Source organism: Chelmon rostratus, chromosome 17, assembly GCF_017976325.1.
Source record: "Chelmon rostratus isolate fCheRos1 chromosome 17, fCheRos1.pri, whole genome shotgun sequence".
In the NCBI taxonomy this organism is placed as follows: Eukaryota; Metazoa; Chordata; class Actinopteri; order Chaetodontiformes; family Chaetodontidae; genus Chelmon; species Chelmon rostratus.
Window position 1 is genome coordinate 4,069,289 of NC_055674.1, and position 144,179 is coordinate 4,213,467.

The 144,179-nt window shown below is 43.2% G+C and overlaps 1 protein-coding gene and 1 long non-coding RNA gene across 3 annotated transcripts; both read left to right on the plus strand.

The window, feature by feature from the left end:
* The first annotated feature begins 15,588 nt into the window (after positions 1 to 15,588).
* On the plus strand, positions 15,589 to 96,378 carry LOC121620819 (speckle type BTB/POZ protein). 2 transcript variants are annotated; one of them, XM_041957039.1, is made up of 11 exons: positions 15,589 to 15,647; positions 33,161 to 33,296; positions 54,231 to 54,516; positions 55,739 to 55,860; positions 58,728 to 58,879; positions 65,493 to 65,620; positions 80,063 to 80,240; positions 85,434 to 85,489; positions 88,987 to 89,109; positions 91,572 to 91,714; positions 94,972 to 96,378. In XM_041957039.1, exons 3-11 carry the CDS (start codon positions 54,439 to 54,441, stop codon positions 95,114 to 95,116), a joined length of 1,125 nt encoding a protein of 374 aa, XP_041812973.1. In that variant the 5' UTR covers positions 15,589 to 15,647; positions 33,161 to 33,296; positions 54,231 to 54,438; the 3' UTR covers positions 95,117 to 96,378. The 2 variants fall into 2 exon arrangements, with proteins under 2 accessions (XP_041812973.1, XP_041812974.1); XM_041957040.1 differs by lacking the exon at positions 15,589 to 15,647 and adding an exon at positions 27,611 to 27,714.
* Positions 96,379 to 111,379: 15,001 nt separating this feature from the next.
* Positions 111,380 to 127,338, plus strand: LOC121621307. Its single transcript, XR_006007623.1, has 4 exons — positions 111,380 to 111,490; positions 112,258 to 112,380; positions 123,553 to 123,588; positions 124,863 to 127,338. It is a non-coding gene; the product is annotated as an uncharacterized LOC121621307 (long non-coding RNA).
* The last annotated feature ends 16,841 nt before the right edge of the window (positions 127,339 to 144,179 follow it).

The window sequence follows — 144,179 nt, forward strand, 5'->3', positions numbered from 1 at the left end:
GTCAGATTTAACGTTCTCTTAAAGTGCAGACAAACAATAAAACCAAAAGGGCAAAATGCAGTTTGTAGATCTATAATTTCAGCGGCCATGGCAACAGTATTCGGTGGTGTTGTTTGATGTCTCGCATTAGATGGAGCCACCGTTTATGAGCTAATGTGCAAATATGACACAGTTCAGGTGCGGCGGAGAAACATAACTGCATCTCGGCACGTTTAACAACTGCACCTTTTTTTTCGTCTGCCATAAACAGACCAATAGTGTTGACTTATAGGAGGTTTAAAGGTCCAGAGTGAAACAGGAGATTAACTCAATTGAATTTTATTGGCCGCACTTGCTCACACACTATGCTTACAATTTAAAGCAGAACTAACCGAAGCAGGATCTACACTGCAGCACATGCATCATGTTAGCTGAACTCTGCCTTATTACTGCTGAACTGACAGTCCACATAACATTTTCCTCTTGACTGTTTTTTGCTTGACTGAAGGTTTGTTTTGTTTACGGTCTTTACCACTGCTTTGCTGGTATACAACATCCCTTGAGTTTTATTCCCTTGAAAAGAAGAGGAATCCAATTGAAAAGCTCGCTCCATATTTCCTGTAATCTTTGAATGAGTTTTAAAAGAAACAGCAGTTGGTGGATGGCTTACCCAAAATAACATGCAAATGACGTCCTATATATTGCTTTCATAACATCATGTGAAACGCAAACTTAAAAGAAGAGTTGGAAATACATGCTGAACTCACGACCGAGTGTGCTTTGTCTCTTGTGGCCAGTGTTATGAACAACTTCTCTGTCCGAATTCAAATTCATCATCCGAAAACATCAGCGGTCACGTAAAGAGAACGAGCGAGCAGCGCAAAAATAATATTCCTTGTTTTGTTTTTGTCTGCGTATTAGCTCCAGTGCCACGTCCTGTTTGTCTCTGCTGCCTGCTGGGTTTAATCTCAGCTCTCCGTGGACCCCAATGTCCATCTATTCCCAATGATTAGCATTAATAGATGTGCAGCTGGGTTCTGTTTGATGACCCAGGTCATTTGTTGACGAAGCCTTGATACCTCCGTTTATGAAAAGCATTAGGCTGCAATAAGGCAGTTTCTTTCCATGATGACTCAAAGCCTGCCCACAGGGACCAGAAGGTATGTGCTAAAATATGCATTTCTCATATATAGGATTTTAGTCATGAATTCCACATTGCTTATTATAGTGCCTTTCATTGCAGTTTGGTGTAAGATAAGAATAAGAATAAACCAGATTTATAGCTAGAAAAGAGAAATTTAATTTTTGTGCCAAAGAAAAAGTAAAAAACGTGGGAGGAAAGTGTGCACGGCGCCATGTGTGATGAGTAGTACAATGTATGTAATTATCGGATTGAAATTAATGGCTCAAAAACATTCTGATTATTTCGTTCACTCTCACAATTAACCGTGAGGTTTTGAAAAGCCTCGGATAATGTTCGCTGCAGTAATAAATGATTTGCGACAGGTTTCAACATCCCAACTTAAATGAGGTGGAAATATGTATTTCAAGGTGTGATCACACACCTCTGTGAGCACATGGGACTATTATAGGTGCTGTGAGGCGTCTGATTTCTCCTGCAGGTAACGGCAAGCACAGAAGGAACAAATTACATGAAGCTGGAATAGGCTGACTATCAGAACATCTGTGATGTTAGTTTTTGGGTTTGGGTAAAAAGGTGAAATTTTATGTAAAACAGTCATGTAGATCTTAGATAAGATGCATATAAATGGCATATATTATGATATTTTTTGATTGATTTATTGGACAGACACAGTACAGACAGTATAGGCAGTAAATGAGATCTAATCAAAATTGTATTGTTATTCCAGAGCTAGCTCAGAAACTGAAAACTGGACATTTTCAGTCTGACTTAAATTTTCTAAAAATTCATTTAATGGGCATATACACTAAAAATGTAATGTCACTAAATCTGGCCCATTAAAAACAGCTGCACACTTGCTGTCACTGCAATGCGCAGCCATATTTGCACTGTAGTGGAGGAGACAAATGTCCCAAATCTCCCTCGTTCACACTTTTATAAGAGGTCTAATCCCATTGCTAGTTATTGCCTTCATTTGTCTCCGGTATTATCATTACTGGAGGTGATTGGCAGTCTCTTGAGATGCTTTTTGGCGGGCCCTCTCTTAACTTGAAATGTGTGAGCCAGGCGTGATGGAAGCGCCTCTTGGCACCACGTAGTACCTATCGTCTGATCATCTGTTATCTCTGACTGAACATATTGGATTATTGATTCGGAGAGGGAATGTGTTTTTGTAGGCGTTCAAAGACCAACATTTGTCTGCAGAAGGCTAACATGCTCATTGTAGAGTAACTGTGTGACCCAATAAAAAGCACAATGGAAAAAAATGATAATGCTAATTCTCTTCAAATTCCAGACCGGATCTGTCCATGGTGCTGAATCTGATCTTCATTTCGGATTGAAAGCAGATGGAAGAAAACATGCTTTAGTTTTAGCCTCAAAAGAAAACTCCATTACTTTGCACTCCTTACAACATTGTTGCACTCACAATGGACAATTTAAATGAAAAAAAAAGAAGAAGCATGAATGTATTCCATGCAGTCATTACCCACAATGCATCTTGACTGCCTGCAGGTCAGTCTGAGATTTGGCCATGTTATGCTTGTAGCAGCTAATTTTGCTTCAAACTGAGAAGACAAGCGGGCTATGGAGGTCTGGTATGCTCACTTCTCCAAGCACCCAGATTCTTTTTAATTTTCAAACTTGTAGTCCTAAACAACGCTAACTCAGGTGACTTCACTTTATCAGACTTTCTGCAGCTCCATCTGCAGCCACACAACTTTTTTTCATATATGTAGAAGTACTCTGCAAAACTTTTCAACAGACTTTAATGTGTACATGCAGAGAAGCTCCTTCATTTCAGTTCTAAACACATTATGCTCTTGTGTAATCAGCTCACGGGTAATTTTCCCCACACAGAGGTCCAAACTCAAATGCTTCAGCTTCATTGAAAACAAGAGGGGGTGAGAAATTAAAAAAGAATGTGCACTCACACACATCCACAAATACAAGCTATAAGCTTCCCCACCTGGGAGTGGGATTAATTTCTGGACGGTTACTCAGCCTCCACTACTACGAGCATCCCTTCCACCAAATGTGTAAAAGTGTGTGCGTGCCCACAAAGGGGTAAAATGAATGGGTGAAGCAGAAGAAAGAGAAAGAATACGGTGGTTATCACTTTGATGGTTCCTCTGGAGGATCTGTGAATTAGGACAGCCTGAAGATCAGCAGAGGCAGAGAAGAGGAGTCTGTCAACAGCGAGAGAGCAAAGTGAGAATACGTGGCAACGAGTTTCATCGATGTTTCTCCTGCCTTTTATGTCTGTGTGCATGTGCAAAGAGGGAAACGTGAGAGGGACTGACCGGAGACACCAGCCTGCGCTGCTGCCAAGTCGCATTAATTGTATATCAGTGACTGTCTTTTATTCGTCCAAACTGCAGCATATCACAATGCTGCCTCAAGTAACACCATGATTATTTCAGAAAGGGCTCCAGTGGTGTCTGTCTTTGGGCTGAATGTGGTCCCAGCCTCTCTTGTTTACTATCTTTAGTTTATTTAAATGCACATCCTCGCAATTAAAATGGAAACATGCAAGACTGGTTTTCACTTATTAGTCAGATGCTGCGGTCAGCGCTGTAGGGACAGTGGGTGGTCACTGCTAATGACAACCACCCATTTCTTCTTCAGATATGTTTCAGTCAAGCTGTACAGTAAATGAAAAACGCATAAATTTGTGCACAGTAGAGGTTTTCCCCTAACCAGACACTGGATGATTGGAAGAGTTAATGTATATTCATGAACTGGGAATAGGTTGAATCACTTTTATGTTATATCATCTCTGTCGCTGATTGATATAATCAGGCATAGAGATTGCTGCTCATAATTGGCGGATAGAGAGTGACGAGCATTCATTTCTGTGACGTTGTTGCCAAACATTAGTTTAAACAAAGCTGATTTTTTTCTCTCTCAGATGAGTGAGTTTGAACTTTGAACCTTTTTCTTTCGGCGTGTTCCCACGTTGGCTTGCTCTCGCTGTTAACTAACATCTCACTGGAACGATGAGGATCAAAGTGTTTCTGGCTGCAAAATTCTCTGTTCTCTCATTTGTGGACTGTGAGAAGTGTCTCCTTCCTCACTTGTGCTATCACCTGGCCCTACTTTCTCTCTTACACACACACCTACTGTACACACACACACACTTGCCCCGGCTATATTAGCTGACAGCATCCTGTCTGGAAGCGGGTAAAGCACTGGGGACCTGCACCCACTGTCCCCAGCTGTCTATATGAATTAGTAACACACAGTGGCGCTGATGCTAGCAGATCACAGTCTCAGGCACGGGAACATCTGTGCACATCTGAGTACATCAGTGTGAGAGTCCTTGAACTTAGCGGGGAATTTGCCCTAAGGACTCTGGCAACTGTCAGACAACCTGTAGGGGCACTCTCTGGTTTAACCCACTGAAAGAGCGACATGTCCTTTTTGTTTACTTGTCCTGACTGCGGCCATATATGGGGAAGTGGAAACAGTTGCTGTGTGCTCAGGTGAAGTGTTGAGCTTCCTCGTATTGACAAATCCCCCTCGCCATCCATCCACCACCTCTGCTAGACCGTCACTTCACCCCAGAGCTCTGCCTCGGTTTCTGCTCATCACTTCTTAAACGATCCCTTCCATCTCCTTTTTCTATTTTAGTTTCCATCTGTTTGTTTATCTCGCTCCCTCTTTCTCTCGCCACACAGCCCCTTTTTTCCTCCTGCAGGCAAACAGAAGCATTGCCAAGAACAGCTCTGTTGGCCTGCTTAGAATTTACATATGTAAATGAGAGCCAATGTTGCTCGTAAATCTGCAATTAAGCAAACAGCTGAAGCTTACAAACAACGTCGGTCCCCATTACTTTACCAATAATAGAGTTTCTTGTGCACTGATTTATATTGCCAACCCCATTACCTTCTTTCTCCTTCCTTTATGCAATTGGTTGGAGATAATGTCCTGGACCAGACTTAAGGTCTTTGATTATTGGAGCAGCACAGTGTGTTCAGGAAGAAAAGAAGCTCCATACTTTCCCTCCAAACATATGGGAGCAAAACACCGGCTTGACTTACTTTTTATGCTTTTTAAAGCGCTCATCAGCCTGTGTTCATCAAAGCACTGTAAGTCCATTTACATACTGTAAAGAAAAAAACACTGTTAATGAGCTGCGGAGGTCAAAAGTCATGGCCAAGATTTAGAGTTTATACCATCAAACGTTATGTCCTGCATATCAGTTAACAATGTATGATCCAGATTTGTGCCATAAATTCTTTGTGGAGGAGTGTCTCCGCTCATTAACACTGCAGCAAGGAGACAAAAATAAGCTCACAGCAATGAGCCTTGATAGAGAGTACTGCATGGACACGTAGGGTTCTTACAGCTACTGTGAGGAACACTCTTTCTAACATTACCTATAGATTCAGCAGACACAGAGCAACATGGGCATCCCATTGGGGTCCTCTTCCTGGCAAACTCTAAGCCTAGTATTCATCAGGATTTCAGTCCTGATTTGGTCTGAAAATATGGAGCTGAAAAACACGGAAAGCTGCAGAGAGCTGCCGCAGCGTATAGTGTTAAAAGTGTTGCTTTATGGAGATTTTACTTATTTAGTTGTATTTTGGCATATTCATGTTTTCGTGTGAAACAAAACTGAAACATGGGCAAGTAGGTCAGACACAAGCCTGATAATGAAAACTGACAGGTGGAAATTTCAGGTTTGTTGTTTTAATTTTTTGACTTCCACTGTTGGATTTACAAAACATGCTGAAAAACACTGATAACCACAGAATTTAGCTTAATACTGTTCTCCTTGGAGCAGATACAGTAATATACCTTTGACTGTATTCACCAATGGATAGCATGTTAACAAGTGTTAACATACCAAACAATTATACCTACAAAAAATGTATTTCCTACACAAGTTGCCTGCCCTTAAAACATGAAGTAATTGTCAGTAATCATGTTAAAAGTTCGGCCGTGTAGCGCTCAGAGTTGTATGTTGCCAGGTTGACACAATATCAGATAATTGCATCTTGTAAATCTCACATTGAACCCAGTTTGGGACTTGGATTTCCGTGCAGCTGTGCTGTTCTGCAACACTTTTCCCATGTAGAAAGTTGGACTTTCTGACTTTCTAAAATCTTCTGGGTGTAGCATTAGATATGGGATCTTGTGCCAACTGGAGATAAGGAGGTCGGTCTTGTTGCTGCACCCTGGTAGCCACAGTGCTGTTCAGAACTTTATCTGTGGAGGTTTCAGGTCAGTGTGACCCGCCCCATGTGTGAGGTGAGTGAATGTTCTCCAATATCACCTCCCTTCTGGATGGTTCCTCTACAGAGGGATCCAGAGGAGGGATTCAAAGTCCGTTTGGTGGTCTGGCAGCCTGAAGTAGTCAATCCAGGTCATGCATTTTTGTCCTGATCTCTTTTTTGCCTCTAATTCATGTTCCTCTGGCACAAACACACACAAACGCTGTTCACTTTTTGCAACAAGATAAGACTTATCAGCTGTGCCACGCTGTTAAACTAAACAGACTTTAAAAACAAGGCTTGGCGTAGTCATGGACTCGAACTGAATTCAAGGATTTGTGTCCAAGTAAGACACGGAAAAGTTTATTTACATTTTTATTTTCAGTTGGCTAAACAAGTCTCTTCACAAGTCTCTCCAAAAAAGCAAGTGCTGTGGCAAGAGTATTTACTCAGACTGAGAAAGCAAAGCACAATACGACAGTTCTCAGATCAGTGCACTCTGCACAGGCTGCCTATATGTCAAAGGACTGAATGGACAAAAATACTATTAGTGGTTCTTGTTTGTAAAGCACTGAAAGATTTAGGGCTAAAATACACACCTGTGACCCTCCACACATCTCAGAGGGTTTGTCTGGGGCTGGGAGGCAGCTCAGAGTTTGGATCTAACACATCTCTGACACAGGTGTCTGAAGATGTGAGGCCTGATCCAGCTGTAAATTCATTTAAATCTAGACAGTTTGTGATTGGGACTGCACGCTCGACCCTTAAAAATAAAATCAACGACCTTTTATTGAAAGTGACAAGAGCAATGTGTTTCGCTCACTGCAGCATCAGACTCTTTTAAACAGAGTTTATTATAGTTCATTACCTCAGCGGTGTGTTTCATTGTTTTCAGCCTTGTTAAATTCACATCATATTGACCAGAAAAGATGTACCGACCTATTTAATTATGCATTTTAAGTATTTCAAATGCACAAATAGGAGCTCTTAAACATTTACAAATAGTTACAAATAGTTATTTTTTCTGCCCACAAAAATACAAATAAAACAGAATGATGCAGATTTTAAATGCTTACAAGTTCCTCAATCGGTGACACAGAAAACCTTTTTTCAACTGTTTTTTGTTTGATTCTTTATTCGTTAAATAATTTTCTTCTCTTTGTCTTTTTGAATGTTGACTTAAACAGTGACTGACGTTTTGAGACCATCAGAAGCAAAACTGTGGACACAATGCTGACATGCTATCACGTCTGATGTTGATATAGGGAACTTGTTAGCAAACAGTTGCCTTTGTACATATGAAGTTAGCATCGTGGTCGTGTTTCTGGTCACCAGGTGAATGTAGGGCCAGTATTCACCCTCCTGCAGCTCTGTTTTTGATGTCCGTGATTATCTGGCTAGCTAGCAGCTAAATGCTTCACTACTGTCCTTTTCACACTGGCCAAGAAGCCCACTAACACCTACTAACATCTGGCTTTTGTCTTCAGTGGGAAAGAGGACAATCGGTCATGGGAATTTATTGGCTCCAGCTCTGATTGGCAGTGATGGAAACGTGACTCCCAGGTGGTCACGTGCGTGGTGAACTTCCAGATGTTGGCATGTAAATATTGCCTCATGTCAGACAGAACTGTCAACTTGTTAGACTTCATTTCCATCTCATGAAACATAAAAAAGCATCCACCATAACATTGTCTCTGGCCTCCATGCTGTTTTTTGTTTTTTTTTACTGTCCCCTGTTTTCCAGCACATTTGTGACCCTGAATGTGAAAAAAAACAAACAAACAGAAAACCTATTCTTAGCGAGTTTACCTGCACTTTAAAATAAACACATGTACATGCTAACGTTGGTGTAAAAGTGGTATTAGTTCACCACTTACTTGCTGACTGCCTGCTGTTTTGTGATAGGAAAGTAGCGTGGTGCACATTTTTTGGGCTTTTACACTGAAAGCGTTTCCCCTCGCCAAGTCGCCATGCGAGCAGTGAGAGTGAACCGACAGTAAAGCTGCAAACAGTGAACAGTAAAAAGATGCCGTTAAGCATCGTAGACCAGGCGATAATTCTCTGTGAGAATGAGCAGCCCTCTCTTACATACATGCAGTCATATGATCCAACATATTGATTTAAGCCACTTTAAAGCCTGTTTTTACCCTACATGTAAAGCAATTTAAGTTTTAAACCTGCTGTAGAAATAAAACTTTCCCTGCCATGTTGGTTGGGCTTGTGAGAAAAAAAAAGGTCATATGAAATGGTGGAATTGGATTATGGAGCATGATGAGAAATTACAGCACAGACTGCTGAGATGTTAAGTGTTGCAGTCCCAGACCTTCTCTAATAGCGTGAAATGAGAACAGATCTGTTAAAGCCTCAAAGAACACAGAAATGGGATGGGATTGGCTTTACGCCGCCGTACATTACCTCCCTCACGCTGATAGGCCCTTTATGAGACTTAATTAAAAAGTCGATGTCATCTTTAATGGCCGCGGCACTGGTTGTTTTTCTGTGTTTTTAAAACGCTGGTTCCCTAATGAGCAGAGGCAGCCTCATTTGGGGGATAGAGGACAGAAAAATGTTTCGACCTGTAGCACGAGGTCATTACGCCCCAGCTGTGTCAGGAAAACAGATAAGCCTGTTTTTGCACGACTCCGGTGTGCTTTGGCTGCTGGTCAGTGAGCAGAAAATTTCCTCCAACGGGTGAAGCCCTTTGCAGATGCGCCAACACCGCGGCGACGACGTGGTTAAATGACAAGCGTCTGCTGACAGAGAGCTGCTCGGTTTGTTCTTCATGCCGTGACTTTTTGGCATTTTGTTTCGTGTCCTTGTTTATCTTCTGAATAACAAACAGAGTAATAGTGCGACGCGTTTGAGACGGAGCCAAACGTGTCAAAGCCTTGAAAGACAGCCAGTGTCCTCTCTGTCTCAGAAAGTACTTTACTTGAAGTTCAATACTGCAGTTTGAAAGACACAGATGAGGCCATCGTTGGAGTGAATGTCGTGCACCACATTTTACACACATCACATTTGTAGCCCAAAACAGTGTTAGATGTGTGCTGCCATTTGTGCCATTCCCACAGATTTTGTATATCCAGTTTTTGAATGTATTTGGTTGATAAAATATTCTGAATATGCTACATCAGCATCATCTAAAAGAGGAGCTCTTTAAATGACAGTTATATAGTACCTGCTTTGGCTCTGGAGGGAGCTTTCTAAAGTAAAAACGTCATCAGAAAAAACCCGTGTTACAAAGTGGGGCCGTGGAGTCTGAAAGGCGTCTGCATTTCCCACACAGGAAGGGGCAAACAAAAGACTGTTGCATTATGGGAAGTGTAGGATGCAGGGTTTTTGGGGCATTATTCATACAAGGGTTGTTCACACATACAGACTCAGAGTAACAGACTGCCTCTTTCCTTCCACAGGCTTGAAACTTGCTAAGAGCTGGGAATCAAAACATGTGATTGGTTTTCAAAAGGGATTTGTAATTTGATAATACATTTAATACAAAACGAGATCACATTTTAAGCATACAGTAGCCTAAATATGGGTCTGACCTTAATCTTGATGAGTCCACCAACTTCACAGAAGAACACTACTGAGCAGCTGGAGCAGACCTTAAACGTTAGAGCTTAATGTGTCATGTTTTCTAAACTGAAACACAGAAATGTTTTTGACCTTTGTTTCAGCAAGTTCATCTTAAAAGAGCTTCAAGACTTTGTCCCTTTATGTGCAGTTGTGTGTTGGCACGTCGTGTTTCGCACATTTTACCCTGGAAACGTTTCAGCTTCTTTGCTATGCAAATGTTTCTATTCCAGCGCTGGAGGGGAATTAGCTTTTCGAGTCAGTCAAATTGAGCTGCGCAGCTCAGCCTCTGACAGCCTGAAAAAAACAAAACAAGCATCTTTCATTTCTGTTGTGTGTCTCGCACTTTTCATATTGTAGTTGTTAATTAAGATATTAATAATTTGGTTCACTGAGGCAAAATACGCTGCGAGCAAGGATGTGTTGCTTTCAACATAACAATTTGCCTAATTCAGAGCAACATATCTGCAAGTGAGCAACTTTTCAGCATTTATGTTGACGTGAAAACATCATTAACGAGTGCAGTACCCGCTGCTGGTCCTAACTAAACATGCAAATGATCTAAAAGCAGAGAAGTGGGGGGAAAAGTCATGAAGGCATATTCAAAACGGTGAAAAGTGAAAGAAATACCCCGTCCATGAAAACACGGTGGTGCGATCTTGACTCCAGCAGATGCAGTTAACTCTCTTTTTCATAAGCTGCCAACTCCTGAGGGGCTTCAGTCGCTGCCTGCCATTGTTAAAAATATTTCCCCACCTTGATAGTTTAATGTATTTCCAGCCTGTTCGAGCCTGACATTAGTGAGGGACCGCGCGCCAACAGCTTTTCTATCTCTATCTCTGAAAAAATGCTCCTCGTCTAGAACACTGAGTCTGTCTTCCAGAGGATGCCTCTAATTGGTGGAGAAAAGGCTTCTTTCTGACAGAGCTGGAGATTTCAAATGAAGCCCATTTGCTGATGTAAGGAGTCATTAAACATGTCATTAAATCCAGCTTCTTTGATAGAAGCAGATGAAGCTCTGGATCCCATTTGGTCCATGGAAAGGATGATGGAATTTAAACTGGTCTTGTGGCAGCGAGAGAGTCGTGCTTGACCTGCCATACGCACACATAACTCAGCACGCAAGATGTGGGTGCGTATTGTGCGCTCAAAGGCGGCCTCTTAAAGCCTATCATTTTCATACAGGAGGGCACCAAATCATCCCATTACTGAAGGAGGAGAGTATGACATTCAGCCACCAAAAGACGAATCCTTGATGTCCTCAGACTGGTCACGCTCCTCTGTCTGACTTGCACTTCTTTGTTTCACTGTTGCAGTTGATTTTTTTTTTATTTTCTTTACTCAGCGGTCTGATTTGGCCTGCAGCGAGCGGCTGGTAAGTCCCAGTGGAGATGTCGGCCTAAACAGCCGGGTCTGAAGTGATTATGTGAGTGCAGTGTGAGAGATTCCTTTAGGGCCTGTGGGAAGCCTGCACATTCTTTGTTGACAGTAGCAATGAGAGAGAGAGTGAGGGAGGGAAAGGTAGAACGGAGGGAGATGATCTAAACAGACAGAAAATTGGTGGAGTCTGGGAGATTAAAGGTGCGTGCAGACACAAAATCCCTTTTTTGCAGTAAGCTATTAGGTTGTCCTTTATTTGTTCATCCACATATCTAATTACAACCAGCGTCACGTTCTCCTAACTGTATGTACATCTTATAAGACTGTCAAACTGAATTCAGGTAACCTCCCCATATGCATCTTATAGTCATTCTGTGTTTGTGCACCCTCCTTATGTACTACACTGTGGAAGTGATTTCAGAGTTAGACAGAAGATAACAAAACCCTTCTTTTCCTCTGATTCCCCTCTCCACATTTCTACTTTGAAATCTTGAAAGTCTCACTGTGCCTCATGCAAACGTCACAACCAGTAATTAAGCACCAAGAACCCTTCACGAGTCTTTATAAAAATTAATTATTCACATTCATATCATCTCACATTATCTTTATAAGTACAGCCAAGCAATCAAATTGAAATTTTGCCTTTTTTTTTCTCTCTTCACTGCCATTAGCTTGTTTACTCTAAAAGCATGTCCTTCAAGCATCTCCTTCTCAGAACGGAGGAGCTAAGCCGCAGAAAAGCGAGCTGTCGTTTATCGCTGCCTCGCAGACAAATCCACTCTAAATGGCCGGTGATTTTCACTCATTGGCTCAATAATCCATTTGAGAATTAACTCAGGGACTCAGACACATTGTTGAGGTTGTTTTTTTTTTTTTGCTCCTTTTGAACCGATTCCTCTGTATACCCCCTTCAACTTGAAGGAGACTTGTTTAAACTACACAGAAAATGGAAATGAATACTAAATTAATGCACATACGCAGGCTTCTCAGATCAGTGTGGTGCTACTCTATGGAGCGCTGGGAAGTTGAATAACTCAGTGGCTGCATGTTTTCAGAAGTCCAAAGCCAGAACTCAGAGAGGACGACCTGGGTCACACATGGATGGATGTCCCTCCAGTTGTTTCTCCTCATTTAGTCCTTCTCTCTGCTCTTGCCTTTGCATGGACGCAGGGCAAAGACCTGGCGCACCAACACTCAACATCACTTTTTTCTCCTCGTGTCTTTTTCCGCCACCTTGCTCCTTTACCCTGATGCCTTCGCTGTCCACCCCTCCTGCCTGCCGTCCCTCCTCCCATAGTGCGCGGTGGTAATTGAGTGAGAACTGTGGCCCTGGAGTCCTTGTGTAATCCACACTTTATAAGCATTCTAATTGAAGTGCAAATTCAATACTCCCTCATCAGCCTTTTACTGGCTGTGCCTTTGCCTGCACCCCTTAGGTAATTACAAGGAGACTGGCAGTTCAATCATTTTGCAGAAAATAGTGTAACAAAAACATAGCTGCATACACCGAATCATTTCACCGAGGCTGTGTAGAGAGTGTGACAGTTGTGTTACTAGCGGTGAAATACTGGAAGAGACAAAAGACCTCCGTCTCTGTCGTCAGGAAGGTAACACATCAACACCTGTGTGAAGAAGAAATCTAGGGAAGTTACCTTACCTGAATACAACATGGGATTACTCCACACGCACACTTCCCTCCTCTTGTATTGGTGTGACACGTGCACACATGGATAGAGGCACAAAAGCGAGCAAACGTGGATGTAGGTCCTCGCGCACCGCATGCACATTCACACAATTTCATCATTTGTATAGTTGTAGCAATAGGCACACACGTGCATCCAGACATAAATAAAGGCAAGTGAAGTGCACACGCACCAACACATATAAGTGCGATGTATTGGTTTGCCTATATTACCGTGTGTGTCTCTGTGTGGGAGTGTGGTTTGCAGCTTTAATTAAACTTCCTCTATTTTCTCTCAGCTTGTCCCCATAGGGCCCTGTCTTCTTCCCGACCACATGCTTATTTATTTATAATTGCATTAAACTCCAGAGCTGAGCCACGGCTGAACATGGTGCCAGACCTGTGGAGTAAGCTGGGATTGTCACACAGTAATACAATTTCATGTACTGAAACATCCCACCAGCTGGGAAAATTCCACATTATGAATCATGTCGGGATGAACTGTACGTTGAACAACAACAAGCTGAAAAAAAAAAGTTTGGATTATTATTCCCAATACCAGAGTAGCAATACAGAATGTCAACACAGATATATCTATATATACAACAAAGGAGCAAATTTCACCTGTGGAAAGATCTTATGAATATCGTCCCCGCAGCACTGCGTTCTTCAAGAGATCAAACATTCCTGAGAAGAAAACAATCCAGGTGTCATAACAACTTTTCTCTTATTCTTCCCTTTATTCATTTGCCAGTTTCCTCTTCATTTTTTTTGTTTATCTTTCTAATTTGCTTTGCCTTAAACTAAATATCCCACCAGACAACCTTCTGGATGAGCATCACAGCAGATTCGTAGTGTATCCCAAGTGCTTTTGTTGAAGTTGGATGAATGTGATTTAAATCTTCAAAAGAGAAAATCACATTACGATATTCTTATAACATTGTGAAATTGCCAAGATACCCTACATGGGCAACTACCCACATGTGGTGACTTAATATCTGCAGCACTGCCTACTTACATCTGCAACATACTCAAAGCTGCGCACCGTTCTTTTCATAGCCAAATTAAATGCTGGCATCAAGATCATAATCATATTATAGCACATCTTTTCATGTCACATCATCGAACCAGTAAAGCTGTAAATCTTTACAAAGACACTGCACTATATTGTTGCATTATCTCCTGTATCCTCACGTCTTGCTTGCATATCCTGATGTGATGACCCACTTTCCCAAGCCCCATGTATGGCAAAGTTCCTGCATTTAATAGTGTTTGCCAGGAAAAGACCAGAAATCTATGCTTATATTGACCATAATTCTGGTAATAATGTGAAACAATTACTGGTGACAAACAAATCAAATGTGTCTGTGTGTGCCTGAAGACGTACTATAAATCACCAAGCAGCCAGCTCTGAAAGGATAATGGGTACAACATGCTGCAATAAAGACTGATGTAGTTTCATTTTAGATATGTTCTCAGCATTGATGTCTGAATACATTCTGTCCTCCACAAAATAAGAAATGTCAAACTTTAGCCTACACATGTTATCATGCACATAGTTTCATATAGATCTACATGTATATCCACACATATATTTGCATACACATTTGAATAAAAATACCCACATCGTCACAGCGTTGTTGAGAGTTGCTGCAAAGGAACCCTCCTCCATTTTAAAGTCTTGTATCTGTGGCCCGACAAGAGTAATGTACAGCGAGTTTTGAGGGGGTGATCTGTGTCATTTGCTTTGTGGATGCTGTTAAAGTCTGACAGGTCAAGTGTAGGAGGAGTGATTTTGGAGGGGGGCAACAGACAATCTCATGGGTTTACAGATGACTGCTGGCATCATTTATGGAAATCCGTCATGTATTAGTCAACAATGAGTTTACTGATGAGCCAGAGGTAACTGAAACTGCTCACCTGCCTTTTCATTACTGTATCTTGGAAGCATTTCTCACTTTGTTTTCTAAATATTAGTCAACTGAACCTTTAATAACTCATACATTTACTCAGTAAATGTACTTTACTTGAGTATTTTCATTTTCTGCTACTTCATGCTTCTACTCTAATACACCTCAATGAAAAATATTGCAGCTGCATTTTACTTCACTACATTTAGGCAATATGAATATGTACAACATGAAAAGTTACTCCCACCAGCTACAACAATAAAATGTATCTCACACAAAAATGCATAAGCAATACAAATAAATTCATAAAAAAACATGTTTATAGCCATTCTGCTGCATAATGAATTTCACATTTAATACTTTAAGAACAATTTGCTAATGAAACATACCTTCATTTACCCAGAGAAATGGTGCTTTTTCCACAGCTCTTTGGTATATATCTTTGTTAAGCTAAAATCTCCACTTGGGGATCCAAGTAAAGTTTTATCTTGTCCTGTCTTAATACACTTTAATAAGAGAAATCTTTAAATTAAATCAAACTAATCACAGTTTGGGCACCACTTACATTAAGGGTTGAATGAAAATGCAGTTAAATAAAGAAAAGTATTTATTTTCCACTGTAACATCCAGTGTCCAAAACCAAAACAATCCCAGCATGGCCAGCCGCTTATTGGGCGTCTGTACACGTCACATTCTAACCCGGAAGTGCAGTGACAGCTCCTGTTAAAAATCCTTCATCCCTGTCGTGGAACAGCGAAACAAAGGTGAGTTTCAAGCTATATAATTGGTTCTTCCCACATGCAATGCTTGTACTTTACGCCGTTTTCCCCGTATAACGTACGCTTGGGCTTCATTTACCGCTGGAAGCACTTTTATTGGGCTTAGATATGAGCCGCTAGCTGGCTAATGTTAGCAGTTCAGTCTCGGATCAGGTTTGTTATTTGTGATGTCGAACTGTTGGGGACGACTTTTCGGCTGCTTTTTTCATTTTCTGTGTCATACCGAGGTCTCTTGGCTGGATGTGAATGTCACAGCAAAAATATTTGAGTGAAAAATTCAACAGGAACATGCAAAATAATGAGCCTACCATAAGAAGACATGGGATGCTGTATCCTCCGGCTCAACGCCAGTATCCTGCCAAATAGTGAGCGCTGTTTCCCCCCTCTGTTGCATCTCCATGCGCAGTGCAGGACAGCTGCAGGTTGCAACTTGCTACTGTAGAAACTAACGGAGCACAGCGAGTGTAGAGTCCAGCAGAAAGGCTACTGCAATGCAGGGTGAAGTCCAAACATTACCCCTGCAAGATGGCTGAAAATAAAGGAGTCAAAATAAAAGTGGGTTTAAGCCACAAAGAAAATGGGTGACATATTTTTATTCAAGCAGAGAAAGAATATTTTTGTGTCATTAAGATCTGCTGAAGTTAACCATGGTTTTATTTGGATTAATTTTAATGTGCTGAACATATAAAATAATCCTCTGAGGAGTAGAACAGCACTTTCTGCAAAACAAATTAATCAGTCCAATAAATTTTAAATCTGTGTGCTTCACCATGACGCCTATTATTTTTATGTAAGGTAACATAATGACTGGGATTGTTATGCCAATAAAAACAGAGTTCACGACACCTTCAGGCTGACTGAATGAATGAAGCTAGTAGTGGAAACAATTAAAACAAATGACCAAATCAGAACAAATCAATCCACAAATATAGGCAAGTAACAAGAAAATGAAAAGATCAATATAAAAACGCGCCAGCTGTGAATTGGTGGAGTAAGTCACTAAATATAACAATATTTCATGAGGCAAGTAATTTGAACAGGCAGCCAGAAACCAATCTCTGCACTTATTTGTTGATTAGTCGTGAAGACGTAGGATAGGTGGTGGAACAGTTGCGTTTAGTATCTGCGTCATCGCAGCGCATGTTGCTTTGTCCCACAGCATCTTCTGCTCAGCTTTGCTGGGATTGGATGCATGTGCAGGGAGGCGTGTGGGAGTTCAGAGATGCTCTGAATGGAAGTCGCCTTTGATTCATAATAGTACATGGGTGAAAATATTTGAATCTCAAAGATGACTCAGTGGCTGGCATTGCGTTCTTCGCATTTAACTGTTCCTTTCAGAGGGATTCTTGATGTAGAAGTTAATGACTTACATTTGTGTGAAAATATCTGACGTGTTATTGAGCTGCAGCTTCATCTGCAAAAGGAAATTCCTTCCTTCCTTCTGGAGTTATTCTCACAACAGTGCTGTGCTACAACTCTGCCATCACTCAATGGCCTACAGTCCAATAAAATGACTCGTACACTCAGCACTGTGGGAGATTGAGGTGTCCCAACTAGATGCAGTTTGGTTCACCTCCATGCGAAGCATTCACTGACCATAACATAAAAATCTATACAGTAGATACTGCTGTTGAGAGTCAGACAAAAAAGACCCCAGCACAGAATAGTAAAAATCAGCTTTATTTCTTCCATGAATAAGGCTGATTTTTATTTTGACATGATGTAGTGACGCAGGTGTAATTGATGATATTAAGAAGGACTGCACTTCATTTTGCTTTACTGTTCAGGGCACTGCCGCTGTGTATGCTGACTGACTGAGAAAGAAAATTTAAGGTATTAATTACACATGTGCTTTGCAGCTGTGTCAGATGTTATTTAGTATGCCAGAAAAAGATTTAGCATCTCTTAATACTGAGTAACTCAAAAGTAATGCGCAAAAAATACCAGGATATCCTGCTGCATCTGGTCGCATTTTGCAGCATGCAAGCCAGCATGCTTTCATGGCTGTTCTGACCCACGATCTTCTGATCAGTGGAAGATACCTCACATCGATGGAGGTGCTGAGAGCAGGGTTTGTGGTACATCTAGGCACCCTTTCCAAATTGCATAGTTTTTATTTTATCTTCAAACCTCTCGCTATGTTCTGCTATAGAAAATATAAATGCACCAGTATGTACTTTGTACTGGCAGCTGCGGTATGTAGTAAATGTAAAAAGACAAAGTATGCGATTTGGAACACAGCCAAAATGTCTGCCGTGAAAAAGGCAATACTAAAGCTACAGAATGCATATAAAGATTTGTAACAGTCATATATACACATGCAGGTAGTATTTACCATTTGCAGTATATCATTATTATGCAATTGATTATTAAATATGAACTGCTGTATGTGCTTCTGTGGAGTCTATTTTAGTGTGTTTTTTCCCTTTAAAAGTAGCTGCTTGTCATTCCATTGTGTGAGCAGACCCACCCGCGTTCCTTCTCTCAGCAGACTGAGCCTCAGTCCAGTATTTTTTTCTGTGCAAGGAAGTGTTTTTCAAAGGCCATCTCAAAGCCATAAAAAAACTAATTCAGCCGCAGCTTGTCAAGCATTGCATTTTAATAATTGTTGCTCGAATTTATGGTTCCATTTAGTTTTACTCTTGGGGTATTTGGTTTCCAAAGAACAAGTGATTTGGTTTTAAAATAGTTCAAACGACTCTCAGCTTTTAGTGGACAACAAAATCTAAAATCTTATTCTGAGGAGACACTGTGTGCTCCTTATAAAAATATCCAGTGGACATCTGGCAGTTGAGGGTTGGTGGCAAAGCTGCCTTGCATTCACAAGCCCCGATTGGTTGAATTAATAAATACAAAATTATGTTTTTTGGAAGGGAAAAAGCTATTTGGGTGAACCGCCCAAATAAACTGTATATAAGGGGAAGACAGATACGCATGCTGTTAATAGGATCAGTTTGGAGGGGACAGGCCAGATGCTCAGTTTCATATTGCTGAGCTGTACGCATCAAAAACCAGTTATTAGACAGGTGGCCTTTCCTTAGACTTCCACCTGGCAGCTGGCAGATAGACACACTTTTTCTTTTGTTTATAGGATTGTGTGTGTGTGTGTGTGTGTGTGTGTGTGTGTGTGTGTGTGTGTGTGTGTAGTGGAATGAGACCACTTGTCTTGATTTAGAAGTGCTTTTCTCACCTGGCTGCTCGTATTCTTCTTAAACACTAGTCAGATTTAAACTCTCACAGTGATGTGCGTCAAGCTCTCCCTCTAGTCGACTGGTTCCATTCAGCTCGCTGCTGTATATTAAACTATTCAACCACTCTGTCAGATGTTCTTTACACACAAGTGCCCAGCTGCCCAGAGCCCCCCTCTTCATACACTACAAGATGCAGCTATTTGGTTTATTTACGGGAGGTGCTTCTGTAACTGCTGGGAATAGGCCAAGAGCCAATCGAAACACACGGTGGAGACCAAGCTAATAGAATCTGACAGGAATGGAGTCATAGAGGCCGCTCAGGCATCGTAAAGCTGTCGCCGTTTAAGCCCCTAAATTTGTCGCTATTACCTGCTCGCTTCTCCCTTTACATGGCCAAAGAGTTGTGAGGAAAAGTGCTGCCAGGCTCCTGAGTTGGAGCAGGTGTTGTTACTCATCTCGCCTGTTTCAACACCATCAAATAAGCGCGGGTATGTTGGTGTGCACATACTTGCATCTAACGCAGAATGCATTGACGGTGAGGATAGAATGGAAGGATCAATAATGGACTGCCCACTATAGCGGTTTCAAGTTAACTGTGAGGATCACTTTCCAGTGTGGTAACAAACAAAATGATTCTGCACTGCACCACTTCTCAGTCTGACTCTGCTGCACCCAGCTAGCCATGTACTTTATTTGTTTACTCTCACATTCTTATTTGGCTGTGTGCTTTGGGGAAATTGCTTTGTTGATGGCGCTGCAGGGGAAGATGTCAAGATGTGTGAGTCTTTTCTAGGTTGTCACAGTGTAAAATGCTGCAGCATTTAGCGCATCAAATGTTAGCTAGTGAAAAGAAAATCCATTGTGGAATCTCAAAATAAATGGAGTTTGAGTTTTTTTCTCACTAATGAGCTTGATTAAGAGAATATATGTAAATTGCCTTAGACTTGGGCTTGTCACTCTGGCCAGTCTGTCTTCTGAGCTGTGGCGATGGATCAGTTCCAGCAAGTGTTGGCTGGAGGCATCACAGCCTACAGCTTTGCAGTTTCTGTCTTTGTGAGGGACTTTTACAAGTTCACAAATTGGACCCGGAAGAAAAAAAAAATGGATGTGCGATTTTTGTTTTAAGCTGATTTCCACTTTAAGGGTCAAATCTCAAATTAGAGTATACCATATTTGAGCTGCTCATTCGACTGACGTCCCACTGTTAGCTTAATGCTTATTTAACTGGCTTGAAAACATGAGTGGTTAAGCTCTTGACGTAAGCGCTGACAGCCTGTGATGTAAAATATGAGTTTTAAATTTAGCTAATGTGGGTTGAGTGCATTGTGGTGCATTTTGTATTACAGTGTGGTGCGACTGTTGCAAAGCACTGATTTTCCATCCTCTAATGCTACTTCCAAGAATATGCCTGTGTGCAGGCCTACTAAGACATAATTGATATAGGCAAAATGCCTCTGATTGGGCCTTTTATAGATGCAGCATGAGAAGAAGCTCATTTCTCACATTGCCGATCGCTTGTGAGGGAAGGCAACAAGTATTGAATTAGTTTGCATGAGAGGAGGGAAATTGAAATATGGATTGGGGTCGCAAATGCCTGCCAGTGCTATTGGCTGTGTCGGATATGGAGGATGAAATGTATTTTCTGTGTGTATGTGTGTGTCAGTGTGTGACTGATGCAGACAGTGCCGGCATTGAATGGTTTTCCACCTTTCCTGTTTTCCAATAACAACTTGGGAGCAGGAGTGACACAGATGAAGTGCGTGTTTTAAGAGGAAAAGTAATCTTAAAGACAAGCCAAGCCGTTCCTCACTCTAATACGCAGCCTCATCCGCTGCTTCTCCTACATCACTGCTTCTGTCATGGAGACAGACACGAGCCAGCTCTCTCGCCATCTGCCATTTAGATGCATTTAAATCATGCATGCATGCTGAGTTTGGACCTGTGATTTGAACTGGTCAGGTCCCCGGTCTCTGCCAGGCTGCTGAGCACAACTCGTGACCCATGGAAGCCATCTGAATATGAATTAATGACAACACAGTTGGTTAAAAGTGTCGGTGCCCAAAAGTCAGATCCAATTTTGCTGATATTATCTGGCATTTAAGCCTGGAAAACAGTGACCCAATCTAATGGTTTGATTACCAGTTCCAGCTCTGTCATGGCTGAAATAGTGCCTGATTTGGCATTTGAGAAGGATATCACTTTTGGTTTAATGTTGAAGGTGGGAAAAATGCATTATACCCAAAAGTGGAGAGACACCCAGTCGGCCAAAGTTGATGATGTCCAGGAAATAAAGGTTAGATGTTAAATGACGTCAGTAACAGTAACAACATCTAGATTTGAATGTAACAGCATTCAGTTACTCATGGGTAGCTGTTGCATACAGATTTGCAACACTAGAATTTTCAAGTCATTTTATATTAAGAGATGAAACATTTCCTCCAATTTTTGTCAGATGTTTGCAGACAGTTTGGCCTCCTGGGTTGGTAATGTACCATTTGATGTAATAATGATAACAATTGAGCTGAAGCAATTAGTCGATTAATTTAAAGTCGATTAAATGAAGCGGCAGCAGTTTAGGTAATTGTTTCATCAAAGCAAAAATGCCCAGAATTCACTGGTTCTGGCTTCTTGGGTGTTTTTAGTCTTTAACAATGACAAAGTGAATGTTTTTGGATTTGAATACGTCAGCTTGGCTGTTGGACTCATCAGGGGCATTTTTCACTATTTTCTGATATTTCTTTGGGCAAAGGGTTTGAGGAATATGCAGATTATTTCATTATGAAGATCATTGTTTGATGCATCTCTAGATAATAATAACAAACTTTAAATCTATCTATGTAGCACCTTTTAAGAAATGCAGCTCCAACTGCTTTCAGAGTAACAACTGAAAACAAGTTAAAAGAAAGGTCAAACAATTTAAAGAACAGTGAAAAAATTTGATGCATTGACAACTTTTGACATCATTTGAACATTTGACAAGTATTTGAAGAACTGCACTAAAAGACGTTGCCGTAGCTGCCCTCATGATTCATGCTACTAATGGATGAAATGTCTCTTGGAGGAGGACCTCGACCCAAACCAACTGAAAAAAAGCCACGAGAAGCCTCTTGTGAGGCATTTGAATGGTCTAAAATGATCAAGTTCACATGTAAGAACCACTCCACCCTCCTCACCCCCAGCAGAAAACACTCCTGCGAGGGAGGGAGTTGTGTGTCAGTATGGGACTGGAAAAGAAAGAGGACAGGAGGAGGCGGAGGGAGAGTAAGAATTGTGGCTGTGAAATCAATAGTTCATACTGTTCTGAAATTGAAGGGTTTTTTTGTCAGAAAGCGTGTGTAGAAGGTGGAATATGAAATAGCTTTAGCGGAGGCCCCTGATGTAAGCAGCAGTATTGATTTCCAGAGACGTGGTCCAATTATGGTACCGCTGGTTTTGTCCGTGCCCTTTAAAGGATCGGAGTGACGCTGGCGGGGCAAAAATTTTTGGCGTTGGCTGACTTCGCCTCATCTCTTCCTCCCTGAGTGGCCGGCTGTTTCTGTCACCAAAGCCACAGAGAAAAAGTCAAGGAAATAGAGTCTGCTGTTTCTACAGTTTCCAGAGTCTCTCCGAGGACACAGCTGCAGGATGGGAGATTTCCCCTGTTGGCAGTTCCTGTTAAGAGATTCACTGGCATTACAACATAAAGAGAAAATAATCCTCCCTCTATGTGTGGTGGTGTCTGTCGCATGTGTTTCTGTTGGCAAGTGAGAGAAAGAGTCTGACTGAGTGGACTGACAGAATCAGTGTCTGAGTGCGAGACAGCCTGGCTTTGTACGTCTGCATGTGCGCTTGTGTTTTGTTCCCGAACAAGGACGGGGAGCTGCGCGAACGTGCGGCAGCAGCCCGCGTTGAGGTGTACTCACACATATCCCCCACAGTTTAGCAGTTATTGTGAGCAGCCAGACATTAGCAGAGAAATTGCAGCTGTTTTAAAGCTTTTATTGCTTGAGGATTTGCGGGGTAAAATGGTCTGTAATTCCCATCCTGCGCTCCCGCTGTGCTGTCCCTGCTGCTGACGCTGCGTTCACACTGCCCTAGTCTGGCTTCATAAGGAAAAGCGACAGGAGGGCATCAGCTCCCGGAACAATATAGGACGTTTTCCCCCCCTCAACTCTTGAGGTTCAAAAAAAAAAAAAAAAGTTTGCTGGCAATGAAAAGAAGACTTTGCCTCTTACTCGGTCTCTCTTCCACTTTGCTTCCTCTACAGTCGCCGTGTGGACCATCTCTTCCTCCCCTCAACTCTCGTTCTCTCTCCAAGTAACGGGAGTCTCATGCAATATGTTGTGTTTCCCCACTTGAGTGTTAATGAGGTGGATGAATATTCATGAAGAGGAGGATGTGTGGCGATTGTGCAGAGGATGTTGGTGTACGCAGGGACTGTGGCGGTCACATTTCTGAGGGGTTTGTTGTGCGGCGTGCAAACATCAGGGGACTCCAGGCTCCTCTGCTAATGATGCAAATGTGCGTCCCTGAGTTTTGTTGTGGTTGGTGATTGTGGATGACCCCTTCCCCAAGGCCTTTCCTCTCTCCCTGGTGGCTGCTGGTGGAGCTTAAGTTTAGCCTCCAGCTGCCGGTGGAGGACAGCCAGAGAGCGCAAGACAGAGAAGAAGCTACATCTCGGTCCGCTGCCTTCCCTCCTCCTCCTCCTCTTCCTCCCTGTGCTTCTGGCTTGCGATAAACACGTTAAAAAACGTTGGCCGCCTCTCTGGGGATCATTTCTTTCCTTTTATTATACCTTTCTCCATGTCTTGCTACCTCTCTTCATCTTTTCATTTTCTGTTTCTCCTGCGTTGTCTTTCTTGGAACATATTGTGCTGTGATGTCTACAGCCGCCAGCGCTGCGTTTTGAAGGACATTTGAGAAAGCACGCGGCCCATTTTAGCAGCAAAAGGCTGCGTGATGCGCGCTCGTCATGTCTCATGCGTTGCCATTTCCTCCCGTGCTCTCTACCCCCCCGTCACACTTTTTTCATTGTCAGCTTTGTTCTGCTCTTCAGATTCTCTTCCAGCAGTCCCTATAGTAATCTCTCACGTTCTCTCTCCTCTCTTTCCACTTTGCTCGGCAGCCTCTCATTTGCATTTTCTCACTTACTCGTCATCCCAGTCTTCCTCTTCTCTCCCTACTGTCTTCAGCCTGCGGCTTTTGCTGCTCCCCTTTCCCCCTCTTATTTGCCATTACTCCCTTTTTTCCCTCCTCTCAGCCTCCCTCTTTCCTCCCTTGCTCCTCTGTGAGATATCCGACCCTGCGGTGTACCTCTGAAGGAGCTCCTATGGTTCTGTTAAACATCTGTAAAGTCTTTGATCTCCTACCAGCCATTTTCGACATGAGGTGATGTGTGTTTATGTCTGCGGCACGAGGTGGAAATGTGTGTTTGCCTGTCTGTCTCATGCTGTTTGTGCTCAGCAACCTTTAATTTGGGAAAGGTGAGTCTGTCGGTGCTGTAGAGGAGGACAGATAGTCTGACTGGCTCCTTTTTTATGTCTACTTTTGGGTGACATAATAGAAGCCTTCCTGCTCCTCGGTGCACTTGGCCTCCCTGCGTTCATGAAAACAGTCACTGCCACTTAATATTGTCAGCTCCAGTCTAGCAGGTGCCTATGCTGATTCTCATGAACACATGTCCTCTCCGCAGTTGTAGAAAGGGTGGAGGCTGGCCAATTTATCAGCACTCTCACTGTAAGGCTGCAGGGAGCCCTCCGTCTTCATCAGTTCACTCCACAGATAGGCACAACCCAGTCACCGCTACTAGACGAACCTCATGTGTCTCCATTACACGGTAATAACATAGCTGTGAGCTTGACTAGAATTGCCACTTCGTGTTATGTTAAGAAACAGGGGTCTGCTTAAATCACAGGTTGAACAGGTTAACCTCCAAAAAATGAGAAAAGCCTCAGATATTATTCCAGGTGGACCTGTTTTCCACAGGTTGATAGTGTGTACCTATACGTGAACCTACAGCTAATAAAGAAAAAAACTGATCACTGAAAATCACTTCCAGAGCTGCTAAAGACACTAAAGTCAGCTGATTCTTTGCTCTGCTCTGCAGGGGCGCTGGTTTTATGTTTGCTTGTTCACTCTCATTGTCATGATGTGTTGTCATTACTGATTAATGTGTAGATGAGTATCTGAATAAAACATTAGAAAACTGTGAGTGATGTTTTCAAATGTCTGGTTTCGTCTGAGCTAAAGTCCAAAAGCTCAAGATATTCAGTATTCAGTGATATAAAACAGAGAAAATCAGTAAAACCTAACGTTTGAGAAGCTGAACTGGGTCATTGTTGGAAATTTTACTTGACAAATAATGACTTAATCAATTAATCAGTCATCAAAATAGCTGCTGATTCACCCTCTGCCATCAATTTTTCAGTGTTCAACAGCATCATATAAGTTGGAAATGGAATTAAAAAATCACATGCAAGTAAAATGAACTCTATATTTATTACGGTCACTGGCCTGGACAAGGTTATCGCCTGCGTTATGCTCAATAAGCTGTAATGCTGTTTGATCCTTGGTTGCTGTTCATTGATAGACCCTGCTGTTTCTGTCTTGTCATGTGATATCTCAGGGCCGTCCCGCAACACTGAAGGATGCTTGTCTTCATTCCATCCGCCTCCACCGTCTCTCCGCCGTCCTTGGCCCGTGTGCCCCCTCGCTTTCCCCCGGCCGGCTGCTGATCAAAGCCCCTTTGAGGGGGCTGAGCAGGTCCGGGGCTGTTGCTGATTTGATGATATGTGTCTTCAGAATCTTCACGTCTTGTGTGATTAGACGGCATGTGACAGGCAGCGTCGGCCCCATCAGCTCACATTAAGCCCCGGCGCTGCGCTGCCGCTGCCGCTGCCGCTGCCATTTTTATCCTTTAATGTTACTCCTTCCTCACCAGCCGAATCAATTATCGGTGATTATGTTAGTGTCAGAGTCTTTAGCGGCGGCCTGAGCCCCACTGCTGCCTCCTCCTCTCCGTCGCTGTGTGGCCCAGAGGCCCAGCAGAAGCCACACGGCGCTGATCCCCAGTCAGAGCACTGCTGCTGCAGAGGGACAGCGATACAGACAGCTCTAAGTTTAACCTTCCTCCTCAACAGTGTTGTGACAACGCAAGGAGAGTTTATTATGCCTGACAAAACTCCCCCATGTAAGTACTCCTCAGCGAGAAAGCTGCATAGCGATTAGCCCTATCATGTTCAATTGTGGATGTAGCTGTCAGAGCTGGCTTGGTGGTCTTGTTGTGTCCTTGGATTGAACATGGTTTTACATTGCTTGAGAAGGCCGTGTTGTATAAGTAATAAGAGTTCACAGAGCCGTTGCTGCACCACACTTGTGTTAGCTGTTAAAAGGAGAATTGTCTATGCAAAATCGCTCCTCCACACTTCCCAGTGTATCACAACTCTTTCCCCAGTACACACTTGGCCTTGGACATACTGGTGCTGCACTGTGTGTCTGTATGCATGCATGCATGCGTGCATGTATGTGTGTGTGTTTGTGTACTATCGCCACTGCAACACACAGAGCAGCGAGGCGGCTCGTTAAAAACCCCTCTCGGCTGCAAGGTCACTCTGGCTTTTCCACCTTTGTGAGTGTCAGTGCTCCGTCTTCCACATGTTTACACATAACACTTTCTATAACACACACTTTCACAGGTGCACTGACATCTCTGTGCTTGGGTTGTCATTTTCAAATACATTAGACAACGTCAGCTGCTCCATCATGTTCCTCACCTCTTTTCTGTTGTTCATGGTGCTGCTGAAACACTCACTAGGGTTGGGTTCCATTTTGGATCTGGTTCCACAAAATTCCCAGACCTCTCAGCAAAACCATTTTCACCCCTTTGAAGCGTCTCATTTTTAGCCAGCACTGACATTCGCTTTACCAATTAAAATGTCAAACATGCAGATTGTATCAGCTGTAGCTATTTAACATTCATTTTGTAACAGGGGAATTGTCATCAAGTTTTTATTTTTGCCTCAGTACTGATTTGAGTCTTTTAATGTTAGCTAACGATCTGTCTGATATTTACGTCAACCTAAACGTTGATTGAATATGTAGGCACATTGACAGAAGAGGTTTATGAGCTTATAGATACAGTGTGTGATGAAGGAAAGTTTTACTGTAAGAAGATGTGACTCCTGAAACACACAGCGGGGTGGAGTTTCCTCCACCTTAACTACACCACTACTGAGCGTCTGTTCTTGGTCGAAGGTCATTTGTGAGGAAAAAATAAACTTCACCATGAGTGGACTGACTGTTTTGTAGATGAGCAAAACCAACAGGTTGGGGACAGTTGATTCAGAAGAATCTCCCAGTTAATCGTCTGATCTGCAGGAAGTTTCTGGGCTTAGTTTTGCTCCTGCCACATTTTTATTCACTGTGGGCTCTCATTTTTCACTGCAGTGTAATTCCTGCACCTCTGTGGAAACAGCACAATCATGGCTTGAAGTGGGGAGAACTCAAAAATGTCTTTTGTGCAGTGCAGCACATTTACAGCATCATAAATCATAAACAAAGAAAAAAAATGCTCGTTGAATTTCTTTCATTATTATATATGCAACTTTTTTCAGGTGCCCACAAGTGTTACCAGCAGTAGAAAAAGATTCAAATTCTGCACATATATTTTTACAACCTCTCCTCTCTGCTCTGTGTAAACACAGGCGGCAATTCAGTCGACTTTTCACTGAATTTTTGTCACTTTTCCCCAGAAAAAACACCAAGGGCCGTCCCTAGAGCCCGTTTTAGGCTACTGTAGAAACATGCCGGCGCAACATGGCAGACTTGGTGGAGGAGGACCTGCTCCCTCTGTAGATATAAAGACTCATCCTAAGGTAACAAAGGTAAGGTGATTATACGCGATTAAAACATACTCATGAATATTATATTCCATTTCTGCCAATAGTTCCCTCTGAATCATGCACATTGGTCCTTTGCTGGTTTACGATGAAATTTTAAACGAGATATTCAGAATAAATTGATGAAATATAACTATTTTAAGATGGTTATTTTTCATGACGTTCAAGGACCGTTGGAAATTTAATTATCCTCTATTTTTGCAATTTCTGTCCATGATTAATGGTGTAATTTTTGTGTTTTTTAAAGAAAACACGTCTTTCAAACGTGCCGGTGGGTTGTGGGGTCCTGAGGGTTAAACGTTCATGGAAATCATGTCAAAAGTTTAAGCCCATGAGAATAACAGTACTGAGTCAGTTGCAGCATTCGAGGATAGTAGCCTGTGAAACTTAAGGTGTGCAAAGTAATAAAGCTGTACCTGTTATTTCAACGTGTCAGATACATTTAATTGACAAGTTGGAGCTGCAGGTTGTGAACGTTAATTAGGCTGTGACTAAAAATAGTGCTTCATCTTTCTCAGCCAACAAAAGAGGAAATATATTGTAGTTCCTTGAGTTTGAGTTACTTTAAACTTCAAAAGCACATTAGATGGTCAATATAGATTTGATGAGATGCTGCAACCAACCCTTACAGCTAGTCAACACATTGATTCGTCCAAGTAGCAACATTTTCAATAATTGTTAAAGTTGTTTATGAAGCAAAAAACCTTTGGCTGTCTCTCGACTCTGGACTTTAACCATTTTGTTGACATTTGACAGCTCAAGACAATCAATAGATTACTTGAAAAATGATCCTTTAGTTAACTGACAATGAAGAAAGTGATCATAATGACCAGTGAATCCTCTGCCAAAGCTAGCTGTTTGGAGGAGATGAAAGCTGCAGTGTAGCTCATGTCTTTCCATTAGCGGAGCCCTCTGTGAGAATAAATCAAGGGTTAGGTTTGGAGTTGCCAGTTAGGATTAGAGTTTTTTAAATTCTGCTGCTGTGCTTCTTTACTTGACAAGCCTCTGCTGTTGACAGGGGTTTGAGGCTTTTAAGATCTAATGTGTCCGCCTGCTATCTAAGATTGTTTCTTTGACTCGCTTCCAGCCCTCCCTGCCTCTCTGTCTGCCCATCCTCTCCTTCTATATGTTATCCAGTGTTGAGTGGGGGTAAGGAGAGATAGTAATCTGCCGTAGCCTTGGCACTCTCTCGCACTCTGGTCTCATTGAAGAAGATTGATGGCCCTCTTTCTGGAATGGCTGTTGTTTTGGATGGAAGAGAAAAAGATGGAGGTAGAGGAGTGAATTTAGAATGAAAAACTGAGCGAGGGAGGCGGAGGGAGGGCAGGGGATAGTGCGGGAACAAGAGAAATGGAGGTAAGGTGACTGATAGTTGTAAAAAGATGGAGAAATGGAAGAGGAAATGTCACTGCAGAGGAGCCTGAGAGCTCATTAAATTAAGTTTGTATTTTATTGAGTGAGGGTACGCATCCACCAGTGATTGGCTTCAGATTCACACATCATTCTTTTCTCTCATGCACATGTGGGTTATGGAATTGGCTGCACTTAGTTTCCATGTCAGCAGGATTATATTTAAATGTCAGCTTTTCTCTCAGAATGCAAAGGAGGCAGGAACATGTTGTGATGGAACGAATTCGTACATATGTCTCAGGTTTCTGTTGCATTAGGATGGTGTAGCCTTTAAGGTATCTGGTATTCACTATTAGTGCTGCATTGCTAGGGGGAATTAGCATCCCTTCATCCCCCTTCATGATGGGTGTATTGCTCGGTGCCAGTGTGTGGGCGGCACTGGGTTGATTGGCTGTGATGACAGTTATGCTCTTAATTGTGTCAGTTATTCTTCCTCTGTGGCTCTTTTGAATGTAGTGAACCGCTTGATGTAACCCCCCTGGCGTTTTGTTCCTTTCTACATATTGGTCTTTTTAAGTCTGTGCAGGTTTTGGGAGCGGTGAGACGGAGAGGAGCAAGCCTTTCTTCCTCCTCCTTAATTCTCCCCTCTTTTTAGAGAAGAATTGAGTCTGACATTTTTTTTATTCTTTGGGCTACCCCCATCTCTTCGCGTCCCTCTCTGCCCTCTGCTTAATTTGTCTTCTATCCCTTTAGTGTGTCTCCTTTTTTTGTTCCTCTGTTTCTTGACTATTGTTTGAGCTGCTGTTCCGCTCCTTTCTCTCTCTGTCTTCCTCGCTTTATTTCATCAGCCTGTTGTACATCGACCTATCTTTCATCCTGCCTCTCCCCCCCTTTGTGTCTTGTCGGCGCTTCATTTTTTTGCTTTCTATTTTCCCTGCTCTTGTATTTTGGTTTCCCACCTCCCCGTCTGGCAGCTCCATCCTCCTTCTCTCTTTTTTCTTCAGACAGATCATGTTGTCTCACGATGCTCAGACATCGCTGGGGTCAACCAGTCAGGCCTTGGTGGCCTGACTGGTTGGATTGTCTATTGTCGTCCGTCCTTGTCTTGATTGACCACTTGAGACTGCCAGAGTCAGAGTAGGGCAAACGACACAGGACAGAGAAGAAAGGAAGGGCATAAAGACCGGGTCCCATCCTGCTTATCCAAACCATTGATGGGGTTGTTACAAGCTCCAGGTAATGCCTCATTTCCTGCGGTCACAACCTGATATAGTGAGGACGCAGAAAGTACAGATTACAAAAACGATCATCAGTTTCGTTCCAAAAGTGGAACAATGCGAAAGAAAGGAGACAGTTGAGGATGTTGTCATTACTTTGCTGATGGGGATCACATTATGGCAGAAAGAAGTGATGGATCAGATTGTCATTCTTTATTCCTGCAGTTACTATTTTTTTGTCCACTTGGGGGCAGCAGAAACAATCTGTGAACACAATCTTAATCACGTAATAAGTTGATTTGGAGAACGTGTTAGCAACATTAGCATTAACTGGAGTCGTGCTTGTGTCCTCCTGGAGGTTCACTCTCCTTTTGTCTTTGGATTGCTCTCCACCAACCTCTGAGAGAAATGTCTCTCTCTTTAGCTGCTAAATATCCAACTGTGATCACCTTCTATTCGCTAACTTTGTCTGTCTGACGTTTGATGTTGTGCAGGTAGCTTGCAGTTGGTTTTTAGAGCTTTTTCTCTGAAAACAACTGATTTCTGCAGCTGGAAACATCATGAGACTGAACCAAAACAGTAAAGCTGTGAGCTGCAAAACCAAAACAATAAGCTTAAAGTCAAAAGCCCCATATATATTTTTTCATTTATATAAATATGAAATATTTACTTCTGATTAGGGATAGGACTCTGTTCTTGATCCTAATTTGGAACTTGTTCCAAATGATCTAATTTTAGGCAAAACATTGACCTCTGACTGGGACTGCAACTATTGATTATTTTCATAATTTATTCTACATTTTCGACAGTCAGTTAATTCTTTAGTCTATAAAATGTGAAAAAGTAATGAAGTTCTTTCAGAAGCTCTTCGAAAGCTTGTTCTTTTCTGACTGACAGTCACAAAAGCCCAAAGATACTCAGTTTATTGTAATGCAAAATGATTTATTGATTAGCAAAATGAATTTTCTGTTGTGCGACTGATCAGTAGACCAATTGTTTCACCACTAGCATCTGTAGCTGCTAAATATCACAAATCAAAAGCAACAAAAACCCTGATTTGTCCTACTGATGGGTGTCGTATGCAGGATCCTCACATGTTTTATCAAGCTAGGTTGGTATTTAAAGATTTTTTTAAATGTGGCCCATTGATCCGAGTTGCTTCTATTTTGTTGTCAAGTCCGGAGCGCAGGTCCGCTTTGTTGAGACACTGAGAACGATCACGTATTCATTTCAGGTGAGCTATTGATCAGAAGGTGCGGGGCCCGTACACACATCACAGAGCTCAGGCTCCTTTTCTGACATTTCTTTCAGGGTTCAACGTCTGTCTTTTGCATCTGATTGACATTTCCTTGGTATGTATCTGTAAACATGTGGATCTTAAGATATTTCATTCATTCCTCTATCATCTCTCTCCCTGAGGTAAAAGCCCACAGGCAGTTAGGATGCTGGTCATGAATACAAAGAGCCTTAGTGTATTTAGTAGTCTATTGTGTTCTTATGTGCAGTATGCTAGGCTTAATGCAAGTTAGTATCAGAATTTATATGCAACCCTGATTTCTTTCAAAATGCTGTGTACAACATAAATACAACAAATGTAATTATTTGTTGTAATTATATGCTTAATTGAAAACAGTACAAAGACAATATGTTTAACGTTTGTCCTCATCAACTCCATTAATTTTTGTAAATATCTGCTTATTCTAATTCTGATGCAGCAACATGTTTCAAACATGTTGGGACAGGAGCAGCAAAAGACTGGGAAAGCTGTGGAACGCTCCAAAAACACCTGTTTGGATCATTCCACAGGTAAACAGGTTGATTGGTAACAGGTGATAGTATCATGGTCGTTCACAAGCGAGGGTGGAGCGAGGTTCACCACTTTGTGATGTGTGTTTCAAGTCACTCATGCCTGTTTTTAAAGTGCATCTTTGTACTTTATGAGCTGGTTATAAAAGAAAATTCACTCAAATCAGGCAGCTTTTTCTTGTCTAAATGTCTCAAATGTCAGGGATCTTTATAGATTCACTGTATTATGAGTCCAAAGAGCATCGCTGTTGCTGCTCCCCTCTCCAGAATAATGGGTGGCCAAACACAACCAGCCGGCTCTGTGAAACCCTGTTCATCTGTGGTTGGCAGGCATGAGGAGTATGAGTAAGCGTCCTCGGTCATGTTTATTTACGTAGAGGTGGTATTTGAAAGAGAATTAGACTTGGAGGATTTTAATGAGACTGCCAGAGCGTACCTCTACGCTGGACTGCCAGTGTGGGTCTGTACTGTCAGATGGTTGTACTGTCACTGGGGTCTCAGTGGGCCCTTTATACATCACATTAACATGCAGCGTGTACATCTGAATTACATCCAGAAAGATTTTTATCCATATTTATGGGTCAGTGTAAATATACACCAACAAGTATTAAGGAAGTGTTAAGCCTGCTTTGAATCTTGTTGCTATAAGCAGCATCATTTGGTTTCTTGAAACGAGATTGCGTTCCTTCATGGCTCTGTTTACACCTGTGGCTTAGTTCGTTGTTTGGATACAGTCCAGATACAGTTTGTGCTTGGATTAGTGTTTTAATGCTGGGTGTAATTATGTAAGGAGTCCCTGTCCCACTTTGTCGCGCCTTGCTGTGTAAACCTCACTACAGTCTGCGTGTAACATGTGTCTTTGTAATGCACATGCAAGCGCACACACACACTCTATCTCAAAATGTTCTGCATTCAAGTCTCCTACATAACAGATGTGCACACAAACAGTCAACTTGACAAGGAGTCTCTTGCAAGAATATGATAAGGCACTGGCTCACACCCACGCTCGCTCTCTCAACTACAGTCTTGTTGATTCTTTCCGCTGTTTGCGTTCGCAGCTTGCCAAGAAGCTCAGGCTGCGGACAGACATGCAGTACTGACACACCTACAGACAGAGAGACCTGACGGACAGAGTCCAGCTGGCGAGCCATGGCAGCAGCAAGCGGAACAGATGTGCGAGGGACTTTGATCTAGGTGAGTACCAAATGGGGTGAGGATCTGGGGGAGGGAAGCGGGGGTGTTGGTCTGTAACAATATTAGGAAATGGCAAGTATACTGTGGAGGGGGTGGGCTGGAACAGGGGGGTGTTTGAGACACTTTCATCCTATGATACATCTGTTAAATTCTAGTGGCAAACATGGACAGGTTTGACATTAAAGTGGTGTCTGTAGGTCCTGGAAAAGTCTTAAAAAATGTTAAACGAAACCTCAAGGCCTTAAACTGATGTACAGACCGTTAAATTATGTGTTTTAACTCTTAAACTAACTTGTAGCTAGTGTATTTCATAAATATTGCAGCCTCCCTGGTGCCATGTGTTCTGCACTGATTTGTTAGCTCAGGCAAACAAACCAGTACTGTAAGAGGTCTGCATGCGGTGTTTTGAATTCTGCGTGGCATTAAAGTCGTCTTTTATGCTCTATTTGTAGTTCTGCAGGTGCAGAAATGTTATGGAAAATAATAAGTTACAAAGTTGTAGTTCAGTAGTTTCTCTCAAGCAAACTACATTTTGTTTTGCTTTTTGAGACGCATACACCTATTTTCAGATGGCTAGCGTTGAACCAAATAGTGGGTAAGAGGAAATTGATGGTCCAGAATGAGAAATAAGGTGGATGGTTTGAATAGAAAACACAAACCTTCAAAAAGAATGAAGGTGACAGAAGATCTAAAGGCTACCAGTGGAGGAATACCAAGTAGCAAGAGAACAGAGGATGCAGCACACACTTGATCATATAAATGGCAGCAGGGTAAAAAGTTTCAGGTAGTATTCAACCGTCATTTAAAAGTGGAAATTGCGCCCGGTTCTAATAAAAGAGTTAAGAGAGAGAAAAGAGGAAGGAGATCGGGTTTTAGAAGGGGAAATGAGGGTGGAGGCATGGAGGATGTGCTAACATGAGAGGGCGAAAAAAAGAACAATAAAATATATCCTTCAGGGGAAATTATGTGGGCCTGTGTGCTTCACGCCTCCCCCGAAAACTTTTCCATGTTAATTAGGTAATGTAAAACTAGCAAGAACAGCAAGACAGCAAGACAGCAGGAGCAAACGCCGGAGTAAAATAGCACACTCTATTCCGTTAGAGGCCATAAGACACACAGTTTTATGTCTGCTGAGAGGAGAAAATAGTAAATTATAGTGCATTATTGATGTGACATAGTGGCCTGCCGGGCTGTACAGGTTTGTCTGCTTAACAAAGTGAAGAATCTCTCTTTTTGGTTTAAAAGGCAAATGTAGAGAAGCGCAGGAAATTCCAGGACACAGTTCAAATCTATTGTCCCTGTTCCCACATGTTTGGATGTGTGATTTACCTTTATATATATTCAAAGTGAAACTAGCATTTCACTTGGCAGTGTCGTCTAACATCAGCGTTGCTGCATCTTTCCATGAAAATTAAATCTGTGTGTAGGATTTGTTGAGAAATGCTGGGATGTTTTAATCACCTCCTTGTATATTATCATACAGACAGAGCATCATGCACAATGTGGGCGGCAGTAGCTCGTGGGGGCAGTATGTGGCGACTTGGCTGGGAAACCGGAGGGTGGCCGGTTCAAGTCCAGCAAAGACCACAAGACGGACTGTGGACTGGTAGCTGGTGAGGTGCCAGTTCACCTCCTGGGTGCACTTGAGCAAGGCACCAAACCCCAAACTGCTCTGAGTGTAGACCATACGGCAGCCCCATCACTCTGACAGCGCTCCCTCAATTCCATGTCTGTGGATCCTGTGTGCATGTGTGTGTTTTCACCTGAATGCGTGTAAACTGTATAATCGAGTGAAAAAATAGAATTCCCCCTTTAGGGATTAATAAAGTAATTCTTCTTCTTCTTTAGAATCCACGTGAATCTGGATTTTTAGATGTACGTGAGGCAGTGCTTGGATATTGGATTTCCTGACTGTGACTTAATTTATATTCTCTCAGGAAACGCAAAATAGTTTCAGCATTGAAAATGATGAAAGCTGTTGTTTTGTTTTGGTGCAGGACTGCATGTGTGTCTCCTTTGCGTATGTCTGTATATACGAGTGAAAGACGGTCATGGCTGACCCTGCAGTTACAGCCAATTTGCTGTGATCACAGTGACAAGTGTCTCCATATACTTGGTATATACTTAGATACTTGGTAATTAGCAAAAAGGAGATGGAGAAAGGTTGGAGTTGGTGGGGCATTCGAGGACCTGTCAGAGAGCCCCACTCATCTTACCCCCCCAAATCTGTCAGGAGCCTTGTCTGGGGCCCGTCCCCCCCAGTCCCCCCCCTCACACTTGGCTGCTCCAGTTAATTGAAGCCACTTCAGATCAGTCAGAGGAGCTGGATCTGCACGCCTGAGCAGACCACGGCTCTCACCTGACCTGTCAGTCACTGCCACCAGCTGCCTGCCACACACAGCCGCTTCCCAACACGTTTAAATCCTTGGGACACAGCAGAGACCCCAGGGAGAGTTACCGCACAGCCCACCTCACTAGATCCGTCCCTGTTGTAGTTGAAGCCAAGGTGCATTCACTGCAGTCAGTTTTGAAGAAATGTATTTGAACCCTTGAGTCTTTAGTTTTTTCATTTAGACTGGTGAGAGGGATGGCTGTTAAACGCAAATAATAACCGCATCTGAAAATGTGGACTTCAAGTGAACAGCAAGTCTGTTAGGAGTTAGACCTTCATCTACAAAAAGTGACCCTGAAATGCAGGTTTATGGCTATATCCAGCACTTACTCATACTTGAAAAGCCAAGCAAAACAAAATGGACCAAGGGCAAACTTGCACTCAAGATGCAGTGAAATGCTTTTTCAATGCATTTCTAAACTCTGCAAAAGAGCAGACAAGAAGTGTTCAAGCTCAGTGAAAACAAAGTGCAAAGACTGAAAGTCCACGAAGCTGAGCTGAAGAGACACGGACCGCAAATTGGATTTGTTTTGACTAATTTGCCTCCCGCGTGGCTTTTGTTGATAGTTCACGGCTGAATTGAAAATTGTGTGTGGTTATCATAAAAGCGACCAATGCACAAACGCACCGGAGCAACGACTTGTCCCCTGAAATGGACCAAAACAAGCTGACTGTGGTTTGCAAAGGCCATAAAAGTGATAGCTTCATTATCCCTCCAGAGAAATTCTTTTTTTCACACGGTTGGATGCGTGACCAGCAAGTCCCTTTACCTAAAGGACAAGATGATTTGTTTGTCAGTACCTTCCACATATGACTGTTCCTAAAACAGATTACATTAGGGTTTGCAATTTGGCAACTGTACGGTTTAAGTCTTTATGCAACTAAAACATCATGATTAAGGTCGGGAAAAGATTATAGTCATATTTAAAAGAAACCTTCTTTACTACTGCTGCTGTTTTACTACTGTTAGAGGACGTTCTTCACATGCTTTGCTTCATAAAAAAACGTAAACTCTAAGTGAAAAAATATCACGATTTGATAGATGAAAGAGTCTGTGGGGAGTTAAATTTTTTGCCAAGATGGAACAAAAAGATGAAAAACAAAGATTGTGACAAATGACGGTGTTTATTTTGGCACAGGAAAAAAACTCAGCTGCAGATTGTGCAATCTTTCTGAGCACATTTCACTCTCCCGGCTCTATTTTTTTTTTTTTTTTAGAGCACAGAGGCTGATGGAAAAAGTTTCAAGTTTTCCAAAGTGACCAACAGACACATAATGTAGAAGCTGAAACTAAAAAAAAATGCTGAATTTTGGTAGAAGCACTGAAATCCCATACAAAGAGGCACGTTTGATTTGTCCAGTGTTGTAGTACAGTTTGGATTCACTGGGTCAAATGACCTGGAAGCTGCTGAAAACACTGGCACCATTTTCTATTCAATTATTCATGTGAAATAAATGAAATACACGTTAGCAATCAAAATAGATTTTGCCATATGAGACCAATTTAGTGTATTTTTTTTAAATATAAATTTCACTAAAATGGGCAATTCAGAACGACGGCATTGAAAGTAACATTGGCTTTGTGTCATTGGAGCGGTAATTTATTGATGGTCCCCTGTGGTTGAGAGCAATTTAATATCCAGTGCTGTTTACTTCTGTAATTAAAGCTAACCTAGCTTGATCACAGACTCACATTTGTTTGCCTCACGAATAATGGCAATGCTTTGCTTACCTTTATCTTGCAAAAATTGTGAATGTTACCACGCTACTTGTGCAGTTGCTGATAACATGCACACTAGTTTTGGCATAAATGTTTGCGGATGTTTGCACCTTAACGGCCTCCAGTTGAGGGATTGTCATGAAAGTCGTCCATCAGACGTCCATCCTGCAGGAACTCTGCAGACTTTAATATGCTCCCCTTTAATACTGTGCTCCTCTGCTGGTTCTGCAGTGCTGCCTTCCCTAACGCCGAACACTGGGGAAGTGAGAAGGAGAACCACAGGGAATAGATCTTTCTGAGACAACCCACTCGGGAGTGAACGTCTGAAATGAGAAGTGGTGCTTGTGTATTGTTTTAAATGCCAGGCTTCTCCTCATTCACTGTGCTTTCTTGTGCGAGCCTTTAGTTGTAGCTCAGTCAGCTGACATTTAATTCTCAGCCATTACATCCTCTGCTGCTGCTTTAGCATCGGCCTTGTTGTTACCGACATGAATATGAACGGACAGATGTGACAGCTGGCCGGCCATATGTGACAAGCCTTTTAGATCTTTATGCCTTAATTATTCCTTCCCGTGGGACCGATATTGACATTTTAGGTCTTAACGTTCAGACCTTACAAACTGCCAGCCTCCAATTGGCATTATCGTCTCTTGGCAACCTCGGAGCCGACTGAGAAAGGTGCTGGATGCTCAGAGCTAAATTCATTCCTGTCAGCTGTGGTGAGATGGGTGCTTTCAAATTTATCACAGTGTTGTAAAAATCATTGTCTGTGGATTATGTTAGCTATTTACTGATGCAGTAAGTGACTCTGTCCGAGGTTTCTTCTGATTTTTCTTCACTTTCAGTGAGGGTCTGAGGTTGGAAGGCGTCGTTTTCATTTATTTTTATAGTGTGGGCGCTTGAAACCCTTTGAGACTCACTGTAATTAGGGACTGTGCAAATAAAACTGACTTGATTAATAAGTGAAAGTGGAAGTTGAGTTATTTCGAACACTGTAAATATGTAATCTTGGCTCCAGTCATCCTGCTGCAGTATGCCAGCGCGTTATTTTGTTTAGATGATGTCACACATTTACGGTTTCTTCGTGTGTTGTGTTGAATGAGCGGCTGCCATCTCTTTTAAAGATTTAAAAGAAGATGCGTGCGGACGTTTTTTTTTTTCATTGTTGTGAGAGCGGCGCTCTCAGGAATGAAGGCGACTCTGTTATTTTCTCTATGAATCTTTTTCCCTCCGTCTCTCTCTTCCTCCTCCGTCTGTCTCACCTGGGTCGTCCCACACATTCTCATTTCTCTTGTTATCCCAGGTTCTAATTTCAGTTGCCGCGGCAACCCTGCGGCTCCCTCCACTTATTCCTCCTCCCTTGTCTTCTCTGAGCTCCTTGTTAAGTGTGGCAGAGCTGGTTAATGATTGCGTTTTATTTATATTTTTCCTCCGGTAGGGTTCCTTTTGATGGGCCGCACATGTCTCGACTCTTGACTGAGTCTGACTTTCTTTCTACTGTATCTCCATTTCATCTTTTTCTTGCTTACTCGTTTGCTTTCTTTCTGTCTCGCCTTTATTTTTCTCCCTGTCTTGCTTTGTTGCGGTCCTCCTTTGTGCTCTCTTGTTTTTCTCGTGGCGCTGCAGACGGCCACTGTTAGCTGTTAGTCGTGCAGTAAATTGTGGTCACTCAAGGACACTAGGTGGACCGTCACTGCTTATCCAATTGCGGACTTGGATGCAAATTAGTTTGCTCAGTGCGCCTTGTCTGATTGTTTGCTTTTATGCTGATCTAGTTTAAATGTTCATCCAAACTCTTGTTCATCAGTAAAAGTTCACACATTTGTGGCCGACCTTACTGTAAGGGATGCGTAATATTTTTATTTTCATTCAAACGCCACCATGTGTTCTTTCACCAGTAGAGTTCATTAAGAACTTTAACCAAACAGCTCTGCTTGGCACAGATCTAGATGTTTGCTAAAACACTGCTGTTGTAGTATCTGATTAATTGCTAATCACTACGGTGTTTCACTGAGTTCACAGATGAGCACACATTACTTCAGCACAAATGTAGGATCTTCACTTTGTCACAACATTTTGTTCTCTCCCCCCAGCAGGTGCATCCCTGAGAGCTTTTCTGTGAAACGCCGACTTTCACAGCGTTTCACAGCGTTAAGTGAAAACAGGTCTTTGTAAATATCACAGCAGGGATATCTCGTGTCCTGTCGGTCATCTTAGCTGCTTTTTAAAAATACTCAGACAGAATTATCTGGTGTTTGTCAAGTTTAAACAGTTAAAGCTAAAAACTAGTGATTTATACCAAAAGAATAACTATCAAAACATCAAATTGACGCCATATAACAGCTGGAATTTTCTTAATTGGCCATTTGCATGTTTAACAGTCAGTTTGATGACGACACTGAATGTTAAACCTTGAAGCTTTCTTTCTGTTGTCGTCTCCTATTGTTCCTCCTTCCCTCCCTCTACACCGTCTGTCTGTCTTCCTTCCACACGTAGCTCTTCATAACGTCTCTGAAACTCTGTAGATATCATAGTGGCGACAGGTGACCACACCAGGATGTCTCCACCTGCAGGTCCTCACATTCCTTTAGATAAAAACACGGTGCAGCTCTGACGGAGTGAATATCAACAACAGGAAATTACTCTAAAAGTGATTTACATAGAAATGTTTGCAGTTGGAAATTCTTTGAAGGGCTCTGAAGGAAACGGTTACCTCAGTTACTGCTTTCCATCTGGTCCATCTGGCTTATCCAGAGTTAGAGGGAATACAAATCTGATTTGTTTTGACGTTTGTCTTCCTCGTCTTCTTTGCTTTCTCTGTTTGTGTCTGTCAGAACATTCCCGGTTCCTTTTTCTTCCTCTTTGGTCGTATTGTCCTGTGGACAAAAGCTGTTTGTGTTTATGCTAGAAGAAAGCGGGTTCCTTCACCTTCTCAGTTTTGTTTGCTTGTCTTCCTTCTTTCTGCCATTCATGTCCAACTCCTCCTTTATCACAGTCCTCTATTATTTTCATGTATTTTTCACGTATTTATGTATTCAGCATGGTTTATCTGTTTATCTGCCTCCGTCTCTCCCATCAGTGACCATTGGGGCGTCAGCAGAGAAAGCCTCCTTTTGATTGGCCGTTGAGATATAGGAATGTGGCAGCATGACACAGATGACTTCATTAGAGAGTGATAAGCTCAGAGGGGGTCTCCACCAAAGGCAGCGTGACATGACAGATTTGTCTGGGCCATTTTGACAAAAGGAGAAACGTGTGGAATAGTTAACATGAGTAATTTCAAATAGCAGAATAGTCAGAGAAGATGAGTTTTAGGGCTGAAAGTTGGGTAGTGGCAGGAGTGCTCTCAGAGATAGTGAGAGAGAGGAAGATGAATTAGGAAGGCTTGGATTCGGAGTGTAACTGTTGGTTACGGTCCCAGATTCACTGCAGAGATCTAAAATGTCATTGTGTGTGTGTGTGTGTGTGTGTTTATGTGTTTGTGGTAGTCGCGCAGCTGTATCTGCCTGGCATTTCCTGCTTTCAGAAGCAACTACAGCACCAGGCACCATCTGATGACCCTCCAAAAGGCTCAGCGCTGCAAAGAATATTGAGGGGAACACACGTAACCTTAACATGAATTCGGAAAGCTTGGATTTAGAGGATGACATACAGGGTGTTGTCACCTTTACTGACACCGGCGGTGATTTTGTGGGTGTTATCTTAATAGTGTTGTGGGAGTTCAGGTTTGATTCCTCCATGCTGGCTTTTCTGTGAGCCCCTGTGTGCAGGTAATGAACTGATCTGGAATCAGACTACTGGCTGATTAATACAGATGATATGACACATTCACAGTTGTCTGGCATCAGCTTGTGGCTGCAGCTTTGCAGTCTTTTCCACTTCAGTACCGCAAGGATAGAGGTTGACATTTAGGTGCCAGCAGCCAAACAGAGACGTACGACTGCAGGCACTCGTCACCCACCGCTGTTTCTACTGGGGTTGTTCGGGGAGTGAATATTGAAAATGTCACCTCAAGATTATATCTTAATATTGAAACTTTTAGCATTTTTAATAGTCGTATCTCCTATAAAGGAAGTTGCATATAGCCATAACTTGGAAAATATATAGTAGTGTCACTGAAACTGCATTAGCATACCATACGCCACAGAAATGGGATGTATTTTTACTTTTTATGCATAATTAGGTAATAATGTGAGGAAATACAGGCTCATGCTCATTCATCTGATTTATTTGTGATGGAAATATTAATGAAGTTCAACCAGTATGGCTTGAGATTTGCTGATGATTCAAAAAAGTTTCCTTTTTTTTCAGCCATACCCTTAACGCCTCATCTGACCAGCAATATTTTTCTCTACTTAGCATTACTGGCATTTCCTTTTTTATTACCAAGGCTCTAGTTTGACACTTCTCAGAACGAGATGGCTCATTTTCAGCCCTCACTGTATAATGTATGTGCTCTTTTAATGTATAGATAACAATGTATAAAAGGTGAGGAGATCACTTTTGGCTTTAAAACACAATCCATCTTTTATGAATTTAATGGAGAGCATTTAAAATTCTCCCTGCATATAAATGAATGTGTGCGTGTGTGTATGTGTGTGTAAATGTGGTAATTGGGAGGCAGAGTGACGTTGGGGCACACAAAGGAGTAACCCTTGTCGTACCAAGTGCAACCGATGGATAGAACTGAACTTATTAGCGCAGCTACCTTTCCTCTACCTTCCTTTCGCTGAAAAGAGCAGCAGCAAAGCAATAAGACAGAGAGCAGCTATTGCACCTGTTTCCAAATCTTCTCAACAGTCTGAGACTCTGCTGAAAGATTTGTGTACTGTATAAGTGAATTTATGTGAATTCTGTAGCTGTTGTGAATGAGAAAAGCCGAGTAGTTATGATAAAACGTCTTAGTTGACAAATTAAGTGATATGTAATGAGATATATGCATTCTCTCACTAAGTTGAATACAAAATACCCGTGGCTGTACAATCATAAGTTTGTGAATTACCCGTGCATGTCTTTGTTTCCATCTTCGGATGTTATGAAATATGTCCTCACATCATTAGACAGCAAAGGAGAAACACATCTGTATTTATGAGTTTCCGAGGACTTTACACCTTTGTTGTTGTTGTGTGTTGTGAGTCTCTGCGTTCAGGAAGCGAATTTATTCACCTGAGCAGAGCAGATGGAAACACACCTGATTGCATTTTACATTTTGCAGCATTTCAAGCATCAGTTTAGAATTTTCAGTTCTCGAATTTGTGATATATATATGTTATATATATATATATATATTTATATAAAACTTCTAATGGACAGTGTGTTCTCTTTAGAGGGGTTTTGTGATCTGATCCACAACCGCTACACTACAAATCAAGGTTTTTTGATTAATTAAGGGCAGGAAACATGAAGGTCAGCATTAAACGAAACCAGCCTTCACTGTTGGTTGGGAACGGCAAACAAAGAGTGGCCTCCAGTGTTAAAACCGGATTTGTTGATCCATCCATCCACCTCGACCTCCTCCCCACGCGACCTTTGTAGCTCTATACTATCGTCACTTTACTTTTCCATTTTCACCTAATGGCCATTATTACTGCAGCTACTCGAGGCCTGTAGGACCTTGAATGCAAACATTATGTTGTTTTGGTGCAATTGCTGGAATGTCTGATTCTGTTGTATTTTTCTATGGAGGACAGTCTGAACAAAGGATGACCCAGGACCACCGCTTACAATGACCCTGTGCAGTGGCTCCCTGCCTCAGTGGTTACTGCTGAATAGTCTCAAACGTAAGCGTCTCCAGTGAGAGAGATTAGATGTGACATCTGGTAAGAAAGCGGGAATAAGGTCCCCTGAGGTTAAGCTGGGCTGTTTTGTGGAAACATGCCAGAAAAACGCCCTCCCCTAGCCCCCATTGGCGTTCGATTGGCCTTGATCGCCACATTTCAGCGCAGCGATATGACAGTATGACAAGTTAAGTGAACAGTTGATCTTAATTGGCTCCTCTTCAGTCTGTGTTTGTGGATCCACTGCTTTGAAGTACCTTATGCTAATGGAAAGACCAACAGTAGGGACTCATCAACAAGATGTTTACTTTTCATTGATATTCAGTTCATTGATGGTCTCCTAAAGCAGGATGCCAGACAGCTACCTGCAGACACCTCATTGTCAATCATGCCTTCAATACTTGACGATACATTTGGGAACTCTTCTTTTTTTTTAATGTCTTTCTTTGCTTTTTTTCTCACTCCCGAAACTGTGGATTTTAATGTAAATCCTCGCCGCTCGACTTGTCCTCTTTTTTTTCCTCTTGCCCACATGACTCATTTTACCTCTGTTTAAGATGACATCTCACAAATTCACTGACTTGTACTGCTACTGGCACAGTTCATCATTATAATTGTTGCAAAGAAGGGAGGGAATGGTGAGAAGAAATGAAGAGAAAAAAGGGAGGAAAACCTCACTCTGTCTGAAATCGCTCCCTTATTTACTCATCCGCCTCTCTCTACATATGGACCATATTAAACACAATAGTTTTCTCTATTATGAGATTTCAGACTCTAATGATGCATCATTATTATCCCAACTATTGAATTACTACATTTTCTGTTCTTTTTTTTTTCATTTTCTTTTATGCTTAATAGTATATAAATGTTAGACATATAATTCAAACTCTCAAATAAAAGGGCTGATTTTAAGTATACCACACTTGGTAGCAAATAGGGAGCGATTCTGGATAAAGCACCGTAGCGAGGGGGTGGGTGCGGTGGATGAAACTGTCCCTCGCTGAAATGAGCCTTTGTATGTATCTGTGGATAGACCGAAAGCAATTTTACCGAAGGCAATATTCCTGCGCCCAGGCGAGCTGACATGATTTTGAAGCGTAATTAAAATGGAAAACAACATGAGGAAGGAGAGTGGTGACCAAAGTCTGACATGGTCTTAACCTTTTTATATTTGGAATTCTAACCATGTCATGACATCCTTTGAACATTGATTTCTTTAGAAGCCTGAAAAATACCAGGCTGGATTTATAGTCCGATGGTCTGATCAGAGGTTGGGATGTTGGTGAAGTTTGCTCTCACTTTCTGTGTCTTGTCATGCGAGCCATCATTTTACTCAGCGCTCTGTGAGTGTAGCCTGTTGGGAAGTAAGAACTTCTGACACTTTCTGCACAATCTTTCAGAGATTACTGATATCGAAGTAAATTATGTTGCATGCAGTATCCTCATTAACCCCCCGAAGCCTATTCTTACCGATCAGGTATCTGGTTTTGCACCATGCTTTGGTCTATAAAAGCTGACAACCTGTTGGCATATGAAGGTATTGACTGAGTGCATACATGATGTCCAGCACCCTGCGTGAAAAGAGAAGGATCAGAAGAGATTAGACAAGCGGAGGGGATAAAGATAGAGCTAAAGACAGGCTTTGTTTCTGGCCCCCTTATGAGCCAGGGCTCCTGCTAATTACCAAGCTCTCTGGTCCTTGCTAAATGTGTTTGAAATCCACTGGATGCAGATAATTGAGCTGGAAATGTGTTACATGACAAAGTCACGCTGAAGGACAACCTCTAAAAAAGGCCTCCTCTCCACTTCCCCCCTGTTTTCTCTGTCAGGCACACTTTTGAAATAAAACTCCCCCAAATGATTCATTCCACGGCGTTTGTCTTTGTTGTTTGTTGAAATTGAAGCTTAGGGGATGTTTGAGCCACCTATTGTGATAAGCTATAGTCAAAACAGAGACAGGCCAATGGCGGATGTGTCAGCCAGGCCGGTGTTTTCTTGTTCCCGAAATAATTGCTTTTAGCCTTCAGTTTAGGGATGTGAGCTTTTAAAGATCCCTCACACATCATCATAGCAAAGTAGAAAAATGTTTTATAGCCACAGGCTGGATGTGTCAGACCGTGCATCTCAAGTTTTCTCTCAGCTGAGCAGTCGCTTGTACTTGCACAGATTTTGTATAGCCTCAGTCTCAGATTGATTCCAGTGAAAATTGATTCACTGGCTTAGATACATTGATCCTGGGCTGAGATGGGCCTCCCCTGAGAATGTTGGAGTAAAGTGAAAACAAGGTGAAGAGAGACTCCCTGTCGTTCTATTTGCATTTTAATTATAAATTGCATCATTGCACTGAGTGCGGTAACAAAACAACTCCCTCGCCTTCACTTCATTCACTCCTCCCTTTTGATTCATGCCCGGCTCTGTTCGTGAGAACGAAACTTCATGTGGAGAGCCTCTGCAGGGCAGAAAATAAACAGACGGGGTAATGCGTAAGAGCACATCCAGTAGTCGTGTGGATGAAGGTGAAAGAAGCTTTACCTCTGTGAGTGCATGCAAACGTGGCACAGATATGGTTCTCTATCAGCTTTGCTCACAGAAAGGAAGACTTATATTGTCAGGAAACATTTTTATTTGGATGGTTAGACAGACTTAGCTGTGTTTCCGTGGATGTTGGAGAAGAAGACAGAGCGAGGGAGAGCTGTGGACTCCAGCCAGCATCATTTTGTCATTTAGAAAGCACTTTTCTGTTGTTATCTTGGCTACATGGGCCCAATGTGGTTTGATGTCTGCCTCAGAGTATATAATTTTTAGTTTTTCAAGTCTCAAATTTTCACAGTGGATTTGGCACACTCTGCTGTGTGTGTGCGTGTGTCTGCACTTGTGTAGAAGTGTTTTGTCACAGACGTGTTGTGCTGCGAGTACACAGGGCTAATTGATCACACAGTGTGTAAGCACAAATTGCAAGAGCGCAGACTGGGAGGCTTTAGATACAGGACTTCCTCCAGCTCCATGGATGGGAGTATGTATGTGTACACATATGGCCTTCTTTGAGTGTTGTGTTTGTAAACCACATGCAAAACTGTTACCACTGTATATAGTCCAGCAGCTGTGCAGGATTTTTAGAGGATTGTCACATGAGCCTTTATCTCTCTTCCACGTTATTGAATATGTATTAGCGGATGTTTCTAGCTGAGTGTGCTAAATATCAGGACAGGAGTATGCAGATAGATCGATTTGCATGTGTAATGTGATTTACCCAGACTGAAAGACGTAGCGGTAAAGGTATTTGTGGGTGTAATGAAGTACACCAGAGCATGCACTTGCTTATCAGACATTCGCTCACAGATTGCAGCTTTGTGGGAAAAATAGGAGGATTTTACGGAGACCCGAGTGTTCAACATTCTGACTGTCGTTAAAGTAAATGACTCGAAAAGACGGTCGAAGTGTGTAGGTGAGCGTCGTGCAGGAGCCGCTTTTTTGCTTGTGTTTAGATTTAGGATTGGACCTTTTATAGGGAGACACTGAGTCACACAGCAGCTGTGCAACACCAGAGAAAAGCAGAGATTTGGGGAAGATCAGAAAGGATGGAGAGATGGAGAGAGAGAGAAGAAAGGATGGTGGCAGAGGCCAAACGCTGAAAAATGCTCTCCTCTTCGTCCTTTTCAGGCTTGGCATTACTGTAGGCTAAGACAGCTTTTAGCCACCGTGGAGCATTGATTAAATTAATGATGAGTGACTGCTTGACCATCTCACTGTTAGATATAGAGTAATCAGATTGTTATTGTTTGACTGTTAGCCCCTGTGCGTTAAAGACATGATTGTTTTTTGGCACGACTCTACTCGCTTCAGTAGCTACTTCAGTAGTCGATATATAACCTCTACTTGGAATTGTTTTGCATCATTTATTTTATTTTATTCTATCAAATTATCTCTAAATTTTATAGCTTTTAACATAACTGTGTTTTATTTCACATCTTAATTATCCTAATTTGTCTATCAAATGATTTTCCTTAATAGGAAAGTTGTAATGGCTTTTTAAAATGATTTTTCTAATGATACTGTCCTTATTCTCTTAGTGTATCTCTGTTTGAATTTTTTTTGTTTTTGTAATAGACTCGAAGTCATGGTAAACCCCTCGAGTATAAATAAAGGTTGAATGAATGAATGACTTTAGGGTTGTGGGGACTGCTGTCAGTCTCATGTCAATGTACTAGCAACACTGTGAGGTGATCTATTGTAATGTAGTCAAAAAAATTTAATTTAAAGACTTCTTATCTCTAAAGGTGACACCAAAAGTAAGTTAATTAGTATTATCATTAATAGTAGTGGTGGGCATACCTAATGCTGAGAGGTGTAGCTGGGATATTATCATTATTAATTTGGGCTCAGCTATCTCACGTTCCTGATGTGAGACTTCTCATGGTGTTTTTTGTTATCTTAGCAGCACAAATTAGCACCTTCCCTGATTTTACATCTTCTAAAGTAGGAAATGCGATCAAAACGTCGAACTTAACCAATAAGGAAGAGGTGTGGCACTGGCATGGTTGCTTGGTTTTATAGCAATCTTGACTGGGCTTAAGAGGGGCAGAGAAAATGGCGATTTAAGGTGATGGTTTAAAAAGTGGAGAAATAAGGAGGCAGAGAAAAAGATTGTGAGCGAGAGTGGAGACCATCAGTGATATGGAGAGGGATGGTGATGTTGTTTCACTGGGGTTTGCTCCACGGTTCAGGGAGGGCCTGTGTCTTCGCCGGCTCCTCTTAATCCATCACACCTCCTGCGGCCCTGGATCCGACACACTCCACTGTCTCCCCAACCCGCCGCCGAGTTCGCCCTCAGCCCTGTCATGCATGTGTGCCCGCTGTTCCCGCTGTTCTCTTATCCCTGTTTTCACCCTCTTTTTCTCTCTGTGAGTGAGTGTCAGGGCTATCAGCGGTGCCTCGGGCAGGTTTGACAGACAGAGTTTTACAGCAGATGTGTTTTCATACATGCTCCAGCCCTGTTCACACATGTGTCTTTCACTCACACCAGAGAGGATATTCTCCTTCCCGCTGCCTTTTTTCCCAGTCTCACCTGCGGAGTACAGTTCACATTTTCTTGCCAATTATGTCAGCGGCGGCTCGGTGCTGCTTTCCTCTCTCATGGTGGTCCGCCTGTCTGCTGCCAGAACTCCTGAATCCCTCATAACGGAGAGTTGGAATCGCTTCCGTCATATGATCCCTGTGTGTGTGCTTCTTTGACAGGAAGTGCTCCTCCAGCCAGCTGTGTATGATTTCTCAAAAAGGGGGTTTAGATGGGAGTCAGCTCCTTCACTTGATCAATCTTGCTGATCCCCCAGACGCATCCGCACATCCTCCCTGCACTCTTTCATTGCAGCTCCCGTCCACTTTTAATAGAATCTGACCTTATAATGAACAGGCTTCATTAACCCTCTGTCAGATCTCTCTGGGCTCTGAGCTGGAGGGACGAGGGTGGTGGGGGTTGTTAAAAAAGCACAAGGTTGACTCCAGCGTTCACGTTGAGAAATGCGTCATGCATGCGCTCAAAGCTGCAACACTCTGTCACTTATCCTCAGCTTTTTTGGCATGTTTTCAGACTTTGTAGTCTGTCCCTCCAAACTCGGCAACCTGTCTCTGTACCTCACTGTTTCGCTCGCTGCCTATTGTCGCACAAGGTGACCCTCTAAACACTCCAGGATCCCCGCTGTGATCACAGCCTTTTCTGCAGCAGCAAAATCACACAGCTCCACCCCCTGTCCACCTGGTGGTGGTGTCTCAGCACCGCGCCACCCATTTTCTTCCCCTCCCAGCAGGAATCGGGGCCTGAAGGGGGAGGCTAGTGGGTGGTTCTGTGTATTTGATGTTTCCCTTTCATTTTGCAAGTTAAAGGGAATTTAGAGGGAGACACGTCTGTGTGTGTGTGTGTGTGTGTGTGTGTGTGTGTGTGTGTGTGTTTGTAGTCACATGTAGAATGTGTTTTTGTTTTTTTCTTTTTCATAATAAATGTAGTTTCTCTTTTTGAGAGTCTCAGCAATAGCTGTAATGAATTCCAGAAGGCTTTCCATCCCTCTTCGCTGTCACTCTTCACCTCCTATTTCACAGCAGGCCTGGTCGCCTGAAGTCCCTGCCATATGGCCATACTGAAGGATTTTTGGGATAAACTTAAGTATTTCTTATTAAAATGCATTGATATGCTGCATATGTAGAGCTTATCATCATCACCAGCAGCAGCTTGAGTGTGTGAAACAGTGAAAAGGTACAGTGAAGTTATCTTTTGTGCCTTCTGAACTAATAATTGTATCAACAAAATTTAATTTAATATGAAATAACTTTTCAGGACCAACCAGTGCCTGCATTTGCCTTGAAGGGAGGATTCTTTACAGGGACTTTTTATTCTTAGGGATAGTGAAGATACTGAAGTGTTTCTGGATTTTGCTATTATGTGATAGTGACAGTGGAAATCAGAGAGGAAGCATTAGGAGAGAGAGCAGCAAAGGTCCCCATCTGGAACTGAACTGGTTGGTTAGTTACGGTCTGTGTGACCACCAGGCTGCTAGATGCCCAAGAATTTTTGTTATATTACACTGAGCTGGCTCCGTGTAGCTGCACTCACAAGCGTTGTTCAGAAATATTTACGTCTAAAAATATTATAATCATAATTTCACAAATTAGTTTTATGTCAAGGTAATAAAGAGTTGTCCTCCTTATTCATTATAGTACTCATGATGTTGGAGAAATGACTAGCTAAACATGCTAATTGTCTGTTCAGTGTCTCTTGGAGCAAGTTTGAGTGAAATAACTCGACAAAAATGGTGATTCAGTTGTACTCAGTTCAATCGATTTTAAGCCATAGAAGTGTGACAGCGCGCCAGCATGCTCAGGACCTTGAAACTGAAACACCTAAATAGAATTTAGCCATAATTTATCTTATTATTTATCCTCTTTCTACTGCTTTGACATGTCAAAATATCTACGCCGAAAATGTATCATTGCAAAATATGCCATGATAATAAAACAAATAATTACAGACACATACTGAACATAATGCATGCTAACATGCTAAATGTCAAATACCTGCAGGTGACAGCCTCATAGTCCCACATCCATGGCTGTAGTCATTTAGTTAAGATTCAACTTACAGTATATTATGACTTAAATTGCTTTAGATAAGTACAATTATTAAGATAAAGGGTGGTAAGTGTTTCTGATTTTGCATAAGGGAAGCACAGTTCAGCAACTCAACACGTTGAAAATAAACTGAAAATAAATGAGTCGCCCTCTGAGAGCGTCTTGCAGGTTGGGGTAGCTGCGCAGGCGACGTGTGCATCAGCAGCTATTCTGATTGTCACGGGCACAGATGGAAAAACAAATGAACAGAAATGTGTCCTCGAGTGTAAATATGCATTGTAAGCTGTTCACATTATCAGATTTGCAGATGGAGGTAGCATATGCGCCGAAATATAAACTATCAACGTGTAAAATTTACAGACGGAGTTAATATCACAGCACAAGCATTATTGCTCCACGTGCCGAGCATCATGTATTGACTCACTGTGCGGCTACTGTTTGTCTGGTCAGTATCTGGGCAGCTGGCGGCCCCCGGCTCTCATGCTGATGGGGGAGGCAGATGCGGCATCACCTCGCTTAGCTCTTGTTTATACAGAGGAAGTTGAATCTATCTGTCTGTTGGTTTGTCAGACTCTCCTCCCTGGCGTGTTGAGGTGTGTGACAGAGAGATGGAGAGAGATGGAGGCTGGACTGGCAGAGTGAGAGCAGACTGTCTCTCTGTAATGAATATAAATGGGCTCCAGGTCTCACTCCCCTCATCTGGCTCCCCTCTCTGAAAGCAGGCGTGGAGCGAGGATGTGGGATGGCGGTGGGCCGTCCTCCTTCCCTCCCTCTCCACTTACTCACAGACTTGTATACAGAACACACACAAACACACACAATCCTACGAATGTGTTCCAGGCTCGATTCTGTGGTGACGGCTCTGTTTTTCAGTTCAGCCAGAACAGCTGCGAGTGAGACGCTCAACACAAGGAACAAACAAGGAGAAAATGTTCTGAAGCAAGTGTTTTTATAGTTTTTGTGAAAGATAAGGCGTGTAGTATTTTGCATGATATTAGTGCTGAACGGATTAGTTGATGAATCGATAAATCAATCACCAGAAAATGAATTTTGCTAATCGATTAATCTAATTTAAAGTAATTTTTCAAGCAAAAAAATTATCCAGTTGCTTTTCTCTCTTTCATATCATAATAAAATCAGTACATTCGCGTTTTTGACTGTTTAGACCAGAGCTGCCAAAGTGGGGCTCGTGGGCCAAAGTTGGCCCGTCTTATGATTTGGCTGACCAGATGTTTCTGGCGCAAATAAAATCAAAATTAATTTGCTGTTTATGCTGTTTTGTATTTTGTGAGGTGAAAATACTCTTTAGATACTGTATGTATGATCCATCATTTTTAAGTGTTTCATGATCTGAGCACAGCATCTTAACAGTACAGTAAGCGCTTCTTTTGGCTCATTGAATGAAGGAACTGGGACTGTTGGGTTTTTCTGGCATGTTATATACTTAGCATGTCCAACTGATTTCATTAAGGGCCGTGTGGCTGCAGGTTTCAACCAAGGATGAGCACACCAGGCCAACGAATCAACATCAAGGGATCACTTAGTTATCAGCTGAAGAGTGAGATGAGCTAATTAATTGATTTCAGCCTGGTGTGCTCCTCCTTGGTTGGAACGAAAACCTGCAGCCACACGGCCCTTTATGGAATCAGTTAGCCGTGCCTGTTATAGACTTAGCATGAAAACAATTAATTGAAAAAATTAGCTATCATTTTGTTGCAGTCTGATGTCGAATACTACGTTTTAAACAAACAGAGAAATCTTTGTGAAGCTCATGATGTTCAGTTGTTGTTTAGACTACTCTGCTGCAGCCCTCAGAAATTGTAGTGTTGAAGCCCAACAAGAACTGAGCATTATGGGCTTCGCAGTGTCATTTTCACTGCAGGGCCTTTTGTATGTACGTCTGCAGTATGATAAGCTATTGTCTGGTTCTTCGGTTGGCAGTATTTGCCAGAGAAGAGATTAACACGTATACTGTGCAGAATCTGAACTAGCTTGCTACTTTCTCTGTTGCTCTGTCGAAGCACCCTTACCCTCGTCCTTATTTCCACTGCTTTTTATCCAGCCTCCGAGGTGCTGATGGAGCCCACGTAGCAGCAGCAAACAATCCCTTATCTGAAGCACAGGACCTCCATTACCTCCTTACTTTGTCTTTTAATTGCCTTTGGAGGAACGCTGTCTTTTTAAATCTCTGCCCGGTATGCACTGTAATGTGACATTATTTGTTTTCTCTATGCCGTGTGTATTATCACCTATTAGTCATTCTTCCCATTCACCCTGTCATCATCTGATTCCCATGACAAATGAACTGTCTGCAGACATTTCTTCTGAGGGAGTCCTATGATTAGCACACATCTCCTCCATCTCTCAGAGTTGTTATTGCTGCTTTCCTCCCGCCGCTCGGCTCTTGATGTTTGTCATGAAAAGGCTGAAAAAAGAAACATCCTTAGCTTTATTCTGGTTAAGTGTCATCTGGGTCTATTTAGAAAGCTGTGAGGCTGTTAGCGGTGCTGCCAGTGTTGTCATGTTTTCTTAAATTGATTCACTGTGATTACTTGGCATTTACGGTGCACTGTAAGGGACAGGATACAAGAAAATCGCCTGGTAAAGATATGATGTGAAACAAAATCCAGATGACGACACACACACAGAAACATGTGTGTGGAAATCTGCGTATACGCCCTCACTCACTCATATGGACTATAATTAATTGCCAGGAAGTCTCAGGTAATTTAAATTGCAAATCAGTGCAGCCTTGTTCTCCCAACTTTTGTGATTAATATTTTATTGTTTTACTGAGCGAAAATGCCACCAGTGTTTTTCATCAGATACAAATAGCACAAAAGAAGAAAAGGGGGGCACTGGATTGAGGAAGATCAGATCTAGGCGTTATCTCTAAACATTAATTAAGTCGTGTCTGGGTCTGGAGCTGTCGAGGTCGCCTCTCCTGTCTCCCATCCACTCATGAAGACACGGGTCTCTCTCACTTCTCCCCCATTCTCTCATTTCTTGCTCCGTCTCTCTGCGTTCTCGGTCTGATACTCAGATTCTGGCAAGTTTTCTCAGGTCCTGAACTTCTCTTTCAATCAGACACTAATTAAGCAGCGGAGTGAAAGGGTTTCTTTGGCAGGAGATCGCGGGGACGTGCAGGTTGAGTGAGAAAAGCCAGAACCTGAGACCTCGTGGTGGCTTCGGCATGAATTGTTTGGAGAAGAACTTGAGAGGATCGGAGGAAAGAACCAGCGGAAATGAGAGATTTAGGCAGCTTTGACACCAAACAGTCACACTTCTTTTTAGTTTTTTCTTTCACTCCCATGAGACTTGTAGTGTAGAAAAGGGACCAGAAATTAGACAAAAATAATGAGGAAGTTTCCCTTTGCCACAAATAGAAAGTGAGAGGTAATTACAGTGTAAAAAAAAAACACCCCTGGATGCTGGTTTGTATAAAATACAGCTTTGACCTTTCTTAGCCAGCGCTGGCTTTTCAAAAGTACGCTGTGACCTTGTGTTTGTGTTTGTGGGAGCACAGGCTGGCAGCTCGAGATGAAAGTCTTTAGTCTTGCACTTCACATAGACACAGTGGATGGGTGCAGCCTGGCTGGAGTCAGATGGCTGGCACAGCGCTTTGCTCCTCTCAGAGTAAAACAAAGACGAAACCACGCGCAGACAAAGGAAGGCTTCCCCCAGTGAAGCACAGTGTGCGCCGCTGCTGTGCTTTGAATGCTGAAGCCTCCTTTAAAACAAATGAATTCAGAGCCTTTACGTTCTACTGACTGGGAAATGCTGCTCAATTAGACTAACCTTTCAATTAGGAATTGCCGTGACGCACTGAGACACACCAGCACTCACGCAAGGTCACAGCTTTTCACAGTGCTTCACTAGTTTAATGTCAGAGTTATTTTAATGACCGTGTTTCTGTGTCCCTACAGGGTGCCCGCAGCTATTTTGGAGACTGGACGTCCTCTCGTATTGGATGCAGCTCTGCAGCTCCACATACTGCAGGTGTTGTTCAAGAGGCGGCCAGCTTGACTGATTATTGGCCCTTCCCTTTCCTACCCTACACGCCCCGTACCAGCTCACCCCACACCTGGCTGGTGCTCCAGCCCCATTCAGGTCATCTCTGCATCGAGGCTGGCAATGTCCAGAGTCCCAAGCCCCCCCCCCCCGGCGGAAATGTCCAGCGGTCCCGTGGCTGAGAGCTGGTGTTATACTCAGGTGAGGAGGAATGCATGACTCTTGTGTGTGTGTGTGTGTGTGTGTGTGTGTGTGGAAGCGCATATGATTGGCTGCAATAAGGAGAAGACTTCATGCAATTTCAATTTCATGTCCACAAGTATTTACTGTTTTTTGTTGTTGTAGTTGATAAAGCACACAGTTACTACTGAGTACAAGGCTAGATACTTTATTTGTTAGGGACTAAAGCAGAACTCCACCAGTTTACACATCAAAGTCTGTTCACAACTACATATGTGGAAAAAAGGTTGTTTGCAGCCCTTTGTGGCCCCAGAGGGAGCTGTGTGAAAGTGATGTCACTGGAGTCAGCGCCGGCTGCGTCTGAAGACTGCAAGTTTGAAATAAAAAGAATCTGAGGGTGTGGAATTAGAAAGAAACCAGACCGCTTTATCCTGCTTCTCACCTTTGCTTGAGGCTAGCAGCTCGAGGGTACATTAGCCGCTACACACCTGAATCTCCAACTGAACTGTCAGTTGTCGGGTTGCATTGTGGGTAATGTGTGACAAATGCGTGGAATAAAAAAGAAGATATCTGTGGCTTTGCTGCATTGATTTTGGTCATGAGTTCAACAATGTTGCACAGCGCGATGCTAAATCAGTGAAATCTACCTTATAGTGTGTCTGAAAGCTATTTTCAACATAAGAGTATCTTTTTGGTTTTCCTCTGCATGAGGTTGGAACATGTAGCTGCGTGGAGGACATAACTAATTAGTTTTTGCATAATGTTAAAAGGAGCTAATTGAATAATAGAGTTGTTTTTTTAATTAAAAAATAGGCTTTATAGTGTGAATTGTGTATGGATTTTTCCAGTAGCTGTTTTTCCTAATTTGTTTCCCAAGTTTTTCTTTGCTTAAAGGTTACGTACGCTGTGAAACGGTGTTTGTTCCAATCATTGCAGCAGAGGCTTTGCCAGTTCAGATGTCACTTTCCTGTTAACAGCTAAGCTAGCTAAAGTATATCATTGATGATGTCTGTTTTCTCATCTCCTCTCTGTCTTTGCAAAATTGTTGTTTTTTCTGTTGCCACTTGAACAATATCCTTTCTTCTCTCCCTCCGTTTGTTGTCAGTGTTTATTAAGATGAAAGGCAGTTTTGATGTGCGGTTTTGAAGTCCAGGCTGACCAAACACCACTTACCCATATAGAGTAGATAAATATATAAATAAAGAGATGTGGTTTCAGCCCTTCCTGTGTGTTTTCTGCACAGATCAAAGTGGTGAAGTTCTCCTACATGTGGACCATCAACAACTTCAGCTTCTGTCGCGAGGAGATGGGGGAGGTCATCAAAAGCTCCACTTTCTCCTCGGGAGCCAACGACAAACTCAAATGGTTAGTGAACGCAGATGAAAATGATGAGATTTCTCTCGTCTCTCAAGATTATTCACTTGTTGCGTCTTTGAGAGGTAGAACATTGTTTTCAAGATATCACCAGCATCCACTTGGCTGCTTCAGTGGTATCTAGTGTGCCTTCATCTCGCCTGCACTGATATTTGCTTGCATGTTCAGAATAATCATTTAGCACCTTTTCGTGTATGAATGTATGAATCTATTCAAATCTGGCTGTAGCTTCACTTTCTCACATTGTAATGAGCTCAGAGTGGAAGAGAAAACCGTGATCAATGGCAGGATAAATGCATATGCAGAAATGTGAGCATACCAATGGGGAAATGTTTTAAGTGTATAGTCAGTTAACCGCTCAGACTTGATGCATGTTTGACGAATTCTGCACGATAAACAAAAGCATTGCTGACAGCGTGCCCTCTGTAGAAGAGGCAGCTGCAAGGCGGCGTCGGTGTGGTCGCCGTTTTACAAAACATACCTGAGGGTCTGCTTTCACACTGCTCAACCTCCCATTAAATTATTATTGCAGCGCACTGGAAATGAGGCTTCAGTCAGTCGTGGAAACACAGATTTAGTCGAAACAATACAACCTCTGCAGCTACAGCTATCCTGATTTTATTTGGTATGCAGTCGGCTAAACTTGAGATTTATTTGCAAGACCTAGGATAAGGAGAGGGATTCTGAACGGTGTTGAAATAAAATGACATTGTTTTTTGTTCACAGAACAGCTTCCAGCAGACAGGGAACAGATTGTGTATCTCATACACAAACATGGCCAAAGATGTTTTGAGGGAGCTGAAAGTAAAGACTTTTTGGTAAAATAGAGAATTTCAGAGAATCGGGCTATTCTTCAAATGCCACATTGATTTAAGTTGTTTCTGGACGTTATGCCATTAGTCCACTTCCTCCTGTAAGTGCCTAACCAGCACTGTTTACTAGCTTTTTCATATAATCTGAGTGAAGTCTTCAAACTCTCCTCTCCAAGCCCTCTGTATCATACCTCACTGTCAGTAGCATTATTGCTTGTTTCTCCGATGCCCTCATAGGTGCTTGTTAGAGAAATAAGATCCAAAGTGCACTGCAGGTCAGCCCCACACCATTAAACATTACAGCAAGAGGCCACAAGTTGTAGCAATAACAGTAATGAAAAGACGCATACTGTTTGTTTTATGCTGAATTAATACAAACCTGTAAAGAACTACAACAAAAAGCAACAATAAAAAGGACATCCTGCAGCAAAGTGCTAGTATGGGAAATCTGGAATGTTAATGCTGCATGAATTCTAACTCAATTCAGTCTCTGCCATTTTTCTTCCACTAGTTTTTTTTAAACAGGGGTCATTCCAGTAGCCAAGTGTTGGAGTTATTGGGCAATTACCCACCAAATGAATAATTCATTACAGAATATATGTACAGATATTGATTTTTGTTGTCAGTGTTGAGTCGAGAGAGCTGCAGCATGTAAAGATTGCTACTGTGTTTCATAAAGTGTTTGTAAATTACAGCCTCCCTGATGTGCATGTTAAGACGGTCAATAAGTCCAAAGTAATGTGTTTCATGTCACTGGACTAAAACTTTGCAGCAAAAATAGACTCTGACGAGCCACCGTGAAGCTCATTGACGCCACATAAACTGACGGCTAATCCAAAAATGGGCTAAGAGGTGGAGCGTGGGTGGAGCTGAGGGTCACGCTCATGGAAATAATTACGCAGAACTTTATGCCTTAATATAATTTAAATGACTGAGTTATGTAAAAAAATCGCCTCCTACAGGGAAATTAACTGTAGAGGCACCAGGCTGTCAACATGTTTATTTCTGCTGTAAAGTGCTTGTTAATATGGGGGTCTATGGGAATTGGTTTGCTTTGCCTCAAGTGGCCATTCAAGGAACTGCAGTTTTTGGCACTGTTACAAACAAACCATATGTTGCAAATGCAATGTGCAATGCTATGATTCTGCGGTGAAACTGCTCTGTATAAACATAAAGACCATGCCTCGGACGTAGCATTGATCTTTTGAATACCCTGAGTAAAATATATTGTTCAAGTGCCTGACGTGTTTCTGGTTTGAAAGAAAGCAGTCGATGCATTTTGGACCTACAGAACATGAATAGAACAGGAATATCTCCTTTGATTTGAAATTCAGGAACGTTAGCTAAAAAGCTGCATCCCCGGTCAGAAGTTGAGTCACATTGTCGATTTTATGCTACAGTTTTGGGCTCAACGATACAACATTGATACAGTTTCTTTGCTGAGGTTGAGCCGTTTCCTTCCTTTCCTGTGCACGCTTGAACTGTGAAATGCTCTGCTTTTGGCAGGTAATCCTTTTGCCAGTTTATTGCTGTTTGACATTGAAATCGACGTAATGCATTTATGTTGCTGTGTTAGTGTTAAAGAGGCTCAGACTCTTTGGTCCACTGTGTTTCATCTCCGCTGTCTATAAAACTCTGACAAACTGAAAGCTTTTCATTATGCAGTGAATAAATAGAGCGCGGCTTTGATTCTAGCTTTGTCAAAAAAAAAGGCTGCTTTTCCACTTCATGATATGTCTTATATTTATGCTATATACAGTAGCGTGTATTGCAGAGTCATCTATACTGAGAAATTATTGTTGTCCTGGGCAAAATTCCCTGATGTTGTTATGTATGAACGACACTTCCGGTTAGAAGCTGCGGTTGTGGATGAAATCAATAAATCTGACTGTAAAGCAAAGGATGAACATTTGTAACAGTCTGAATACGTTTGTCCTCACAGATAGAGTGTTGTTACTAATAGAATAATCCCAGGAATTAAAGCATCGGATTACCTTTCAGCTTCATCTGCCTGATCGGTGTGTTTCTTTCTCTTCCTGCCCTCAGGTGTTTGCGTGTGAACCCTAAAGGTCTGGATGAGGAGAGTAAAGACTACCTGTCACTTTACCTGCTCTTAGTCAGCTGCCCAAAAAGTGAGGTGCGCGCCAAGTTTAAGTTTTCTATCCTCAGTGCCAAGGGAGAAGAGACCAAAGCCATGGGTAAGTGTGACCCTAGCTATAAACAAATGCACGTCCTCGTCTTCATTTTAACTGCCCGCCGCTGCTGCAATTTCCTTAACTCGTCACTGGAAATAAGTTGGTGTTAATTAAGCGAAAAACTGTTTTGGCCCAAACTGAGCAGAAGTCCGCATTCAGCAGAAAAGTGAGGATATCTCAAAGTGTGATAGGTTGAAAATTAAAAACTCCTGCAACACCTGTGTCTTTGGGGCGCTGAAATTTGTAAATAGAGGAGGTGGGGAGTGTGTCTAATACTCCGAGTGTGTCTAATAATTTGAGGTATTGATAGCCATATGGGCTTGTGTAATCACTGCTGGTTGGATTCATTTCGAGTAAATATATAATTCAAAGTAGCGTAGGGCAATTTTGATTTTAATTAAAAAAGACCCAACCTTTTTAAAAGTGCTCGTCCGCCTCTCTCCCCGTTGATGAATTGGAAATGAATGCGCTTCCAATTCCTGCTTTTTTTTAATTAGGTTATGTTATGGGGAGGAAAAGCAAACTTGTGTGGAATTGAATTAGTGAGGGCCAGATGTGACCGCTTCCTGGTTATCAGACTTTCTGGCTGCCTCCCTCTCTGCCAGTACCCTGCAGCACACTGTACAGGAAGCGCAGAGGAGGCAAGATGGGGCGTGGGAGGCTGGGAGAGGAGGAGAGGTGGGGAGGCGGAAGTGTGTTTGAATCGGAGGCGTAAGCAGTGTAACTGTGTACAACCCCCTGCGGTGCAGGTTGTGTAAAAGGGAAATCATTTTTCCTGCTGAGAAACATTCCCCCATGTGAACTTGACACCTCCACCCCCTCATTCGTACTTCCAGCCCCTCATTTGCTCACTTGGACCTCTCTCTCTCCTCTCTCCTCTCTTTCACATTCACAACATCACGTTTTCTTTCATCCTTTTATTCCTCTTCTGCCCTGTAATGTTGGAATACTTCCTCTAAACTCTCAGCGACAGGCTCATGAAAGCTGAACCGTGCTGCAGTTATTGTCCTTAAAGCTTTCTCTCTTGGCTGTTACACTGTATGCTGGTGGCTGTGTAGTATCGTGGAGAGGATTAGCCTGCGATATGAGTGATAAACAGACCTTTGAGGTATTTGCTTTCACTGCTTGGCCATTTTGTGAGCGCTGCTCCCTTAAATGACCTCAGAAAAGCCTGAATGTGGGAAATACCAAGTGAAGTGAAGAGGATCTCATTTTCCTCTCCTCCTCTCTTTTTGTGTCTCAAGGGGCTTTCGGCTATAAATGGCGTGCTCTATGGTGCACGCCCCATCCCATTCTTGCCATATGCCCCCCTCCAATCTTCACACAGTCCCCCTGGGAAGAGCCGGGCCCTCCACTTCGCTCGCCCTGTCACAGGAGAAAATTACCCAACTGCCAGCATATTTGTGACAGTTTAGTGAGCACTCTGTCTAAGAATATGGCAGTAAAGATTGCTCTATCGGTTCTGGATCATTTAGAATCCAATTTAATCCAAGCCTCAAGGAAAAGAGGCCAAATAAAAACAAAGTGTCTTAATTAAGAAAACTGGGTGGCAGTGGACTGTTTATGTGGCAGGTCACTGCTCGGCTTCCTTATGCACTTTTGTCCCTGTGGGGACAATTTTTATACGATGCACTGCATATTAAAGTCTGAGTGCTTTAAACAGGAGTGGTTCGGTAGAGGAATGAGTGGATGAGCTTTGAAACTGTGGTGTGTGCACTGTACTGAAATAGAGAGGTGTAACATTGCAATCGAAAGCACATGTCAGACTGGTGCTGATGGAAATCCTCAGTGCTGAGCTGAACAGCTGAGGAGCTGAAGTTTCTGTTTGAGGTGTCGCTTTGAATTTCTGTTGCTTTTGTTGCTTCTTGGTGAGGCAAACACTCACTTACAAACCGGTCTCCACTAATGCGTTGGCCATACACCCGTTGCTTCATTTTGCCGGGACTCCGAGCAGGTATACGTTTTGATTTGTGTTGATTAGCGTGTGCGTATTGAGAATGAAAGCATCCCTGCAGTGCTTGAAGGAGCAGATAGGCTGCACTACGATGGCATTTTGACTGGAAAGCTCGGCATTATCTGATGAAACACCACATCTGCATCAGTCAGCCTTTGAGCCCCCCACTAGAGAGTGTGAGTCTCTGTCTGGATCCTCTGATGGTCCGTACTTGCTAATGGAGATAGATTCAGGCAGCAGCGGCAGCCCACCGCCCCCCTCCCCACACAGTACTCCCGTACTCTCGGCTTGGCCACATCATTTCTCTCCGTGGCTTAATGTGCTGGTTCTCTCCTCTGAGGCTGCTGGGTGGGTTGTAACTTGTCTCTTGACACCCTCCACTCCCCTCCTTTCCTCCTCCTTTTGCCAGAGAAAACATCTGCCCCCCTGCAGACTCCTATTCTGACAGCTCGGAGAGGAGAGATGGAAAGTTCTCATCCTCTGCCGCAAGCTGTTTTGTATTCAAATAGTCTCCTTGTTAAGTCTCCCCTACAGACAATGGTTTTGTTGTGTTGTAGCCAAGGGCTAAGTGAGCTTATGTGTGTATGAGTTGGCCGGAGAGTCTAGTTACAGCAGGTTCTGGTGTGGGCTGCTTCTATATTTTGTAGCAGGAGATTCAGTGTTTCTTTTTGGTTGCAGTTAATTGAAGCTCTGGGTGTGAGCTTGTCAGAGTCTGTTGCCCTCGGTAACTGATGGAGGTGATCAGGCATTCTGTGTGGGTGAGTGGAGCACGGCTAATAGAGTAGAAGCTATCGGTCAGTCTTTACATAATCAGATGGTATTGACACTGGTAGAGAGAATGTCAATAAACATGCTTGTGCTGACACCAGCTCATAGAGCTCAATCTTCAATAGAGATTAGATTTTCTTCCCTGAAAGCCTGTGTATCACGTTTATATGTGTGTCTCTCTGCTTTATGCCAGCCAATGTGAAATCGGTGTGAGGGGAAATTTAAGTTTTAAATTAGATTTTTAAACTCGGTTACTCATGAGATAAATATACACTCGCGTAGACAGGGGTCTGGCCCGTTAATGGCTACGCTAATTGGCCTTTCACATCAATAGGTTTTGAGAGTTTGGGAAATGGATGTGAGTGTGGTCCGTTGGCGGTTGTGAGCGGCGGTCGGTGTCGGGATTTTGCTGAAATTGAACGTGTGAAAGCAAAGGCTAGAAGAGTGACAGACAGGAAGAGAGATGTTGACTCTGGCTGCTGTGTCGGCTGTTATTTTTCTACACGCCGGCTCGTCTTCTGGCGACCTTCTCCGTTCTGTGTGCCAACCGTGCCCCTGAGCCCTCTGCCTGAATATGGATGGCCCGCTCTCTTAAACACCACGGCGTCGCTCGCGCTCTCCTCTTCTTCTCTCTGTCTCCAGCTCAGCCCTCCTTTTTCTCACCTTCCCCATCACCTTCAGTCTTTTTTTGGCGGGGTGAGAAACTTCGCTCTTCAGTGGCGGGCAGCTATCAAAGTGCACCGCAGCATGGTGAAAACTTGAAAATCACCTCTGTTCTTTATTAAGTGGTACTTAATCACGTCTACATTACAACTGTGATTTTTAGCACAACGTCCTTTATAACAGTGCCAATCGTTAACAATGCCATGACGCTTAACACAGCCTCCTATCTACGCCTGTTCCAGTCTATTTCATCGCTCGTGCCTTTCTAGTTGGATGCCTCAGTTTTGCCGACCCCCTCCACCGCTGTCCAGCTCCTTTTGGTATTCTGGCAGAGTGGTTGCACTCCCGCCACCTTGGCCAGCTCACTGAGAGAGTGAGCGCCAGCAATCTGACCTGCAGTTGATTCTCTGCCAGTGCAGGTTTCTGATGCCCCACTAGAGATGGCAGCATGACATTAGCTGAGCTCAGCACACGCATACACACCCTCATCATCGGTGCCTGTATGCATGTGCACATTCACACACACACACACACACACCTCTCTGTCATGGGTAGGCACTGAAGAAGTCACACCTCTCTCTCCCTTTCCCCTCGTCGGCCGGAGCTTCTTTCAGCATTCCCTCTCACCTCTCCTCACCTCTTCCTCTTGGCTTGCTTCCCCCCCGTCTCACTCTCCTGCCAGCCTCCCTCCTCACACCCGAGTCCAGCTTTAGATACTGCCACTGGGGAAGTCCTCACTCATCACTGCTAGTCGTGTTTCGTACCCAAATAACGCAACTTCACAAGGAGATTCTGTGCCTCGGGACTTCATCTGCGTCTCTCATGCTTGGTCTTATCAAACATGTTTAAAGGACATGAAAGAGTGGGTGAAAGTCAACAGAGAAAGAGTTCCTTTAGACTCTCGAGAGGGATCCAGGCACTAAGTCTATTGCTTTGTGTCTACCCAGCCACAAACAGTACAGTGTACTAAGGCCACAGAAGTTTGTCTCTCTTTTTAAACCTGCTCGTCTTTGGTTGAGAGTCTTTTTTGGAAATACTGACACTGACTCTGTTACACGGTGGCAGAACAATGAATAAAGTAGAGTACTGTGAAAAAGTGGAATGCATAGATTTGTAATTTTTGTGCACTGCCTTCCATGCATGCTTATGCCTACGCGTGTGTGTGTTTGCATGGTGATTTCTGTCAGCTTCTTTGCGTACACAGTCTCTAGAGGCAGAGGATTACAGTGAAGGACCCCCTGCATGAGCAGTGGTGGGAATAACTGCATATGCACTGCACTCCTCCACCAATCCCCTCTTTGGCTGCCTGCTCCCTCAGATCCAAACGGGGGATTTGACACAGGATCGTACAGCAGCATTGACACTTCATCTTAATGCTCCCCACTGTGATCTGTCAGCAGATCTCCTGTTAGTATCTCTGCGCAAGAGCAGCCTGAAGAGAAATCTGTTTGAACTGCCGGGGCTAAACACATAGTAGTTTGCACACACTGCAGATGTGTGAAGGTGAGAGGTGATGACCTCTTGGTATGTGGTGACTGCGCAGCTTATAGCCTGTTTCAGTCGACTCTTAACAGGAGTCTTTTACTATTTCATGCCCTCTAACTGGGTCTAAAGAGGACTCAAAGGTTATGGTCGTCATTTTTCACCATCTGGCATCAACACAGGAATTTAATCTAGGTTGTGGATGGATATTGGTTGTGTGGGCCTTAAAAGGCACTGAATAAATCAGCTCAACTGGGATTCAAACATTTGTGTCTTGTCTTCTGGTGAGCGTTCACGCTGCTCAAGCAGGCAGTTTTCAGTTGTTCTTATTTCCTGTTTTAAAAGGCTCAGATAGTTTTATATTTCACCTCATGGTGTTTCATGCCTCTAGGGATATGACATTTACATTAAAATAATCCTCATGCACAAGTTGAAATCTTATGTCTCTTGCAAATCACATCCTGCCAGGCACCTCACTATCCTCTTAATACTTATGTCGAGCTAGTGTTGAGCTCCCTGTTGGGTTTGCATGTATGCTTTCTGATTTAATTCATGCACAAATGCTCTTTTATGTATATGGAGTCGATACACTGTTCGTAGGCTGGGGACACTTTGCTTTTACACATTGTCAGCATGACCAAATGAGCATCAGATAACGTCCTCTGGTGATTTTGGCGATTGGATCGTTTTAAGCGAATTTGCTCCTGGATTGTGTTTCTGCTCTTTCTCAGCACAAATGAATCATCCAGATGCATGTTGACATCATGTGGCATCCTTGGGAAGAAATAAAAAGACATGAATAATGAATTGGTTGTTAGCGATTCTTTTGCAGCTTGGAGTGCGTTTTCCTGAATACCTTTGATACCATTTAATCCTTTACAGGACAGGATACACAGTAATCGACATATGAGCTTGAAATTATTAACTTCATCATGTGGTGAGGCGTGTGTACAAAGATATTTCCTTTTGCAGAGAGGGTCTGTCATTGAAGCTCTGCTCAGATGAACACATTCAGAAATCCCAGAGCAGTGCCCAAGGAAGCATTTTCTTCTCATTAAGAAAATGGCGAATGATGTAATTTCTCCAACGATGTGCTGTTACATCCCTCCGACAGAGCTCCAGTTACTTGCAGAATTTATGTGTTAGCGTCTTGCTTTCTTTCTTTCGGCAATTAGCTTTAATTTGCTGTGATCTCTGTAGCAGTCATAGTTCGTAGTCATTATCTTTTGACCTTGTATGTGAGCATTTGTGACTGTTAGGTGACTGTAGATAGCCGTTACCGCCCCCACAGTGTGACTATTGTACACACAAGAACTCCAGCACCTATCCTGTGTCTTTGTAGTGCGACTGAGTGTTACAGAATCCTTCCTGCCACTGTCAGAGATAATTGGCACTCCATAAACACATGATAATTGGACTGCTTTGATCCCTGCAATTTCTCACTTCTTGGCCAAAGAGGCACAGCAGTTCTGTCTCATGTTTACCACTAGTCTTTATGTGGCAGCGAGAGGATACGGAGAGTGAAAGAGGGAGAGATTCTGTTTTCTTCTGAAGTGTTAAAAGCTCCCTGCAGGCAATACTTCCTGCACCCAGCCTCTTTCGCCATTGTTCCTCCGCTGCTTATGGCCATGACTCATAACAAACTTTCTCTTTCGCACACACATTCACACACGCAGAGCTTAATCACGTTGTGAAAGTCTCCAAATAATCTTGTTTCTCCTCGTTTGTGCGTGTGTTTTCTTGTGCCAGAGAGCCAGAGAGCGTACCGCTTTGTCCAGGGGAAGGACTGGGGTTTCAAAAAGTTCATAAGGAGGGACTTCCTGCTGGACGAGGCCAACGGTTTGCTGCCCGACGACAAATTAACACTTTTCTGTGAGGTAAAATTTGTCAAACACACTCACTGTCTTTTCAGAAAGAAAAGAAATTCATGGCACAGGCTGTTCATTCAAAAATGATAATCCTGATTATATTACTAGATCCACATTATTATTCATCAAATGAGATATTTCAATATTGCAGACAAACAGACTTCTATGATTAGGCTGTAAAAACCGAAATTGTGATGGTGGATCATACTGATGCTGAATTGTGTGTACATTAGCAGAACTACTTGGATTACCCCAAAATATCTAATTTTAATAGAATCTAAAAATAATGAATACTGTTGAAATATCTAAGTGTATTGTTTGTATTGGTGGGTTTGCCTTGGAGTGATCACTGCTGTAATTCTTGTCTCATCTTTTTATTCAACGCTACCTCTCATTGTATGTCCCTGTTAGTGAATAATGTATGTTTTTATTGGTACTACATAGCCTCTGGGTTTAGATCTCTCTCTCATCACTAACATACAAGCTGATTGTCATTCAGCCGGCATGGCGTCTTGGCTCTGATTCCTCTGATCCAAAGCTGGCTGCTGCTCCTCATTGAAAATTCCCTTGTTGTTTTTCAGCTGTAACACAGGGGGCAGCAGAGGTCAACTGTCCTCTCTCTCCATCGCTCCCCTCAGCTCCTCATAATGGAGCCAGGGAGCAGAGAAGAGGTTAAACTTTCTGGATATGTTAATGCATTACTTGTAATGCATGCACCCATAAATGTTTAAAAAGCATGGCAGTGGCTGTTTAAAACAATTCTAATTAACCCTGTGGGTATGGAGGAGAGCATGTCTTGAAGTTTTCCCTTTTTGTAGCGGAGCAATGTGCAAGTCTGTTTAAAGTGTTTCCAAACTGGGCTTATTGACAGAGGGGTAGGAGGGGCAGTGCTGCTTCTCCAGAGCCATGTGGGATGGGGGGTTGAGTTTTGTGTGTCTGTAGGAGTATCTTGTGCATATATTGTGTGTGTTTGTGCAGGCGTGTCTCATTGGGACGTAATTTTGAGGATGAGACTGTTTGCTGGAGAGAATGAGCTGGAGGAAAGGAGGGATTAGTTACCTTGAAGAGTCCTCTCTCACTGAATTCATCCGCTCTCCTGAAGGGGAGGAGGCGGGGTTGCTGGTTCAAGTCCTCGGTGGCCACTTCCTCCCCCGTAAATTTGTGTTGTACTGTGGTAATTAGCCGCCGCCGCTGATGAACAAGCAAGGCGAGGCAAACCTGATTTATATAGCAGATTTTGTACGCAAGGAAAAATCAATGTACTTAATATAAAAACTGTTTACAACAGAACAAGATTAAATGAGAGGAGAAAGTAGATAAATAAAAAAGGCAGAGAACATTTTCTGTGTCTTTTAAGATTTAAAAGTGGTCTCAGGTCTTATTGAAGTTTTCTCCAGCTGTGTGGAGCATAATAACTACAGATTTACCATTTTTTAACCAGAATGGCCCCAGATGACCCGAAGTCTTCATAGTTCATAAAAGCAAGACAGACACTTGATATACTGACAGGCAGCAGCATTTTAAAACCAGTTCAAACACATGTGTGTGTGTGTTGGTCTGGAAGTGGGATGTTGCGTGCAGTAAGTGGTGAGATTGCCAGCAGTGAGGTCTGGTAGCGTTTTCCACCAACACGTGGGCAGGACGGTTGGCGGAGTCTGGTTTTGGGTGGATGGTGGTAAGAAAGTGCTGAACGGGTGTTTGAATCTCGTTCCCTGGTCTTTTTCCATGTGAAATTGAAGCCCAGTGTTTACCGTCAGAGACCTGGCTCCGCTTTCGTCCAGATGGTCTCGTCCGGCATCTGAGAGAGCCCCATCGCCCCAGAGCCCAGCTCTCTCCCTCTTCTCTCCTCTCTCATCCCCTCCACTTCCTCTTTTTCCCCTCCATCTTATCTATCATTCAAACCCAATCTCCTCCTCCTCTTTTCCCTTTTTCTTTCATCTCTTGCTGCCTCCCACTTTGAGCATCACAGTTTCTTACTTTTTTCCCCCCTCACTCTACCTTCACCTCACCCCATGTCCCTTTCCCCCCTCCTCCTTTCTGCTCAGCCCTACTTTTCCCTCCTCTCTCTTTGCCCTCCTTCGTCTCCTGTCTTTTCTTCCTCTCTTACTCTGTGTAGTAGAGTGTCAAAGAGGTGAAAAGGCTATGAGGAGAAGCCAGATCACTGTGGGAGGGGGATACTGCCTCAACCTCTCTTCCTGACCCTTGGTCCCTGTGCTTGGTTCATTTGCCTCCGGAGACATTAGTAATTCAAATTTAGCAAAGGGAATCTGGCTATATGTCATGTCGGAGAGGGCCTGAACAACACCAGCTGCTGCTCTCTCTCTTTCTGCCTCTCTCTTTGTCTCCATCTCTCTTCCTCCATCCCCGCCAAAGCGCTGCAGACACATGCAGGTATTTAATGAGGAGATAGCTCCCATTAAAGGTGCTGCGTTGGCTGTCAAAAGAGAGCATGAGAGGACAGAGGGTGACGAAGGAGGGGGAAGGACTCACGGCGAGAAGAGATTGAAGGAAAGGCCTTCTCAGGAAAAGTGGGCACACTGGGTGGCTTCACGCCACAGGGTTGAAGAACAGACAAAGAGTGAAAATAAAGATGATACAGGATGAAACACAAAAAGATGACTTTAAATTTTGTCCCAGAGAGAATATTTTCATGTGGATGAGACATGTTTTTACCTTTTTTTAATCAGCTTAAACCCTCTCTCTTTGCCTGTCAGCACTTCAGGTAACCTCTTGCTCCAAGGTCAGACCGTTGCCATCTAACTGTTCATGCTATAGATAATGCAGATGCTCTGAAAGTTTCAGAGCGATACCAGGTGCTCACGTGGGGTCCTGTGGCTCCCGGGAAACCTCAACAACCGGTGCTGTCGTGATTTGCCTGCAGGCAGAGTCGTGTTGACTGACACTGCGAGGGTTACTACTCTGGAAGTCTGTTTTGACTGACAAAAGGGAAAAGAAGGGGTTGTTTTGGACGGGAGAAGTTTATGGTGAAACATATCTGTCAGTCATGTTAAATTGGCTGCTGAGAAGTGTAGGAACACAGTGGTCCACCTTTAGTCAGCCAGAAGGAGTCAGAGAGCTCCTGCTGCCGGACACATTTGGTTTATTTCTCAGAGACGCAGACTGCTGTGGCTTCAGGAACAACATGCAGGATAAAGCCTGCTATTCTCTGTTGCAGACACACCCTACTGTATCAATTGCTACTCAGCTTTAGCCATTTAAAGGCTACAAACTGATGTACTGATGTCCACAGAAAAGCTGAGCCAGTTCCCAAAAGTTTGAGTGTGTCATTGACCATGATGAAGGCCGGCATGCAGTCGATACCCATCGGTCTTGTTCTTAGTCTTGTAGCCACTATAATAATAAAAAAGGCTTTTTAACTTAAGGACCTTAATGAAGCGGTGTGCCTTGACTGTGTTGGGGATTCATCGATTGCCTGCCTCTGCATGAGGGGCTCCTCTTTTGGGTCGCATCGCTGTCAGATCCAAGAAGCGCTTCCTCATTTGTTTTATGCACCGATGTGTTATTTTTTTGCCAAGATAGACTGATGTTTTATTAAAAATCACATTTATTTTATTGTTCTTCCTTTCAAGTTGCAACACTTGCGAAATTGAGAGTTATTGCATATTATCTGCTGTCTTATTTACACATAAATGAAGTGAGATGGGGGAGATGAGGAGAGGTTCAGTAAACCTCACTGTGAAGTGGAGGCTTGAACAGAAGGCCAGATTTACTGTGGCTTTTGTGCATGTTTGTTAGGTGCAGATGTCTAGTATAGTAACTTTTATTTATGTAGCACAGCTAAAAACAACAGGAGCTGACCCAAAGTGGTTCCCAGTCGAGGCGGACGGGTTATAGATGTGGCGCATTCTGCCCCAAAAGCATGTGCTGTATTTATTAAGCCTGTCTACAAGGTGCACAGCCCTTTTCATTGCATATGTATTTAAGTGAGGCTGGAGCAAGTAATAGGAGGAGACGTCTTATGGAGGTTGATTATGTATTCCGCTGGATTTACTGAAGCCACGCTATTTGTCAGTTTTGCATTAAAAATTCTCCACCTCTGAAAAGGAGGCGTGAACATGAGATTTACAAGAGCCACAAGGAAGATTGTGCATTAAATTTAGACTCGCTTACAGCTAAAAACTGATAATTAGGAGCGAAAATGAAGCAATGAGGCTGTTATCGATGAAAACAGTATCTGATGACTGTGGTGCAAAATCACTGCAGTCTTCAACTGAAATTCGTTTTTTGTGTGTGTGCGTTTGGCTGCATTTACATCAGTGTTAACATCCATGTCAACCCCTCCACCTGCTCCGTCTCTCTCCTCGCTCTCTCTCCTTACTTGAACCTTGTGTATATTTCAGGTGTCTTTTTGTTTACCCTGAACATGTTGATTACCTCCTTATGTGTTAATAATTAGATATATGCAACAGTTTTTCTCAGGTGGATTTAGCCAAAATGATTATTTTTTAATAAACATCTCTACGTTACTGTTTATTTTTTGAGTTTAGGGATCTCATAGGAGTCCCACCTCTGAGCTGTGCTGAACGCTGTGGTGAGATGCTCACTTGCGTTGCCTGATCAGGAGGACAAGAGACAAATGACTAAAACAGACCTTAACCACATTTTATTGAAATGTAAATTACTGTTTTGCCATCTAGCTTCAACTAGCATCATTTGCAGGTTTTACAAGAAGGGCAGGGTTAGCTCGTCGCCCCGAATCAAATTTGATTGGATACATTTATGAATACGCCCCCAAGGTAAAGATGAGTCATCAGAAATAATGCATCGTTTAAAAAAGAAGGATACTCAAAAATGACATTTAGTATGTACCAAGAGATAACGGAAGATTTATCACAGAGACACAGGGTTAGAGTTTAGGAAACGGATTTTCGCCTTTTACTTTAAGATAAAATGACACCCAAGCTGGAAATCTCCAGATCTTAAATTTACATTTTTGCAACAAGTAGTATTTGGAGGAAAAATCCTCCTGCTGGTCACATGTGAGGTAAAATCAGAGGCAATAAGCTGTGACTTTGCAGCAGTGATGCGTGGATCGTCATTACAGCGGATAATCCACAGATAGGTCATAAAAATAATATTCTGATTAACAGCGGGAGGGTGAAATAGATGATAAATATTTTTGAGTTTTATTAATTATCTGGAGCAAGCCCCACGCAGCAGAAGCGATAAGTGTGTGTCCCCATTAAGAGAGACGCCGTGTGCATTTATGCGTGAGGCACAGCAGCCTAACTTCAATGATTATTTAAATCTCTCTCGACATGGCAACGGGATCAGTAAGGATCTAATGTTAATTAATGTTCTGTGTTCCTCTCCACACCCAAAAGATGACACACACACACACACAGTCCAGGTTCATACAGTGAAATTGTTTGGAGTAAAGCAGCCGTCCTCCTGATAAAATCCTGAGCTCTGTCAGAGCTGTCTAAAATTATTTACCCCAGAAGCTGAAAGTTTAATTCAGCTTTCTCTGTCTTGTCTAGTTTATAACTACAGTTTGTAGTTTTGCTGCTTAAATGTGCCACAGTTTGCTGCAGTGACAATACTGCAAACATGGAAACGCTACAAATGACTGAAAGCGGCCTCTCTTGCATCAATGCAACACACAATAAAGAAAATACCTGGCAATTACCTGGTGCTGCTTAACATCATTTAAAAGGAGATATAGCCGACAGGGACATGTAGAGGTGGACTGAAATGTCCGTGCGGGCGCCACTCTCTAAATCAGAGGAAATCACTCGTTTGGGTGGGTGGATGATTTATGCGTACATGTGGATTTGGATGACGTCAGGACCAGCCTGTGCATCACTACTTTGCATATTTAGTTATTATTAATGTACTGTATGGTAAGCAGTCATGCAGGCTCATGCACTTCTGTGTGACACACAAAAAGATAATGAATGCATGCGTGAGGATCAGTGTGTGTATGTGGAACCTGGAGGATGAGCCAGTGGTTTCCTCTTGATTGGTTTATCTTGTGCACATCGACGACCTTTGATGTGATTTACTGAATGCACTTCAGCTGGCGCCACCGCTACCCGGTTGGAGGTCTTTTCTTAAAGGCTTCTCTGCTGCGTCCCTCCTGGAGCGAAGTGTTGGTGGGAGAATAAATGAGTGGGGTGCTGATGTTCAGCTGTTTCCTCCTCTTCCTCGTGGTGTTAGTGCGGCTCGCCTCTCTTGTCGGTGGGTAAGCACTTTGCCGGGTGACAGCACCCATCCTTCACAGGGCCCTGCCATATGCCGTGCTGCTGTCAGAGGAGACGACTGCAGATGCTCCAGCTGCTCCCTCCCTGCACACTGAGCAACACACACACACACACAAAAGCAGCTCTCGGAGCAGGATAAAGAGGCAGAGGTGGGAAGAGACACAGGGAGGAAGGGGCGAAGGAGAAAGGATGCACATAGAGATTTGGGTTTGTGTAGGCAAAATTGGAAGACAAAGGCAATCATTCGGTGGAAATGAGGTAAAATATATTTCTATAGTTCTGTTTTTGCCTAAACAAGAAGAGGAAATGTGAAAAGGTAAGATGATTTAAAAAGGGGACTGGAGATCTAATGAAAGAGGCGGAAATACAAATGCTGATTGAAGGCGAGACATAGGAGGAGAATGAGCAAACAGAGTGCAAGCCTCATCCTTCCCTTGCAATGGGATTTTTACTGTGATGCTTGTTTGCACCCATTTTTTAGCCACAGCGGATCCTTTAATTGACGCTGCCTTTGCAACACTTTTGCACCAAAACCACATCAACAGGTCTTTTATATCCCATCAAAAGCCCTTTGCCTCTCCCAGAGTAAAGACTGCAGAAATTGAACAAACAGGCAACTTTTGCCTGCGTTTTTATTTATTTTTTCTTTGTCCAAACATTTCCTTCAAGCACTTAAGATCGGGCCTCAGTGTCTCAAAGCTATCACTTTTAGTGTCTGTGATCTTCCTGCAGAGAAAACAAAACTACTCAAAAAGAGACCCAAATGGCTGGAGCTCACAGACGGCATGCAGAGGCACATGCTCGCTGCCGGTGGTGATACCCAGTGTGCATGGAAACCCTGTGTATGAGTAAGAACAAGGGATAACACACTTGGCAGTGAATCGGGGCGCGGGCCACAACGCTCGTTCAGCGGCGTGACTTCAAATCATGCATGAAAAATTCCTTTGTCTGTGTGGATTCACCCAAACACCTCTGTGTCAACGGTAGGCTGGCCTGTCTGTCTGTGGACTGAGCCGCTGGAATGGACACAGCTGGGTCCCTGCAAACAGCCACTGAAATGGCCAGTCTAGCAGACCAGTTTCTGGTTACTGGTGGGAACAGCAGGTGCAGTTTTACAAAAGAAGAGAAATTGCTGTGTTTGTTTGCAGCGATGCTGAAAAAACCCTTTTATTTTAAGAATGGAGCCAGTCAATTATATGGCTTTTACCGTCATACCATGAGCAACCGCTACCTGATTTCACGTTGCACGAAGAGGGAGTAGTTTTCCATGTGACGCTCATTTTTTGCCTGCCCCAGCTTGGTGCTTGCCCTCCCCTCCAACAATAAAAACACATCACTTATTGTGCTCCAAAGAAAAGGCCTACCACACACTACGGCGACTGTAAAAGCTTCAATTAACTCCTTATTGGCTGAATAAGGTGCTTGGAATACAATTAGAACCAAGTTGGATGAAATGAATAGTTTGTAATTAAAGAAGGTGAAGTTCTAGCCATTGTCTTCTGAGGGGAGAGAGTGCAGTGTTTATTTTTGGCTTTAATTTAATAGCATTGGGATTTGGGGCTGTGTTTGTTTAATGGCATCAGGAACAAATGAGATTCTGCCGTTATTCTCAGTTTTAATCAGTTCAGTCACCTGTTGCGGCTGCCGGAGGGCGGCTAACACTGATTCCTGTATCGCAGTCTCTCTCCTAACTGAAATATCCTGTCATTGCTCTGAGTGTTTTTTGATTTCTGTGTGCAGTAACATCTAACAGTGGGTGGAGTGGATGAATAAGAAAGGGAGAGGGAGAGCTGCTGTGACATCGAGCCTGTTTACTCTGGCTGGCTGCAGAGCGGAGGGCCAGTCATGCATTATAAAAAGCCGGTGATGAGTTTTATGCTCGGGGGTTCAGACGACAAGTTTAAAGATCGCAGATCTATTAAGCCAGTGTAGTTGAAAAGTGAAAAGTGTGTATGCACTTTGTCCTTTGTCTCGTTTCCCAGCTAATCAGACCCACCTTGTTAAGTCTTTCATATTCAGCATGTAGTGAAATATGTAAGAACAAACATTAGATTCAGATTAAGTAGAAATCAAATTTCCCTTAGATGTTTAAATATCAGATGATGAAACCATGATATATTACTGCACAACCTCTGCTGCTACCTTCCAGTAATTAACTCTTAATAACTTCTCAATTAATCTTTTTCGATACGTTTGTTTTGTTCCTCCCAAGCAGCAGCAGCATCACACAGACTAATGTGGTGTTTGATTTGAAGTGCGGTGCAGATGTAATAAAGTTAATGTTGTAAAGGATGGAAAACATTTGTTTAACTTGTATTGTGTGAACGATTCAGTTTTCATTTGTTAATGCGTCAATGATCACCTCCACAGAGCTCAACAGTGTATCTCACAGTTGCCCCAGGTAATCAGATTTGGATCGCTGTCAATCAATTAGTTTTGTTTGATTGCCAGTGTTCAGGAGCGCTTTTCATGTGTATCCAGTGCTCAGAGCGCAGAATCTTCACCTTGGCAAACAAGTGTGATGTTGTTGCATTGATTTACTCTGCCCTGAAATAAAAAGCATGGAGTAAAATAGTGTAGTGATAACCTGTCAACAAGAAAGTGTAACCCACAAGACAGTAGACCTGATACTGACGCAGCCAAAGCTGAAAGAAAGACAAGTGGTAATTCCATCAGAACAACAAAGAAGAGAGCGGATTTAAAAAAAAAAGACGTGAAATAGTGACAGTTGGCTGCAGCAGGTTCACTATGGACTTGAATATATTCAGCTAATCTTGGTATCAGTTTTTATTCTTGAAATATGTAATTACACTGGACTCCAATCACAAACCGTTTAAATGCAGCTGTCATTCTGGCTGCTTCACGCCAACTTGGTAGCCATTGCTGAAAATGTTGGACCCTGCCTCTGCCAGCAGAAGAGGCCACTATGCTTTTTTCTCCATTCGTCCAAAAACCACATAAAGCTCCTATATAGATTCTTGTGAGATCATGAGATGTTGTGCTTGTCTGTCAGCAGGCAAAGACTGAAGCTGTCCATTGTTCCCTCAGTCAAACAGTAATTATTTCTATGTCAGTCATGAATAACATACAGTATATGGTAAATACCAGCTTTCTGCAGGTAGAATTGCAACTCTAATGATGTCTGATCTCACATCGAGCTGGAGTGCTTTTAAAGTTGAACACAGTGTGTTGACGTTGACAGTCATAGGAATGTGTGGTAAGGGGGTTCGGAGGAAACTGACATGTAGGACTGACATATCTTGACAATTGCGCAGCACTAGTAGAGATATGCACTCGTAGTGAGTGCCATAAAGTTACCCAAAAAGTCAGCAGCAATATGCCTCACAAGAGAGAGAGCCTGCCTCAAATCAGGCCAGTAAAACTATGGAATGTTCAAATTCAAGTAATGTTCATGCAAATGATTTATTGCTAATTTAACAGCGAGAGGAAGCAGGAAATAAATTAATCCCGAAAAAGAAAAGCACTTTGATTTTCTTTTTAAAGTCATACAGCTGCAGCACGTGTCAAATGTGTGTGTCTGAGTGTTTGTCTGTGTGTGTGCGTGTGTGTGTGTGTGTGTGTGTGCGCCCATGTGCGTGTTGTGTATAGTCTGATAAGGTGGGAGTACGAGTGTGTCTGTTTGTGTCCCTGATCCCTGCCTGTGTTTACGTGCTTGAGAATGTGCAGGACTGAACAGAGAAATGAAACAAGTGTTCCATGACTTAATGAATTTGATTTGATTTGGTTTATTTTTTTTTTACTTTTTCAAACTATTTCACGCGTGGCAAAACACTGTAAATCCATAAACAAACACATAAACAGGCAGAAAAAGATTGATGCATTATGAATAAATCATCTGGGTACCGAAACTCAATATTAACTCTGCGTTGCCTGGAGGTTTGAGAGGGAGCTTACGACAGATCCATCTTGATGTCTGTGGAACTAACTGGGAGGCAAGCGCTTTAGCAAGTACTTATCTTGGGAACTTAATTAACAAAACAAATGATGATTGTGGTGATGTAGCTGCAATGATTGTTCATTACTGTTAGTCTTTACTTAAGGTTCCATACAGAATGTGTTTCTGTCATCATCATATTCGTCATCATTAGCACCACTGGGAACCAGTGGTTGACTGGTCAGTCCCACACTTGCTGGGATCTTCAATCTTGGATTACCAGGAAATTTGCCAAGGATGTTTGTAGCGGGTAGTGGATGATTCTAAATGACTTTGGTGACTATGGGGCCAGAACAGCGACTTTAAATTTTGGCACCAAAAAATAAAATTTGGCATTGAAAAGGGGACATTGTCGCTGTCGTTGTCTTGGCACTGACAGTATAAAGAAAGTCTTGGCATTGAAAAATGTGTCACTGAAAAATAAAACACACACGAATGTTTTCCTTCATGTCTGTGTCGCTGGTTTTCAGTTTCAACTTCCTGTCACTGTTTTGGCATTGAGGAGGGGGTTTTAGTGGAGGGGCGAGGAAGTGCAGTTTACATATCTGCCTACTAATGAGAAATAGTATGTTGGTCTGGCAGTGGTCTGCTGGAACAAGTGCTAACTTAGCTATCATAGCTAATGATAGATCAGAGGTAACGTTACCTATGTCAGCTATAACTGCTAACGTTAGCTAATGTCAGCTATCATAGCTAAGCTAAGTCAAGCCAGCCGGCGTCTGGATTTTTATGCACGCTCATTCATGCAGTTACAATACGGTTGCTTTCAGCGACCTAAAAAGGCAAATAATGACTTGTAAAATCATTTCACGCATATTATATACCAAGTAAAAACAATGCCACACACCTACACCTGTGAAATTAATAATAAATAAATAGCTGTTTCTTTCTGCCATTGTTTTTGACATTGAACCAAATGTTAGCGATAGCCGACATTAGCTTAGGTTAGCTATGATAGCTGACACAGGAGCCAAACACCTGTAAAATTATGACATCCGCAAATGTTAGCATGCTAACATGCTAAACTAAGGCGGTGAACATGGTAAACATGCTGCCCTGCTAAGCACAGCATGCTTACACACTGTTGCCATGTCTACCGCCTCACAAAGCTGCTAACATGGCTGCAGACTCTTGAAAAAATGTATGTTAAACTCAAAAATCCGTATCATATACGCCGGTCATTTCAATTTATAAATAAAAGTATATTAACGTTACAAATTTGTGGTATATTTGCCAACCTATGATGCAGATATATATGTGGCTTCATCCCTGTCCAGTGTTTGGAGGAGGAAGGTGCAAGGAGAAAGAGGAGGTTGACAATGACTGAAGATGACAGCTAATGGCGTGAAGACTGTCGGGGCAGCCAGTGTGTCTAAATAACCAGGTGCTGCGATTTCGTTTCTGCCTGGTTAAACAGTGGAATAATTGGTCAAGTTAGCCAGTAATTAGACCGGCTCTGCCACGCTGCCTCTGAGAGCCCAGCGACGGCTCCGCCATGCTAATTGGGCTATTTATACTGAAACACATTGACCGGGCTCGCTGGCTTCCCTTCCAATTCGCTTTTCAGCACTTGTTTATTTTTTCACTGTGTACTCAGGACACAGCGCTGGACTCGCCGCCCTCCTCCTTCTCATCTGCCTCCTCTCCTAAAGCCATTTTTCATTCCAACTCGAGCTCACTGAACTTCTGTCCTCTGCCCTCTGTCTCTTTGTCCGTCTGTCCGTCTCTCTCCTCTGTTGTTTTCCCTCCCTCTGCTCTCCCATACGCGTCAGCCTCCTTCCTCCCAGGCTCTCTGTATTGCTAATCAGTGTTTTTATGAATGCCAGTGTCTGTGCGAGGGACCGTCTCTTCCTCAGTGCAACGTGTGAATGTGCGCGAGCATTCCTCTGTGAGTGGTTGGAGATGGATGCACGTCAGTCAGTCAGACCTGCATCCCCCCCGAGTGTGATTAATAGAGCCAGCTGTGAAAACCAGACTGTCACACACACACACACACACACACATCCACAATCATATTCTCACACACTGAGGAATACTTCGAGTGCTCCTCTCTTCACAAAAGTCACATTTTCTTCTCACCGTGTCTCTGGCATTTCTGCGCCAGAAATGAGCTGCTGCTTACGAGAGGCCATCTCCAGCTGCAGATCCCACCAATAGCTCGCGCCCACTCCACCCCCCTTTGGGTGTGATGGCCTCTCTATTCTCTGTCCCTCTGTCGCTTGGTATCTCTGCATCTGTATTCTCTCTGCCTTGTATTTTCCCCATATCTTTCCGTCTCTCTCCTCCTTTTTTCTCACTCTCTCCCTCTGTTTTATTATCATTCGCTCTGTCTATCTTTCTCTCTGGCTTTCTGTCCCCTTCAGGCTAACCCTCAAACCTCCATCAGGAGCAAACAAGGCTCCTTGACATTCAATTTCCTGCTTGCCACGCACTTCTCTATTGTATTTGCTTCTCCTCCTTTTCTCGGACTCTTTTTGTGCGAGTTGAATAGGTGGATGGATGTGGCATTGGGCGAATAGGCGGGCAGATGGATGGATGGATGAGGAGGGAACTTGGCTGTTTTTTTGTGGGGTTGTCAGCCTCACTGGCTGAAGCTTTAACAGCAAGGTCACTTTGTGTGGATTTACAGCATCTTTTCTTGAAAACTGTACTGAAAGTGTTTAGGAGCTGTCAGCAATGAAAGCAGAGAACAAAGATTATATCCTCAAGGTCTTTTTTTTGCTTATCTGGTGTTATCACTGACCAGACAGTCATAATTGTGCAGATAGTCACGGAAAATTAGTAACGAGTTGAATTAACAATTCCTGCATAAAAAAGTATTAAATTAAAGTAGTTGCTAGGGAAAGTATCTTTTGCCTTACTTTTAAATGTCTGCTTCAGTTCTCTTATTAATGCACATGTACTGTAAACATTATCTAAGTGTTGCTGTGCCACACTAAGACATCAGTGTAGCCGTTATCGCTGCAGTGAGTGAGTTGTTAATACTCCCGATCACAAGAGGGCAGCAGTGACTTATGTTCCTACCTACTTTTTTAGACAGAGGGATTTGGTAGAAGAAGAAACAAGCTCAAATTTCCTGAACTGTCTTCCACCTAACGATCACCTTAATGCTTCTCAGCACTTCAAAATCAGGAGGATGTGTCAAGGCCATCAAATATTTCAGCTTTATTTCAACATCGGTTAGTTTATGCGAAAAGTAGACAGCTCTAAATACTACAGTACCCATGAGCCGCAGCAGCCTGTGTTATTATGGAGAACACACCATCCAGAGATCGTTTTGCAACTTAAAAAATGTTTATGAAGAAACATAGCCAATTTCATCGTAACTGTCCTTAAATGAAAGAAAAGGGGACTTTCTGGAGAATTTTAAGATAAATACAATGCATTGTGTAAAGTGTGCCAGTAAGCTAACATTGTTTTTAAAGAACAGGATTTAATGAGTTCAGTGGCTTTATTCTTTATTTTCCTCTTTTTTTTCATGAAGACTGACTGACTGACTGACTGACTGACTGACAGACCAAATTCAAAGGCTGTGAGTAACTAAGTGGTGCTGTTTGATTAGATGACACAGCAAGCAGCTAAAATCTGCAAGTCAGTCAATCCAGGCTGTCAGAAATTAGTAATTTGTGTGTGTGTGTGTGCGCGCGCGCATGTGCGTGCATGCTCCTGAGTCTGCTCGTGTGTGTGTTTGCAGTGAGAATCCTGTTGAGAGATAAATGAGTCTGGTTGACATTGTCTGTAACAGGTGGTGAAGTCAGCAGGGAAGACATACAGACATCTCATGTACACTCACACTCACACTCACACACACACATACACACACACACACACACACACACACACACACACACACTCACACACCCAATTTGACTTCATTGCAGATTTTCTGGCTCGTTTGAGAGCATAGCCAATCTGATTGGATAAAGAAGGAAGAATAGGTTGTCTTTGAATAGCCTCCATATTGAGTGCCTGATGTATTGATTACAGAGGCAGAGAACCCACATTAATCATTCACAGCATGTTTGATTGACTGATTTATTGTCTTTTTATGAACATTGCATGCTATTTATTTGCCTCTGAGTGAACCAGTGAGTGTGTTAAAGGAACAGTTCACCCTAAAATTAACTCTGTGTACAGTAAGCCCTCGTATTTCACACATCATCATCTAAAAAAAGACACAAAAACTACAGTATGCAGCTAAGGAAGTTGAAAACGTGACGTTTTACTCATGTCCTCTGTACACTCATATAAACTGTATGTGTGTGTTTTCAGGTAAGCGTGGTGCAGGACTCCGTGAACGTCTCAGGCCAGAACACAATGAACATGGTGAAGGTTCCTGACTGCAGGCTGGCTGAGGAGCTCGGAGATCTGTGGGAAAACTCTAGATTCATAGACTGCTCCCTGTGTGTCGCTGGCCAGAAATTCCAGGCGCACAAAGCCATCCTAGCAGGTGAGAATATCCTTTGAGTCACCACATCTGATCATAGTGACAGATTTAGACAGAGAGTACTTCATTTATTCAGGTGGTGAAACCTCTTGGAAGCTTCAGTCGGGCAGCGTTTTGTTCAATTTAGGATTTTCCGATGTCTGTGGAAGAAGAACCAATGATCAAGTGTCGTACATCAAGTCACTCATCATGTTAACATTTGCGCCCTTATTCTGAAAAATACAGTATTCTTAACAAGCTGTTTACGTGGCTAATGTGATTTTCCATTGATATTGTAGACTCTGTTGTCTAGGCAACTTACAGAGCCAACTGTAAACAGGCTGCGTGTTGTGAAATGAGGTAAAACCCCCAATTAAGACGTATATTCTCAATGCACTGTGCACATGTGTAAAGAATACTCCAAGAATCAGAATAATATCGGTATGTATCACGTCTTAATTGGAAAATGCTACATTCTGCCTAATTTGGAGCATGCAAATGGAACATGACCCGTATTAAATTCGGAATAATGGTGGAAAATTAGCGTGCATGTAAACGTATTCAGCGTGTGGTCGCATTTCCCAAAAGATGCCGGGAGAGGACACAGCACTGCACTGCACTGTTGAAAGTCTTGTTTGCAGAAAATATCAGAATCAGAACACTTAATTGATCTGCGTGTATTATGATCAATAAATATCAACCATCTATATAGAAATGTATCTGTTGTGCAACATTCAACATTCTATTCAACATTAGGTAACAAGAATAATAGAATACCATAATACTACTGCTATTACTAATACTATAGTAATAGCAATGCTAATAATGCTACCAATATGTAGTAGAATAATGCACTATAAATATGAAGTATAAGTAATATACATGTACACCACAGTAGTACACCATTGAATTATTGCACATGTTGATGAGGTAATGCAATAAATAAGTAAAGTCGAGACGATTCCTGCAGATTTAGAGTTTAGGTTAAGCTTCACTTTTTGTTCAGCTGACCAGCGGGGGTGCTTGGTTGTCCACTAGAAACACAATTTTTTTCTTCTTTTTGGGTGCAGTTTTGCAGGAGGGTTATGTAGTGTGACCGTGCCTTAACACTGAAACCTTTAGTGGAACACCTTGTTCATGAACAGTGGGCTAAATACATCTCTGCTGTGGCGTTTTGGTCAGTTTGAAACAGTTTTAACACGTGGAAACTTCCTGTATGTTGCCTTTAAGTGTGAAGTTTTGCAGATGGCATGAATATGCACACAACATCATTAATGGAGCAGCAAGAATGAGAGATAAGTTTACTATTTATGTAGTATGCACACATGAACACTGGCTTTTATACAGTATGTATTTAATATATGTAGTCCATATCTATGAATAGACTTGTAGGAGGAGCATTGTTCCTTTGTATACTGTATTCACAATAGAGTCCAAGGTGAAATCTTCAGGATGTTTTATGATCAACACTCCAAAGCCAGCAACAGACACAGGCAGTAAATCATCGCATCTGAGCAGCTAGAACGAGTGGATGTTTGGCATTTTTGCTTGATAAATGACCTAAATTAATACGTTTTCAAAATGTGATTAATTTTCTGTTGACTAATCAAGTGGCCAACTAAAAGTTTAGACCACTTACGAACAAATATACAGTATGAGCTGGAGTTTATCATTGCTCTGGGTTTCATTTGAGAGTTTTAAATTGGATCTAAATTCTCTTTCAGATGCTTTTCCACTGTGACAAGAATTGAATTCCAGGGGAAATACTTCATCAGATTTTTATTTTTAATGAATATGTTTGCCTGCCACAGGGATGCTTAAATTTGAATACATTGAATATCTGCACTAAGTATCAGCTGCTGGCACCTTGAGCACCTGCCTGCGCTCGTATTGGCCTTCATAGAGTCAATATTGACCACACCCTGCCATATGTTCACACACACACACACACACACACACACACACACGCTCACATGCACACACAGGATGCATGGTGAACAACTTGTGGCAGATATTGGCACTTTGATGACAGGCAGCATCAGCTCGTGAAAAGTTTGAGGAAACTGGTGAACTGTGTGTCTCAGTGGGGGCAAAGAGAGGCTGTTCATTATTGGATTTGTTGAAATGTGTGTGTGAGGAGCCATTTTAATTATGTGCTGCTGTGGTTTGGGGTCTTCCTCCCTCTCTCTCTCCGTCTCTCTCTCTCTCTGCTCTACTTGGTCCAGATGACGTCCCTCCTCCTCGTTATTCCCCCTCTTGGCCGTTCCCGTGACAACTCTCCCGGCCGTTAATCGCCGTGGAGACGGACAGAGAGGGATCAAACGAAGGAGGGAGAGCAGCTCAAATTGGCTCCACACTGGCCATGTGATCTTTATACCGCTCTGGCTCTCTCTCTGTCTCGTCATACCTTTGCCTTCTTTTCTTTTCTACATCTTTCTTACCTTTCCCAATATTCCTCCTTTCACTTTCATGTTTCCCTTTTTTCATCCTCCCTCTCGTCTCTTTCTCCCCTGTGTGTTTGCCTCCTCCTTTCACCGCTCCCCTCTCTCTCTTCCCTGTGTCCCCACATCCCTTTATTATTTGTCTTCCTGTCAGTCTTTCCTTCTTTATCTCTTTCTCTGCTGTCAAATTTGCTCAGTTCCCTTTACTCCCCATTTCTGTCTACTGTTCCTCTGACTTTCTTTCTCTCCTCTCCCTCCTTTCACTTTCTATGACTCTCTCTCTGCCTCTCTCTCTCGCCCGCCCCTTCCCTTTGTTGCTGCAGTATGAGCTCACCAGTGCTGAGCTGCACCAGACAGACTTACTGTAGGTTTGTCTCTATAGTCCTACCTGGCAGTTCGCTGCTAAGTTTGGTTTCATTGCTCCAGGATGCAGTCATTAATTAATGGCTACACTAACTCTTTGAGGATTTTTGTCTGCTGACGACTTCACCTGTTATGTGAATAAAGGGTTGGCACCAACATCATGTCCCTGTCTCTGAAATATGACTCTGTCTTGCAGATGCTTTGGCATGCTGTACCTACAAGTGGGGGTAGCAGCAACGAGTCTACAGGAAGTCCAGATGTCTTTAGCTCTCTGTCATGTAGATTTATATCATCTGAAAGCAGAATCCTCATCATTGGTGGAGTTTAAAAACCTCAGCTTGTCTGGCCAGCCTCCCTCGCCTCCCGTGTAAACAAAACAAATCACCTCTTGAGAGAACGCAGAGGTATATGAAAGTTATTATTTTTGAGTCTGTTTCACTCTTCCCTCAGACAAGTCAGACAGTTCAGCAGTCGAGTCCTGTCACGTCTATAACGGGACTGTAAGATAAAAACAATTAGGATCTTTCTTACCTAAAAGTATCTTGACGATTGATTTACCTGAAAACGTGAAGGGAAAGTTTAAGTTTTGCTCCTTAAATCTAAAGTTGAGGGGCTATAAACCCAGAGGTTCAACTTTTTTACATTTTGTTTATGGCATGACCTTTGAAGTTATTCAGACCCTGAGCCACGGCTTATCTGAGACACACTTCTGGAAGCTCAGCACTGTGGGACCTGATAGCTACTGTGTTATTTATTTAGTTGATGGTTTTAGTTAGACCTCATTGCTAACTTTTAATCCACTTATTGGCTTATTTTACTGTTATTATCAGTGTTTTTCAGGAGTTGATGGATGACACCATGTTACCAAATAATAATTAAATGGGGTAGCTAGCTCTCCAGTTAATAACTCATTACTAAGTGCTTACATTAATTAGCATATCACTGACTTTGACACATACTTAATATTGTCTTCAAACATTTGTTAAAGTTTAATCATTAGTTAATTAAGCATTCATTAGTGAGCAGTAATGTGAGGTGTTAAAGAAAGTGAACCATGTCAGAAGAGGACGACACCGGCTGATGTGTAATTCTTAGTAAAAGGCTGAGCGTTGGCCTCCAGAGACACGTTCTCTCTCCATCTGTGAGGTTGAGCCTCAGCCTGAGCCGAGACTAACCGCCGTCACGACCGGGATGATGAGAGATGATATACGCTGAGTCGTTGCCTTAAGCAGAACCACAGAGACGAGAAGTGGTGATTATTTTAAGCACGCAGAATTATCATACAGCAGCGACGTCACTTGAAGCGCTGTGGTTGGATCAGACAGCTAGCGTGGCCGGTCGGTGCTTGAGATTAAACATGAAGTCTCCAGCTTGGTCTGCGTAGTAAGAGAGGAAAACACTGTTTTTCCTGTAATGCAACGCAGCAATTAATTGGTCACCTGTTTTGTGATGAAGAGATAAATACTAAAATCATCCTTTTTGATCAAAAGCTCGAGTGTTTTCTTTTTTCAGTCACAAAATGTGGCAAAATCTGATTTAAGAGAATCAATAATATGAAATTTGGGTGATAATTTGGATTATAAAAACACCATTTGCATTGCAAACACTGTTTAACTGTTTTCTTTTTACTTTGAGGCACTTTGGGACATAATGAGCAGCTCTTTTGCATTTTGTCTCCACTTTACTCCTCATTTTCTGTCAATGGAAGCATCGTCTGAACCGTCCTTGCCTCAAGAGGATTTAAAAACGGTGGTGGACAGTGTCCTCCTCCAGTGAGAGACAATTTCGGATTTTCAGGGACAAACATATCTGCCCCTTTAATAAAATGTGTGTTTGTTTTGATGCTGAAAATGCTCTATGCTGGCATGACAGAATAGTCACATTAGATTTATTTTATTGATTGATTTATTGTCTGTGCATGTTTTTTGTTGCCTCTGTGTGAACCATTGAGAGCGTTTAAGGAACTGTTCACCCTGAAACTCTCACACATCACATAAAACTACAGTTAAAGAAGCAACACCTAATTCATAAGAAGATTCGCTCTATGCAGTCCTCTATGCGTGCTAGCATGATAGTCTATGTTGAGTGGCAGCAGGTGACCATGTTACCAAAACAGGAAGACAGACCTTAATTAAAGCATAATGTATTAAATAAGCTCTGTTCAAGTCAGTCTATCAGCATTAAATTCCAGCTGAACACACCTCACAGGTCGTCATGAGTCTGTCAGCAGGACGGAGCTGCAGTCGTCTTTTAGCACATGATGCTTCTGCTGCTGCCGCTGCTGTCAGTCATCCCGCTCGCTCCTCTCTGGCCCTGTGGCAGGCTGTTAACGGATATCAGAAAACTCACCGTGCATCAACATTACACACAGTAACCTCCCTCTCCCTCTGTCTTTTGTTTCTGTCTGTCTCAGCTCGCTCGCCGGTGTTCGGTGCCATGTTCGAGCACGAGATGGAAGAGAGCAAGAAGGTGAGTCGAGCACTTGACTCTGTTGTTCCCGCTCCCTCGGTGGCGAGTCGAATGTCTAAATTCTAATCTTTCTCTGTGTTGCGTCAGGAAGTGCTCACCTCTCAAAACATTCCACTGTGTCTGCACGTGTTCCTTCATGTCTCGTTGACTGCAGCTCTATTATCCGGTGTCCTTTAAAGCCACTTCGTGTGATTATATCACCTTTGAAGCGATTCTGAAGGGACAAGCTGTTGTTAGTAGATAGAATGAGTCAGTAACGGTGAACATGTGTGCAGTCTGTGTTGCTTTTACTTATTCATTTTGTAATTGTGGTGGGAGGAGGGTATTGGCGTGCAGGTTGTTGTGACCATGATATTTTGAGCAGGACATGCAGTTGAAAAATAAACCTCAGTCAGTGCCCTCTGGAGGACATACCATGTAATGGCAACAATTCCTAAGTTACGTATTTGTTATTTCTGCAAGGACCAGTATCACCAGCATTTACTTCAACAGAACTTTGCAGTGAAATCAGTTCAGTCCAGTCGAACGTGCAAACTAAATCAGTCCAACTTTGGTGAACTCTGACCCTCGACTTTGTGCATTTCCCCAATAGCTAGCTGTCTTGTCAGTGCTGACCTTTGAAGGAATGGAAAGGCGGAGGATCCAAAATGGAGAAAGCTGTTGTAGCTAATTAGCTGTGTTGTGCCATCCCTCCTCTGCCGGAGGATAAACCGCTCCGCAGAATGATTTGCACACGTTTATGAGGCAAGAGTCAATGGTACACATCCATCTTTTCAATGAACTGTGGGATCTTATTGTCCTGTCAGCAACTGGAGGGTTAAATGATTGAATATAATGATGTAAATGTTATGAGTGGCTAGCGTCTTCCATCCCGGTTAGCCTGTTAGCTCACCAGCAAAGTAGTTCAGCAAATAGCCCCCCCCGACTACAGCCAATCACCGAGCTCCTAGAACTAAATATTTTGTGCCACTTTCTGGCGTGATTTATGGGCTGACAGGGCAGCACAGATATTTCTGTGATAAGTTGATTCTGTCTGATAATGTCTTCCCAGCAGGTTTATAAGTTGGGTTTTATTCTGCACTCAGTGGTTTGAAATGATCTGAAAAACGCTTTGAGCAAAATCTTAAAGAACTGAAATATAAGTGAAAATAACCACAAAATGTATGTGTCCATGCTGCGGTTGATTTCCCCTTTATGCCGAGTTCTGATAGAGAACTGGGTAGAACAACAAGCAGATTTCATTAGAATCCTCGTTTTTCATGTTCATGTATAGATATGATGATTTCAGCATTAAAATGGTTTGTTAGTAGCTTAATATGAAGCTCTCTGAAGCTACTGTATGTGCAACCTACAGTATTTAGGTTAATGTTTAGTTGCCCTTCTGTTCATCCTTTTTGACATATACTCAATTGAAAACAGTACAAAAACAATATTTTTTTAATGTTTGACCTCATCAGCTTCATTGGTTTTCGTAAATATTTGCTTATTGATGCAGCAACACGTTTCAAACAAGTTGGGACAGGAGCAACAAAAGACTGGGAAAGATGTGGAACCGTCTCCAAAAACACCTGTTTGGATCATTCCACAGGTGAACAGGTTGATTGGTAACAACCAGTGTGTGTAGTGTGATATGAAAGGAGCATCCTGTAAAGGCTCAGTGGTTCACAGCGAGGACGGAGCGAGGTTCACCACTTTGTCAGCACATGATTGGATAAAGGAGATTAATACTTGGACTGTTGCTAAACACAGTTAGATTGCAAATGATTACATCCTGTTTTTAGTTAAGTTTTACACAGAGTCCCAACTTTTTTGGAATCGGGGTTGTACACCCTGCATAAGTTAATGTTGTGTTGCCTTCAGTGCAGCTGATATTATTCATATGTTAAACAGAAGTTTATTTTATACTCGTGCATATATTTGTGGCTCGTTGCACAGTTGAATCTTTCAACACAGCATGAGTGTGTGCATCCTTGCTTTTTCATGTGTTTGTGTGTATGTTTCCATGTCTGTCTGTCTGTTTGTGTGTGTGTGTGTGTGTGTGTGTGTGTGTGTGTGTGTGTGTGTGTGTATGTGTGTGTGTACACGTGTGTGATGCACAGAGCCCTCGTGCCACAGTTGGTTGTGTTCATCTGATAGGAGGTGGTGAGATTGAACCTTTGTGATTTAGGCGTCATGTCAGCGGAATATTGATGCCTGCACGGCTCGAATGGGGAAATTATAAAGCACAGAGCCAGGAAATGCATCTTAATTGCTGTTTAAGTGGGCGTCTTCATCAGAAGGAGGGAGAGATGGTGGGCCACGTCCCCATACGATTCAGAGAAAACAGATAGATGGGTTAACACTCCTCTGCAGCACTCTATAGAGGAGAGACAAATGAGCTCATAAAGAAACACTCTAATAGAGGACTGCTCTGTGAATAGAGGGCAGCTTCGCACGCTGTAACTACAGGAACGCTGTCTATTTATGACACTGGTGAAAGTCCTGATAGTTTTTCCTTCAGCGTGGTTATGTGGTGCTTTTTTGCCTTTTTTTATTCCATTAACACACTTTGCTGTCAAAACCAGCAGAATAAAATCTGTGAAGTTTTCATGTATTGTATGTCACCCTCATTATTGGAGCTGGATTGTGTACAAACAGAGACCGTAAGAAAGCACAGGCTGTGATGAGAAGTGTTTTTTTCCGAGCGAGAGTCTGAAGCTATTGTAGAAACAATATGTGCATGCAGATTCTGTGTGTATAATGTAGCTTGTAGAGGATTTGGGTTATTGTCTGGACCTGTTTAAGCTGCACGTGTGCTGACAACTTCATGTGTTATCTGTGTTCCTGTAAAAGGGTATGATAGCAGACTGCGTGCTGTCAGCTGCGCCCGCCTGCTTTCAGACTCTCCCTCCATTATTTCTCAGTGTGTTTATGTTGCTGTTGAGTGGTCAGAGTTGACACAAACGCACTAAGCTGTTGGTACACCCAGTCTGACCCTGCTAAAACGCCGCTGGTCACCGTGGTGACGATAAAGCACTGTTATAATTGGTTTACTGCTTTGTTCTGCCTCTCAGTGCAGAGGGAAAGGTTCAGGTTACCGTCACTGTGCCAGCGAGTGATAAAGCCCTACTTCGCTGGCTGCAGGCACTGTCAAGGAATGAATGCTCAGGATTAATTTTCAGGAATCAGCTGAAAAGAATTAAATAAACGTAGTAGAATGTAGTTTTGCTGGAACGTGTTCAGACTGTTCAGAAGGTTCTTCAAGTTTTTTCTTCTTATGTGGCACTTGGAACTTGTTTTGTATCACTGCATGGCTGACTGTCCCTGTGTGTGTGCTAAACAAGGTGAGCGAGTTTAATCCAGGTAGGTTTGGGGATATTCACATGAAATAAAAAAACACTCTGCTGCTACGCGGTGGTTTTGAAGGACTGTCAAAGCATCTGTCTTTTTCTTCTATTTCCTTTTATTCTGCTAAACCCTGTGTGTATTCTCCTCTCCTGTCCTCTCCTCCCGTTCAGAACCGTGTGGAGATAAATGACGTGGAGCCAGATGTCTTCAAAGAGATGATGTGCTTCATCTACACAGGCAAGGCCCCCAACCTGGACAAGATGGCTGATGACCTGCTGGCTGCAGCTGACAAGGTACAGCGAGTGGGTGTGTAGGTGTGTGTGTGGTTTGTGCGTGCACCTGTTACTATGCACATTTACACACACGCCGGTTTGCATAATAATGTCCTTAAAAAATACACCTGAGAAACACCAAATGCTCCTCAACCCCTGAACAAACACACGCTTGTAGGAAAATATAAACCTTCCTGCCTGTGGGAGGTGCACACACTCGCAGTGAATCCTGTTCCTCATTGTTTGTTTATGTAAACCACTGCTACATTTAAATATGTGCTCGTGCGACACATCGCTGGATAGCTGAGATTCCTGTGATTGGATTGATGCAAACCATTTCAAGATGCAATCACAGCAGGCACAGTCAACACCAACAAAGAGACAAGCAAAGCTGAGGCAACTCACCTATGCAGACTGGTAGCAATCCACCGATCGATAACAAAAGCGGTCAAGAAGATTAATTCCAGTAAAATATTTAGTCTGAAACACTGCGAGGAACAAGGATGTGCTGCTTTAGTGGGAAACTTTCCAGCCAAAACATGGAATTCAGTGCAAAACTGAATATTACTCCGGGTTTGAGATTATATATATAGTAAATTGCCTAATATGAAAATTATAGCCTAAATATATGTGACATAAATGTGGATGGCCTAAATATAATATAAACATTTACTGAGATAAATAAGGTAAATGGCCTAATAAAAAGATGGATCGCCTAAATATAAGTATGGGTTGAATAAATATAAATAGAGATGGCCTTAGTATAAATAGGTATTTACTTAGATTAATGTAGTAAATGGCGTTTTTGGTAGAATCGTGGAAAAACACATGTAAAATACAAATTTTCTGTGGTTTTGCTGTGAATTTGTATTGAACTTGGACTAGGATAAGGCTTTATGCTGTGGTCCTATTTTGTTTTCCAGCCAATAAGTCGCAGATATATTAATCTGCAGGCATCAGTTTGGAAAAACTTATTCAACTTTTTCAGTTGGAAATAAAAACCTCCATCTTCAGTGTGTTCAAACGTCTGTTACTCAGTGCCAGCAGCACTTACAGTGATTCTGACTGCTGGGAATAAAAGTTCATTTCAAAAGAGACCAAAGCCTTGCATGTAGTCCAAGAGGTTCAAGAACAGCTCTGCATTTATTTTGATTATGCATTGTAGTGTGAGAATAGTGTCACGCTGCTCCTTGTAGGTACATCCAGGTGTGTATTAACTGAAGCCGCCAGTTATACACAAAGTAGTACTAAGTATACATTAAGTAGGCCTGTTAGATTTTAGCCACGATCATCTATCCATTTGGGATCCACCTCTCTACTTTAGATTAAAATATCTCACAGTTGAATGGATTGCCTTGACATTTTGTACAGATGTTAATGGTTCATGTGAATGAGGCCCACCGACCTCGGTGATCCCCTCACTTTTCCTCTGGTGCCACTATGAGGTTTATGAGGTTGACATTTTTGTTTTTTAGTGAAATATCTCAACAGGTGGTGTATTGGAGGGATTGCCACAATTATGTATTCGTGGCGTCCAGACGTTGTAACCCAATGACTTTGGTGATCTCTTCACTTTTAATTTATCCAACTTTGTTTTATGAGCAAAGGATTGAAACACTGATGACACACCATCAGCCTCAGCTGTGCTTCGTCTTTGTAATAATAAGCAAACAGTGACTAATTTTCTGCTGACGGCTAATTTTCCAAACTAAGATGGTGAAGATTAGGAACATTGTACATACTGAACATCAGCATGCTAACGTTGTCATTGGGAGCATGTTAGCATGTTGACGTTAGCATTTAGCTCAAAGCGTAATCTTGTCAAAAGTTTAAAAGATTGAAGAATGATCAAGAATCAGCCACATTTTAGTGTCGTCTTTACAGAAACATTGATCTTTGTTCACCTCGCTTGTAGCCTTTGTGCTTGAATGAAGAGAACAAATTGCACTTCCAGGTTACTTCTCTTTAACAAGTGTTTCAGGTCTGTTGGCAAAGAACACTTTCATTTGCTTACGAGAAACATCCAAGCACAGGTCTTATTTAGTGGGAGTTGATTTAAATGAACTCCTTTACATCATTAGTGTTTTTAAATGCGGCGCTAAATTAAAAAATTGTGGTGACGCAGAATTCCCCGTAGTCCCTGCTGAACCCGGCCGACTCCTCCTGCAGTCTGTTTGAATATAAGAAGATTATTGCTCCTCGTAATTTTCTAATCAAACTTGGTGGAAATAATTTCTTACCTCTCTGGTGATCACCATTCCCATCGTCACCCCCCCCCTCAGTCTACATTACCGTCACTTTTACTTCTCTCTGCCATATTTTTTTTCTCATTCAATCTCAGCCTTGTTGCCGCTGCGGTGGAGTAATTCTGCATTTCCGTATCATTACACAGCGCGAAAACAGTTGTTGGTGGCAGCGCTGCTTAAGTAATTTAGTTTACCTGCTGTTTCTCCCCCCTCTCTCGCTCGCTCTGTCGTCGGCAGTATGCGCTGGAAAGGCTGAAGGTGATGTGCGAGGACGCTCTGTGCACGAGTCTGAGTGTGGAGAACGCTGCAGAGATCCTCATCCTCGCCGACCTGCACAGCGCCGACCAGCTCAAGACGCAGGCCGTGGACTTCATCAACTAGTGAGTTAGACGCCGGCGCTGAGGTCATCCGTCTCCAGAACTACTTCCACGCTCGTGCAAACACTTATTTCTCCTGCTCTGCGCTCACACAAGCTTAGCTTTTCGTCAAAGAAGTCATTACTTCAGTGGGAGCAATTTTTGTCTTCCGAGGAAATTTAATTTAATCCCCAGATCAGACCATTTTGCTGCCGTATCATATTGGGCCATTTAGCAATAAAGCTCAGCTGCTGATGTTAATCATGTTGCAGGCAGCCTGTTTAGGTAAGATGGGGCCTATTAGCATCAATGAGTGCTATTTATGTCCATGGAGAAGTGATTCATCCAGTATTTGGATGCCCAGTTGAAAGAAAAAGAGTTTTCTCAGCCGCTACCCTAATTCATCACCTCCCCTCTGTTTTCTGAATCCTCTGTCTCTGAGCCGGACACCTTTTCCAGCCCGTTGCTCATTTCCTGTCCTGTTGTTCCTGCACAGCGTCCGTCTCCCTTTCTCTTTCACTCACTCCTACCTCCTCTCCCTTTTCTTCCCCTCCCTGCGCTTAAGAGCTCATGTGCACCTAAAGGTGTTCAGTAATGCAGATTTCTGCCCCTAATCCCAGTCATTAATTGTGGTTATGGCCGTTATGACAGTTTAATTTGCGACAGCGTTGTTGTGGTGGTGGGAAAATTGGCCACAGGGGACTCCTGGCCAGCAAAGCGTTATCAACCCTCCTCCTGCGGACACAATAGACGGCAACAAGAGCAACAAAACAAAAATCAATTTAGAGGACGAATATAGAAAACAGGGGACACAGAGGAACCAATAATCCTCCCCCCAGTAGCACCTCAACCTCTTTCCAGACCAGTCTTTACAAGCAGCTTAAAGTCATTCAGTGGAGACAATAGGAGTCCTCTTTATCCTACCCCTGTCTCATTTATTTATCCTCTCCGGGGATGTAGCGGAGAGTAAAGCCACCCAAACACTCTTTATCCACTTTGTTTATAGAAAAGAGTTTCCCCACTTGTTTTAGCTGAACATGAATCTTTAGGCTCGAGTAAATTCGTGGAATAAATCACAGTAAGCAGTGCAAACACGATGCGAGTAATATGAAGGGTCTTTTAAGGCAGAAAGTAGTTTTTTGTTGATAATAGTAGGGGTCTGCCGTGTGATTACCACTGACTGGAGGTCATAGTTTGGCCTCTTTTTAATTTACCTTCACACCGCTGCTCCTCTCCCTCCCGCGGTCGCCTCCTGTCCCTCTCTGCAGACTTTCATTACTCTCCCTAACCTCCCTGTTTTTTTAATTTTTATCTATCTCTTTTTTTGATCGCTACCTCTCTCTGGCTCCCTCCTCCCTCCGCCCATCCCTCCTTCTTCCCCCCCCTGCTGTGGCTGCTCTCCTCGTGCCCTTTCGCCAGCCCGCTTCCTCGGTCTCAGCACACTGGCCATTACTGTAAGCAGGGGCTCACTTCCTCCACCGAGGACAGGGTCAGAGGTTGGCTGGAGGTCTGGAGCTGCTGTGTGGACAGCATATGACTACACACACACACACACACACACACACACACCAGGAGTAGTCAACACAAACACACATGAGCACACACACGCACATGCTGTTTATTTACACACAATAAAACATGAAAAATGTCATTAAAGGCCACACAGCGGTGTGCGTGATAGTGCAGCGCGGCACCCCGAGGGTGTCAGGAGGTTGGAGACAGCCACAGGGTCCGCTGGTGGAAACACATCTGTGGCGATGATGACCGCAAGTAAAACTCACCAGCAATTAATTACAAGATTTATCCGAAGCAGTTTTGGCTTTCTGGCCTCCATTAGTTCATTATCGCTGAAGCTCAACCACAGGGGATCCGAAGAGTTCAAAATGTCTTGAAAAACACTTTTTGATTTTAAGAGTGTGATGATTTCACATATCAGAAGTTTTAATGGCAAACAAAATAAAAAGATAGGAAAAGATGAATTGGGAATCAGTAATTAATGTGTGTAGTTTTTCCTTAATTATCAGTCCTGGTCTCACTGTCCCAGCTCACCTGACAAGTACAGAGTATTATCTGCAGAGTGTACTTTAAGCATCAAAAGAAAAAGTATTTACTTTATTATTTATATATGTTTATTTTTGGATTATTATCGTTGATGCATTAAATGGTAAATGGTGTGTATTTATAAAGTACTTTTCTAATCTACTTTAAACAATATAAGTGCTTTTATAACACAAGCCACACTCACTATTCATACACTCACACACACACACACACACACTCACACACCGATGTTACAGCATCAGGAGGAGATTTGGGTTTGGTTCAGCATCTTGTCCAAAGACTCTTCGACATGCAGACGGGAGGTGCCGGGAATCGAACCGCCCACCCTCTGATTAGTGGAAGGCCTGCTCTACCTCCTGTGCCAAAGTACATAAAGTTGCATGACATGGAAATAATCAAGTACAGTATAAGTATCTCAAAACTGTCTTTAAGCCCTGTACTTGAGTGAAGTTTCTTTCTTCCGCTGGCTTTATCACGGTCATTCTTGATGTAATGATCTGAAATACAGCAGTTGATGCAGGTAAACAAAGCAAAATAAAAAAAAAGAGGCTATTTTCCTATTTCTTTAAAGCACGGTCCTCCCAAGGGGCAGCGAAATAAGTCTGTGGGGCTGTGAAGTAACAATACTGAAGAGATTATTTTAAAAAATCTGCAACATAAAATTATGTTATTCTTTTCTCACTTTCTCACACCCTCCTCTCAAATTGTGTGAAACGCTGCAGAGCTTTACCTCCTCTGGACTCTAAAATCTATGAAATGAGACAACGTGTGAAGGGAACGCCGTTTTCCTTCAGTCCAACGAAGTTGCATTCTTGTGAGGAGGAGTTGCCTTGTCTGTAAAGGGTCAAACGGTTTGGAACCAGAGCTCCAGAACTTGATATGATGTGACAAAACTGTGACTCAACAGACTTTCTTGTCACATGCCCACATATTTATGAGCCTTGAACATTGCCTTTTATTTGTGTGATGTTATTTCTCTCAGAATGAACTCTGAGGTTAAATATTTAAAAATATAAAGTAAATAACAGCTCTGCCAGCTGGTATGACAAATCCTTAATGTCTCAGAGCTGCAGTCCACACAGATGGAGTCAGATAATCCCAAACTCTTGAGGAGTTTGTTAATTTGTGCACTTATTTTATTTTCTTGTCCTTTTAGTTAACATTTTTTCCCCCACTTTCCACTACTTTGCATCTCCTGTCTTTGCCCTCTTTTCTCTCAGTCACGCAGCTGATGTGATGGAGACATCGGCCTGGAAGTCCATGGTGATCTCTCACCCGCACCTGGTAGCGGAGGCCTACCACTCCCTGGCCTCGGCTCAGTGCCCCTTCCTGGGCCCCCCGAGAAAAAGGCTCAAACAGTCGTAGTGGTCCGGAGGGACTCCGCTGTCCGAACCCTGCTGTGTCCTCCTGTACCGGCACCCTCACCGCTCCTCACTCCCAGTCCTCCTCTCTCTCCTGCAGCATCCAGAGACGCCCAAGACCGAAGCCCAGGCTAGATGAGGCTCAGCTCAGCCCTGCAGACCAAAGAAATACAGGACTGATGCCACAGAGGAGCGACTATGGGCCGAGTTCTATAAGATCTAAACCTGGATATTTATGGATTGCAAGCTTAAAGCCTCGCATGTTCCATATATCCGACGCTGGAAAGCTAGAAGCACAGAGTCACGTAAAGAAGTGATCCGACTCAGACGGAAAAGTCACTCCTGACTCCCTGTAAATATAATTTGGTGGCATATTGTCTTTTGCCGTGTTAAAGCCCGAACTGTGCTTGCAGAAAGACAAGTGAAGAGGATCAGCCAACCAGAAAGTGACAGACTATTGTCCCCGTTGTTAAACAGTGTTCGAACAGAGTCGTGTTTTTCCAGAACACAAACAGTTCTCGGTTTGAGTTAAAGAAGACGAATCTGAACACGTTTTAATGCTCGCCGTTCAGCCGTGTGCCTTCGCCCGGGCAAACACTGCGCGGGTTAGGTCAGATCGCTCATTCTAGAATCAGGCAGCATTTCTGCCGGTCGGTTGTGATGCGACGAGCGGCTTCAGGGTGTTAATTACCTGAACGTCCGACAATCTGACTGTCAGACGGTCGTTTGGATGTCTGTCAGAAATTGTGGTCGGCCGTCTGCAGTTTGAGCAGATCCACAGTCAGATTTCCCACATGGCTGCTGTCGAAATATCTGTTATGAGCTTCAGTATTACTGGAGAAGGATTTTACAAGTCGTGGCTAAAACTGTAGTCTTACCTGATATCCTGCTATACTGCTGTACTACACCGTGATATGAAAGTGAGCTTTGCTGCAGAACAGACAGACCATATTGTCTGCAGCTCCTTGCTTTCCTTTTTTTCTTCTTGCCATCCACTCATAGTAGAATTGCACAAACGCGTCGCCGGCTGTTTGTCTTTTTGTCAACATTGTTGAGGACGCATTCGTCCTGTTTGAATCAGCCTCATCGGAATTGTCAGCGGACCGAATCCGGCTCCGTCCTTACATTCAGTTGATCAGGCCGTGCAGAACGGCGGATCAAATCCAGCAGAGTGACTTAACACAACGTAGAAGATGAATTAAAACGTACAGTGTGTGCCCGGCTTTAAAAAGTGAAGATCAGCGTGACTCAGCTGTTACCTCAGTACATTCCTTATGACTGAAACAATGTTTTGGCTCCTGAACCTATAAAGTCCAGATGTTTTGAATTTTGTCCGGCATGTCTGTGTCTTTATTCGTCCTTGACATCGTCATCGTTTTTCATGATGCAGTTTGGCCTCATCTGACTCATTAATGCGCAGCCTCTTTCAACTTGCCACCAGATCAGCGTGTGTGAGTAGCACATCTCAGTTTCAGGCTTAATCCTGTCATGATCAAAGATCAATCCCCGGTGCACGTGCTGCTCACCTCGCCTGATCACAAGATCTCATTTCCAGCTGTGTCCTGTGTGGACTCGGCTCTCCCTCGTGTCAGCGAGCCTGTTTGACTTGGTCTCCGTGGTCCTTCCACAGGGAGCAGATAGGTTGTGATCACTTCAGAGGGAGCTGGGCCTTTTCTCTTGGACAGTATTTTAACAGGGATTTCTCTGTGTTGACCGAAGTCGAGGCCCAGCGGGCTTTTAGGAGGCTCATCCCTGAGCCCCGCAAATCGCTCCTCATCAAACATTCAGCCCTGGCAGCAACCACCGGGGATATTCTGGCGCTGTCCCAGCATTGATCACATGGCAGGAAGGCCATTATTAGTGATACAGAGAGCATACTGTAGCTTCATGGCACACCGCATATTACAAGGACTGATGATTCAATTACATCATTTATATTTGAGGAGCAGCGTCATATTTTCAAGATTCAACCCTGATTCCAAATTGTAGACAGAAATATAGACAATATATTTAATATTTGACATCAACATGCAGCAACACGCAGCTCACATCACCAGTGGATAAACCTTAGAGCACACACAAAGTCATTTAAAGGACTACGTAATCTGACCTGCTCAGCTCTCAAGGACTTAACTTCGTTCATTTTCTGTCTGCTTAACTTTGTGTGTTTTACTCACAGTGTCAGTGTGCTGTTATGCGCTGTGTGTGAGTTTTAATGAACTGCCAGATGGACCAAAGACAATTATCCATCTTGATGGACAATAAAGTTGTACTCTTTAGTGCTCCCTAAAATATTGTGCCATTATGATGCTGGGCTACATGACAGAAACCAGTATCACACACACCCAGTTTATCAATAAACATATTTGTGGATATTGATATGTATCACAAAATAAAACATAAAATTATCATACATTTGCTTAGAATAATTCATTTGGAGAGTAGAAATATGGAGAATATCAATTTGCACTCAGTGGCCACTCTGTTAGGTTAGAAACTTATTCGTCCACATTGTGGAAAATTGGCTTCACCTCAATCAGCCTGAGTTTAAAGGAAGACAACAGCACAAAGACAGTACATTGGGAGAGCTTGGAACTGCTGAGCTGAGCTTGGTTCAATAGACCTATTATAGTACAAAGAACCAGAGTCAACAAACATAAAAAGATTGCAGGTAAGCGGTAAGCGAGCGGCCCTGTACAATTAACGGTGTCATTAATAAATGAACAATAATTGCACTTGGGACAAATGATTTCTTGCCTTGACATTTCTGGTGGCTCGTGGAAGTCTGAAGCGCCTTCCTGAGGGAAACAGTTCAAACTGGGGCCGCAGTGGACGGGACGGACCACTTGTTATGTCAACGGCTCTCTTTTTGGTATTCAGTCCACGCCTGCTGCTTAGCTGCGTCTGTGGGTGATTTTGCTGCTCGCATTAACCGCTCTTCCTAGCAGCCATACCACATGACCATGTTTAAAGATGCTTTCCACCAGCTTCTTAACATAATCTGTTTTATCTGTAAAATTAAGGGTTGACGTAAATCTGGAATGTGGTGTTTGCTGGATACGACCATTTCTTTGATTTTACTAATGTTTAATCTCAAGAGCCCTCGACTTTCACCATCTCTGGAGGGATGTTTTATAATTAAAATACAGACTTTTCCCTGCAGTGTCCCCTCAACGTCTGAGGCTGATGAGAACCATATCATCAGCGTAAGTCTTAGATTCATTGGTCTACACTCAAAGGTGCACCTGTACCATGCAACGCAATCCAGTATGATTATTCTGCCATAACGCCTGCTTTTATAATGCCTTTAATATTCATAACGTCATAAAGGCCTTCACCAAATCATGTTGTCGCACTGAGGTCGTAGTGATGTACTGGGCTGCATTATATTGAGAGGTGTTTCTAATAATCTTGTGTGTAAGTGGGAAGGACAAAAACACGATAAGCACCTCTCAGTACATGTGACACCAATTCTAAACATATAATCTTGCTGAGGAATGTCACTAAAAAGTGAACATTATGAGCTCCATAAAGATAAATGTTATGGAAGAATAGTCGCATTGTATTGAACAGGAGTTTATAAGAAAGTGACCATTGAGTGAATATACATCTGCAAGGCCAACCATTTACTGGCTGCTTCAATAACCTTCACAGCTGAAACACTTTCAGCATCTCCTCCCAGAGCTGAGAAAGGAGGAGGTTTGATATCTTACACTTCATAATGCCTGATAACCTTCCTGCCAATATTTCTGAGTTTGAGAGTTTCCCCGTAAAGGTCAAGGTGTGTGTGTGTGTGTGTGTGTTGGCCTGAAAGTGTGTGTGAACATGGCAGGCATATGGTGCTCTATGAGTGGGCATGCATGTCAGCACAATGTGCTTTTTTGGGAAATGTCCCTGAGATAGGAAGAGGCTTTGTTCACTCGAGTCTGAAGTGCCAGTGTGACCTTCTTCATATGAGCTGGAATTTGAGGCATCAGGGTGTGATTTTTTTTCCTGGCTTTGATAGTCAGCTTGTGTAGCAGCTTGCAGCCAACCTTCTGTGTCTTTGCAAAGATGTGTGTGTGTGTGTGTCTCCATTGGCCTTAGATGAGACAGTCAGGGGGAGATAGATGGAGTGATGCATGTGGAGAGGCGTACTCAGTTGTTATGCATGCTGTATGAGTCTGTCACTCCCTCCCTCCTCCTCGCTCTTCCTCAAGAGTCTCCTACTCGCCCCCCGATCACTCACTCCGCCTTTTATGGGAGAAGGAGAGCGAGGCGTGGCAGGTCAGTGCTATGAGAGCCTGTGACAAGCGCTGCGTCTGTGTTAGCCCGCCATCACTGAAGAGGAGGAAGAGCTGCGTTGAGATTGATGCCTGCTGGTCTGTCCAGCACAGCAGGAGGAGGAGGAGGAGGAGGAGGAGGGAGCTGTTAGGAGAAAGGGAAGTGGAGAGTGTTGGGTGGGAGGTCAGATTTCCCAGGGGCTTTGAGTTCAGGGGCTTGAAATTTAGCATTTGACTTTCTCCTAAATCTCAAGATGGACGCAAGACAAGCTCACCAACACTGTGACTGTTATCGTGTGAAAGTCCTGCTGCTGTATATCTACCAAAGTAATCTGCTTCGTCTTTAAGTAGCTCCTTTAATTCTCAGGACGACTCTAATAGACAGCTTATCACTTCTTCTCAAGTCTGAAGAGATACTTTCGAACACACTTTCATCTGAGATCACTTCCAGTGGAAAAATGGCTCCAAAGCATCCCGAAATCTGATTAAACCTGCAGTCATTAAATTTGTTTGGCCAGTTGGTGGCAGCACAACAAACTGAAAACACAACATTGACATATTATGAACCTATAAAGTTGCTACGGTGAGCCATAGACTGTGTGTAAAGACGGGCGGCGCGATCAGGGGATGGAGCTGTGGTGTCGAGGTCCCACACGAGCTGTCAATCAAACTTATATAAAAAGAACCTACACTGCAGCCAGCCACCAGGGGGCGATCAAGATGCTTTGGCTTCTCTTTTGTCGTCCATCTTTATGTACAATCAATGAGGCGAGCTTGTTATTGTTTGTGTCGACCAGAAGAAGTCCAGAATCTTCCTATTAGCTTTAGGTGATAATTTACTACAAGCAGCCATTTTTTGCAAACACACGATCACTCAATCCATTTTTAATATAAGAAATATTGATTGCAGCAGCTTTGTCTAGGTAGGAGGTCATGTTGGTACCACAACACCTAAAGAGGCGTACTTTAAAAAAGGATTCATAAATTGTAATGTTTTAATCGTAGTTAATAGCAAATGTATGAATCAGAAAGATCAATAATGAGACTTTCACTACATGTTTGGTTGCTGGTGTAAATCCCTCCACAAAACACAATTTGCCTAATAACAACATATTAATATTAATAAACCCAGACTTGATGGACTACCGCACTGGACGAAGCTCATACTAATTACTTATTTTCATTAGTAATCTTATTAAAAGTAATAAAACCATACCTGCTGTTAATGATGTATTAATTTTGTAATGAGCCATCAAGCTATAAAGTATTAATAACAAAACTGGGGACGTTAGTTAAGCTATTAGTTACAACTTATAAACCTTTAATAAACTACGCTTCATTAAAATAGTGGTACCCAATCACGTGAAGCCCCCTGAACAGCGCTGTCTGACGCTGAATTAACGAGCGCACATTATAACCTTTGTGAGGGGATGTTTGACCATATATCCCTCATGATATTCCAAGTAATCCACTCAGACGGTATCACCTGTGACAGGCGATGGGAGCTCAGGCCTTGGGGCAGAGAAATGGAAGGATGAAGTGACAGGGATAATGGATGGATAGAGGGATGAAGAGTGATTGGGTGTCATACAGGTGGGATAGGGCCAGACAGATAGTGAATGAAGGAGCGATGGAGGATGGATGGCCGGAGCACCTCAAGACAGTGACAGCGTTGAGAGATTTGTCTTCTTTGTACTCCATTTGTCTTGCTTCTCCTTCTCCGCTGTGTCCGAGTGAGTTAAATCTCATAAAACTATTTACTCTGACACTGCAGCCGCTGTGGCGGTGGCGGCGGCGGGCCGTGGTTTTGCTGTGATTCTGTATCTGCTCATGGACGTCTCCATTTGAGGTGAATCTTCCATTCTGTTTGTGGACTGTTCTGTTTGTGAAGATTAGGAGAGGCGCACGAACAAACAAACCGCAATCCACTACAAACTGCTTGCTAATAATGTCGGATGTTGAAATTAGAGAATTAGACAAGGGAGTTGAGTCATGCGCACACATGAACATAATTCTGCATATGTGCTGTATATATGAGCTGCTAATTGCTTTGTGTTCTCCAGCCCGTCCTGCGAATGTGCCGGTACAGTATTGCGGTGCTGTGGGTGTTTGCCCAGCTCATAACCGCAAACCAATGTGGCGGAGACAAGCTCATATATTAAGATAACCCCGAAACAGAATGGAATTGTATTTCCCCGGTGGTTCAAATGACTTCTGTGGTTGTAAACTGATAGTGGATGAGATTTGGCTTTAATGAAGCAAGACTTATTGTGCGCAGTGCAACAGAGGTGCATGGGTGCATGTGTTTCATTATTTGAGTGCGTGTTTGAATGTGCACGTGTGTCAGCGTGTCCATTTTTTTTCCCCCTTAACAAGGAGCGCTGTTATCTGCAGCCGCGTGTTTGCTCGCGCTCTCACGGTGGATGTTTTTCTATCACTATTTTTCTTGCTCTGAGGTTGTGAGTGTGTGTCTGACGGCTGTGATTTATTTTGCCAGAAATAATCAAGTGAAATGTTTTTATTTTGTGCTCGTCCCTGGTGTAATCTTTCTCAAGGTTGTGTGCGTGTGTGTGTGAGTGTGTGTGTGTGTGCAGGCTGTAAGAGTGTCATCTTCATCTGTTTATTAGAATGTTCCCTACTGGCCTGGCTGTAATGAGACCTGTGGAGCCAAGGAGTGATGGAGTTGAACTCATCAGGAAAGAGAGAGAGATGTACAGTAGCAGGGAGGGGTAGAAAATAAAGTATTCCCTCTCTGAATGATGTGAAAAGGACCAAGGCCACAAGAACAACTGAACATTTATTTATTTATTTTTTATCAAACTCTGGTTCTTGTTGTCGAAAGCTTTATGTGTTTATGGGGATCTATTTCTGATCACAGCTTTAGACAGGCATCATGTATTTTAAAGTGAATCAAACTGCTTGTGATCAGGGTCACATGATTTTCCCACAAAATATCCTCTTCTAAAGAAAAAAACACTTCCTGTAGCGATGGCTGGAATTCCACCTGGAATTATTAGCTTAGTTGCTAAGTAGCAGAGGAAATATTTTACCACCCGCCTCCCTCTGGAGTATTAATCCTGTCCAAATAGGTCTGGAGATATATATTTGGTAGGAGAGTTGAATGGAAAATAAATGGGTCTATCCCAGCATGCATTAGGCGAGAGAAAGGGAGGTGTAAGTAAGGTAGAGCGGAGCCTTAATGTCCCAGAGGTGCCATTTGGTTTATGGATAGCAGTCACATGAACATTAAATGCTAAAAATGCAGTAATAGACAAAACACTGTAAAGGAACTACAAGTCTACAGCTATGCTAGCAGCTATGTGGGGCTGTACTCGTGTCATGCTCATCATCTTGGTTTAGAGCTTAACATGCTAACGTTTTATTCATTCATTCAACCTTTATTCAAACTGGAAAATACATTGAGATCTAGATCTAAAAAACAAAAGATCCTAGACACAGAGGAGCACAAATAACGATTGAAAGTAAAAAATAATAAAAAAGCCAAGTCAGTAACGTAGTAAAACCTGGGGAATGCTGCAGGATTTTGCCAATTAACAGATAACACAAAGGACAGCTGAGGCCAGACCTGCTGCGGCGATAGATGAAAAGTTAGGATTCACTGTCTTTGCACCATGAATATCTGTTACACATTTTTTGGGAATCCACCCAATAGCTGTTGAGACAAGCCACTGAAAAACAAACACGTCAACCTGCTGGTGGAGGCAGCAAAAGTCAGTGCTTCATCCTCTCGAGACCATGAATGTCTGCACAAGGTTTCAGATGCTGAGATGCGTCAGCTTGGACCAACGTGACGGACCTGGAAGCAAAGAAGAAACACACAGATTGATGCCATGTCACTGATCGCTAAAGTCATCTGAAGAAAGAAAGGACAACAAACTTGTTTTCAGCTCTGGACTTTATGAGACCTAAAGAGAGAACGTGGGTTTGGACAAGACATCCTTTCAGGATAATAAAATCTACCACCACCACCAACTGTTGTATGGACTCAAATATTGCCACAGAGTTGAATCAAATCCTCTCAGACGAAGTGTCAACAAAGATTTTATGTTGGAGGTCGGATTTTTTTTTGCAGGACAGTTGTATTGGACTGCAACAGATTGTAAAGGTGTACCAAATAAACTGCAAAACCAATGTTAGACAGATATATAGCCAATTGATAGAGCCTTTGTCCAGATAAATGTTTGCGGTGGCAGCGGCTGAAATTGCCGCGCACAAAATAAAACCGGTGTTTGAAGAGTTAACGCAACAGAGTGCAAGTGAAGCCGTGAGAAGAAAAAAGCTAACAGAGTGTAAACCTTATAAATGAGACGCTCTGTGAGGCAGGATGAGGTCCGGACAAGGAGAGAGAAAGAGGAGAGATACACTGAAGGGCATCACAGGAAAAGGGAAAATAGGGTTGTCTTATGAGCGCTGTGGTCCATTTGTTACCTGCGCATGGGTAAATGAAACCCCTCTCTTAGCCTCGTTAAGCATGATGCACTGCCTCGGCCATCGGCACGGCGCTGATTAAAATTCGCCCTCTGGAGTTTGGGGGAGCGGGCAGCTGAGGCTGCACTCCTGCGCTCCCAAAGCAAATGGGCCGAAAGGTCACGGCTCGACGACCCCCACAGCCACGTCTTGTTTGTTTAGCCTTTTACCTCGGCTGCTGATGGGACGGAGGGATAAGATCTTCATTCATGCTCCTGCTCAAACGCTGGCTGTATAACACACACCTATCAATATGATCAATAGAGCAACGTTTGTCTGGTTTGAGGCCTTAAACTGATTCCACTGCCGCAGTTTGATTAATTCCACAGATGAAAAAGAGAGAAAATGTTTGATATAAAAAGGAACATTATAGGTAGATTTAGTGGAGAGTCTTGGGTGTTTTCTGTCAGCTGGTCGCTGATCCATCCCTTTTTTCTTAACAGCTATTTAAAGAATTACCATGAAATGTAGAACAAATATTCACAGTTCCCAGAGGATGAATGCTGCTCGCTTTGGCGATTACCACCACGAGGTCGACCTTTGTGCTTCACAGTTTTAATCGGCTGCCATCTTCAGGCCAAATTTTTATTCATCCAATACTTTGCTTTATGTATCTAGCGGACCCAAAAGTCCAGGTATATTAAGAATGGATCAAATTTGTAAGAAGTGCAGCGTTAAAAGGATCGCACACGGTGACAAACCCACAGAGAGTTAACATCAATGCTGCAGTTTCTCTCAGATCATCTGAAGGTTTTTGTGTCCTTGTGTTCAAGCCTGCATATTCTACTCTGGTCAACCCCAGTTTGAGCCACAGCAGGCAGCCGCAGACCTACGCAATAAAAGACCTTATCAAATGAGAAATCAGTTATTTGAAGGTGCTGCTGGGTTATGACATACCAAGCATTTATCAGCATATGGGAACCAAATAACAATATTAAAATCTACTATTGCTGCTGCAGAAGGTCTGCACTCAGATACTCTCAGAAATAATTAAAAAAAAAGCCTAAAAACCTGAAACACCTTCACTGTCCAGGGGTCTAAATGTTTGTCCAGATTATGTTCCATCCTGCCAAGAACAAAATTCACAAGCAAGCAAGCTTGCAACTTTTGGGATGAATTGGTATCGGCTTCCAAAAACCCACATCATCAGTCACCCACAGCAGACCTGATAAACTCAGCTGGCTCTGAGTAAAGACCGTCTGCTACCAGAAGGAAGTGAAGCTGAGAGAGACAGCAGACAGGCACCTTTAATCTCTCCCCTGTTTCACCTCTTCTACGTGCCTCCATCTCTGCCTGTTTGGGTTTCAAACTCCAGCTTTTAACATCGAACTCTTTGATAGGCACAAACATCAACTGTATAAATCGTGTGAACATTTTGGGAGGCTCACAGGAAGTGAGGAGGGCATTTCTGTCATTCATTGATGAGGATTCCCAGATATCTGTGTTGGTGTTGTAGGACTAAACTTCACAGGGCTGGCTTTATTTGTAAAATTACATTTGATGAGTCCGCCTGCAACATGCTGCAGGATAATACTGGCACATCGCCCCACGTGACATTCTGCTGTTGGGTTTGGTCACCGGCAGCATAACGTTCCCAAATCCAAACAAATGTTCACCAGAATGCTTTTTGACAAGCAGAGAGAACAGGATGCTTGTTTTATTCAGCTGGGTGGTTGTAGCTGCAAGACGGAGTTAAAGCGATGCAGCTACAAGACGAGCAAACCAAGCAAAACTTAGACATGATTCCCTCGTGTCAGTGTTGTCCCCTGGCTGCATTTGCTGGAAGTAACAGTTGGTTTATTTCACCAAATATCTATCTGAAAGAGAAAAAAAATCCACATTCAAGGGAAGAAACAGCCAAATGCAAAGCAGTGCAGTTTTTGTTAGGATCAAAATACAAGATGTCTCCTAATAAGACTGAGAATGTCCAGCCATGCTAGCAGCTCTGTCAGACCATTCCAATGAACAGCAACGCTTTGAGCTAAATGCTAACAAGGGCATGCTAACATGTGCACAGTGACAATGTTAACATGTTGATGCAAGCCAACTTTGTTAGTGTTGACACGCTAACATTTGCTAATTAGCTCTTAAGACAAAGTCCAGCTGAGGTTTTGCAGATGTTTGGTCATAAACAAATGTAAAGGCTAATTATGTTTTTGGCCTGATTATGGCGCTAGATCAAAAGTCAAGGGATCACCAGTTCTGATTATTGTCATCATTATTATTATTACTACAATTTATGCAAAGGAGAGCATCTGTACGAATTTTTATGCCTATCCGTGTCATAGTTGTTGAGAAATTTCACTAAAAAACGCAAATTTCAGCCATATAGTGATGCTGCAGGTAAAGTCAAGGGATCATCAAAGCAATTAGGATACATTTGAATGTCTGCACATAATTTCATGGTGATGCATCCAATAGTTGTTGAGGTATTTCAGCCTGGACCAGAAGTGATTGACCAACCACTGCCACCACCAGCCTGTGCGGCTAAAAACGGGGCTAACTTTAGCTCCTTTGTGATTCAGGCCATAAAACATGACGTCACGTAGCATGATTCATGTTTTTTGGTGTTTCAAACGGTTAACTCTTTCTGCTGTTTGGAGTTTCATCCCCTGTGGTGATGTCTGACATTGCTTTCCTCTCGCCTCTGATATTCTCAATCCAATTCCTCCCCTCGCTTACTGTTACTTAACACCTTCCTTTGTGTTGCACTCATCCCTCCAACTCTGCTCTACTCTCACCTCTCCTTCGGCGTCCTTCCCCCACCCTCCAGCCTCCCTCATCTTCATCCCCTCTTGTCTCCATCTTTTCTTTTCTCCGAGTCAAGTCTTTCTTCCCCCTTGGTCCGTGGCGTGGGTCCGGCGAGGTGTAATTGGGTTGTGCTCTGTTAGAGAGCTGCTGGAAGAAGAGCTTTAATCTTTAGTCTCGCTCAAAATGTAAAGCGAAGGCTCGAGGCTTCTGGCCACCGCAGAGATTTCCCTTCTTACCACACACACGTTTGCATATTCACCTCCTCTCCAAAGACACGATGCCTTAATGCATGTGGAGGATTTACAAACACAAAGAATTAGCTGCAGACCACACACATGATACCCACACTTTTCATTCAGTGTCAGTGCTTTCAAAAGACAAGTGTATATGCTGATTCTGCCCACAGCAAGTAAAGCGCATTAGTGCTCTCCAGGTGGTGTGTTGACTAGATAATGAGCGTTGAGGTAATTGATTGGGGGTTGTAATTAGTGGTTAGCTGTCACTGATTAATCACAGTCCGCTGCTTCCAGTGTTATCATGTCTGGGTCTTACGTTATTTTGAGCATGTGTGTCTGCTTCAGCAGGCAGCAACTGCGCCTTTATTGTGATCGTCTTAGCTCTGACCTGACGTGGCACAACCAGACTCACACGTGCACACACTTTTCTCCGCTTTCCTTCCATTCTTCCCTAAAAAAAACCATTTCATTATGTGTTATGTCCTTCCAATATCTTCCTCATTGCAGTTTCAGCTGTTTGGTTTATCTCATTTCCTCACCGACTCCCGCCTGTCCCTTCAGCCAGTCTTATTAAAAATATATAAATAAACGACAGTCTGCAATCCGCTCTCAGGCCTCGAGGCTGTCCTATTGTCATTTCTGATTAGTGCTGGTTTGTCAAATTAGCCTGCTTTAATCTCACGATTAAATGATTTAATAACTTTCGCGCTGGTATCAGATGTAACTTTTGTAAGTGACTCATTTGTATGCTGAAGCTTGTGAAATCATTTCTGTTAATAGGATAATTCCAGTGCTAATCAGCAAGTTTTTGCTCAGATGTGGTACTGCTGAGCTTCCTGCTACATCTCCAGATTACTGACAGATAGCTGTACTGCACGCTAATATTACACAGAGCTTCAGCAGAGAGGGAGAGGAGAGGATTCGTCTGTGTGCGTGAGTCCATTGCCTATACGGTTGCCTGGTCCTGTGTGTGGTTTGTCTGCTGATTGACAGTCAGGTGTAGTTCACACTCTGGGTTGGCAGTGTCATGAAAACAGGCAGAGACCTACAGTACCTTGACCTTCTGAGGTTTCAGGATGTACATGCACTTGTGTGAATGCACACGCATTGTGTCTTTGTGGGGACCGGTTTGAGTGTTAGACCAGGCGAACGGAAACTTTTTGGTCCATCCTCGTCTCTTTAAAGAGGTGTTCAGCGTTAATGACACACTATGTGGCAGATAAAGCAGCTTGATGTGACCAGGGGATGGAATATTTGAGCAAGGTATATTTTCAAGAGAGATCAAAATTCCAACCACTTAGACTCTTAGACCATCAAGTCAGGGAGAGAGACATCCAAAAAAAATTTGGAAAAGCAGCATTAACTGATTTCTTTGGCAGCCAAACAAGCTGCAAATTCAGTGCTGACATATTGTCGCCTTACGAGGTTGATATGGCTGCTGTGTTAGCAAAAATTAGCCACTTTACAGATCCAGTAGAAACAGAGCAATGTTAGCCTTCATGTTTCTGGTCACATTGCAAATTTAAGTCCAATATTGACTGTCCACAAACTCCCCATACAAACACCTTGCTCCTTTAGCAGCTAAACACTTCACTATGTTCACCAGCTAGTCGTCAACTGTGTCTGTCTGCCGTTTGAGGCTGGACAGGTAGCGTACAGTGGGTGCACCACTTCCAAAACAGCTGCCTGCTGCAGCTGGAAACCAGGCTAATGATGAGCTGCGAGATGCTAAAATGCTCCGCAGAGTTGAGGGAAACTGGGGAATTGGATTATAATTCTCTGTAGCTGCTAGTGGTCTTTTTCCCATACACTTCTGGCCCAAGGTCATCCGGCCCATTCTTACAATGCATATAAGTGGGGCAGCTTTGAGCTTTCAGAGGTAAGGTTAGAATAAGGTCAAAGTAATGGTTGGGTTTACGCAAGTTATGAAGGTTTGGATGAGTGTTTGGGGCTAAGCATAGTGTCATGTCATTGGTCCTCACAAGTATAGCAGTACAAATACGTAAATATGTGTGTATGTGTGTGTGTGTGGTCATGTACTTCACTCATGTTCTGTGGACATACATCTGTTTACACAGTCTCATTGTGGGGACTCACCTTCTTTATGGGGACAAAACACAAGTCCCAATAATGTATATTACTACATTTTACAGTGAAGATTTGGGTAAGATTAGGGTGATGTTAGCTTTACGTTAAGGCTAGGTTTAAAGGGTAGGGTGAGGTAAGTAGTGGTTATGGTTAAGTCTCCAGGAAATTAATGTAAGTCTATGTAATGTCCCCAAAAATGATGGAAACACGATTGTGTGTGTGTGTGAATGTGTGTGCGTGTGTGCGTGTGTGTGTACTCGAATGTGGGGAGAGAGGGGAGTGGGATAGAAAATCCCTCATTTCACCACTGTGCAGAGGAATGCCAGCATGATGTATGAGGTCACTCGTCCTTCAAGAAGCTTTGCTCTATCCACTTTTATCAGGCAAGCTGTTCACACACACACACACACGCAGCCTCACAAACAGGCTCGTGCATACCTGAAAGGTCACTGTGAGGAATGTTGGTCCATCACTTTGGCTATTACCCTTCATTAGCTGTAAAATATCTCTGTCCAGCTGACTCTGTGAAATAGTCGCTGCTTATGAGTCGTTTCTTTTCAGGACCGCATGAATTCTTCAAACGGCCGTTTGCCCTCCTCCACTGAAGTCCCCGATCGCTCAGGTGAGCTGATGCGTCCGAGCTGAAGCCATCGCACATTCTCCTCACACCTGAGTGAGGTGAGTTTGTGTGTCACTCCTCCTCGTCACGAGTGTGGAACAGTCTCTCTCTCACACACACACACACACACTCCTGCCTGGTTAAGAATTCCATCAAAACCCCCAAAAGCCAATGCTTTTTTGCTTGCTTTTTTTGTTTACGTACTGCTGTATTCCTTTCTTTATTTACGTTCAATTCAAAGTTTTCATTAAAATGCAAAGGATTTTTGCCTCTTACTTATTCTTCTTCAATCTGCCAATTTTCCTCCACTGCACTTGAAAATTATCATGACTTGTAAGGCTTTGCAAGTTTGTCTTCCTCTGTTTCTCGCAAGTGCTCCTCAGGTCCGGTTATTTCTCAGCTGGGAAAATTCAAATATCTGCTCCAATTGGCCAATTACCCGCCCTGACTTTCCGTTATACATCTTAGCATTGGAGCAGTCAGTCATTTACTGATTGTCGATCTCCTGATAACCATCTGCACTAAGAACGCCTGACCCTAAAGCTGATATTTAATTTTCCACTTTAGGAACATGATTTAGAGAAAATTAAAACAATTAAATGACAAAAAACAACCAGCCATATCACTCAAGGGTGGCATGGCGTGGGTGGTGTCTGTTTACTGATGGTTTTATATGAAAATAAATCAGATGCATGCGTGTGTTTTTCTTTTAGGGGTGATTTACTGTATATAAAGACCCCGTCAATAAACTTTATATAAAAAACCACATTCAGTGTGCTTCATAATAAACAAAACTGTGTGCAGAATCATTTTCATGGAGGCAGCAGAATATGACAGCAAAACAAAGTCTTTTTCCCCCCTCAAACACTCCTGAAGATTCTTCCTCATTTGAATAAAGACTCTTCTACCTTGCAGGTGTGTGTTTGTGAAAGCTTTCCTCTGAATTCACAATGCATCCACGGCCAGTAATCTTGAGAGCGATCCTGAAAAAAGTGACGCGAGATGGTGTGTGTTGTGTTAATGAGCCACATTATCATGAAATCCGGAGTGAATAAATAAATGAATGAATTACAGTGGCTGCACAAAGGTGCGTGTGCAATGATGGGAATAATAATTATCATTGTGCTGTCGCTCTAGCTAATGACTATTAGCATGATGCCTTGTACAATATGTAGCAATGCTCCATTGCTGCTAATTTGGAATGTGTAATTGCAGTCTGTCTGGAGTCTAAAATAATATTTCACCATCGATTAACGTTGGAAACCATAACTGTTCATGACTTTTAATTTGTGCATTTATGGCTAAAGGTTTTTTTTGGTGCAGCTCCTTTTTCGTCCGTTGAGCCATGCAAACTCATCACCTCTTCTGTTTATTCCAAACATAACAAACACGGTTGCCTGTGCACATACTCCACAGTGAGGATTTTCCCAAGAAAAGAGTGAACAGCAGTGTGAAAGCTTTCATAAACTGGCCGCACAGTAAGTAGGTTGAATCACTCCTGTGCTGCGGCAATCGGTGAGTTGTGAGTGGAATGTGCTGCTCCAGTGGGAATCCATTAATAAACAGCTGACGACACGATGCACACTATAAACCAGAAACAGTGGGGAGAGGCTGTGCTGCTGGATTATAATGTAGGGCTTCACAAAGGGAACTTCACAGACACTTTTCATAAACGCATGCATGCAATCATGTGATGCATGTCCACCTTTCAGAAGTAAAGATTATTGTTCACAGGGTGCTTTAGCCAGTATGTGAGAGGCTGCTGTTAATGGGCTATTTAGAACAGCTGACGTGGAGTCTGATGGGCATTCTCTACTTTTTTCCCACTGTTCTCACCTCCGTTCCCCCCTCAGTGCTGAGGAATAGACGCAGCCCAGATCTCTGCTGGACAAAACATCTGTTCAGCCTCTGAGGAAGTTCAGGCAGAGTGTGAGGTAAAGCTTGTGCATGTGCCTTGTATGTGCTGCTTTTTATGGCTCAGTGATTGTTGGATCGCTTGTGAATATCAGTCTGATCTTTCAATGGGAGCTAACATGTTGACGTTCCGGCCACAGGCGGAAACAGTGACCGTATCTGGTAATTTAGTAATTTAGACCGGCTAATAAGAAGAAATGTCTATGTACAAAATCTTCTAACATTTCTACACTAACCTTCCCAACCTGCATCATCATGGCCAGCGCTGCCATAAATGGATTTCCAGGAGTGTGTACCAGTAAACTGAATGAATGCAATGGAGGAGGATGATCCTTCAGGCCTGCCGCTTACTTTATATTTAGATTTTCCCGTTCCCACTTCCAACTCAATCAGCTGACTGAGGGCTCTCACACCTTTCTCTTCAATCAGATTTCACCACAGCCTCTGTGAGCCAGACGACTTTTTCTTCATACTTTCACCAAGTCTAGACTCCATCAGGGGGATATTCCTGCAGCAGTGGTGTGCCTATCCCTGTAAAAAATGATGATGTCAGTCTCCTCATAAATCTGTTAAACTCCTTTATTGTGCACACTACATCAAATATTTATTTCTTAATAACTCCTTACACCCATCTTTGAATTTCTATCTCCTGATTGAACTAGTTTTGGAACTTTGATGTGTCTTTGTGGCAAGTCTGCTGTTTACTGAATGGACTCTTTTTCTCTGTAGCTAATGCTAAAGTAAGATTATCATTTCTTAACGTTGTTTTTATAATTTCTCTTTGCAGAGGGGGCGAGGACCTACAGTGCGCCCTTATACAGCCCACAGGCTGTATGGAGACTCCACGGGATCCAAGAGGAAACTTCTAGACAGGGAAGTGCAGAGCGAAGAGGAACCGGATTACAATGAGGTGTGCTATTTCAGAATCACGGCCGACGTCATAGATTTATCAGTTAACAATGATCTGCTGATATTTAAGCAGCACAATTGCTTTAGAACCATGGTTGACACAATGGAGTTTAGCAATAATTTTTAACCTTCAAACCTTATTCAGATAAAGGATAAAAAAGTCATGCAGACTAAACTAGCCAGACAGACTACCAAGGTCGGAAAGCAAATGAATACACAATTTGACCTTCAGTGACGCCGGATGCCAATACAGTCACACAGCCATATAGCCGTACAATCAAGCTATATAACAAACACACACACAACAACAGAGTGTGCAAGCAATGTGTGGCCAACAGTACAAAAGCAGACACGACAGCAAACAACACAAGCAACAACAAACAATGTTCTTCTTGAGAACGCCTGAGAGCCAACAAGCCAAGACAACTTTCCAAGTTTTCATGCAACAGCAGTCAGTTTGCGTCTGTAGTGTAGCCTACATGAAATGTGCAGAATTTCCAATTTCCCAAAACTCCATAGTGTTTAAACACGCGATTCTCACTACCATCATCATCATCATCATCATCATCACGGTTGCTTTCCTGCATATCGACCACGGCTACCTGCACGGAGCGAGCTGCGTGCTCCTCGCTAACATTTCATCACAGATTCTTCCTCTGCTTCCACTTCAATTGTTATGAAAAACAGCAAGGGACACCAAATTACAGCAGACAGCCTGCAAGCTTTAAAAACTCCCGGCAGCCAAATCGACTCTGAGTGGCCGGGGCCCTGTCAGGGGGGTACTAAGGGAGTGGAATCAGCGACAATACAGACAGACCACAGTGCCCCCGCTGTGGCTGTGTGCTGCATAAAACAAGAACCCCTTGGCAGTCCCTGCTCTGCAGAAGAGTCTGACTTTTTATTTTTTACTGCAATGAAGACACACAAACAAACCTTATTCAAAATATTCAACTAAACAACAATAAATGCACGTTCAGTCAGGCAGGAACCAATGGATGTGTCCAGTCTTTGAAACTGCAAGATTATAATCACTTAAAATATTTGAGTCAGGAGTCTGTTTTCATTTGCTGGATATTTTGGTCTGTTGGTAGACGAACAAAATGGCTTTCAAAAGAATACAGCTCGTATCGACCACATATATTCTACTATCTACTATAGTTCATGCTCGATTACCAGAAGGGAGGCCTGCTTATAGCTGTTTCAGAAAGCTTTTAACTGCATAAATCATGACTTTCTCTGTTTCAAATGCCTAAAATCTGGTGTAGATGGTAAATTTTATCATGGCTTTACCAGCTGCATGTGTGTAGGTCATCAACTATAGAACAATTTGGTTTTCAACCCCATTTGGTGTAAAATGGAATTCTTCTATACGCAGATGATGTAGTCCTCTTTGCAGAGACTGGAAATGATCTTCAAAGTGTGTTCAATATTATGCACTGCTGGTGTCGTAAATGGAGACTGAGGATAAACAAAAATCAAACTCATGTTTTGCACTTCAGAAAGAAAGAATTGTCACAGACTAAGATTAAATCATTCACTGAGCATTACAGATACTTAGGACTTACTCTACATGACCATCTTACCTTTGAGGAAGGAGTAAAAGTCTTATCAGACTCTGCAGACAGAGCACTGGGATCTTGGTTTTAAAACCTACAGGTAGTCGTATAAATTTTCTGTCTGTCCTATTCCAGGTTATGATGCAGAGGTTTGGGGTTAATATAAGCAAACAAAACGTGATGCAGTTCAGAACAAGGCTATGAGCTGTTGTCTGGGTGTGCATTAAACAGGCACAAAACTCGTTTCACGGATGGGAGCCATGTGAAGTGCAGCACAAGGGGACATGTTGCAAGTATGGAATAGACTAATCAACATGCCCAATAACAGATTAAACAAGCAAATTTTCTATTGGGATTATTGAATAATTCTGTATTATAGATAGATATGTAGTGTTAGTCATATTAAAACAATACTATTTGAAAATTACAAACAAACACGTACTGATGAAGTTTAAACTAATTAAGTGTATTTACTATCCAGAGCACTATGTCACCTTTAACCTGAGCAGAGCACAGAGGTCTTTCTGTGCTCAGACCAGATGTGGTATCTTGCCTCTGGCAGTGGAAACCAGACGCTTCCACTCAGTTTCAGAGAAGAACAGAAAGCGTCACCGAGGTGATCTGTCAGAGGCTGAAACTTGTTGTTCTGCTGTCCATTTGGTCACAATCTTAGATATAAGTGTTTCCTTAACGTGTCTCGAGAAATACCAGTACAGATTATCTGCAATAAAGTAATACTGGCTGATATACACACAGTATATTGGTCTTCCTGATTTATTGGCCTGGCTCTAATTGTAAGATTTGGGACATTTGTTACATTAAGATAGCACTTCTATCCAGAGTGCTATACAATTATTCTCTCATTTAGCCATTCACTCACCAATGGCAACAAGCTGCCTTGCAAGGCACTAACCCAACCATTTGAAGTGATCACGTCTTGCTCAAGAATACTTTGATATGTGGAGTTGGGAATCGAGCTGCCATCCTTGCCATTAATAGATGACTCGCTCTACCTGCTGAGCCACAGCCGCCCGGTCCATGCAGCCAGTTCAACCAGAAAATTGTGTGTTCTAGTATAGAAAGATGAAAAAGCTTGAAGATTGTTTGTGTTTCTGCAGTTCTTTGTACATTTAGCGGATGATTGAGTAGAATTGACCTCTTCTATAAAGGTTTTGTTCCATTATGGATAGAATTCATTTAACCGATCACCTATCGAGGCACGAGCCAAATCTCAAATGACTGAAAATTTCAAAACGCTGTCAACTTGCTAATATTCTGAAGATTGATGAACGCTTTGTACCAAATCCTTTAATCTAAAATGATTTATCTAAGATCATTAGGTGATATATATATTTATTCTGGTTGATTGAGAATTCTGATTAGGTCTATATAATGGGCTAAATGTAAACTTAACAATTGCTTTGGATTTTATGCCATACTGAGGAAGTCCTTTGTGTTTCATATGCAGTATTTTGTGCAGGGCATGGGTGGATGATATGAGACGCGCGTTGGCTGGCCCTCAGGCCTAAACGATATTGGTCCACACTGGGGGTCCTTAGTGATAGAGGTGGTAATAAAATAAAGATGAGACTGGGCCCATGATATTTACAGAAGGACAATGCGATTACGAGAGGACTGTTAGTTCTGCTATGAAGCTCTTGGGTTGTGATGAAAAGCAAGGGGAAGATATTAAACCTGAACCATTTTGTAAAAGCCTGCCTTTTGCCATCCGCACCTGCCTCTGAGAGAACCTCGGTGTCATGTAAATAAAGAGAGAAAGGAAGAAGGATGATTGCTTCAGAGGAGAGGGACAGCAAAGGGATAGGGGGGTGGGTGGGGTGCAGAAAGAAAGAGCAAAAAGGGCTGGAAAATGTGTCAGTGAAATATATAGAGAAGGTAAATGGAATCTTCTGAGAAATGAAGGATGAAGGATGGCATATTGAAACCTGGGAGGGAGAACGTCGGGCTGAGGTAAAGATGAAAAGTGAGTGGGTGTGAGAGTGACAGTCGGAGGCTGAGGCTCCGCTCAGTATTCGGGGCAGGGCGGAGGTTTGGATGTGGTCAGTCAAGCTGCTGCATTCAGCTGCTTTAGACCTACGGCTCCCATAAAACTGTACTGATTCAATACTTTCGGTATCAGCCAAACTGCCTCGACCAGGCTCAGCCTCATCAAAATCACACAGCCCTGATAAAAATCCATGAATGTGGTTTTGTAATAAAAGCATAAAAGATGATATTTTTAATATTTCAGAATGTAATATCTGGAGCGGTTTATGCTCCGGTAACATTTCAGAGCTGCTGTGTTTTTGACGCTTCTGTGGCCAAAGCAGGGATGTTACAGTGAACTGAATGGAGAGATGATGAAATGTATTAAGAATCAGGAATGACAGTGGCATTATGTTTAATTCTGTTGTCCATTTTGATGCCAAATAGATGATTACTGCTTTCCTTTTATGCAAGTTAATAATTTCAATTTTCCACCATTTATACATATGTATTATGTGATTAAAAATACCTTTAATTGGCATGTGCACCTCCTAAAACTACGCCCCAAGTGTCTGATGCTGGTGCAAATCGTTGGAGGCAACAGAATTATCATCTTTTTTCTGTAACAAACATCCAGCAAAGTCATTTCCCCTGAAAAACCTGCACAGACAGTAATGAAGCACGGCAGATCTTCTCACCGCTGCATGTATCCTGGTGCAAATGAAAGAATGTAAACACGCTTACGGTTGGGAATATAACTAAAGCATGGTACAGTGCTGTGATGCTGCCACGAATGAGAGAAATCCAACGCTGAGCAATAAATCAAAACCTGCACACAATAAAACCCGACTTTTGTTCTGGTTTGCAGGTCACCCCTGCATTAATCACTGCTACCAAAATCAATTCATTCAACAGAATTTGCACCATCAGTGGGCTCTCGCATGAGCTGTGTCACACGATCTGCTGAATGTCAAGCAACGCCAGCAGAGCGAAGCCACAACAACCGCAGCTGGCATCGCACAACATGCAAGTAGTTACCACGCCATCAAACTTATTGCACCACCCACTCCCGAAGGGTGTGTGAATTCAATTTAATTTGGTCTCTTTCTGGTGTGAAAGATTAATATTATTTATGGCTGCAGTGCATTTAGTAGTGCAGCAGGGCCATAATTAAGGTTCCGGGTTACACCTGTGTTTGCTTGCTAAGTCAAAGTGTCTACTACGAGAAAGGTCTCCGTTTAACAGCTAATTTGAGTTACAGTCACTTTTTTTTTAAATCTTTTAGATGTTTTGGCATGTCACAGCAAGAAAAGCACAGGTGTAAATAACAGAATTAATGAGGGCTGAATTCCATTTAGCTGCTTTAGTTTCTTGGTATCCCTGGTTTCGTGCATGCTGGCTCACTGTCACACTGATAGAGAGATAATAGATAATAGAACAGAGCTGTAGTTATTTTTATTATTAACACCCGTGTTTCTCCTACTATGACCAGTCAAATATCTGCTGTCAAAAAGGCCTATTCAGCCAATCAGGAGTCATTATTGTGACTGTGCTACGACAACAATTTAATCACACTCTTAATTAAGGGTGCTATTCTTTTCTGCACCTCCATATATTTAAGAAAAGACATGAAGACTGGTTCATATGGGGACACTGTACCTTTCCCGCACAGGTCCTACCATTTCATAAAAAGTCTAATAGCAAGTGTCCAGGGTCAGCGAAAGTATCTTGTAATAGTTTGGGGGTCTGTGCACCAGGCCACTTCCAGGGGCTTGAAGGTCACAGCGCTCTACCAGTGTTAAAAGCTATGCAGCCATTTCTGCCCTGCTAATAGAATTAGCAGGCCATCTGTTTTCGTGCGGTGTGCCAGCCCGGAACCCCTGCTAATTATGTTATAATATCCCGTTCAACGGCAGTCGTCTTTTTAATATTCCCCCAGCAAACACTCCGGGGGCAGGCTCCAATAAAAGCAGGTGGCTGGAGACAGAGATGCAGAAACACAAACCCACATGCTCTGTTCTAATGAAATAACACTGTAGCTGAAAGTGTATATCTTACCCGAACTGGGAAATATGTTCAGAGGCTGAGCCATGTTGCCAGGCGACTGCTGCCTGGAATGGCGTGCGTGTCTGTGGTGACAGACAGATGGAGGGAGGAAGGACGTGGCGAAGCCAAGAGGCTGGAGTTACAGTCTCTCTAAGTCGGCATGTGTGTGTGCGTGTGTGTGTGTTTGTTTGGAAGAGATTGTTGTTGTTGTTGCTTGGCTGTCGTCGCCGCGGCTACGATAGCGATGTTTGCAGTGTCGCACTTTAGCACATCAGGGGAGGTGAGCAACACCGTTTAATAATCTGGCTGGGTCCCCTCATCAGTAAAATGCTATTACCGCTCTCTGCACAGCAAACATTGTTGACAACATGTCTGCTATTACAGTTTAATTATTGGGATATTCTGGGCTGCCAGCGTGGACTTTCTTGTTTGCACTGTTGGTGGTTTGTAATCTGACTTTTTTCATTTTTTCTGTACAAGGCCTGGCTTTGTTTTGCTGTTGTTTCCTCTGCGTGCCCTTGTGTTTGCACATTGACCTTGCTCCAGACAAAGTGAGACAGAGACTCACCCGAGCGCTCACAGTGTGCCTCATTAAATTAGAGTACTGTCAGAGGGGAGTTGAAATAATGCTGCTACGCCCATTGTCTGTCCCCCTTTGTCATCTGAACGAGGCCCGTTGTATTTCCCCTCATGTTGCGTCTCCCCGCTCACAGATGTAACTACCGACGCTGCTCACAGGGGACGTCGCACTTTCGCTCCTCGGCGTGACTCTGCTTATGAATATCTCAGCAGTCTGCCCGGCTTACCTGACAGTCGTCGTGCAGGTGGATGTTCATGTCGTTTTATTATTTCATCATGCAACCATCTGGGTCTGGGAGAGACTGCTGAGGAGACATGTTACACATGCTCAATTAAATTAGGATTAACACAAGATTCAATACTGCACACGTAAACAGGTTTGCAACTTTAAATGCAAACGCTCAACAGTTACAGTATAATATTACAGCTATGAAAGGAAGGGGGAGGGTTTTACAGGATGCAGGCTTGTTTCTGACCATTCATATTGTTGAATGAAGCTACCTCTGCTTAAACATTTGTCTTTTGTTCTGGTGTTTATAGGATCAATTTAAAGGAAGATGAATAGCTGTGGCATCCCTCTGAAGTCACTTTTTTATCACATGCACCCTCCTCATTAACTCTAAATCTTGAGGAATTGCGCAGAGACGATGGAGGCATTTTATCTCCTCAAACATCTCCCTTGTTAAATGTGAACAAATTGCCCGCTGATTAACATGTCAGGAAACCGGCCACGGCATGGGCCTACTGTAGTGGCTCCACACTGACGCTACAAGAACAGAGAGATAAGGAAAAGAGAAAGAAAAGAAGAAAAGAGAATTAATATCCCTTTGAAACTGACAGCGGATGTGCGACATTACTATGCTGCTGCCGTATCTTTGTGTCTGACCAGTTGTGTTGATTGGGATTTCTCCCCCGAGGTAAAAGACCCTCTGACAGGATTCAAGGCTTTAGCCTACCGTCAGACGCCTGTCTGTAATTTGTGATTACAGCACAAGCAGAAGGGGTGGCAGGGATTAATTCAATCCAATACACAAATCTGATTCCCCACATTTGCATATTAATGAGAAAAAATGTTGAGTGTTTTTGGCAGCTGGCAAAACAGAAGATGGTTGAAACTTCGAAATTTGGATATTTACTGCTCTTGTGTCTGGCGAGTTGAGGTCAGTGTCTGGTTTTGCATGTATTTGCATGCATTTACATCTAAATGATGCGGTATGCTTGTAGATATTCCAGTGGCTTTGTGTCTGCTAGCCTGTCACTGCTTCCTGTTCGATTATTACACCCTGATCGTTTATTTGTGAGATTCCTGAGCAGAGTTTGGTTGCAGCAGTTGTAGAAGTCTAGTGTGTGTTTCCAACAGTGAACTGACCCTGGGCGAGATAACTGAGGGAGTCAACAATCTCCCTACTCACTCTTACAGCAATTAATCTCTAACTAATGGCTGTAAATGATTAATGCAGCTAGTGTTACAAGTTGCAATCAGAATCGGCTTTATTGGCCAAGTGTGTGTGCACTTACAGGGAATTTGACTCTGGTTTAAACATAATAATATGAAACATTAATAGTAATGTTTTGGCAATATATATGTGTGTGTGTGTGTGTGTGTGTGTGTGTGTGTGTGTATATATAGCCAATTACTTTTATGTCAGAGAGTATTATGTTGCTACTTACCACGGGCAAAAATATGAACTTTGTTTATCTGGCAATTTAGAAGCATAAGTACTGTTGCTATGGATACTTGCAGTTTAACATGCCTTCAGCATTGATTGAACTATTATTGATAATGTCATTTTACCCGGCCATGATTTTTAATTTAGTTTAACTTCTGTTGGAGATCACAATGTTTCCAAAGACACCAAATAGCTCAGGCTGGATTTTGGTAGCACGCCATGCAAAGGAGCATCATTTCTTAATTTTGCTTGCAGCCCAAGTGCTTCTTAAAACTTCAACGTACTGCAGTTCAGTTTCTAGACATGCATCCTGATTTATGAGGTTATACTAGATTTTTTTCTGTCTAAAAGTATTTTCCAGAAGTTGGAGTAAATGTGGAGTGTAAAGTTCAATATTTCCTGAAGAAATGCAGTGAGGGAAACGTATAATGTTGCCAAACTACAAAATTGTACTGAATTGCTTTGACTTTATTGGCAGTTTCCTTCTGATTGCTCATCATTAGGTGACATACTTGTAAGCACAACAGCAGAAAACAAGTAATGAAACGCTGAAAACAGCTGTCATGATGCAGACGCTCTGGCCCTGGGAAGCGGGTGCTACTCTATCACTGTGGTGTTGTGGTTATCAGCTGTGTCTGCTGGCTCCACACACGTCGCCTCCTCAGCGTGGCTGATCGCTCCACGCTCCTCGGGCCTGGATCGCGTGATTCCTTGCAGTTGTGACTGACTGGCTGACTCATGCAGAAATACCCGACGCTGCATCCAGAGTGGCAGCACTTCTCTGCAGCAGCCTTGAGTAAAGCTGGCTCTCGGTCTCCGTTGCAGTCGGATGCGGTTGTGGTTTATGAGCCACGCGGCCAGCCCATTAAACCCGGCGCTCTTTTGTAAAGGTTGTCTGCCTCTTAAACGGTGTCATCTTTATTGATGTGTTTCTCTCTCAGCCCCCCTCCTCTCATGTACAGAAATATGCGATATGGCCCTGGTTTAAATTCAGTTCCTCCAACATGAGCTGTTTATTATGGCAGACAGGCCAGCTATAGAGCTATAGCTTCAGACCACAAAAAAGTGTGTGTGTGTGTGTGTGTGTATGTGGAGGGTGGGGGTGACTGTCCCAGCATGAAATGATACAGCAAATTAATGTCTTCCTTTCACAGATAGCTACACAACCACACACACACGCACAGAAATACACACAGCAGCGGCTCCACATGCCACATCTCGCTTAGCCCTGACAATATAGCAGCTGTAAAAGTGGCCGCCTCTGTGATCGGACGCACAAATCACAGCAGGAGAGACGAGATGGTGCCGTCCCGCCGCTCAGAGAGCCGGGGAGGGCCGCGGTAGAGGACGAAGCTGTCAGTCTCTTGCCGTGGAAAAAAGAGAAGTCACTCCTCTTCTGTAGCTTCCCTCTATGCATCAGTGTCATTTTTCAGAGGCCCACTTTGCCGTGCATGGCCATTCAGCTAGTCTATATCAGTGACAATGGCCATCTAGGTTTGCTCCGGCGTACTTATGGTGCTAACCCGCCGTCTGGATTCCGCTCTTATTTGGTTTTGCTTCCACATTATCTTTTATGCTCCTTTCTTGCGGAGTCACCTTTGACATCAATTTCACGTGGTTCATCGCGGGTGGCTTTTCAGAGCTGCGGTGCCAATATAAATGTAATACACCGAGTAATAACTCTGGCTAAGTATTGATCCTGTGGGATTTCTAGACTGTGTTAAGTACTCCATCTCATCGGCTTCATTCTTTACATGACGGACAGTGTGTGTATGTCCCTTTTGTTTTTTGCCGCCTGCTGCTTTGTGCACAATAATGACCACATACACACATCAAAGGGACTGTGTTTGCTGTGGAGGCGTGGATGAGTAGAGTCAAGGGATGGAGAAGCATACCTGATTAGCACTGCGAGCTCTTGCCATGCTGTTGGAGTCTGTCCCCTACCTCGACGCTCCCCAACCCCTCGCCCACCCCGCGTTCCCCAGAGCTGCTAATGACTGCTAATTGTGGCACGGCAGGGGAGAGATGCTAAAATCCGGATATCACCAGCCAAGTCTGGCAACGCCACTGCCCGCCGGCTGGGAGGCTGGTGGCCCCTCATCTGTCAGCTCCATCTATCAGGAAGTTGACTCAACTTCTGTGTCTTTGGGAAAGCAGCCTGAAAAACAATGTTTACATCAGCACCGCGGTTAAAGGGATAATTCACACTATTTTACGCTGCAGTCACTTAACTGGAGATCAGAGCGCTCATGTGTGCACGTGTTATCTGAGAATATAAGTGATCAAAGGGTTGCAGGGTTTCCAGCTAATAGCAGAAAACGCTTCCATATTGCAGTAAAATCTAACCCTGATGACGTCATACTGATGTCATCAGGGTTATGTGGAGGTGCGGGGTTGGGTCTGATTAAAACTGCTGAATTATGGGAATTATAGGATCCAGTGTTTTTGGAGCTTGACTCATACTAAGCGCTAAAGACTCAGGATAACTCTGCTGCTTCAATTTTGATGACTCTTTTTAAAATCTGTCTCCTGTGAATCCCCCAACTTTATGAAAGTGCAACACTGAATCACTGGTGCACCACTTCAAGCACTGATTGCCAAAAATGGACTCATAAAACTGATCTGTATAGTATTAAAAGATATTATTCAGTTAGGTTTTCTTCTCAATGTGACATTAAGTGATTTATGACCTTTATTGACCTCTACTGATGACCAGCAGCAGGACTATTTACAACCCCCACCTTCATTCTGCATGAAGTTTGGTCACCTGTAAGTGATAAAAACAACAAAATCTTATTTTCATATCAGACATTAATCCAAAAATGTCTCATGAAGAAATAAGAAATGTCAGGATGCAAAAACTCATAATTATTTGTTAAGAAAAAGCTCCAAAGTGTTGAGACTCCTCACTGTTCTCCATCCATAAACCTCTATGGATCTTTGAAGAGATGCAACTTTTGAAGCAATTTTCTCTGGCAAACAAGTCACATTAAATTTAGTTTACAGCCACTTAAAGCAGTAATTCAAGGGTTTCTTGTGTAATTCAAACAAATCCCTGATGCTGCTGCCAGGAACTGAAAACGCATCAATACTCCAAGCAGGAGTGTGTAGAACAGCAAACAGAGAAACTTTAAAGAAGTGGCTACACTTTAAATCCATGTTATATGTGTTTCAATCATCACTAAGGATGAGTAAAGCAACATTTGTTGGCATGGAAAATATAATTACTGTGAAAAAGCGTGTAGATTCACATATTCTGGGATTTTTGCGACATGACGGGCAACTCTCTTTGCTTCTCTCAAAGCGCATCATCAATATCCGCTCATTTTTTTACAGGAATCTGTGGAAGTGGCGCCTGTGGCGATGTGTTTGGTGAGTGAAAGTCCTGTCATTCTCCTCTCCGTCAGGGCCGGAGGTGCAGCGCACACCCCCGACAGCCTCCAGCTCTCCCACAAATTTTGATGATGTCTGCAGCCATGATGTGATAAATTGTATACAGCGATTCTGCGCTTGCATTTTGAATTGCTGGTGGAGATGAAAGTAATTTAGATTGCCTCCGCTGTTCTGAAGTTATTAAGCATCACGCGGCCATGCTGTGTTTATTTTTAAGATTCGCTGGTTGATATTACTTTATTTCTATCACCTTTCACAATCACTTGTTGATTTGCAATAATAATTTTCTTTAAAGTGTCTTTGTTGAACTCGTTGAAATAAAAACACTTGAACACACAGTACATGAAAAGTGTTAAGCCACCAGCAAAAAAACAGCATGGGCTCTTTTTCATGGGAGGAAATCGTGATCTCGGTGCCCAGGGACAGCGGCTAAAGCGTTTCTAAATTTCAGCTCAACCGGCGTTTGATGGGCAGGCTGCCCTCTGTGTAAATCCACTGCTAAGCTCTGTCCATCCTTAAGTCGCAACGCCTCAATCTCTCACTCTCACCTTCACCAGTCCTTTTAGTCTGTTTCCTTGTGTTTGGCTCGGAGGGAGCCACAGTCGAGCAGGACAAAAGGACATAGCTGTAACAGACAAGCAGGGATATACATTCTCTATATCCTTGGGCTTCCTCGCTGCATTTTCCTGAAGTGTCAATTATAATGCCAGTGGATGAGAGATCAGACGCCCGTATGCAATGCTGTGATAAACTCCTATTGCCAACTCTGTGGCATATTTCATTTGGAATGGGATTTGGCAGAGGGGAGAAAGTAATGTTCAGATGAAGTGCCTGACCTGTTTCTTTGTCCTGTGTTAGCTCTCCCATATCGCTCCATCTCTCATTTCAGAGAGGAAATTTCCCTCTTGTTTCAAACCCAATTTTTGCAAAACTCCCTGCGTCAGCAGCAGCAGCAGCAGCAGCCCCTGCATCCGCCCAGTCGAAAGCGCAGTGTCCAATTAAACTCTCATATCCATGCAGAAAAGAACCATTTCTTTCTCTTTCTGGCGCTCACTCGTTCACCCACTCAATCCATCATTAATATTATTTCCCTCCGTTCTCAATTACCTCTCTCTTTCTCAATTACCCTGCCTTGTTAGAAAAACGGACAAGCCCGAGCACAATATGAAATGCTAATTAAAACCAAAATGCGGAACACAAATTTAGATCTCACATCAGCACCTTTTTTTTCATCTTTTCACCGTTTTTTCCAGGCGTCTGCTCCCTGCCCCCCCGCCTCCTCTCCCTCTCCCTGCAGCAGATGGCTCTGGTCAGAGGTGGACAGGTAACAGACGACCCTGTAACTCCCCCCGGAGCACCTGAGCCCTGCCCTGCCCCGCCTGTCCCCCCTCCTTGTCCCGCCACCAACCTCATCCACCCCTCTCGTCCAACTCCAGCCCTTTCTGCTCCTCCGTCAGCCCCGCTGCACCACCCTCCAACCCCTCCCTGCTCCTCAGCGTACCCCTCCCCTCCCTCCTCTCTCCTCTGGGCTGTATCTGGTGGGCCAGCTCCCTCCTCCTCCCCCCAGTGGTGCAGGCCTTCTGGACGGAGCAGATGGTAAGAGAGGGCCAGGAGGAGACGTCCTCTAACCTGGGAGCGCAGCCAGACCTGGCCCACAGCGAATGCCTGATGCCTGCCTAATAGACCTGGATCGGGCTTGCAAGAAATCGTCTCTCTCGGTGTGTGTGTGCGTCTGCATATGGCCATGTGTGTTTTTCACCAAGCCAACATTACGCTGTTTTTGCTGTTGCAATTAACTGTGTGTTATTGGAATGTGTGTTATTTAAACCTCAGAGTATTTGGCTGTTTCACTGAACCTTACAAGGGCCAGAAGACTCGATGAGTCCAAAACACTGATTCCCAAATAGGGGTACTTGTACCCGAGGGGTGAGTGGTGGAAGTACATTTACTCAAGAACTGTACTTAAGTACAATTTTGATATGTTTTACTTGAGTGTTTCCATTTTCTACTTCTACTCCATTTCAGAGGGAAATAGTGCACTTTTCACTCCACACAGCTCCAGCTCTAGACAACAGGGGGCCCGAGGCAAGATTTTCTTTTGGGGCCTTGCCTGAAGTCGAGAACTATGAAATAAAACTACAAACTATATACTATGACTATACAGTATACATACTTTAACAATGTAAATCTATTAATTGTTTAATGCTGTCAATTTAACATGACAGCGTTTAGACATCCTACTAACACAATGTAGCAACAACATTTCTGCAATCTCTTAGGTCGGTTTAATACTTGCATTACATTAATACACAAAACACACACACACACACACACACACACACACACAAACACACACACAAACACACAGTAAACATGTCTTCATTCAATAGATTTGCATTAAGAATTATGCCCTCAGAGGAAATCAGAGGTCTCAACAACATCCTGAATGCACACACAGTTATCACACATCGGCTCACAGACAGCACCATATAAAAGCAGAAATACTCTGTATTGTGTTTCTGGCTTTAACAGCAACACTAAAGTGGAAACAGGGGCACAATCACAACCGCATATACTCCTTACCAGACTCCTTTAAAAAATCTCACAGTTTTGTGAGCTGTTGAGAAACTTTATAAACTTACAGAAACGCTGTCTACGTCAAATTTGTCATCTGGCCTGCAGCACCTGTGCCAATCAAATCTATGCATTAACATCTCGTATCCATTGACACAGCGGCCCTCTGTGATTGGCTCAACATGTTCTGTCCACCTGACTGGAACCTAATCAGTCTGACTGTACTTATATATAGACACTGAGTTTTTGCGGGACATTTCAACCCCTCTTGAGGTTTTCTAGTGGTCACAGGGACCCAAAGCAGGCGCTTAGTTCATTTTTGCATCAGGCCACTCTCCCTCCACAAGTCCTTGCTACTTTGCAGGTTATTAATACAAAATATAATTAACCAATAAATTATCAGGTCTTTTCATAGGTCAAGATAAGACTTTATTGATCCCCAGGGGGAAACAATCATACGCTACCACGTAGCATATTGGGTCATTAAAATTAGCCCCAACTTTACCATGCAGCAACGTTAAAGTGATGTACACGTTAACGTATCAATAATTATAATACATTATTCTGAAGTAATTATTCTGCATAATGAGAACTTTACTTACTTTTGGTACTTTAAGTGTATTTTGAGGCTCAAACTTTTATACTTCTCTCAGTTTTTAATGCATGACTTCATCTGTACTCTGTAGTATTGCAACTTTTACTTAAGTAAAAGATCTGAATACTTGATTGACTTAACTGAACTTCAGGATATTTGCTGCCTCTATAATGACGAAAACCACCAGCTTCAATAGGCCGACTGCACAGGACACACCTGCTGCCAATCTAAATCAGCTGGAACACTTTCACACCACCTGACATGTTTGAGAGACCATGAAAACTTGTTAGCGAGTGTGCAAAGAAGTCAAATCACTAAAGGTGCTGGATAAATGGATCAACTTCTGCCGCTCCAGATGGTAGCATGAATACAAGCTTGACCTGAAAAGAAGAAAATAAGAGCAAGCCGTCGATTTTTCCAGCATCACTTTATCTATCGATAAAAAATAGAGCAGCATTATGTGTGGTGTTGATGAAGGAGTACTTGACCTGGTGTTATAGAGCTGTGGGGTCACATCAAGAAACGCCGGTTGAATGTATTTACTGTGTATGTATGTTTGAATTAGCTCCAGCTGTAGTGTAAACACTGATGTGTTTTTATTCCGAGTTGACTTATTAAAAGTTTTAATCTGAAGATTCAAAAATGAAGGTGTCTGGCCTTTCTTGTGTTGATTTGTGTGCGTGCTGGATTGAAGTTGCATGTAATTAAGAAAATATTTAAACTGTTTCTATGGTAACACGCACATCCCCGCACTGAGGCTGGAGACACACGCTGCTCCTCCAGCCGCTGAGATCGTACGCTGGTGGCGTTTTGATGTTTAATAGGTGTGCCGAGTCTGTCGCTGATCAGAAAGAGAGAGTTCAGAGATAAACTCGAAACTCATGCGACCGCACATTAAGTTTTTGGATGTTTCGCAAAACCCAATCTACATGTGTAGGTGTGTTTGATCCCTGTAAGTGTGCAATGTGATGGATGTGTTGGATTGAGAAATATATTGAGTTGAAAGTACATGTGTCTCAGAGGAGAGGCATTTCCTGCCGTAGCTGGCGGAGAATAAATGTCCCTACCAAAAATCTACCTCAGAGAGTTTTCCAATCCGATAAGCCTCACATCTGTCTGTCTGCTCCCTAATACCCAAAGCTGTGGTTTCAGGGCACCTTCACTCTAAAGAGACAGATATTCTGTCTCCATATGAAGCAACACTCCCTGCTCACTGTTTTCCAAGTGTATTTATGGCGATTCCATAAAATTCATTTAAAATTCATTAATACCACAGGGACAAATTCAATGAGCTCAGCCTAGTTTCCCTCATTTGCCCAGTGAGTCCAAACGGATTGTTGTTCTCCCCAGACGCTGCTCCTCTCCAATCTCTTCCTGTTATTAAATATTCAAATCTCCACCGCAATCACTCTGTTTAGTAAACACTCAGGGGACCTCACCGAGACTATTAAAGCAGAGATGATTGCAATGGTTTGTTTTTGTTTCGTTTTCTTCCTTGATATCGCCGACATGATAATTTGCTGAAGGATTGCTGGTCTGACCGTCGTGGAAATAACGCCGTCACCTGACTGGATGTGACGCTTTCATCTGCAAGCTCCTGTTTTTTTTCCCTCTCTCGTGTTTGCGTGTAATGTAATATCATGCACACACTCTGAAAATGATTTCACACTCCCACACCTTCCTTCTTTGATCTTTTGTTCTCAGGTACCCACCTTCCACCAAATCACATGGCGGAACATTGAATTTATCTTCTATTTCCCTGTTTTACATTATTTATCATTCCCGTCCGTGGCGAGGTCTCCTCTTCTCTATTGCAGCAGATTGTTTCTCATCCGATCTCCAGCGTCGTGCTGTTTTCTAATAAGCGCCATAGTGATTTCTGTGCGTTATTAATGGCGGCACACACCGCCATCCGAGGAGCTCCAGCTGTGCAGAGGCAAGGACGGGCATCTCGTGGCCCGTCGCGCCACCCCACGCTCGCCACGCAGACCGCCGCCCCCACCGCCGCCTGGAGAGCGTGCATGCATGCCCTGGAGGTGATGCTAATGGGAGACTTTAACTACATTTCCCTCCTTCCTCCCTTCCTCGCCTCCTCTCCCACTGGTGCTGCGGATATGAGCCTAGAGCAAACACAGGGCACTCTCATTAAGGGACTAGTGCTGGTATTAAATTCGCTGTTATTAGAGAGGCCTGCTTTCATTTCACTGGCACAGCAAACCACAGACACCCACAGGAGACTCAGGGTGAGGACTAGATTACACTCAGACGGCTCGTGGTGTGTGCGCATGTGTTTGTGTGTTTTGGGCCTGAGCTACAAAGGGTGCTGAGAAAAATGCGAGATGCAGCCGCTGCCATGTTCTTTGCGAGTGCCAATTGCATGAAGAGACCCCAGTTTAAAAATAATAGACGGTAATGTGGCCGAGCAGAGGGCTTCGCTTTAATGGCAGGGTTCCCTGCTGCGTTTTGGCCTTGCCTCATTGGTTCTCTGGCAGAGAGGGGCGTCATTTTTCACATTACTGCTCACCCCCTGCCTGACATGTCAAAGATGGACAAAATCAATATACATACAGCAACAAAGAGTCGGGCTCCGCTAAATCAATGCCACTTATTTGATCAAACACTTTTTCCACAAGCTGGAGCAGAATGTGCACAAGCGCCTTTCCCATGTGAACTGGCAGGTTGGATCCAGACTGTATGTGGAATAAGTGCCCTCTAGGACATCCTCGCCGCCGTTCCTCTCCCTGCCAATACTGCTCTTGTCAGCCGGCCCTCGGGGCGCGAAGGGCTGAGTGACGGGAGCGAGCCAAAGCGACTGTGACAAGGGAACTCGCATCAAATTCCCTGACAGTTACCTCAACAACCCCCTCTGATACTGCCATGTCACACGCATAAGGAGATTACTGAATGGATTTAGTGAATGTGAAATGTGAGTGAACGCTCCACGATACAAGCTTCTTCTTCCTTTTTTTTTTTTTTTTTTTGGTTCCCTCCCTGGAGCCAAAGGAGTCTGCCTATGTGATATGCTGCTACATGGCGTAGGCACTTGGCTGGCTCCACTCGGGAAGAAGACAGAACAGGTGGCAAAGAGGCGAAAGCAAGGCAGAGCGAGTGCGTGCTGCGAACACGCCGCAGGCGTCCTGGTCGCCTGCGACGGCAAGAGGCTGAAAAAACAGCCCTTACACACCTTCAAAGACACAAACAAACATAATTATATTGGAGATATACCACAGGAGGACCCCATTTGACTCTGCGTATTTGTTGTGGTGTTTGCAATTGTAGCAGAGAGTCGGTTTTTCATGGTGGCAGGCCTCTCTGTTGGTGCTGTAAAGCACAGCGGTGTGTTCAGCTGTGACTGGGACTCATTAGAGGAGGAGAGTGTCCGTCATGGTGCCTGGCTGTCTGCGTGCTGGTCATCCGGTGGGGGACGGGGGGGAATAAGGGCGGCGGAGGAGGCGGCCAGGGCCCAGTCGACTCTCCCTCCTCATCCAGCCCGCTCCATCCTTTCCTTTCACTCCCCTCTTACTCATTCGCCCTGCTGCTCTCTCCTCCATCCTCTTTCCTTTCTCTCTTCCATCTCTCAACGGGGGTTCATCTCTTGTGATTCGCTGAAGCCCATTATCAGTTCCCCACCAACCTCCATCCCCAGTGAGCCTCTCGACAACAACACACAACCACTCGATCAAAGCCCCAAGAGGGCTGGCAGCTTGATTGATGCTTATCAAAGAATCCATTGTTGTTGACCTGTGTTGCCAATCCCAGTCATCATGTGTGCTGCCATTATTGCGAGTCTCTCATCGTATTGTACTGTGCTGTGTTGTTAGCCAGGTATTGTTTCTGCTCCATCCCAAACAACCTTCAGTAATAAAAGATGGTGCCAGACGACCATGACAGGTCTAGCTGACATTCCCTCATTTATACTTCAGTAATGTAGTTTCAAATCCTCCATGAGGGACCCTCGAGCCAGCAGACCTCCAAAAGCAACAAAAATGGACACACGGGCATAAAACCATCGGACTCAATACAGATTTAACACCGTGTGTGATTGTTTTTTCTTTTTTTAACTTGTGCACAAGGTGGCCCGTAAATATGTTTTTGAAGTCGATCATGTCACATAAAAGTTGAAGCTGTTAAGCGCAGGTAAATGTGAAACGTAATAGCTTCAATTAGAGCGCACAACACCGAAGGCTCGGCGTGGCAGCTGCCCGGCGCACTCCGAGCTCGACGCCGTTCCTCAGACAGCAGCGGGGCTTTTCTGCTGACGTGTCGCTGGAAATAAAACAAAGGAGGAAATGAAGTTACCGATATATGATGACAAGGCATGTACCCGCATGTTCAAGGCAATGCTGGGATGTCAACACGTTCGGTGCTGACAGAGATATGAATAAATCCATTACACACACATCCACCCAGAGCCGGGCCGTAGAGGGTTTATAATGCCATGAAGAAGACTTTACACGCCACAGATATGTTTTAATTAAACATTAAAGGGCCAGTGTGTGGGATTTAGGGGATTGGTTACAATCTGAAACCACCAGATGCCACTAAATTCTACATAGTGGACATTTAAGGCAAAAAACTAAACAAAATAGAGGAATGAATTACTTTACAGCTAAAGAAATTTAGTAAGCTCCCAGGAGGAGGACCATAATGTGGGAAGGTAAGATTTACAGAAAGTGAACCTGAATAATTAGATTGATAAAGACAATTTCAAATATCAGATTTTTTTAAATAATCATTTATAGAGTTTGATTGATTTGACACATTTACATTCAAGCCATTAAATAAAAGGCTACCAAGTCAGCCTGGTGAATTAACATAATACAGTAATACAGCTAATCAGTGAATGAGATCAGATATATAAATAGATATAAACATCTAAATGTGGTCCATATCTGATTAGAATGAAATGGCAAAACTTCAGCTCTCTGTTCAACACACCTGTTGAAACGGCACTCACGTGAAAAAGGACTTTGCCTCCTGTAAAGCAGCGATCAAAGTTGCAGGAGGTGTGAGGTGTTATGTGCTTTTATAATTTGAGCAACTTTATGTTTAATGACCTTTTATTCCTGCTCTCTGGAGTATTGTTGATAGAAACAGACGGTGGGCGTTGGGCTGGTGGGATGGAGCGATGGGCCCTAACCGAGCTTAGTGCTTAAACCGAACCAAACCCGCATCGTAGCGGCGTCAGACAATAAAAGCTTAGATTTCGCTATTTTTATTTTATTTGTGAGAGATCTGGAGGGCACTGAGAAGTGATGTCCTGTCAGATCAAAACGTCATTCTGGAGGGTAATTATGAACCATGTATTTTGTCATTTAATGTGCAATTCAGTCAGCTAGCCCAGTTTGTTAAAGCACCCACAATGCATCTGTTCTTGACCCCTCTCAACCTGTGCTCTACTTTTCATCTTTTCTGTCTCTTTGTACTCTATAAGCATGTATATACTGTGTATATATAATACAACAAAGCAACGACACGACCATCACTTTTATCTTCCTGTTTGACCACTCATTGATGTATCCTTTACATTCCTCATGACAGTCTCCTTCCAGAGATCTGTCTTCCCTCCATCCGTCCCTCCTCCATCCATGGGAATATGAGAGTTTACCTCAGAGCCACAGGTCTCTGTGCAGATCTCAGACCAGCAGGACCAGCGCTGTGCCAGTGTCAGATCTCCACTCATGTGTGGAGCAGCTCGTACACAAGCTCAATCTATCCCAGCAGCCTTTTTTCCTCCCCTTCTTTCTCCCCCTAACTGTCTTTTCCTCTAAAGGGAAATTACGTCCTCTTCATAGGCCAGGGTTGATATTTCATTCTCCAAATCACTGTGGCCCACAGTTGTTTCACCGCTCTCCTCTTTTTCTCTCTCTCTTTCTGAGACACAAACACAACAGAGGGAGGCTGAAACACAATGGCCGCAGTGACATATAAGAGGAGGCGGCGTCGAAGAGGCTGAGGCCTCCGTGGCGCTCAAATGAGAAAGGACATCGCTCATTTCCAACTTCAAATTGCCTTGCTCTCATCTCTGACCCTCGCTTAACAGCCTCACTCAGGCAATTCATCGGCCACTCTCAAGCATAAAAACAGGTGTATTTACACAGCAACATGCTTAAACATACGAGTACTCACACACACACACACACACAGATGGAAATGTGACATAAGTATTGAAACGCTCACAATCATAGAGTGAAAAACACATAGATGCATTTTAATTTCGCTGCTGTAGCCCTGGCCAGTTCATGAGTGTGTTTCTGATTCAAATCATTTACGACACTCTACAAAGACCAGGCAGCCATTTGTATTTCGTGCCCACTGGGCAAGACCCTGTCTCCATGGCTACGAGAGCATGTTGACCAGTTAAAAAGCTGACAAATAATGGCTACAGGGGAGGCAGAGTGATTGATTGCGGTTCGCCACGAGGGAGAATCGGCCGAGTTGTGGATGTTCCTGGGTGCTGCAGAGTCATCCGGTTGACATTTCACCTCATGGGCGGCGATGAGCGGGTCCTTCACCGGCTGCAGCGATTCCCTTCCTCTCTCTACCTTCTGTCAGACTGCCCTGTGGAAACAGCCCTGCTCATATAACTTCATTACTTTTTAATGCAGCCGTAATTACTCCAGCATGTTGTAATTGGACAGAGATATGAGAACAATAAAGGATGTCGGGACACAGAACAGGATTTTAATTGTGGGTTAATGATATTTATTTTGCGTCGTGCTCCTTTTCTTCGCAGTCATGGCTCAGTCGTGTGGGCTAAGTGCTGGATCTCCGGGGAGAGCGAGAGGCCGCTTATTTCTCTCCCGGTGAGGCGAGGAGATTTCTCCCCTCTGCTTTTGTCATAGAGAGGCAGCACATTAACCTCGGATCAGATTAAGGGCTGTAACAGAGCCAGGTCGCGCAGTGGCCAAGCGGCCGGGCTCCTCTGGGCTCAGATTAGGCCTGACCCCCGACCGATGTGTCAGTAACAGATAATGAGCTTAGCTTTATCAGGCCCATTTGTCTCCCCGAGGGTCCACGCAGCAGCCTCACCCCGCTACATCGGGCGGGTGTAAACTCTGGGAGCAGTACAGGGGTTAATGCTCAGATAAGAATCATGTTACTTTATCGGCTCTGACTGGAGGCTCCTCAGCTGAGAGCTGCTCTGGAAAGAAACAGCTATTACTACACCCAGGGGGCAGATACTTGTGAAGATGCACTCAGGAACGATAGGAACACTATTCATAAACTGATAATTTTGTCTCTTACAATTACAGCCATTTATTTGTTGCGTGTGACATGTCAAGCAGCCCTGAGTGGATTTCACTGAAATGTAGAGAAATGATGTATCTCACCACTGCATCTCCACATTTTCATAAACTGCAAATTGAATCGTCATTTGCTTGTTTATTATTATTCTAATTTTTCTTAGGTTTTGTTACATCTGCATCACTGCCACATTTTCCCACCGCCGTGTGGTGGCACTTTCAAAATGATATTGATCGGCCCAGGAGGGGAGCTGTAATTACAGATCAAAACAAGGTGACGTATCTGTTACTGACTGGCCCGCAGGGAGACGGCCTGATTCTTAGGGAACATGTTTGTTTTGTCTTGTAGTTGTTTTAGATGTCCGTGGTGATCACTAAGCGAGTAGAGTGGGGTAATGAAAGGCTTGCACACAGTAATTAATTATGAATGTCATTTAGTCTAATTACAGCCATAATCACAGAGCTTTTTGGGAAAAAAAAAAAGCCCAACTGATGCTAAACTGGAGGTTGGAACTCAGCCACAGTCAATCCTAACCTGATTTCCCCTTCGACATCAACACATAAAGTCACATCAATACCTTGTTATACCTGATGGAGGGTTGACGGGCAAATTATGCACCTGCAGCAGCCGGCAGCTGGGTTGACAAAAGGAAAAAGGGCGACGAGAGGAGAGGTGCGAGGGGCATCCTAATCAATTACTCTTTTTCGTCCACCTGTGGTTTGCATATGTTGTTGATAAGCGGGGGATTATCAGGCAAAGGGAGAAGAGATGAGAAGATGAGTGAAGCTGCTAGATTAATATCCTGCCACGGCAGCCCGGGGAGAGATTAATTTCCTCTTTACCACCATTTAAAAAGAGGCGCATGCGTCGGGGTCGGCAGTTGCTTCGATGGAGAGAAAGAGAGTGATCTGTTCTGCTGAGTGCCGCAGGGTTGACGGGCAAGACAATGGATATATCTCTGGTCCGGTAGTGAACTTGGAGCAGGTCTACCTGCCTTTTGCCCTGTGTGTGTGTGTGTATTCGTGTGTGTGAGCAAAGGTGTGATTGATTGGATCTCTGAGTGCTTGTGCCACCGGGAAGCAAAAGAAAGAACCTGCGAGTGTGCAGGCATGTGAGGAGATTGAAATGTGTGTGAGAGTGTGTGTGTGTGTGTGTGTGTGTGTGTGTGTGTGTGTGTGTGTGTGTGTGTGTGTGCAGCGTGACACGCTTCTGGAGATTTAATTCGACCGAATGAGGGTGCTGTCACTGTAACCAATGAGAAAGATGATCTTACTCCCATTTCTGCAATATTAGGCTGATGCAAATGATGGCATTTTTAGATCTTATGCTCCACGTCTTGTAATATTTGCTGGAATTAGAGCAGAGATGTCTGACTTTAACGGGGAGCTAAGTGGACATGTAGGAAATGGAGAATTAATTGGACGATATGTGAGGGTCTCTTCGTGCACTTTATTTTTGATGATGAGCAAATCTTCAAATCCATCAAATCCATCCATCCGTCATTAGAGAGGAGAAAGTGACAGCTTGGATTTAAACATATCTTAAAAAAGGCAAAACATAAGCAGCTTATAAATATTTAGTAATTGTTTTATAAGATAAGATAAAACTTTATTCATCCCACGCTGGGGGAAATAAATTGTTACAGACAGCAAAGACTAAAAGACAGACATATAAAGATCAAAAAGACAAAAAAAAAAGGATAAAGAATAAAAATCAACTATATATGTACATTATATACAAGAGTATAAGAATACTGTTGCCAAATAACACACTGGTTGTTAGCAGAAATAAGTGTTTTATTGTATTATTAATGCCAATCAGTGACATTAACTTGTTTTTTTGGTACCCATGAGTGGACACTGCTGTATAAATAGATCATTAATGACAATATAGTGAAACACATATGCAATAATATAAAATGTCTTCGTAATCGAAGTTGTACTGTCAATATAGCTGTAATGTTTTACACCATTTGTTAACTGTTAATATACTGCTTTAAAAGGGTGAAATAATGGTTGAATTTGGTAATTTCACAGAAACACAGTGTTTTCTTGTGTTTAAAAGGCCAGGTTTACATGCATGCTTTAAAATCCTTTATTTTCCAAAGCGAGGCTCCACTGGTTATCGCACTGTGGTTGTCTGGAGCGTCAGCCCACCATTCGAGTGCTCAGTCATTAGTTAGCTGCCGTTATAAATCTTTCCCCTTATTAGAAACGCAGAGAGCTCAATAGCTGGAAATACAGCCACTCACAAACACTCTATCAAACCATTGCTGTATCGATCGGCCTCTCTCCGCTCATTCACCTGGGCTCGGATGGATGGACCTCAGAGTGTCAGTCAGTGCGGTGAGTCAGATGCGTCTATATCTGCCTCCTTACAGTCACTTCCTGCAGCGATGCCGCCGCTCAAATGTCAAAGTAAATGAGCTGGCCGGGCTGTGCTACCGTATGTGCTCATCAGGCCACTTTCTCCTTGTTTGTCACAATAATCTTATATATCCAACCTCCCGCTCCCACCCGCCTCCACCCTCCCTCCACCCCCTGTGGCTCTCCTGGGGCTTGGGGTCATTTGCTCACTTATAGGTTTAATTAAAGGCCTGTTAATTATTTAGTCTGCTCCGCGGGGCGAGACCATCCTTGGCCATCGGTTTGATCAGTGTGTGACTTGTTTAGTGTGGAAGAAGGCGCACAGCTAAACATCAGCTCCTCGCTGAGCCTAAACTCTCCACAGACCGAACACACACTGTCAGAACAACGCTCGGTTCACAAAATCAATCAGTTCATCGATCGTTTTTATTAATCATGTTAAGGAAAACATAGCTCTTATTTTATTCTATTTTCTATTGATTTATTCTATTGATTATAACATTGCACCTACCAAAGTAAGTGCTGAGATCTGGGAGCATGGCTGCGAAAACGTAGAGGAAGTGTACAGCAGGTCAAAGACGAAGAAAACACTTGATCTGTTAACAGTGATGGATGTCTGGGCTGTAATTTTACCATTTGTCTTCATTTTCTCCTCCAAATAAGTTTGGATAACCTTTTTTTTTACGATCGTCTGCTCGTCTTTCTCTCCCTGTCTGACTTCTTTACTGCAACATTTCTGTTCGCAGAGTTCAATTAATTTGATTGAGTACAAAGATTTTATTACAGGAAACTTGGCCAGAACCACAAAAACACCCAAAAAAACCCCAAAAACCCAGAAAAATAATGACAACAAACCATGAAAACCAACACTGTCTCCTGTAATTTATGGTTATAAACTACTAACTTGAAGCACAAATACATTTTTCAAGAAAAATAATGCCCATTTTTCTTTTTTATCCGTACATGTAAATAAAGTTTTTGATGTGTGTGACAGTTTCCAAAAATAATCACTGTCATTTTTGATTTATTTTCCAAAAAAATATATGCTTTTGCAGAGACAACACAAGCTTAATTTGTTCAAATTTAACAGAAACTGTGATTTTCCTTAACTTCAATGTGTTTGCTGGCTGAGATGCCAACTCCACCCATGTGATTTACAGGAGACAGGTCTGTCTGATTGTCTGGCTCATCATGATTCTTGCCCTGTTGCACCTGTTTTTGGCAAAGCTGTCACATTCTCACCAATTAATCAAGAACGATTGTATTATTACTGACAGGAACAGCAGCCAAAATTAAGAGAATACCCAAGCTGAGTGAAATCAGTATTTCTCTCTAATTGTTTATACTATAAAATATTAGAAAATTAGAAAAATACAAGCTTAATATTTGTGGGGAAGCATTTAATCACTTATTTAATCAGTTAGCTGACTGTGTTTTGGCTCATTGAATCAATACTCGACAGTGCCTGCACACTTGCTCAGCAGCAGCAGTCAGACTTGCTCATGCAGGGCTGAAATCTATGAACTGTACCTCGCCGGGCAGTGAAGTGTTGTGATTGCTGCCGTCCCGGCCTGCTCAGCCCCTGACCTGCTCCTCACCTCCATCTCCAAGGGGGATGATGACACTAATACCTGTAAGCGTCGCTCTGCTTTGAAGCCAGCCAGGGAGGAGGTGGCGTGGTGGGGGGGCACCGGGCCTTTTAAACCAATTTCAAGCCCATCAATTAAGCTGCTGATTTGTGTCGGACAGAAATCACTCTGGCGCTGCCACTTCGACGCCCCCCCCCCCCCCCTCTCTGCACACACGCACACTGTTCCTCCTCTATCACACAATCCATGGGGGACTCAAAGAGCCATTGATTGGTTGAGCTGTTCGCTCCCCAGACAGATCGATAATCACTGTGTTCTCCCGGCGCTATGCTGGTTAGACGCTCATTTGCCAGTTCCCATGGGAACTGCTCCGAGTCCCACCGGATATGGCGCTTTGAAGACCTTTTTTTTTTTTTTTCTCAAAGTTTCTCTTTTGGAAGTTTTACTAAATCAACCTTTGAGGACAGCTAATATTGTGTCAAACGATAAACGCTTTAAGTGGCAATAACACTGGAACAAAAATTCTTGCCTGTGTTAGAGGCTATCTTGGTTATTATTGGTTCTTTTTCTTAAGACAGATGAAACCGTGTGTGTGTGTGTGTGCGTGTGTGTGTGTGTGCGGTACGGTAAAATAATGAATTTCTCTTGATTAAAAATTCTCTGGCAGAGCGAGTGCTGAAAACCTATTGATTTCCATTAAAAGTAATCAAACTTTTCATGGTGCTAGATGGGTGTGGGGATTTTTTTTTCTTTTTTTTTCTTTTCCATTTTGAAAAACTGTTTGACTTCTGCTTTTAAAATGACCACCAATCTACACAGAAGACTTTGAATCATCACATTCATCAATCAAGTCTCCGATGCCTGGCCCTCAATATCAGCTGTTAATAGTCTGAACCCTGAACTCGGAAAGTATTGACAGAGTATCGCTGATGCCATGAAAAGCTTGGAAAGTTTAGGGCTGCATGTTCTGATCCATCAATCTCCAAACCAATAGCTCGGAGTTGTCTCGAGCATGAATCTCCCCTCACTACCAGCCCTGAATCGTTTCAACCATCAATCTCCCCTCTATTAGACTTGCACTGTCTGCTCCATGGCCATGTCTTCTCGTTGGAGTTATGGGTGGAGGAGCGATGGGGCGGGGGGACTGTGGAGGGATGATAGAGACATGCAGGGGAGGAGCAGTGTGGGCAGAGGTTAGAGCCGGCAGAGATATGCTCGGTATTCAGGCGGAGATACATGAAGGATGGCTGTATCTGTCACTTCCTGCCCTCCTGTCTCCGCCCGGTGGTCCCGGCCGCACTGTCCATTCATGCCGGTGGCTCGTAAAGAGTCCTGCGCGGCCCTATGTTGAGGTCATAAAACCGAATTAAAATATTAAATCTGTCAGGGCCTGTCCTCGTAAATAAAGCCATATATTACTCCTCCATCTATAAAAGTGAAAAAGGGTCGAGGCATTTTACGAGGGGTAGAGGAGCGGGCCTATTTCGGGTCTGATCAAAAAAGCCACCTCATCACTCCCCCCCACCTGTGGACTGAGCTAATTATTCAGCCCGCAGAGTGATGGAGAGCAGGGAGGGATCGATGGAGAGTACAAGGTTGAGCAGCAGATCGTCGGACTCAGGGACAACGTGGCGGTTTTTTATCTGGATCAGTGACTCGGAGATGTAGAAAAAAGTGGTTGTAAACTCCACATGAGACGTCTGCAGCACATTATTCACAAGTAACAACCCACATCTTTTAAAATGAAGAAATATCCAATTTGTTGCTGCCTGTCCGGGCCGATGCAACAACTTTTACCCAGCTCATGAAAGGTTGCACATTTCCTCCACGCGGTGTCACGTCTTTCCGAAGAATAACCCGATCATTTGCTGCACGGAAAGTGATGCAATTAACCTTTCTGCCACTGACAGCAGTTATTTGTTCAGAATGAATACATAAATAGCGAAAAACTAGAAAGTTAACTCAAACAATTACGAACGATGAAAAAGACAAAAGAATATTGTGTGTGCTTGTGCATCCACACCCTACATCAGAGATAAAGGGTGTACAGCAGCACAAACGTAACCCCAGGGCCCCAGACCTTCAGGGGCCCCAGTGGCCAAATTCATTTTCAGAAAATCAGATTTATTGCAAACTTGTTTAATAAAATACTAAATTGAGCTGCAGTGGCCTTAAGGTGACTTCTGCATCTGAACCCTTTCTTATAGAGAGGCCTTTGTTGAAATCTACCATTAATATTTCAGTTGATGTTGTGTTTACAGCATGTAGTCGCAGCATTATCACAAATAAGCTTAAACTAAATTGGGGACGATGACCATAGACTGTATATGGACGTAGTCGGCAGATGTCCCCTGTAAGTTTCTGACGGCCATTGTGAAACTCAGTGACAGTGACTCCGGCCGTCACCACCTCGGCAGTGCTTGACTCCACCAAACTTCCGGCTAATCCAAAAATGGGCAAAGAGAAGGAGCATGGGTGGAGCTGAAGCGGGAGGTTAGCTGTCACTCAAAGTGGCCGTGCCCTTAATTATGCATAACTTTAGACCTTAATATAATTAAAAACGAGTGAGTTATATGAAATTAGCTACTAAAACCATTTTTTGTACCAGGCTGCTTTAACGTTGAACATTTTAATATGGGGATTAATTTACTTTTGGAGCCTCAAGTGGTCATTCGAGGAACTACAATTTTTGGCTCACCAGGGCCTTGTAGTGGCTTAAGCCAGGCCTGTTTTGTAAATGACAGGCGAGCTAGTCGTAGATTAGCTAACAGACACTTGACACTTTGCAATACCCGGCCACATTACACAACTTTTCCTGCAGTGTTGACAATAGAGAGCTATACAAGGCAGTTGCACTAGAGTTATAGAGCATAATGGTCTTTTTAAATACCCACCAGAGGGTTCTAGTGAGCCTCAGTACAGCTCAGCCTCAGTGAATTCTATCCACAGATGACCTACCTCCCCTGGCGGTCCAGTCCAGTGCTCCCCGAGATCAGAGCCATTAGCATTAGCAAGCGGTGGGGATGTTGGGCTGGACGTCCACCTGCTACTGGGCAGCTGCTTCTGCCCGCTCAGCTAATTGGCTGGCAGGTGGCCGGGAGAACGCAAGTGTGTCTCAGCCAGGAAGAAGAAGAGCAAGGACATCAAGTCTCCCTGTATCCTGGAGCAAAGATGAAAAGGCTTCTGCGGAATGAAAACAAGTCATGCACTCACACACACACACACACATACCAACACACACATGCTTCCTAGCTCCAATTACACACATGCACTCATACATCATACACTTCATGCAGCATTTGCTCACACACACTAAACCCATGCATGCACACACTCTTTCCCTCACAGTTTTATTTTGCCTGATACACACACACACACACACCAGCACACACAGTCTTTGAGCTTTGTAGAATAACCTTGGCACCAGCATGGTGCCTGCTTCTCCAGCCTGGCAGATAGATGGTCCTCGACGCAGGCTGGCACAGGCTTTTCATTCTGTTCACCACCAATCCACAGGAGCAGATTCTCCCCTTTTCCTCCTGTTACATTTGCTGCTGGTTTCCAGTTTGCTGCTCTTTTCCTGCTCTGTCAGTGACCAGCCTCTTCCTGTATCTATTGTCTTTTAGTTGCAGTTTTGTTTTTGCCTCTCCTCTCTCTCCTCTCTCTCCTCTCCTCTCCTGGCTTAATTAGGATGTGGGGGAGCTGGTTGTCGGTTGAGTAAGCTCACTATCAGATGATTAATTGCTGGAGGGGGGTACCGCAGCCCAGGGGCAGTATGGCCGGGGGAACACAAGGTTACAGGATGGTGTAACCGCCGCTCCACCCTCCATCCCATCCTCCTCCTTCCCTCTCTCTCTTTCTCTTCCTCTCTCCGGCAGCAGCCTGCTCTCCTCCTCTTTCCTCCTCTCTCCATCTCTGTCTCATTTACCCTCCTCTCTCCGTGTTGATCTGTTGTAAAGTAAATTCCCCACGTCTCCACGTCTGACCCGCGCATGTTACCGATGAGTGCCGGCCAGGGCCGCCTCAGAGTGGGAACATCGCTGCACATATGTGTGCCGTTAATTAAGATAAAAGGCCGAAGGCAGATGAACAGCAATGCAAACCAGCTGTTCATCATGGCAATGATCATTAGCTCCATGTATTCATTAACAAGCCTGATTTTATGCGTTTCAGGTGGTCGAAATGCTCAGCTCACGCTGTCTCCCGCTGGGATTTGCAGTAATTCTTGCCTCGCGTCTGTGTTGTGCTGGTCAGTGGTCCGCCGACCTTGGCTGCCAGCAGGTTGAGAGTGTCAGACTGTGGCTATGATTAGTTTGCAGATAGTGGACCTTGTCTTTGGTCGGCCAGAGGGCAGAAAATCTATTATGTGATTGGTCGGTTGGCGCAGGGCTCTGTAGTGGCGGCATCAAGCGGGAGCTAAGTCTAGACTCTAAATTTAGATTAATGGAAGAGTAGCTGGCTAAGTTTGTAATTAATAGCAGTGACCTGCAGGGGCTACACGTATAACTAAAGCCTGAACAGAGCTGGACACCTCAGTGACCCACACACACCTCACACACTCTGTCACAAGGAATGGAGACCTCATCTATTTTCTCCTGGTCTCTTTTTATTTATGGCTTGTTTTGACTTCACCGCTTCTCGGAAAACGTTGTTCGGCAGGCAGCGTGCGTTTGGTTTATTGTGCAGCGTTCCAGCCTACGCCTGCTAAGAGATGGTGCACCACCTTGAACAAAGCATATTCTGAGTCAAAATGCTGCTTCAGCTCTTCGCGCGGAACTCTTCTTCGACCATTTTGTTTGTACCTGAAAGCGTTTTTTTCCTGCCCATTCTCTGGCTGCGACTGTATTTTCAGCTGCTCTCCACTCCTGTGACCCCTTTTCCCTCGTTCTCTTCCTCCCTCATTTCTCGGTGTTTTCACTTTCTCTCCCTCCCCTGCCTGATCCCAACTTTCTCTCCCTCCATCATATCGAGCTGTCCGTCAGTGTGGGGCCTCGTGTCTCCTGGTCTGTGATGGATGGGGAACACGTAGGAGGAGCAGCCGTCCTTAATAGACACGGCGGATTGAAACGCTGGGGAAGTAAATGTTAAGGGCCTCATAAAACATCCACTTCCCCGCCCTCGTCCTATGCTGCCCTCCCCCACATCACCCACACACCCCCTTCCCTCAATCACCCTCCTCTCCCTTCCTAAATCTCCACCCACGCACCAGCACTGATTTATCAGCCGCCTGCAAGTGTTTCTGTTTGTGTCTTTCTTTGCACTCGCATATCTTTATGCAGCGACACGTAGGGATTTGTGCATATATGATTGTATTTATGTGCATGACATGTGACGCATCTGTGGTGCGATAAGCCGGCGGGTGGAGTCAAAGGAGAGAGGACCACCTCCCACCCCAGTCAGACATCCGTAGAGCCGTAGATCAGATTATGTGGCAGGTTCCAGCAGAGACATGTCACTGTGTGTACATATAGTGACTGTGGCGGCCCTCTGCCCCTGACCCCAGGTAACCGCCAGCTCCTGCTGGGTTGTCGAGATGTAAGAGGGGGATTAAGAAGACATTGGTAAAGTTGATTTATTTCCTCATGCCCCAGGCAGAGACAAAGGCCCCATGTTAAAGAGCCTCCATCAATAAACCAGCGCTCTGGCGACCATGTTTGCGTGAGGCGGTAAGGTCAGCTTTTATTGTTATGGCTGCAGGGTGATAGCTGGACCGCTGAATAACTCAATCCACCCCAAGGAAGAAGGGTCAAGAGGAGTCAAGGACAGTGGTGAGGCAGAGGGGGTGGGTGCGAAGAGAATTTAGCGGGAGAGAGGAGACTTGCTGTTTCTTCTGGAGCATTGACCCTGGTCATAATTCCAATTGCCTGACTTGTTTGATGCAGAAAGAAATCCCTCAGTGTGAAAGGAATTGCCTTAACCCAACAGCTCCTCAGTGTGTGTGTGTGTGGGTAGGAGGGGCTGTGACCAGGGTCTTCAAAAAGGGACCCTGGATTGAATATCTCACCGTAGAAAATATCTAAGGCAGCATTATATGTATGTGTCTTAAAAGACAACCTGAAGCCAATATGAGGGCTCTGCAGATTCAGCCATTAATCATCATAATGCAGGAGGCATCTAGCGATGAATTAGAATCCCCTGGCCCATGCAACCTCAATAATCCAATTATTTAAAAGCCAAAATAGGAGTTATAGTAATACG

Bases quoted from the DNA above. Each gene is read 5' to 3' on its own strand.
- LOC121620819 (XM_041957039.1), top strand. From the start codon at position 54,439: ATGTCCAGAGTCCCAAGCCCCCCCCCCCCGGCGGAAATGTCCAGCGGT. The intron at 54,517-55,738 runs GTGAGGAGGAAT...TTTTCTGCACAG, and splicing joins AGAGCTGGTGTTATACTCAG to ATCAAAGTGGTGAAGTTCTC. The intron at 85,490-88,986 runs GTGAGTCGAGCA...CCTCCCGTTCAG, and splicing joins AGATGGAAGAGAGCAAGAAG to AACCGTGTGGAGATAAATGA.